Source organism: Orcinus orca, chromosome 2 (genome assembly GCF_937001465.1).
Source record: "Orcinus orca chromosome 2, mOrcOrc1.1, whole genome shotgun sequence".
Taxonomy (NCBI): Eukaryota; Metazoa; Chordata; class Mammalia; order Artiodactyla; family Delphinidae; genus Orcinus; species Orcinus orca.
The window spans coordinates 192,732,472-192,876,650 of record NC_064560.1 but is presented as its reverse complement, the minus strand read 5'-3'; the positions used below and the strand labels follow the sequence as shown (position 1 = coordinate 192,876,650).

Below are 144,179 nucleotides of genomic sequence, written 5' to 3'. Positions count from 1 at the left end.
TACCCTTGCAGTCCCATCAGCGGCTTGCTGAGGGGGACGGCAGGCAGGATCCTCTTTTTAGACCTCTTGAAGCTCCACAGGCAGAGAGAAGCAGGTCAACTGGTGGAAAAGCTTGTTCTTTCAGGCACAGCACGGCCTTAGGGATTTTTTTAAAAATGTAAAAACCTAACAATCTATATAGACCCACAGCTCAGCACCTGCAGAAGGTCACGGGCCTGATTCCAAACCTCCTTCCTCTGTCGACTGGGAACAGTTTATACCAAGAAAAAAAAATGTTTCAATGAGCACAAAGGCCACCAGAGGCCCCGCAAGCCCTGTCCCCCTCCAGCCTCGAGCCCGATCGTCTCAAAGCGGGACCGCCTCTCTCCCTCCTCTGCTCTCCAGCTGCCCGGAGTTAGACGGGGCCGGGGGTCGGGGGAGCCCAGGGTCTGCTGGGCTCCAACAGGCATGACTGTCTAATCTGTCCAATTCATTTAGTGGTGCCCAACCCCTTGCACAGATGCGGCACATAGCACATAGCGTGTGTCCAACGACAGCTCATTAGCGGGAACTGTATCGTCTTGTCCCCAAGGAGAGGAGCTCTGACGAAATGGCATTTGCTTCACCCCAAAAGGACACCAAGTCCAAGGAGATGGGCTCTTTTCCCTGAAACACTCTCCCATCCCACTGGCCCTTTCTCCAGTGCCCACGGCCACTGACCCAGCTTGGGACCACCCGGCACTGGCTGCCCCTCTTCCCTCTTCCAGAAACCTGCTGTTTCCCCTTGAGCAGAGTTTGCCCAGACCGTGCGTGGCAAAATCGGCTCTCTGCTTTGAATCAGCAGGAGCCAGGGTGTCTGTGGACCAGGCACTGTGCTAGTCCCACCACAAGCATCATGTCTGCAAGGCTGGGCCTTGGGCTGAACAATGAGGCAGGCCCAGCAGGGCAGGGCGGGGGCCCGGTAGTGGAGCCACGATCCGTCCAGGTCTCGCATCTCAGCCCTGGAGGCAGGGTCCGTGGGAGCTTTCAGAAGTACTGCTGTCCAGGCCACACCTCAGACTAGCTGAATCCCAAAGCAAAGTGAGGGAGCCCAGGCATTTCCACATGCTCCCTGGGAAAAATGTCCTCCAAGGCAGCGGGGGTTGGGGACTCAGCACTCAGCACGTTGCCCCGGGCAACGGGTCTCCTCAACTGCGCGCCCGTGGACTACGCATCTGGCACTCTGCTGACTGCTGGCGGAGGCTGTGGTCTTTCAGGAGCATCCCCTGCCCTCAGGGAGCGTTCAGGCAACTTGGGGGATAAAGGCCACACGGAGGGTGAGGACAGATCCAAACCATCAGAGCCATAAGGAGCTGGTAGAGCATGGCCCTTGCCCTGCTGGCCCTGGGTCACTCGGATTCTCCTCTGCAGCAAACTTTTTTCCTTAAACGGCCAGGCAGCCTCTATTTTCAGGTTTGCCAACCCCACGCCCACCCAGGTTGCCCCAGGCTCCCGTTTCCTAAGACCCTGAATTCCCATCCTACAAACCTAGATGTCCCAGGCTGCCTTCTGTGCTACCAATAGGACAGACTGCTTCTGCCCAGACTCCCGTGCTGCCCTCACCTCTGCCCCCCCTCCTCCTCTTGGATCTCCTCTAGCTCTCGGCAGAAGGCCTCTCATAGAATTCTCTAAAGGGTCCCTGCCTATGCTCCGCTCTCTGGTCTCCTCTAGTGACATAATGTTCCCACCTCATGGACCACTGTTGCTGCAGACTTGACAGATCTAGAGCATAACTCATCTGCATGTTTCCACTTGCAAATGCAAGAAGTTTCTACAGGGGACCAAACCCACCGTCCTTTCCTATGATCTGTTCCCACCGGGGCCACGTTACCACCCATCCCTGCGAGAGGAGCCACCTTTGACTATGCTCTGTTCTTCAGTCAAGTCCTGCCACTTCCTCCTTAAACATCCCCTGGGTTATAACCAGAGTTGACATTTTTCGAGTGTGTGGTTTTAATGAACATACACGGGCTCATCGAATGCCGCAGCAGCCCTGCAGCGCACATGGAGTGAAGAGATTCGCCCTGGGGTGTCTCGGGGGCCCCAAGTGCCTGCCACAGGGTGACTGAATTTGTAAATACATGGCAGCTCCCGTGCATCCAAAGCTGTGCTGAAGGGAAAGCAGAGATGGCCAGACGTCCCTGCCCTGGAGATGTCTGTTAGCTGGCAGGGGAAAGAACCAGACTAGCTCGAATGTCTAAGCTCTGTGCCACCTCCCCATACACAGCTGTCCCTTGGCCGCCCTGAAGTCAGAATGATACCCAGACCGAGCAAGGCGCCAGGTGCTGTCTGGAGCCCCAAGGAAGGATGCTACAGCCAGCCGGGAGCGACCACGCTCCCCCAAACACGTAACATGCCCATGCTGCCATCCAGTCGCAGCGTCCAGGCTCTGGCGGCGTCCCAAACAGGTGCCAAAGCTCACGACCCACCCCCACGGGCGCTAAGTGGGCAGCAGCTGAGTTTTCGCACAGGGGCCAGAGGGATCCAGGGGCTCCCTGGGGGTATGTGCTGAGTCAACCTGAGAAGGGGACAGGTAAGACCCCCCCCACGGGCCAGAGAGAAGTGACTACTCATAGAACCTCTGGTTGAGGACATGACATGGTCCACTAGAGACCCCGCCACCCAGGCAATCTCTCAATGGAATGGGTTGAACTGTGTCCCCCGAAAGATATGTTCAAGTCCTAACCACTGGTACCCGTGACCTTATTTGGGTCTCTGCAGATGTAAGCAAGTTAAGATAAGGCCATGCTGGATGAGGGTGGGTCCTAAGGGACATCTGGATACAGAGAAACAGGACACACAGGGAGAACGTCATGTGAAGATGTAGGCAGAGGTTGGAATGATGCAGCTATAAGCCATTGAACACCAAGGATTGCCAGCAACCACGAGAAGCCTGGAAGAGGCAAGGTTTTCCCCTACAACCTTCAGAAGGAGCTTGGCCATGCTGACACCTTGATTTCGGACTCCTGACCTCCAGATTACACTTCTGTTGTTTTGAGCCACCAGCTTGTGTTATTGTTACTGCAGCCCAGGAAACTAAGCATTCAGCAAGGACACATGGCAAAGGAAAGCCCAGGTGAGAAAAACCCTCCCACTTGCAGGTGTACTGCATAACCACAGGGCTATGAACTTGGTAAGAAGTCATCCATCGGGGCGAGACTTGGCAGTACAGAGACCCTGGTCCACATTCCCGCTCTACCCGTGTGACCCGAGGCACGCTCCCAAGGTAGTCTAAGCCTTTTTCTTCATCTGTCATTTGGGGCCATGAAGCCCCGCCCACCCACAGAGCTGCTAAATTCGACCGTGCCGTGATGGGCTTTACAAACAAAATCATTGTATGAATTACAACAAGACTCTCAGGGAAGAGGGTGGACGTTGTTCTAAAGGCAGTGGTTTTCTAAAAGAAGGGAATTAACATTCAAAGTCGAGGTCACTCTCAAGGCTGCCCCCCAGGGAGGCGAAACCTTGCTGTAGCTTTTACACCAAATGCATTTTCAGTAATCAGTCCATTTGCATCTCTCTGCATATGCCAAACATTTGCTTTATTTAAAAGTGTTTTCCAGCACAGATTTCTAATTGCAAATGTTGGTTCAACCTCCACATTACCAATAGACTGTCTTTTTAAATCACAGACTGGCTGGTGTCGCTTCCCTGCACCCCAAGCTCGGCTGGCTCTGACTGCACAGTCTGGCCAGTCTGCCAGACCTGCATCCACACTCCTGTGTCCATCCCCTGCCTGGGGTGCCTCCTTCCCTCCTCTGGCCAGTGCTTCCTTCTTGTTCTTCAGGAGTAAACACTTCTTTGGGGAAGTTTCCAGAGTCACTCTGTTAGTCTCTGAGCAGCTCGTTCATTCTGCTAGCTCACCCGTATCACAGGCTTGCCTCTGTTATAGATGGGACCCCATCCATCTCCTTCACCCGAAAGGACCCTTTTTTAGGAGTCAACAACCTGGAATCAAGTCCCGCTCCTTCTCTTGCTGTCTGTGCCACTCTGGACAACGCCCTGAGCTTCATTTTCTCCATCTCACAAGGGGGAGGCAGTGGGAGGCTGGGGATTAAATAGTGCACGGCAGGCTCTGAGCCCAGTGCCAGCACATACCAGTGTTTTGTTACTATGGGTCCACAGACCAGATCAGGTCTATGACCAAGGTCTTAGTTCTCTTAGGCAAAATGAAAACAAACCAAGAACAATGCATGGTGATTGGTTAATTAATTAGACTTAAATAAATGAGTTAATGAAAAATAATTACTCTTTGAAAATTCCAGAAGTAGGGTTTTCCTATTTTTTCTTAATATTTATCATATGATGGTGGTAACAGAGGGCAGATTGGAATTTGACAATCTCATGCCAACTCCTCGATTAAACAAATTTCCCCACCTGTGTATACCAGAAGGCTGGCAACTGCAACCCTAAACCAGGAAATGGGGTAGTGAAACGCCACCCCCGCACGCCCGTCCTGGGGAACCTTCCCAATTACAGGTGAAGAGAGTCAGCTCTCCCCACGTGACCCCACCCACCCAGCCACAGCTGCTTAGAACAGAAGACCCCACCCAAGCCAGGCCACTTAGCTTTTCTCCTGGGAATCTAGGCCCCCAAGGAGATGGAGTGAGTTGTGAGGTCACGCAGACACAGGGCTGAGGCTGTCATTTTGGGGTGACCATTACTGAGCCGTGTGCTCAGAGGAGTAGGAAGGGAAAAGCAGAGTTGAGAGACGGGGGGAGGAGGGAGGGACCAGATGGTGAGACCTGGGGCTCCAGACAGCGGGCAAGGGAGACGTCCCGACAGCTGATCATGATTTTTCTGTGACCGTTTCTCCTTTGCGAAGCCAGACTTCACTTCTGGCTTTAGTTTTCATGAAATGCTGATTCCTTATCCACAATCTCCTAGTGATTATGATAATTCATGTGTTGACTTTTCTGTCTTTCTGCCCCTCTGGGTTCCACGAGGACAGACACCAGGTAGGACCTGTTGGCACACAGAAGCTACTCAAGGAAAAGTCTCTGGATGGATGGAAGGATGATTATAAGCCTGCTTGGGGAGCAGGTGTTGATTCTTGCCACCCCATGTGCCAATCAAGATGCAGGACCTCCAGGGCTTCCCTGGTGGTGCAGTGGTTAAGAATCTGCCTGCCAGAAGACCTAAATAGACATTTCTCCAAAGAAGATACACAGATGGCCCACAAACACATGAAAGGATGCTCAACATCACTAATCACTCGAGAAATGCAAATCAAAACCACAGTGAGGTATCACCTCACACCAGTCAGAATGGCCATCATCAAAAAATCTACAAACAATAAATGCTGGAGAGGGTGTGGAGAAAAGGAAACCCTTCTGCACTGTTGGTGGGAATGTAAACTGATACAGCCACTATGGAGAACAGTATGGAGGTTCCTTAAAAAACTAAAAATAGAACTACCATACGACCCAGTAATCTCACTACCGGGCATATACCCTGAGAAAACCATAAATCAAAATGTCATGTACCACAATGTTCACTGCAGCTCTATTTACAATAGCCAGGACATGGAAGCAACCTAAGTGTCCACTGACAGATGAACGGATAAAGAAGATGCAGCACATATATACAGTGGAATATTACTCAGCCATAAAAAGGAACAAAACTGAGTTATTTGTAGTGAGGTGGATGGACCTAGAGTCTGTCATACAGAGTGAAGTAAGTCAGAAAGAGAAAAACAAATATCGTATGCTAACACATATATATGAAATCTAAAAAAAAAAAAAATGGTTCTGAAGAACCTAGGGGCAGGACAGGAATAAAGATGCAGATGTAGAGAATGGACTTGAGGACACGGGGAGGGGGAAGGGTAAGCTGGGACAAAGTGAGAGAGTGGCATGGACATGTATACACTACCAAATGTAAAATAGATAGCTAGTGGGAAGCAGCCGCATAGCACAGGGAGATCAGCTCGGTGCTTTGCGACCACCTAGAGGGATGGGATAGGGAGGGTGGGAGGGAGACGCAAGAGGGAGGAGATATGGGGATATATGTATATGTATATCTGATTCACTTTGTTACACAGCAGAAACTAACACACCATTGTAAAGCAATTATACTCCAATAAAGATGTTAAAAAAAAAAAAGAATCCGCCTGCCAATGCAGGGGACACGGGTCCCAGCCCTGGTCCGGGAAGATCCCACATGCCGCGGAGCAACTAAGCCCGTGCGCCACAACTACTGAAGCCCACGCGCCTACAGCCCGTGCTCCGCAACAAGAGAAGCCACCACAATGAGAAGCCTGCGCACCGCAACGAAGAGCAGTACCTGCTCGCCACAACTAGAGAAAGCCTGTGCGCAGCGACAAAGACCCAACGCAGCCAAAAATAAATAAATAAAACAAATAACTTTTTAAAAAGAATGTGCATTAAAAACAGAGAGAGAGAGAAGTAGTGTCGGTGGAGGGAGGAGAGGGAAGGAGAGGAGGGGGAGGGAATGAGGGCAGGGAGGGTAGGTGCAGGCAGGCCTGACTTTTCCATCAGATGCAGGGGGCACAGGGCTCAAGACTCATAGAAACGTTTCCACTTCTTTTAAAATCAGAAGGAAAAACATGAACTTTTACTTAGAAGAAAATGCTTTAATATATAACATTAAAATATTCATCTTGATATCAACTCAATCATGAGATACAACTTTTAATACTTGTTGATGCAGAAATGTTCACGGAGGCGAAAGTGCTAAAGGGTGCAAGAAAGTGAGCAGAGGCCAGGGTGCGGGGGAGGGAGGCAAGGGGACGAAAGGGGAGGCGAGGTGGGGCATACACAGGGCCTGCACCAGCACCTCTCTGAACCGAAAAGCAGACATCGTGTTCTTAGCAGCTTTGCTGGCTTCTTCGGGGAGCGCATCTGAAAGGTGGACAGGAGGGTGCCGGGGTTTGGGGAGCTCCGGTTTCCCACAGAGCAAGGTGGTCAGTGTTTACAAATGTCAGGGGGGTGGCCGGTTGTGCTCAGGATCCTATCGCCTGGGTCACACCCTTACTCTGCCGCCTACCAAAGTCCACCCCCTGTACAAGCCACCTATGCTCTCCATGGTGGCTTAAAACGTGCCCCAAATTCTGCAACGCCCTTCCCATCAATGTGGGCTCCCATGTGGGCAGCCTTAGTAATTTGTTTCTAAGGGACAGAATATGCCGGAAGTGATGCTGTGTGATTTCCAAGGCTTGGCCATAAAAGGCGATACAGACGGCCCTCCCACACCTCCCTCCCTCTTGGGACGTGTGCACTGGAGCGCTGAGCCACAATGTAGGAAGTCCAGCTGGCCTGGCCCACCTGCTGGAGAGACCACGTAGAGAGGCTACACAGAGATCCGAGGAGCCCCAGCGGTACAGCCCCCCACACCCCCAGGCTGTGTGCGTTCTCCTGGGCCAGGTACCAGGCATGGAAGTGAGGAAGCTTCTGGATGATTCCAGCCACAGCCACAACCTGACTGTGATCTCACAGGCCTTCAGCAAGAACCATCGAGCTGAGCCCAGGTGGCCCCTGGACTTAAAGGATGACTAGTGTTTGAAGCCACTACTTGGAGGTGTTTCGTATGCAGCAATAAATACTCTCTAAGCCTTAGTTTCCCCATCTGTAAAATGGGAATAAGAAAAGTAACTGCTTTATTGAGCTATTGCTCAGATTCAATAAACTAGTCCATGGAAAGTATTTATTTAGCACAAAGTCTCCACCCAGAGTAAGCACCTAGTATATAAAAGCTATGATTATCACTAACTGTTATTATTATGGCCATTGTACAGAAGAGAAAACAAGGTCCAAAAAGGCTAAAGCAAATTGCCTAAGAATCGCACAGTGAGTTAGATGCTCCATGGTTTGACTCTGAAAACAGGTTCAACTAAAATACGCATGCCCCCCGGAAGAGGGTGTGACAGTAATCAAAACCTCACTGAAGAACCTGCCATTCCCATCTGGAAGGGGCTAGGTCCTTGACCAGAAAAACAGAAGGACTGAGGTCAGACACTCTGAATGTCTTCAGAAGAATCCCACTGCCCACCTGCGTGGCACCCATACATTTTCTAAAACATTTAGCCTCCCTCCACATGAGGACAGTATTTCTTAGCTCTGCTCTACTCTTCCATTATAAATAAGTGTAAATAAGGTGATGAAACCCGCCAGCAGGTAGATCACCTCTGTCCCAAGCTGCCATGACATATGGGCCTCGCAAGATTATTTATCTAAAACATACATTTACCAAGTTTGGGGGTAATAAACTGGGAAAGTTTGCAAACAATTCCTTCATGTTCCTGAGGGCTGTGATGGACGCAGTTCACGAACGGGAACTGTACTTATATATCTGCCTAATAAAGCCTTGAAGGTTTTACTGTTGTGAAGTCAGCCGGCAGGACTGACATCCATCAGCTTCTCACGCATTCGGGAGAACCTCCTTGATAAGGCGAAACACAGCCAGGAGAGCCGGGTTGCTCCAGAAGCGCAAACAGATCCCTTTCCACGTAGCACCCCTCACTCAGCCACTAAGAGGCCTGGAGCCACGCCTACCGCTAAGCGAGCTCTGTCCCTGGCGCTGGGGATGCAGGAACAGACAGCTGGGAGGAGACAGAGACACCGATGAGGATGCCAATGGCGGTTTGGGCTGGACTCGGGTACATCCAAGGAGCCTGGAGAGTCTGGGTGGCAGGCTTTCCTGGATAACTGGTGGGGCTTTTCATGATACCCTGAGCTCCAAACGGACCTCAGCCTCAGTTCTTCCCATGGCCAGACGCTGAGAAGCATTCTGATTTGCTCTGATACTGTTCTCTCCTTGCATCAAACACCCACACAAGCTTCACAAACGAGCAAGTGAGGAAAGGGCCAGAGAGCCAGGGGTATTCCCAGCCCCCTCCAATTCTGGTCGCCCAGGACCCTGGCTCTGGGCCTGGCTTCCAAGAGGAAGGGCAAAGGAACAAGGAGAAAGCCACATCCTCTGCGACTGGTTGGGGACAAAGCGGTGTGAGCACAAACTGTCCATTTCCACGTGGACTTGCGCCAACACTGGGCACTGGCCAGCTTCAAAGATCATGACCAACTCCAGAATGACCTGATGCCCTGCTGGGTTCCAATCCCACTGTGTGACCTTGGGCCAGTTGCTTCGCCTCCCTGGGCCTCGATTTTCTATCTATAAATGGGGCCATTGGGAGGGCGGAGCTGCATCCCTCCCCCGAGCCCACATTCTGCGGTGATGAGGTCCCCAGCAGGCAGCAGCTCTTCAAACTGCCCGGGATGCTTTGCCCTTGGCATGATTTTGCAGTCAGCCTGTCCTAAAGAAGGCTCTTTTCCAGGGCCAAACTCCCCAGAAACAGCTAAGAATTTGCCCACTGGACTGTAGAACACGCCTTTTCTCTCCCTCTCCTTCTCTTAGCAATGAGAAGGTAGAGGACCCCTGGGACCCTCTTCCTTTGTCTGCCCCACTGGCTCTGCAGAAGTCACCCATCCCACCGAGCATGTTGATTTCAAAGTTAACATCAGAATGGCATGGGCTTTGCTTCCTGAAACTGACCCCTTTCCCGCCCACCGAGCCCGTTGCTGGGGGAAGCTCAGGGAAGCTGGCCGGGGAACGCATGCCCTGGATTCTCTCAGCTGTGTTTGTAGGTCTGGGAGCATTGTTTTTAGGCCAGGAGCAGCCTGAATGCATTTGCAGAGGTGCAGGGAGACCCACGGCTCAGTGAATCAGGCTGGGACACTGCCTGCTCCACTTCCTGTTGGCCGGAGTCCACGACGGCTGGGCAGCAAGTGCTACAGCCAATGGCCACCTCGCTTCCCCTCCGAGTCCCACAGGGTCAGTGGAGCTGGGGTCTGGGCAGCGGGGCCTGGAGGATCACTCAACAGATACAGAGCAGTAGACATAGGGCAATCAGAGAAACAGGGCCTGGAGGTCATGCCCCAGACAGTCACACTCATCCTGCACAGACGATGCCTTATTTTTATACACCTTTTAATACATTTATACCTTTTACACACCTTCACCATAATACAGCCGAGCAGGAAGCAGGACCACCAGCTGTCTTGTTAAAGCCCACACCCTCACGCAAGCACTTCCCACGGCTCCATCACCTGTGAGACACGGCACACTCCTTAACCCGGCACTCCAGGCCCACTCCCACTGGGACAGGACTGACGCACCTCTGCTCCAGCAGCCCGACGCTACAGCCCTGCACCACCTGCTCACCCACCCCTGATGGTCCGGCCTCTGCACATTTGCTCACACTCTCCCTCCTGCCTGGAATGCCTTTCGCCCTCATCTCTGCTTGACAAATTCCTACTCATCTCTCAAGACTCATGCTCCCACCCTCCCCCATCCAAAGCCATCGTTCCCACCTTTGCCTTCTCGGGGCACGTGAACCACTCTAATTAGCTACAGGGTCGTTACACGTTTCCCCGACTGTCTCGGGGTCCATTGAAGACAGACAGCATCTTTTTTTCCCTTTATCCCCACACCATCCTACCTGATGGCCTCTCAGTGACGGCCTGGTCCATGTGTCCCCTGCAGGAACCTGTGAGATGGATGCTAAGAGTGAAAATGGTTCTTTCCACGAGATTCAAGAAGCATCTACCATGTGCAGGACCCAGCAGGGCCTGAGGTTTTCATGGCCTTTTTCGTACGATACACTGCCAGGCAGGCTGGCTTCAAGGGACCCTGAACTAGTGCCATGTGTTGACTTGTCTAAGACACGGTTTATGTCTTAAATCTCTATACCAGCTTATGCGGTCAGGTCTCCTTGGAAGCGAATCTTACGAGATGGTCCATCTCTCCCTCCTACCCAGCATGCACTCAATATTTCTGAGATCGGTTTGCTTCAGCCGGGCCCCAGGACAGCCACTCCTGAAAAACAGGCCAGAGCTCCTCTTCCCTGGTGGGAGAAGACACAGGCCAGAGGACTGTGGTCCAGGCCTCCCTGTTCCATCTGTATGAAAGCAAGAGCCAGAGTTGGAGACGAAACCAAGCAGACCCCAGAGCCGCTGCGTCTCCCGTGTACGGCAGGCCTGCAATGATGCCTGGACATAGCTGCCGCTCTGGGAATGTTTGTGGAAGGAAGAGGAGGGACGGCAGGGCCCCCAGGGTTAACTGTGGCTGAAGAAACATCCAGCCTAAGGGAGGGGATCGGGGTCTTTCTAGAAGATTCCTCTGAAAGAGATCTCCAGGCCCACTTCAATGATCCCGTCCAGTGATGACTCACCCCATAATATGGTGCTCTGAATTAAAGGGCTGCTCCTAACACAGCATGTATTTGGTGGAGGGCCTGGAAGCTGAGACTGGCCCCAGTGAGCGTGAGAGCATCCGTCCGTAGAGAGTTTCAAAGCAGTGGGGAGACAGAGAACAGCACCTCCTCGGGGCTGTTCCCCACCTGCTGAGCCCCCTTCCTTGTCAGTCCCCAGGTCCCAGGGGCTCATGGAGAGTGACAGGGCTCTCGGGCAGCTGTGTGGGTTTCAGGAACGGCACGAAGCCGGTGTGGCTAGAAGGGGAGAAGCAAGGCGAGATGGCAGGAGCGGAGGTCGGACCCAGGGCCAGATCGTGCAGGGCCCTGGAGGCCTTCCCAAAGTCGTTGGCCATTGCTCTCAGGGACACTGGCGAGCTCTGAGCTCTGAGCAGAAAAGGTCATGGTCCTTTAGACGCTCCCTCTGGGGGCCACTGGAAAGCAAACTGTAGAGGGCCGCAGGGAAGCAGAAAGAGAATGGCTTGGGTGGAGGTGGGGGGAGTGGCCAGCATGGAGGCGGCGCCACATTCTGCGTGTTTTGGAGCAAGAAGGGGACGAGTGATTAACTACCTAGAAGAATCTGGTTCTCGCATTTTTATCGCTCCTGAGAGAAGAATTACTGGGAGGGTGCTAAAAATACAGATTCTGGGCCCCTACCCTCTGAGGTTCAATAGGTCTGCCATAAGGCCCAGGAATCTGTATTTTAGCAAGCTCCCCGGATGCTTCCACGGAAGTGGTACCTGGATCCCTCTTGGAAAAAAACCCTGCATGACTCAGTCCTTGCACTTCACAGCCGAGGGAAGCCAGTGGAGGGCCAGAGTGGGGCAGAGGCTTGTCCCCAGGTGCCCAGGTGAGACAGGGCTGGCAAGCAGGCCCCCTCACTCCCAGGCTGGGCTCTCCTCACTGGCCTCCTTGCTCCGCTGCAGATTTGGGATGGGCCCTAAAGGGCAGTGGTGCTGTCCCAGGCCTACAGGAACAGAAGCCATGTGTGGATACACTGCAGCTGTCTGTGGTCCACCACTGCAGCCCCAATGCCCTGCAGTGCCTGGAACAGAGCTGGTGTTCACTGAATCTTTGTTCTACTGTTGACAATCAACACCTGTCCGATGGAAGAACGACCCCAGTGATCACCAGTGATCAGGCAGGACCAGAGAGGCACACCCAGTGGAGGAGATAGCATCATGCCTGGAGAGATGGACAGAGCAGCTCTCCAATTCCACAGGGATACCTGGAGCAGGCTTATGACAACTTCAGCACCTGTACGACATTTTCGGATGGGTGTTGATCTTGTCGTAACACTGAGAAAAGTCTCAACAGTCCCTTCTAGAGAACAAGTGTATTCTTCTACTCCTGCTTTCTGGGTGGAGAACACGGGCTTCCACTTCTACCTTTAATGTTTAACACTGCAAAGCCGGGCTTACTTTTTCAGAAGTTTTCAATAAAGCCCTCTCAGCAAGTGAACTGGGACTACATGCACTCATAAATCATTTTCAGCTTATTCATGATGCCGTCAAAGCACATTCACTTTATTTAAAAACAGAAGACTTGTCAATAGGATCATTAAAAGATGATTGCCGGGCTTCCCTGGTGGCGCAGTGGTTGAGAGTCCGCCTGCTGATGCAGGGGACATGGGTTCGTGCCCCGGTCCGGGAAGATCCCACATGCCGCGGAGCGGCTGGACCCGTGAGCCATGGCCGCTGAGCCTGCGCGTCCAGAGCCTGTGCTCCGCAACGGGAGGCCCGTGTACCGCAAAAAAAAAAAAAAAAAGATGATTGCCATTATCATCCATCTTCTGAACGAAAAGGAAGCAAGAATCTTTGGGGGGGCGGGGCGGGTCACACAGAGGCCAACGTAACTTGAGTGGCTTATCTGTGGCAGAACGAAATGGTCTTGGTCAGGATCCCAGACTATATTAGCAGACATAGGCTCAAAACCTGGGATGATGGAAAGACAGGAGGCCCTGGGCATTCCTTATGTGTGCTTCTGCTTGGGGATGCTAAAGGAGGCATAGAGAGTGGCTCGTCACAGTTTGTTGAGAAAATGAAGTGAGAATACACAGAGCCTCCCGAACACCCCACCTGACCTGTGATTCTGGTTTCAGTGATGTCGAGTGCAGAAGCGTTCAGCCTAGCAAATACCAAGGCGAGCCCTCGACGTCCACCAGAAGGGCTTGTAAGGGTGCAGGCTTTCAAACCCACGTAGAGTCTCATTTACCCTCGTCACAAGCCACACACAAAGACGGCATGAAACATATAAAATTCTTTAGTAAATTTAGTAAAATTCTGTGCTTCTCAATGCTGGAAATGGGTGTTCAATCATTTCTACTTACTAGGCCCCAAATAAGTGTTCACAGGAATCACAAATCAGAGGCCAGGGACTTCATGGCCTTCTTGCCTAACTGCCGATGCCTCTGTATGGCCACTTTTGCATTCTCTGCCGTTGACTAGCCAAAGGTACTAAAAATCTGGCCCAGAACTGAAGCTACCAGGAATCTGTTCTCTCAAGGCTTGGGGGCAAAGGGTACAAACTCTACAGGTCTCACTAGGGACATGCAATGTAATTTCTCATTCACTAGGGACATGCAATGTAATTTCTCATTCACTAGGGACATGCAATGTAATTTCTCATTCACCACATCGAAAAATTGTACTGGCTGCTAAGATGTTTTGGTGTTTTACAGATGACAGGTGAATCACAATCGAGTTTTCCAACTCATTCTGTCTGCTTTTTCTCATTAATCACCTTCCATGAAACTCGCAGCTCTTGGCACAGAAGCCATTCAGGAATCCAGAAGAGGTGGAGGGAAGGTCCTTTTTGTTAAGACATCACTCCTAGGACATGGGCAAGGCCAGCATCAGAGCTACAAGGAATTTAAACTGCTGGTGAAGACAGCCAGCTTGAGTATCGTTACTAGAATGTAAGGAAGGGTGATTTCAATGACTTCCCTTTACCCTCTGTAAATTGTGTGTTGCAGACAGGATTCTGGAATCTTCTGTCCTGGGTATGGATGATAGCCATCCAGATTTGTAGAGCTATCAGCAAAGACGGCAGCAGCTACGCTAGCGTGGGTGGACTTCCACAGGCTCCACGAAGTATCTGCTGTTACGGCATCTCCATTTGTTACGGCATCTCTATTTGGGGGCTTGAAAAGTTCTTGAAACTGACAATTCCTCCTCTAAGTCCTGGAAACTCTTAAGAGCTGTAGGTGAACCTTTAAGTTCCTGTATATGCTCCTTCTACTTCTTTCTCTAGTTTGCTGTCTGGGGGAGGATTAACCCGTGGCATGCTGGAAGAGGAGTCACGCTCTTTCCGAAAGCTTCTGTTACGTAACTTTTGTTCTGCGTCCCTTTTCGCGAGGTGCAGGCTGGCAACGCCTTCCAAAATATCCCACGTGCCAGCTTGTGATCACTTCCCGTAGAACCCAGGGTGACATGGCACCTAAGAAGTTATTTTAGCTTCCCCCGAAGAACTACCAACGCTAACCCTTGTAGGGTAACACTTGGCTTATTTCTGAGTATCTTTCAACTCTAATACATTCGACATAGAGTTCAAAGAAATCCAACATTTTGGATTCAGGAGTCTGTCAAGAACCATATCACCCCCATATGTCATATACATCAAGTCTTTGGCATGCCCTCTCTGTGCCATAGTGTTATTTAAAAATTCGGGAAGAAGGACAGGGTTTGATTTCCAGACACACTGCAGCATCAGTGGACATGAAGTGTGGCAGGTAAGGGAAGGATGCTTTCAACGCCAGCAGAATGCACTTGAAATCGTGCTTGTTTCTGCCGTTCAATAACCGTGAGACTTCGAGCGACGCGCTTCAGCTCTCCAAGCTCAGGCTCCGAATCTAGAACAAGGGTTCGTAAGATCTACTTTGCAGAGTCGGCGGGACAAAATGTTTAAGGACTGGTGGTTCCTTTCTCCCACCCTCTTTATCTGACGATGACTGCAGCTTCGCTAGGAAACCTGACCTCTGACCACAGACTATTTAAAGTGTGACAAGTAAGCCTGCCCAGAGAACCCGGCAAAAACACCACTGCCAAATCTACGCACTTCTCACCATTTTTCAGCTTCAGCTGAATTCAAGGCTCTAATTAAAGTACTTTCCATTTTCAAAACAACTGCAAACAGTAATTACATACTTCCCCTCCTACCTTCCAGGAACAGCCTAAGACTACGGCGAAACCTCCATGTCCCCTGGACCTCGAGCTATAAAGCTAGATGTGACACTTCTCCTACCCCGTTGACCCAAATTACATAGTGGCTCCCACCGCATGGACCCTAGAGAGGGTCCTGGCTCAGCCCTCTCCGTTGTGTGCCAAGATGCCACCCGCAAGGTGCCATGACGGGAAAGCTGGCATTATTGCCTTTAAGACGAAAAGTTCTTTCATCACACAGGGTAGAGTCCCCGCTTAGGATAATCAATACACTTTTTTACAATGACCAGTTCTTTACTGTTTATACAGATATTTAATTGAAAATGTTATGTAACCTTAAAGTACACGGCACTCTGGAGCTATTAATAACCAGCTACATCCAGATTCCGAGGACTCTTCGGGCTTAGAGTTGGAGGGGGTCTCCTGGCACTAATGTACACACATGCACATGAACACAGGGACACAGACAAACATACACACTCATTGCACAGATGTAAATGAAGACCCCAAGAATGGAGATGACTTATCCAAGGTCACAAAGCCAATTCACAGCAGAGGCAAGAATAAATCCCAGGTCTCCTGGCCTCTGGAGGATGTTCCTTTTAGAGAAAAGGAACACACCCCATAGGTACCTGCGTACATCCTCAACACTGCACAAATGCTGCAGCATCCGAAGTGGGTTCTCACAATGCGGGGCTTGTCAGCTCTGATCGAAAGAGTTCCTGGTCTAGACTCCCGAGTTAGAAATGGGATGCCCACCAGGGAAACGTCTCATTGTTGTCATTCATTTGTGATGCATACCCCTCCTGCTCTCCCGAGAGAAACATGAGGCACCTAGAATATACCTGAACGTGAGGCCATTATATATGGTGTGGAAGAGGTCAGGTTTAGCAATCTTCCAGAAAAGAAGTGGGTTGAAGACAAAACAGAATCGAAAAGGGAGACTTTTTTTTCTCAATTGCACACTTTCACGCCAGGAGGGTAAAAAAGAGCAAAAAATAAGAGAGAACTGATGCATTAAAAACTGACTATGAGGAACAGGAGTCATATTTTTCTGTGGAATCAGGCTCTGGGTAGCAATAGTACGATATGTGACATAAAAACTGTTCTCTCATAATTACATCATCATTTCCAAAAGTAACTTCATGAAGATTGTTTCTCTGCATTCATTTTTATTCAAAACCTCACCCGTCAGTCATGCGGAGCTAAAACACACAATGCTGGTAGATTAATATGTCCACACAAGATGCCTTACTCGCCATTCACAGACCCCATGAGCTTGTCAAAAATGAAAGCTTTGCTTTGGTTCCGTAAATATCAAACAGTCATAAGACCCGCTGGGAGCACAGTTTCTGGGAAAAAAAGGTGGGCCGTGCCCGTTTCATTTGAGATTCAGTAACACTTTAAAAGGTTCATTGATCCACATCTTTAAAAGATCTATAACAACCCCATTAAGTGTCCACAGGGCAAGTTGATGAATTTAGCTCTAATTACAGGCAAAGACCAAGTCAGGGTCTAAACCTCCTAGTGGCCCCCCTTTCTTGTGACAGTCCCTCTATTCCTGCTGAGACAGGCTCCACCCTTCCCTAATATAATCAGCAAACAATGGAGAGAGGAGAGTCTAAAAATCACTTTATTTACTTGCTTTAATTGTTTAGGCGGAGAAGGTTTTACCTATGCAGCTATGACAGTTTCTTTCTGAAAGGCACAGGCAGGCTCACCAGCTGGTCACTTTCGAGCCAGCTGGACATCTAGTTGATGCCTTGTATTTCATCAGTCCTTAGGGGTCAATGTCATCTCTCCAAATGAAATGCCTAACCTGTCCCATGAACCCAATCTGGCACGTTGGGACATTTTATAGCCACCATGCTTTAGCCCAATAAATAATCCACTGAAGCACTGCCCGGGCTTCACCTCCTTCGGGTGGAACCTGAATTTTGCAGCTCCCTCGGGCACCATATCCTCCTCTTGGAAATCAACAACCTATTTGATCAACAAGCGATCTTTCCAAATGTGTGGGTCTGATCGGCTCTCACCCCCTAGCTCCGGCCTGTAACCCCCTCTTCTGCCACTCCAAGAATCACTTCACTGGAAGGGATCTGAGAGTTCATCCAGTGTGACCCGTCATTTCACTGACAGGGAAACCGATGGCCTTTCCCTGTACCGACACCAACACTGTCCGAGTTCCGCAGACCACCAAGCTCAACGCTTGGTGACCCAAGCGAGTAAACAAGCCCCTCGGACCAGGACCAAGTGACTCCGCGTGGCTTTCCCTTTCAGGGTCGACCTAAACGCCCTTAAGCAAACAGTTAAGAGCCACAAAACCAGAGAGTTGGGGGCAAGCTAAGGCCTCCTGTCTACATTACCCTCCCCCCTCCTTTTCTTCTGGATTGAGATGTGGGAAGTTCTGCTGACATGGAAGGTTGGCAAATTCGAACCAAGGTAAAATTTCGGGCAGGGCTGGTTCCTACACAGTGGCCATCTGGGATCAGCCTGTTAAGTAACCATCTCTAAGACGTACACAACCAGGGGCACGAGCTTTGATTAGCCCTCACACCACAGAAGGGTCTACGACATGGTTCTGAGGCCGAGCATGTGCTGGGCATACACAGCAGAGAGGAGGCACACAGGAGGATCTGAACTCTGCCCTTTCCAACCTTGAAGAGGCCTGGGAGAAACAGAATCCCAGGAAAGAGAGCACCCAGGGGAACATATCCTCCTCCTACCTGAACAGAAGTAGCCACGCACTTACAGTTCACATAAGGGTGAGCAGCTATGTGATGGAGGGATGGACAAAAAAATTAAAAATACATGCTACCAGCAATCGATTTCATCCAAGCAGATACTCATCAGCACAAGTATTCTCACACACACGCAGTAACTCCAGGCGGAAGCAGTTAGTAGAAGAAATGGGACAGGTGTGTTTGTTACAAAAGGATCAGCTCGAGGGAGAGGTGGAAACAGCACCCTGGTTTCCAATCCTGGTCTCCCTGGCTTGCGCTTCCTGGCCCTTTGACCTTGATTAAGTCATTCAGCCTCCCTGGGCCTCAGTTTCCTCAACTGAGCCAGAGAATAAGGGGAACGCACTTCCTCTGGTGGTCTGGAGACACACTACCCAGCACAGCCTGGACCCCAGTTTCGAGGTCACTATATACGAGTCGTCTCCCTCCACAAATGAAGCGTCTGAACCCAGGTTGCATATAGCATTATCGAGACCAAACAGGTCTCCTCCTGCCTGCGTGTCAAGCCCGCATCTGCCTCCCTGATGGCCCGGGAAAGCACCAGGTCTCGAAGGCGCCCGGGCAGTTCGGCCTCTAGGCAGGGTCTGGGGAACAGGGGAATCCAGGGGTTCAGTAAGAAATCCCGCAGGCTCTAGGTGGGGGCCGAGCAGGGGGCTCGGAGGCAGCCTCTGGGGCCGTGAGAAGGGGCTTTGTTTCCGCGGCGGAGGGCCTGGCTTACCGAGCAGCGCATCCGGAGGCGGGCGGGGGGCGCGCGGGGCACGCAGCAGAGCCACAGCCTGGCCCGGGCCCGGGGTGCCTGAGCCGGAGGAAGGCGAAGAGGAGGAGAAAGAGAAGGCTGCCGCCGGCTCCTGCCTCATTCTCCCGGGCAGCGCCGATCCGCTGGCCGCTGCCAGCTGGGGCTGGCCGCCGGGCGCCGGACCCCGCGCGCGCGGCTCATGTCCCGGTCCGCCGCTGTCGAGGTGTGCGCGCAGCCGGGTAGTCTCCGGGCGGCGCCCCGGGGCTCCTCATGCCCCGCGCCGGGGCTCGGCAGGAGGACCTCGGGGAGGCAGCGCGGAAGAGAAGAGAGGAAGAGAGAGCGTGAGAGCGCGCAGAGCTGCGCCCCGCGGGCCCAGGGGTGGCAGGCACCCAGCAGGACCGCGCCGCCCCACCCACCGCGCCGCTGAGCCCCGCGCCGCGCGCCCGCCCGCGCGGAGCCCCGGAAACTTTAGCACATGGCTGGTCCGGCGGCCGTGGTGCCGGGAGCTGTCCCGGTCTTCCCGCTCCCCCTCCTCCCCGCCCCAGCCCCGGCCCCCGAGAGCAGCTTACCGGCGGCGACGGCGACCGCGACAGTGGGGCGCCCACTCTGCCGCGCGCAGAGCTGTGCGCACCGGCCGGGAAGGAGGAAGGGGCTGGCTGCGTCGGGGTCCCCGCAAGGGAGGGGCACCTCGGCGGCGGCGAACCGCGCGGGTTAAGGCGTCCTGGGAGGAGGGGGCGGGCCAGCCTGGTCAGCAGGCCCGGACAGGGAAGGGTCCCTGCGCCCCCGGACCCCGCTCCGCAGGGCAGCTGCTGACGACACGCCCGGGCTTCCCCGGCCCCGGGTCTGCGGAGCCCGCCCTGTTACCTAGCGACTCGCTCTGGGGAGCCCACGCTGACTCGCACTACTAGCGGGGCTGCGGCAGCCGAGGGGAGGGGAGGGGAGGGGGAGCTCCGGAGGTGGGGGAGGGCGGGTGGCTGCAGCCGGAGCTCCTCCTTCTGCTTCCCCCTCTGCGTTGGGGAGGGGCCCGGGGAAGACGTCCTACACACGGCCCCGGAGTATGGGGGTGAGAGGAAGGCCCACACCGAGGTGGAGGTCGGGTGGGAGGCGCGGAGATGCGCCTTCCCCTTCACTAAGGATGCAGCAGCAGGTGGCGGCGACGTGGCCCGTGGAGGCCCGGCGCTTACAGGCGCGCGTATATGGGCCCGGCCGGGGCAGGAGCGTGAGGAATGTGGCAGTGGGCGCGTGGGGGTGTGTGACACACTCCCACCCACGTGACGTACTTGGGGACACGAGGACTCGGGTGGCGGAGGAGCCTCCTTCCTCTGGTCTCTCTCACTCCTTCCTGGACATTTTGCTCCTGCGCTGTCTCTTCATCATGGAAGCCCAGGATGTCGGGGGCAGTTTCGTTGTAATCAAACCAACCCCAGTGTTGGCACCTCCCCACCCTACCGCACCCTACCCCACCCCTGTATCCAGTTGCTCACATTGGGGGTAGACACTTCAATCTGGCTCGGGATGCCTTCCCATTTGGGGATTTGGGGCCCCTCCAATTTCCCGCAATATGTATATGGAATGTGCCCTAAGTTACTTCACATCTTCCGTAAAATAGCGCGTTCATCCCCAAAGCCTGTAGCTAAATGCTAGCACCTAAGGTGCACCACAAATGTGAACATGTATTAGTTGTAAAGCTACAGCCTGTCTCCTGATCTAGGACCTCCCCAAAATATACCCCAAAGCCCAGGAAAGTGGGGCAAGGGTCTGTGAAAGTCCTCATCGCAGGTAGGGACCACTTTTCTGGATGAGGGAGATGACTTGCCACTGGGAGCCTCAAAGCAAGCAGAGCCCAGGCCTCCTGATTTCCAAGCTCCCACACACCACCACTGCCCCTCTTCAGCAGCTGGGTGCAGAGAGCCTCACTTCCCCACTCCTGGGAAGACCACTCATTCCTGCCGCCTCACCCCCTGGACCAAGCCCACACCCCTTCCTCACCCTACTGTCCTCTCTTCCTCTCTGGTATGGATATGGGGAGAAAGAGGCAGAAGATGACCCCACAGAGGAGAAGGGGGACCTCTTTGCCCAAGAAAGTTCCCATATCCTAGCAGGGGATCTCACCAGGGCAGATCCCATCCCTGAGGGGCTTTGGGAAATACCAGGACCCCAGCGGGTTTCGTTAGCCCATTGACAGGATTCTTCCTCCGATGGTGATGATGATGATGGTGATGATTATTACCATAGTTATTATTCAGATGTCAGTAACTCTTGCTGAAAAAGCCTGCAAACCCATCCAAACAGAAACCTGTATCTTAAGAAACAGAGGCCCAAAGGCAGCAGCACTTTTCTGAGAAAACCACTTTGCATCCCAGCCCATGTGCCAGTTGAGATCCAACATTTTCTAGTGAAATTGGGAGCAACACTTTTGCCCAACCAGTTTTTATGGGTGGTGGCAGCCAGGCAGCTGGTCCACAGAAACTCCAGAAGGACTGCTTCCTGACGCCATACTGGCAGCCGGCTCTTTCTTCAGCCCAGATTTCCCCATATGCAGATATAATTGGACATCTGATTTGGTCAGGGAACCCAGTGCTCACAATAAACAAAATCCCAGAGCTTGTATTCCATGCACAACCAGTATCTGGGCCCCACTATTTCAGGAAACAAGGCAGCCTGTGAGGAAATGTGATTTGACAGTACAAACATCTCATTCACTGTGCACAAAGATTTGAAAAATATTGGCTTGCGTCAAAGCCAAAGCCAGCATGTTCATCCTTTACAGTGTGTGTATGGGGGCGGGGCAAGAGGGCAACAGGTGGGACTCCCTCTGCATCATATTGTTATTCCTCATGCTTTTCTTAATACAGGTGGGGAATGTATGAGCACGTTGAGACTAAGGAAACCCGTGAACCCCCAGGGCCACATCTTTCCAGGATGTCCATCTGCATGGCAGTGGAGGAACATCTCCTCAAATTTGTAAGGAGCGTTCACTGGAAGTTGGGCACCATACTAGTCACTAGGGGTGCAAAGATGAATTAGATAAACCCTCTGTCCTCTGAGTCCTCCTCGAGACATTTATAGAGGGCTTAACTCATGCCCAGGTATTCTAGGTACCGAGGGCTCTATCTACAAGTGCTAATTTTAACTTCATTAACCCCTCTCTGCGGGATGCTCAAAAAGGTTATATATAGGTTCCCTAAAGTCACGTAGCTGGCAAATGAATGGACTTGGGAGTTGCAGCCTGGTCTCCCTAACCCCAAAGGCCATGCTCCTAACCATTTTTCTATTGTGGCTGCCAGGCTAAAGAAAAATGGAGACAACAATATTATAGAAAATGTCTGCCTGACATTTAGGATTACAAATGAGATGTGTGTATAAAGTCACCAGGATTTGTTCCTGGAAGAGTTAACTCTCAATAAAAGCTACCTATTGTTATCATCATTAGACCCTCAATTTTATTTTGAATTCATAAGCTCTGCCTTATCGGGATTACCAAGTACTATTCTTGGAGGCATAGACAGAAGTGATAAAAGTGCAGACATCTGTCTGCAGGACTGCAGCTGGCTGCACAGAGGAGGTGGCATTTGAGTTGGGTCTCCAGGCATGAGTAGGTGTTGGGTATGTGGAGAGGACATGAACAGGAATGGACTGATCGAGAGGACTGTATAGGGGAAATTCGCAGAGCTATGAATAAGCAGCTCATGTGGGCAGGAGTTAAGACCCAAGACAGGAAAGCAAGAGGATGGACAGGAGCTGTGGAGACCATGGTTTCTGAGTGCTGGCCCCCTCCCTGAAGGCACAAGCAAGGACATCTTTTGAGCCGGGGCTATGGGGTGGTGAGTGGGGAGGGACAATGCGGCAGAGAGCCAGAGAGAGGACCCAGCCTCCCGGCAGCCACCAGGCAAAGGTTTACTGGCCGTGCTTGACGGGGGCAATGGGGTCATGATGCCTGCCAACCTCAGTGCTTTGCAGGGCCACTGCGAGGGTCAGAGCCCACTGCGTGGGTCACTAAGTGCGAGAGCAGGCTTGGCAACGTGTCGTGGGTACATTGTATGCACAGGAGGCCTGACTCGTTCACCCATTCTTGGGATTTTTTTACAACTCATTCATTCATTTGTGTGTTCATTCATTGAATATTATAATATTACATTTAATATTATGTTTATTGAGCATCTACTCTGTGCCCAGCACTCTGTTGGCTCTAGGCATTCAGCAGTGAACACACCGTGGTCCCTGCCCTCATTTTACTCACAGTCTAGTGGGCAGAGAGACCAGTCAGCAGGGTGGGGTGGCAAGACCGGGGCTCAGTGCTGTATTGCCTGCAGGCCATGTGGTCGCACAGAAGAGGGGCTCTTCCCTGGATTCAGGGCATTGAGGAAGTTTTCCTTGGTGGGATGATCCCTCGGCCTCAAAGCTGATACCTGGCAGACCTCATGGCTGGAACCTGGGGCTTCTGCCTGGGTGGTCTGGTCCTGGTGATTGCAGCCTCTGGGATAAGCAGCGTTGGTGCTAACAGGGCGGCTGAGATAAAGGATAGGGCCTGTGGAGTGGGGAGAGGGTGTCTTAAAGGACAGGTAAAATGAAACACTGTTTTTGCCTAGAAAAAGAGGCTTTAGGTCTGAATCTTTCCTTTCCAACACCCATATTAACGTGGTTATCAAAATAAAATAACTCAGCCAACCACACTTAAGAAGAGGTGAGAGGGACTTCCCTGGTGGCGCAGTGGTTGAGAGTCCGCCTGCCGATGCAGGGGACACGGGTTCGTGCCCCGGTCCGGGAGGATCCCACATGCCGCGGAGCGGCTGGGCCCGTGAGCCATGGCTGCTGAGCCTATGTGTCCGGAGCCTGTGCTCCACAACGGGAGAGGCCACAACAGTGAGAGGCCCGCGTACCACAAAAATAAATAAATAAATAAAGAAAGAAGAGGTGAGAGACTTGGAATTAGGACAACCGAGGAGAGATGGGATCATGGGAGAAAAGGAAACAGATAACTTGGCAAGCGGGTATCATCACCTTAAAGAGATGAAGGACTTCCTTATAGGAGAGGGTTGTATTAGCTCCTACGTGTGGCCCCAAAACGTTGAACTAGGCCACCGGGGAGACGGTGTTTTCAGGACAAGGAAGGATAACACTTAGATCAATACCTGGCCCTCTGACTACTTTTGTAAACAAAGTTTTATTGGAACATAGCCTGCCCATTCATTCATGTATCGTCTATGGTGCTTTCACGCTACAAGAGCAGGCTTGAGTATTTGCTACAGAGATTGTATGGCCCACTAAGCCTAAATAATTTAGTATCTGGCTCCTTGCAGAACAGTTTGCCAACCCCCTGCATCAGAGCAACCCAGATATCAAGTGAGGTGCTTTGGGAGGGAGTGAGCTCCCCATCACTGGGGGTATTCAGCAAAAGCTGAAGTCCCATTAAGCAGTGATGTGGCTAAGAGTTTGAGTGAACTTTGAGATCATAAGGATCCAGCAGTTCATGACAATTATTCAGATTTCTGCAGTGCCTGCTGGTCACATAGTCACAACTATTGAAAAATAAATCCATCTTCAGAGCAGCCTCGGTCAGATCTAGTGTTTCATCACTGGACCTGAAGTCCGTCAAAAAGAGCAATGGCTTCCTCTGCCTGTGTAATATAAGGTAGATGATGGACAGATTCAGGCAATCTCAAGGGTGAACATCTGGAGGAAATCTTTTTACACCCAAGCCTCTCTTACAAGGAAGACGCACTCACATGTAAACTCATGGATGAATGACGGCGTGGATCGTTTCTGGGCCACCAATGTACCCATGAGGCTAAGATGTTCCTCTGTGTTTCAAAAGGATTCGCTATGCAATAAGCTAATTTACCTTTGTTAGGCTTCTGTTGGGGTCAGTGGGGACGTCATTCAGCAAACTCGGTGCCAGACCTTGAACTGGGCAGAGCACCTGCCCTTGAAGAGCTGGTGGCCTGGGCCCCAGCTAGCTCGGTCAGAATGTGATGAGTATCTGATAGATCCCAAAGGCAGGGAGAGACTTCCTCGGCCAGGTGCGTTTATCCAGCAGAGCAACATTGCTGCACAGCACTATTAACAGAAATTTGTTTTCTGTCCAAGTGGAATTGCAAAGAAAAGCAAAATGTTCTCTTTAGAGGGAAAAAACGTCTGTGGCCATTACACTGTCTTGTCCTCAGCTAGGTTGGATATAAACAGAGTCAATTTCCCCGCCTCAGCTGTCTTGCAAAACCATGATGGACACAAGAAAACATTTTCTCATGCAGTAATCCACAGCCTGTGTGCAGAAGCAAAGATTTTCCAACCAGAAAAGGAGAAATGTGCTTTATTACAATCCCCTTATGAAGCGCATTGGCAAAGGCGAAATTGATTAAATACTGTTCCTAGTGTCCACATGAAGGACTGCTTCCCTGATCCTTACTGGCCCGGTCCAGTTTACACCACGGTGAATTCCAGGTACTGATTTTCCTAAAGCCTTCCTTCCTCTGAGTCTCAAAGTAAACACAAATTTACACTTCGCATTTTTCTTACTGCTGGTTTTGTTTTCGGGTGACAGTTAGATAATCAAGATATCTAGTTGTAGGTTTGCCTTTGGCAGGATTTCCAGCTGAGAGACAGACACCCCTAAGAGCTTTCTCCTGAGAAGAATTCAGATGTTATTCAAGCTCTGACGCACCCATTCTGACACTTAATCATACTCAAAACCCATTTGAATCGAAGTTTTCCTAGCTCTCCGGCTAGGGGGAACCTTAGTGTTTACGGAGAATTTTAAAAGACCACAGAGAATGCTGAGACCTTCCACCTGTCGATAAACAAAAGAACTGCCACGGGGGCTTCCCTGGTGGCGCAGTGGTTGAGAGTCTGCCTGCCGATGCAGGGGACGCGGGTTCGTGCCCCGGTCTGGGAAGATCCCACGTGCCGCGGAGCGGCTGGGCCCGTGAGCCATGGCTGCTGAGCCTGCACGTCCGGAGCCTGTGCTCTGCAACAGGAGAGGCCACAACAGTGAGAGGCCCGCGTACCGCAAAAAAAAAAAAAAAAGTGCCACGGAAAAGGCTGTCAGTGTTCCACGCCTTCACGGGCATCGCTAAGCTGGCTACTCCTTTGTCTTGCCTTCCCCATCTGTTGTCTGTGACATGGTTTGTCTAATCTCAATGCTGAGGCCTCATGGCCAACCTCACCTCTGTTCCAGGCCCCAGAGCCCATGAACCTCAACTTTACCCTGTTTTTACCATCTCCCTTAGCCATAGCTTGAATGGCATTGAATTCCTGAGTGAGGGTTGATTGGTGTGTGTGTGTGTGTGTGTGTGTGTGTGTGTGTGTGTGTGTGTGTGTGTGTGTGTGTACGACAACTTGCAATGCAGGGAACGAGGTAGTAATAGCCTGGTCCCCAGTTAATTATAAATAAAATGATTCCTAGATATTTTATTGATAGTTACCTGGTGTCAGCATTCTTGGTTGCCGCTCTCAAGGTAACATTGGAAAGTATTGTTAAATTAATCTCTCTGTGTACATTCAAGCACACGTTACCTTATTCCAAGGATTACTATTAATGTAGTAATTTAGTTCTGCTGAGGAGATCTTCCCATAAAAGAGACCTTTCCATAAGATTACTAAAAATGTGAAGGTTGTTTAAGTCATTCTTTCTTCCCTAGTCTCAGCGATCCATAATGTTAATTGCTCTGAAAATTTACAAATATCCTCCAATGGACCATGGGAAGCCATGGTCATTAAGAGATAACATGCCACAGAGCTGATCCATGATCAGAGACCTTGAACCTGCCCCACTCCACCACACACACCCGGTTAGCCATGGCATCTGCTAACGTTAAACACACCATCACAACGTCACCTCAGTCATGTGCAAGGAAGGAATCTCTTGCCCACAAAGAAGGCAGAAGCTTTCCCACCTTGTCTTTCCTATCAAGATCCTTGCTCAGACTTTTTATTTGTTCCAACAAATCAGCCAGAGGCTGACTTGGCCTCTTTGAGACTCTGCATAAAACCAAGTCTTGTTCAAGGAAGCTGGTTTCCTTGCAATAGGGTACGTCTAAATGAATAAAGAGGGAGGGGCTTTCGATTGCTCATGAAAAGGTATCTCATAAAACACACGCATGCTGAATTGCTAGGGTGATGACGTGAATAATCCGTTCAGGAAAGTGTCCAAAGATGTTTCATTGATTTAAGAAACCTTTCAAAAGGAATAATCAGGATACACAAATCTCTGCTGAAGTTTCTTCATCATGTTTACTATCACCACTACCACCACCACCACCATCATCGTCATTATCATCATTGCCAGCATTTACCAAACCTCTATACTACGCCAGGCACCTTCACATACATTATTTCAACCTAAAATTCACAGAAATGCTGCAACTACATCTCATTATCCCCATTTAACAGATGAAGAAACAATGGTCCCGAGATTTTTAATCTGTACAAATGTAAACTTAGCTGATGAATATTTCAAATGGTTAGAAGTTTTTAATTTAATGGTAACATATTTATATTTGACCAGCCAAAGCCTATAGCTAATAAAATGCAATGTGTTCTGTCACAGCAATGAACATAAATGCAGAACTCTCAGGTAATAATTTCTCCCTTTTCCGAGTAACAAAACAAGCAGTGGCTGAAAGACTTACCTCTCTGCCTTCTAAATGGCTAGTATTTTAAACTACCGTTATTTTCAGAGTTTACCCACTCCAAACACTTAATCCCTGTACCTAATTTTGAACGAAGAAAAGATGTCCTTTATCTCTTATCTGTTGTTTTCTAAACTGTTAAGGTTTAAGTATCAATAACCTTGTTAAAACATCATTGTAATCCATTACATTTTTAGAAATCATTGAATATACAAGTCCAGAGGGTACCTCTCAGTTCGATCCCAACCCACTCCAGTCTTCTGAGGTCCTTTCAAAGATCACTCACTAACTGTGTTTCATAGCAGCTTCTACATTAAAAGAGCAAGTCCTGCAGTTGGCTTGAGTAGGATGGAAAAGGTAGATGAAAGTGTAATCAGTAAAAATGAAAATGCGTTTATGATTTCTCCAACAGTCAAATTGCTGTCATTTTAGAGGTGAATGGCATCCTCTGTGTGTGTGTGTGTGTGTGTGTGTGTGTGTGTGTGTGTGTGAGTGTGTATGTGCTTCATCAAATGGCTGGAGAAGTTATAAAGGAGGAGAGATGCAAATGATGGTACAGAAAGCAGCCGGCAGGGTTGGGTCTCTCGTGGTGACTCTGAGTTAATACTCCTCTGGGGAAGACGGAACAAAAAAAGAAAAAAGGTAAAGAAAGCACAAATACAGCAAAATCTGTCCTACAGAGTTAAAATCTGTTGGATCAGCCAAGTTTTTCTGGCAAAGCAGTACAGAATATATGTTTACCCTGTTAATTTTAAGTATTACAACTGGATAGTGACTAATATCCAAAGGTTGCGATCTGCGTTGGGGGTTAAGTAGGATGGAAGAGTGACAAAGAAAATGCAAATTTTTGTTTCCACAGTAACCTGGGGAAACACTGCTTTGAAAAACTAACACAGTATTGCCCTTCTTCCCCCTGACATAAAATAAACTAATTAGTATGTATCACAAATCCAACCACAGGACTGGACCCAGGAATTTCTTTGGTGCGGCATTATCGAGAAGCATGTATAGTCAGGGCCAACCTGAGGAACTGAGAGGCTCAAGGCATCTAGAGGGTTTGTTTTTTGGGGGGTTTTCTTGCCCTTATTCTGGAGATGAATTTCTGGGAGCAGTTCATGGGGCCACATTGACTCTTTCACTAAGTGACAAACATGAACAGCTTGTAAACCTTTCTCGAGGGTTATTTTCCTTCTTGTGTGGTTGGTGGTGGTTGAGGTGGCAGCCGTGACGACCACTGACGGAACACCTACCTCTAGACTTGTAGGATGCTGGCACTCCACTTGTTTGATTTAATCCTTCTACCAAATCTGAGAGGTGGTTCACGTATTACCTTCCATCGTAGAGAAGAAAGCCAAAGATCGGAGGTATGAACCACATACCTAAAGCCACTGCATTAGTTATCCATTGCTGTGTGAAAAATGACCACAACACTCCATGACTTAAAACACACATTTAATATTTAACAGTGACGGAAGGTCAGAAATATGGGCATGGCTTAAGTGGGTCCTCTGCTTCATGGTGTCTCACAAAACTGCAGCAATGTATCCACCAGGTCTGGGGTCTCATCTGAAGGCTCAACTGGGGAAATATCCACTCCAGGCTTTTTTCCATATTGTTTGTGGCAGAATTTATTTATTTATTTATTTATGGTTACTTTCCATTTACAGTTACTACAAAATATTGGCTATATGTCCCATGTCGTACAGTACAACCTTGAGCCTGTCTTCCACCCAATAGCTTGTGCCTCCCACTCCCCCTTCCCCCTTCCCACCCCCACTGGTAACCACTAGTTTGTCCTCTATTTCCGTGAGTCTGTTTCTTCTTTGTTACATTCACTAGTTGGTTGTGTGTTTAGATGCCACATACAAGCGACGTCACACAGCGTTTGTCTCTCTCTGTCTTATTTCACTTAGCACAATGCCCCCCAAGTCCGTCCACGTTGTTGCAAATCGCAAAATTTTGTTCTGTTTTATGGCTGGGTAGTGTTCCATTGTATACATACACCACATCTTCTTTATCCATTCCTCTGTCGATGGACACTCAGGTTACTTCCGTATCTTGGCAATTGTAAATAACGCTGCTATGAACATCGGGGTCCACGTGTCTTTTAGAATTATTGTTTTTGGCTTTCTCAGATAAATACCCAGGAATGGAGTCGCTGGGTCAAAGGGTAGTTCTATTCTTAGTTTTTTGAGAAACCTCCATACTGTTTTTCACAGTGGCTGCCCCAATTTACATTCCCACCAGCAGTGTAGGAGGGCTCCCTTTTCTCCACATCCGCACCAACATTTGTTATTTGTGTTCTTTTTGATGATGGCCATCATGACTCGTATACGTGATATCTCATTGTGGTTTTGATTTGCATTTCCCTGATGATTAGTGATGTTCAGCCTGTTAGCCATCTGCATTTTCTTTTTCGAAAAATGTCTATTCAGTTTTTCTGCCCATTTTTAACCAGGTTGTTTGTTGTTTTGATGTTGAGTTGTACAAGCTGTTTATATGTGTTGGATATTAATCCCTTTTACTGGTCATATCGTTTGCATATATTTTCTCCCATTCAGTAGGTTGTCTTTTTGTTTTGTTGATGGTTTCTTTTGCTGTGAAGAAGCTTTTAAATTCAATTAGGTCTCATTTGTTTATCTTTGCCTTTATTTCCTTTACTTTAGGAGATGGAGCCAAACAAATATTGCTACAATTTATGACAAAAATGTTCTGTTGTTGGCAGAATTTAGGTCCCTGAGGGAAGCTGGACGGAGGGCCTCACCTCCTAGCCACCCATTGGCCAAAGGCCACCCTCATTCCTTGTCACATGGGCCCCTCCAACATTTCAGCTGGCTTCACCAACACTTGCAGGTGGAGAAGGCAATAGAAAGAGTCTGCTAGAGAGATGGAAACCACAATCTTCTGTAACCTAATCACAGAGGTGACATCCCACTCCCTTTGCTGTAGTCTGTTGGTTAAAAGCAAGTCACAGGCCCTGCCCTCACTCAAGAGGAGGGATTATTCAAGGGTGTGGATACCAGGAGGTGAGGCTGCTGGAGACATCCTTGAGTTTGCTCACTATGCCTACACATATAGTTCCAGTTGCCTTGATGGCATCTAGTCTCCAGGCTTCTTCTCCTGCTGCTTTGTTCTCCTCACCAGATCTTTCTTATCCTTGGAGGCTCTGCTCCAGTCACACCTTCCTCCAAGAAAACATCTCTGGAAACTCCAGCCTTCCTTTTCCTCTTTTTTCCTGGTGAATTCCTCTAGCATTGATAGCAACAGACGTAGTGACTTTTAAGTAGTTCTGTTGCAGACCATTTTTCATGTAAGCTGTTTGGTGGACTCCTAAGGCACACTTGCAAGGGGAACATACCCTTAAACCATGCACCTTGTAACCCCAGTGTTCTGCAGAGCTTCCTCAGGGCTGATGTTTTGGGGATACATAGAAGGCAAAATTCTGAACCAAAAGCCCTATGTATAACTAAAAATCCACTTCCCGTATTTTGTATTAGATTTCATTTGAAGAAAGATTCCATGCTACATAGATATCTGGAAGCCATTTGTCGAAGAAGTAATGTTACAAATGATAAGTTCCCAGATAGACCACCACTTATAATATTGTTTCCTTGGGAAAACACATTTAAAAATCCAAATTTGATCCTACGTACAGTAGAGGATCCTCTAGAGTTGCTAAGGTGGAGGAAGGAAGGGCAGAGTAATTTATTATTTTAATCTATGTAAGAGAAAGCACTTTATAATATACCTTCTAGAATCCACCCAGCACTGTCCTTCTCTACATTACTGTCTTACCAACTTTATTTCAGGCACTCAGACTTCCTCACCTGAATGACTGCAACAGGTTCCCACCTGGCCTTTTTGCTTCCAACTCATCCTCCATGCTGTAGGCCAAGGGAACCTCCTAAACTAGAAGAGTAACCATGTCACTCCCTTACTTAAACCCCTTCAATGACATCCCCCAGGGCAATGGCAAAACTCTTTGTTTGGTCACAAGGTCCACTGTGAACAGCTATCGTTCATGGGTGTCTAATATCTTTTGGAAAACCTGTCTACACTTTGACAGTTCCCACATATGAGGCCCACATTCCCATGGATGAATGAAAAACAACGTCAACAGCAGCTAGGATGCAAGCATGCGACCTGGGTTCTTCCAATCACATCTGCCCATGAGAACTGGCTGTGGAAGTATTCCATGAGGCATCAGGCTCCATCATCACCCAGGAGATGGTGTCTATCAGGCACGACAGAGCAGAATCTGATTCCTCTGGGGCAGCTTCTGGTATCCTGCCTGGGATGAGTGGTGTGTATTTGCAATCATGGCGTTGGCTGGTGTGCTCGGTATTAGTCATGGCTACGTGGTTTCTGACCGCATGGTGTCTTAACCCTGTGAGATAATGAAGGGAGTGGAGTCTATGACTTGCTGATAAGAACCCTGACCAATACAAGGCCTTTATTTCCAGCCCTGACAGATTTTTTCAGCCTCCCTCTTGGCCCTTTCCCCACAACCTTCGTGCTATGATCTGACTGCATTAAAAATATTTGGAGTCACCAAACACTTCCTTCCTTCTCTGGCTCCTGGGCTTTTTCACATCATAGTCCCTGTGTGTCTGAGACATTCTTCCCTGTCCCTCACTTACATGGAGTTTTCAGGTTCTACGTTGGTATCACTTTCCCTGGAAATTCTTTCCTGACTCTCAAGTCTGTGTGAAAGGTCCCTCTTTGACATGTACTTCCTCAACTGCAGCACATAAACTATTGCATTTTCATAGGCTATTAACTCATTTACATTTACCTTTAAGTTATGGGAAAATACCATGTTTATATTATTCACCCTTTGCAGTGGGCAGCTACTGCTCTGCCTGACCACACTCGCTCTTATTCAGGAAAATATTTTATTGAATTCAGTTAGTAAGAATGGGACTGCTATCTTCCTAGTGATTCCAACCTCCCTGGTAATTAGTAAGGTAGAAACCTGATGCAAGCTGGGCTATTCAGAGTCCTCCATTCGGATTTCTGAACAAGGAAGGTGAAAAACTGCCCTTCAGATCCATTCAGTTTCCAAATTTTGAGATGTGGGTCTGGGGATTTTAGGGGCCATGCCCCTTGTGTTATTTATCTATTGCACAACAAAATGCTACAAACCTAAACACATTAAAAGAGCACACGTTTATTATTTCAGAGGTCCTGTGGTTCGTGAATCTGGGCACAAATTTTCTGGATCTTATCTGACAGCTATAATCAAGGTGTCTGTCAGTGCCCTAGTCTCATCTCTAGTTCAAATGGGGAAGAATCCCTTTCCAAGTCTGTATGGTTGTTGCAGAACTTGGGTCATTGTAGCCTATAGGATTGGGGTCTTAGTTTGTTGGCTGTTGTTGGCCAGAGGCCACCTTCTGCTCCTCCCTGGTTGTTGGCCGAGGTTGCCCTCAATTCCTTGACACATGAGGCTTCCCAACATGTCCCCTGACTTCACCCAAGCCAGCAAGGGAAAATATGCTAACAAGAAAGATGTTACAGTCCTATATAATATCATCTCAGACGTGACATCCCATCACCTTTGCCATATTCTGATATTTAGAAGCAGGTCACAAGTCCTGCCCACATTCAAGGGGAGATTATACAAGGTTATGATTGTTCAGAAGTTGGTATAATTGAGAATCATCTTAAATTCTGTCTGCTGCACACATTCTGAGTCGAAGAACTCATTTGGATTAGAGCAGAAAGAAGAAAGAAAGAAGACCTGAGGTGTTACAAGTCCTCATTCCAATTTTACCTTAGTCCCAGCTGTAATCCTACAAGTTACCGCATTATGATTACCATTTTCCCACATAACCAAGTGTGTTGTTGTCTGTTTTAAATGAAAAGGTTCTAACTAAAATATCGTTGTATTTTTAGAGCCTAGCACAGTACATGGAATATGAAACATGACCCTTAATAATGTTATATTGAGTTAAATTGAGAAGCCTGCCACCTGTTCATTATTTTGGCAATTTTAAGCCACCAAAACATAGGATGTTGGAGCTTAGAGCCCTCTTGTTCAACTAGTTCATTTTACATTCTGAATAAATCAAGGTTGAGAGAGAACATATGAGTAATCTGTCCCTTATCACATAATTAGTCATATAGTGATAGAGCCAGAGCAGGGTTCTAAATCCCAACTCTGCGTCTGGCATTACCAGAGGGAGGAGAAAACCAGACTCTAAGGTGAAATGATGGGTAATTCAGGACCACAGACAGTGGCTCACACATGCTGTTCCCTCTAAGCAGTTTAGCCTTGATTGGCCAATGGTTTCCTGAATCCATGCAGTAAGTACTGAAATAAAAATATCTGATATACCAAGGAAGAACTCAGATACGTCAAATTATTAGTTTTGATGTGATTTACAGTTTCGCTCTGTATGAGAATCATATATCACATCTCACTTATGGCTATGAGTACATAATTTTCCTTAATGCTTGTCAGACAAGGAATTTAGATTAGTTGTTATTTTTTAACATAGTTTCAGTAATTCTTGATAATCAATTTGTTTCAGCAAGAAATCAGCATTCCTGCAGTTCATTGATCTAAAAATATGTTCTAGGGAAAAAATTACTTTATAGCCTAATGCAGAATGCATGTCTTTTTTGCTGAATAATGTTCTTTGTTTCTGCAGAGACATGTGCATTCCCCACTGGTTTGGTTCACATAGTTAAAATAGTTGAAATGTTTTGCTGGCTCTTTTTAATACTTGAAGGGTGTCAGCATGCATTTGGGCATAGCTGGAAATAGCCCACAAGGGGTTCTCTTTACAATATTTGAAAAAGGTGATCTCTCAAATTTGCTGGTTGTAGAAAATGGAACATAAATACTTTCCACTGAAAAATACTGCCTGACGTAGACATCTCTGCTTCTGTGGTTTTGAGGCACGCTGAGTAGGAAAGTGTTTTGTAAACTTTAAAGCACTATACAAACGCTAGCTGCCCTTGTTAGAAATAATCGTATTATTGTGGTGGAATTTGTTATTAAGAGATGTAGAGCGATACCTTTTCTATTTGACACACACAGAAAGGGTAGCTGCCAACAGGGTAAAATTTTGGACTTCAGTAGAAGAAATTAGGAGAGGACTGTTACAGAACTCACTGGGTGAGGCTCACATCTGAGTTAGCAACGGTTGGGTCCATCTTCCCCAGCAGATGTTGAACTCCTTGAAGTCAGGAACTGTGCTATTCATCTTTCTGTCAGCCCCTTCCCCATGCCAAGTACCAGAATCTCAACAAATGTTCCTTGTTTTGCATTGAATGCCTTTCCAAGCCAAGTCACCCAAACTAATTAGTTCTGTATGTTGTGAAAGGACCGAATTTGCTTTCTTCACCAAATTGCATCTTGTAGCTTTCTTTCCTTTTTCTTTTGGTTTTCTGCAAGATATCAGAAGTTGTAAAACTCCAAAAGGATGCTAATTAGAAGTTAGTGTAACTCACGGAGAAAGCTCTTTAAAATGGCAGACGTGAAGGTGAAAGATTATAAAAGAATTTGCAAAATGGGTACTTATTTTACTATGTCATGTGGCATTAAATTAAAAGCTTTTAATAGAACCGCATCTTGCAAAAGCAGCTAGCCATTGCTAGCTGTTTTCATTGTACCTAAGTAAATTGAAATTATTGGCCTATATTGCTGTTATCTGATATGACAGGTTCAACCTCACTTAATTTTGAAGGGGAGAAATGATCTGCATATATCCTGAGTTCTTATTCTTTCTCTTTCTCGCCAGTTGTCAGCTCTGTAGAAAGGAATCTCAAGAAGACCATGAGATTTGGTGGCTGTATCTTTTACGAGCAGTGTAAACTTGGGCAAGAGATTTATCTAAGTTTCAGTTCGTTCATCTGCAAAATGGGGATAATAAGCTTGCCTCAGAAGCTTCCTAAGAGAATTAAATAAATCTGTGTGGAACACTTGGCAGTATGGCAAGGACCTATCTCTCTTCCTTCTCCCCTCCCTCCTTCCCCCCGCCCTTCCATTCTCCCCGCTCTACCTTAAAATCATTTTCAATGTTTCAGCAAGATATACCCTCCTTGAAGGTGGAAGAAAGAATAAAAGAGGTGAAAAAAGAGACAGAGAGAGAAAAGCAAGATGGAAGTAAACCCATAACTTTGCAGACCTCCCTAGTTTGCTTTTATTGGCAGCAATAGAGTAGGTTGGGGAAGAGTCAGAGAAGAGAGTACAACGGTGGTGTTGAGGGGAGACCAACTGGATTGCAGCCTTGGCTCAGCCCTGACTGTCCATGAGACTTTGGGCAAGTCACTTCCCCTCTTTGAGCCTTGGCTTCCTCACCTGTGAAATGGGGATAATAACTGCTGTCTCACAGAACATGTGAGAATGTATATGAAAGTCTTATATAAACCATAAGACTCTACAAAAGTACCAGTTACTATTTTATTGTTAGTTAATGATGAATGTAAAAGCACTTGGAAAATCTAAATCCTTCGCTCAAAAGGGGATATTCTCAACTTAATCCTTTCATTGTAAAGGTGTAGAACCATGGAATACCAGTGCATTGGCTAAGAGGTCTATTTTATATTCAGGTAATTGGGAAGGGCTGTCATTGAATTTCATCATTAATGAAACTGACGATTAGGAATGTAAGTTTCACTTTTATTTCTTCAAACCGTATTTATTGCACATCTACTGTTGGCTGGATTTGGGACTGGGCCCTAGAGATGGAGTCAGGCCTCTGTCCCCTTACCCATCCTCCCCCAAATGGGTGGAAGAATATTTCCGGTAGAGGAAGGGCTAGGGATCAGTAGAAGCAGGGGGCTTCTAGGGGATCTGTAGGTAACAGGGTAGATTATGGTTAGGACATTACTTGTAATGTCATTCTATGTTGAATCTAGTAGGTTTCTTTTTCATATTATTTTCACTATCTTTGCTGTTGATTGTTGACTACTTGGGAAAAAAACCTACTACTCACCATTTTACTGGAAAAGTTCTGTTTTCATTATTAACCTCCGAGTCCTTCGTGTCTTTCTAAATGAGCTCTATAGACATTAACCCATAGAACTTCAGAACTGGGAAATGGCTTTAGAGTAAATATATTATGGTATCCTCATTTTACAGAGAGGTGAGTCAAGACCCAGAGAGACTAGGTGACTCCTTCAAGGTCACACAGTAAATTAGTGGGGTTGGGAATACAATCCAGGTTCATCTCTAGGACTCTTCCCATGGCTCCCAACTGTTCCCAGCTCTAAAATGTGTTCCTACCTTCCATACTGCTGACAGCCTTCCTCTCAAGTCACCATTGCCGGCTTTCTTTCCTTTTTTTTTCTTTCTTCTTTTAAGAAATATATATTTTGTCTTTTAAAAAATTCTTTTATTATTTTTTATTCTTTTATTATCTTTTAAATTTTATTCTTTATTTTAAAAAATTCTTTCATTACTTTTTTTTTTTTTTTTTTGCAGTACACGGGCCTCTCACTGTTGTGGCCTCTCCCGTTGTGGAGCACAGGCTCCGGACGTGCAGGCTCAGCGGCCATGGCTCACGGGCCCAGCCGCTCTGCGGCATGTGGGATCCTCCCAGACCGGGGCACAAACCCGTGTCCCCTGCATCGACAGGCGGACTCTCAACCACTGCGCCACCGGGGAAGCCCTCTTTCATTACTTTTAAAATAATTTTCAGGAGTACAACATAGTGATTCAATATTTACATAGGTTATACTGTATTTAAAGTTATTATAAAAGATTAACTGTATTCCCTGTGCTGTACAATATATCCTTATAGCTTATTTATTTTATACGTAGTAGTTCATACCTCTTAATCCGCTACCCCTATCTTAATCCCCCTTCTCTCTCCCCACTGGTAACCACTAGTTTGTCCTCTGCATCTGTGAGTCTGTTTCTGTTTTGTTATATTCCATTCATTTGTTGTGTTGTTTAGGTCCCACATATAACTGATAACAGACAGCGTTTGTCTTCTCTGTCTGACTTATTTCACTAAGCATAATACCCTCCAGGTCCATCCATGTCGTTGCAAATCATTGCCTGTTTTCTGAACTAATCATTCAGGATCCAAGGTTAAACTGATGATGCTCTGGGTACCTTCCTTCCAGAGAAGAAATCAGATGAGAGATTGAGTTTGGCATCACAGGTGAACACATTCTGGTTTGGTTATTTGGGGATGACACCTTGCTTGGTCTACTTTGTGGCACTCCAGAGCCCTGGAAAAAAATCTAAAACTAGTAAAATTTCCAGCTTCTTTTCCCAGTGGGAAATGTTAGAAAGAACAGAGAGCTGGAAGCCTGAACACCAGGACCTGGCTCCACCTCTTTTCCCTAATTCTCCATATGGCTATGGGCATATGTCACTATGCTTTCTCATTCTTTGATTTTGCCAGACAGTTACTCAGTTCATTTAGTCACTAAAGGTTAGGACGTCATGCTATGTACTGGGGATCCACTCACGTATAAAACATGGGCTCTGTCCTTGGGTGGGGCGGCCTCCTGTGGGGGTAGCAGACACACAGAATATACACACTGTGCTGCAGTACCTGGGCTCACAGGAGGCTTGATGAAATGGCACCAAACTTAGACTGGGGGGTGAGATCCAGGGGAGACGTCTCAAAAGAGGAGAGGTTGAAGGTAAGGAAGCCCTGAAGGATTATTAGGTAGCAGGTGGATGCCAGAGGTAGAAAGCAGCATTCATCCATCCACCCATCCATTAAACTCTTCACTCATTGTATTAACAGGTGTTAAGCATCTCCTACAGATCAAGGAATACGGAGATGATAAGACATGTTCTCTGTCCCCAGGGAGCTCCCATGACCTTGAGCAAAGACTCCGGGACCACAGAAGAGCATCTGGCTCCAGGGAACAACAAGTAACTTGCTCTGGCTGGAGCAGAAGCCCCTGTAAAGAAGCAGCAGGAAGAGAAACTGGAGAAGTGGGCAGGGCCTTGTACACCACGAAAGGCCTTAGGAACCGTCAGAGGAGGTTTGTGATGTACCTGAAGGACCAGGAGGGCGGCTCACGGGAAGGTCAGTGCAGGAGGAGGGGAAGGGCAGAGAGTACATCACCCAGCTTGAGATTTTGGAAGATCTTTCTGGCTGAAGAATTAAGAATGAACTGCACTGGGGAAGGAGAGGGCAGAGCAAAGGGGGCAAATGAGGAGACCGTTGCTGATGTCAGGGGGACTGTCCTAGTGACACGGACAAGGGCAAGGGCAGAAGAGAGAGAGGGGATATCACTGAGCAGGAATCAGAAAATCTTATTTTACACGCCCGTGTCACAAAAAAGAAAGTTAAAAGGTAACAAGTCTCACCCATGGTCATGACCCTGAATTAACAGAATTATCCTAACAACCCATGAAACTCAGTCTCAGGAAATCCGGATGTGCAGCAGCTCCACTACCAGCCAGAGTCACGTGCTCCCTTCTGCTGGGTGCATTTCTTCATCAGTCATGCCTGAGACTTGAGCTGGACAGAATTAGGTGTACATTTTTCTGTGCTTTCCAGGCCTTTATTCACACCTATGCTTGGTGCTCATCACAGTCTCATCATGGAATCTTGTGTGTAGTTACAGGTCTGTCTCTCCCACTAGGCTATGAGCACCTTGATACTAGGAACTGGCTCCAGCTCTGTGACCGCCTATGCTCTGCGTGCTGACAGCTGGCTCCTGCAGCATCTGCTTTTTCCAAGGATGTTTAGGGTCTCATGATGGGAGCAATTTTAATAGTCTGGCCCTCTAGGGAGACGGGGCCATCGGAGAAAATTGACAAGTGCTGGAGTAATCAGAGAAGCCCTCTGAGGAGGGGGTGGGATGGGTGGGGTGCAACAATGAGGAAGGGATCTCACTAGGAAAAAGAGAGGCCACCGCGTGGGGTCAGAGCAAAACTGCAGGGTGGCCCTGGCAGGACGGCCCTGGCTGCCTATGGCCAACTGCTACTCTGATAGGTCACAGCATCCCAGGCTGGCTGGCGAGTTGGTGAACAGCACCGCCCAGTGTAAGCCGTTAAGGTGGCAACCTACCTTGCTACGATGCATTCTGTGAGAGGAGAGAAAGGACAGAGGAGAAGTTAGAAAGAGAAGGAAGAGGTCACACTGCAGGTATGGATGGAACTTGATCATGGGGGCCTTGAAAGCCAAAGTTCAGGCAGGAGCACAGGGTTCTCCATCCCACCACCTCCCTGCTCCCCAAACCATCATGCAGACGATCCAGTTCAGAGCTTGAGGGTGCCGGCTCCCTCTCCAATCCCAGGTCTAGCCCAAACCTTAGATAAGTTACTCAACTTCTCTGTGCCTTGGTTTACTCATCTGTAATATGGGTCAGGAATAACAGTTCCATCATGCCCTGCTCTGTTGAGATGATGAAAGGAAATAATGCATTTAAGACCCTAACACAGTGCCTGGTGTGCCGTAAGTGCTCAGAGCAGGTTGGCTGTTAATACTGTTTCAGAGCGGCCTGCTGTGTCCTTGGTTTTCTGACCTGCCCGGTCTGTTTCTTTTTGAATATCTTTGCATGATTTCTTCATCCTCACCCACTGTTGGTCTCGTCAGAAGCCTGAGCTACTCTACAACCAGCAATGTGATTCTTGTCTTCTAAAAGACTCCTGTCAGTTTCATACATTTTGCATGACCCTCTCCCTGGGAAAGTGGTTTTTCAACAATAAATGCTATTAAGAAGAGCATACTTTCCCCCTGCCACGTTTCCGTGAGCCCTGTACGGCTGGGAGAAGGATCTGCCAGGGGTTTGCAGTGAGTATGCTTGGCTGTGGAAATCCTTGGGCTATAAATAGTGTGTGTGTTTTTTTTAATAGGATGGACTCATTTTCTCTGATCATGAAATCCATGGCTTCTATCTATAGCCACAGTGTTGCTCTGCTAGTACTGAGGGATTTTAAAAATAAGCTTCAGGAAACAAGATGTGCTCACTCAACTCTCTCAGTATGGAGGCAGCAGAAGGGGCCTGGAGATTTGGGACTGGGATTTAGGGTCCTGGCCTTAACCCTATGCTGTCTCTAAGTCATCCTCCGTTCCAGGTTGCCTCAGGCCTTGTGCCTTCAACTTGCATTACATTTGCTCCAATGAAGAAGTTCATTCATTCATTCACTGGGAACCTGCTCTGGGCCAGCCATGATTTCAGGAAATAAAGTGTTCCTAATATCAAGGTGCTCATAGCCTAGTGGGGGAGACAGACTTGTAAATACATACAGGATTCCATGATGAGACTGTGATAAATGCCAAGCGCAGGTGTGAATAAAGGCCTGGGAAGCACAGAAAAGGGTACACTTAATCCTGCCCAGGGCAGCAGGAGAGGCCCCGCTGGTAGCTTGAATAATGGCCCCCAAAGATATCAGGTCCTGATCCCCAGAACGTGTGAATGTTACCTCTATGGCAAAAGAGATTTTGCAGATGTGATTATGCTAAGGATCTTGAGATGGGGAGATGATCCTGGTTTGGGGGTGGGCCCAATGTCATTACAAGGGTCCTCATAAGAGGGAGGTGAGAGGGTCAGATAAAAGAAAGAGAGAGGGCTTCCCTGGTGGCGCAGTGGTTGAGAGTCCGCCTGCCGATGCAGGGGACACGGGTTCGTGCCCCGGTCCGGGAAGATCCCACATGCCGCGGAGCCGCTGGGTCCGTGAGCCATGGCCGCTGAGCCTGCGCGTCCGGAGCCTGTACTCTGCAGCGGGAGAGGCCACAACAGTGAGAGGCCCGCGTACCGCAAAAGAAAAAAAAGAGAGAGAGGAGAAGGAGGGGTTGCCGCAGGAGCTGGGAGAGATCTGAAGATGCTGTGCTGCTGGCTTTAAAGATGCAGGAAGGGGCCATGAGCCAAGGAATGCAGCTCTAGAAACTGGAACCTGCAAGGAAAAGGATTCTCCCTGGGAGTCTGGGGGGAAGTGGAGCCCAGCCAGTACCCTGGTTTCAGCCGGGTGAAACTGACTTCAGACCTGTGGCCTCCAGGACAGTAAGAATCAATTTGTACTGTTTCAAGCCATCAAGGTTGTGGTGATTTGATTTAGCGGCCATCGTAAACTAGTATACCACCCAAGGGAACACTTCAGCTGAATGGTTGCAACAAACAGTTGGTGTTTAGGGCCACTCAGTACCCATTGCCTTCTGTTGGTACCTGCGCCCAGTTTCCGCTTAATGACCCCTTCCTCAGCACAGCCCGTGCTGCAGTGAGGCAGGCTCAGGTCCAGCCCTGGGGCCCCCGAGGGCTTAAGTCCAAACTTATTAGCATAATCCATCCCCCCAGGCCATATCATTGCCTCCGGACTGAGCTTACGACATGTGTTCATTCAATTAGATGTTAAAAGAGTTGCCTTCCTGCCACACTCCAGCTCTGGGTGAACAAGGAAGCATGTAGCCCCAGAAAGAGCCCCTTGGAGCCATGTAGAAAGAAGCATCCTGAGAAGGGTGCAAACTCCAAGCAAGTGGAATCTGAAGATGCTGAGAGACGTAGAGTCCTGGCTGTCTCCCCTGAGCTGCTAGACTTTTAAGATGCACAAGCCAATTACATTTCTGCAACGGTTAATTTATGTGTCAAGCTGACTGGGCATCAGGGTGCCCAGATATTTGGTTAAACGTGATTTCTGGGTATGTCTGTAAAGATGCTTCCTGAAGAGATTAGTGTTTGAATTGGTGAACTGAGCAAAGCAGATGGCCCTCCCCTCTGTGTGTCAGCATCCTCCAATCCACTGGAGGCCTGAGTAAGGGATAATTTGGTCCCTCTGTCTTCGAGCTGGGACGTGGATATTCAAGCTGGGTCATCCGTCTCCTCCTGCCTTTGAACTTGGACTCAGACTAGAACTTACACCACTGGCTTTCCTGGGACTCCAGCTTGCCAATCGGAGATCTTAGACTTCTCAGTCTCCTCAGCATGTGAGCCAATTCCTTACAGTAAATTTCTTGATATTTATCTCCTGTTGGTTCGATTTCTCTAGAGAACCCAGACTAATACAATTTTATTATTAAAAATGGTTTGCATGGGAGTTTTTGTTACCTGCCCCTGAAGTATCAGATAAAAAATGGAGAGGTTCTGCTGTGAGCAGAGAAAAGGGAGAAGACTGAACATGAAGTCAGAAACAGGTATTATGACTGCAATGTGTGTATGGTGGAGAGGAAAAAGGAGACCCAGAGACTTGAAGGCCAAGATCACGATGCCCAGTGAGAGCCAGCTAAGGATTAGATCACAGCGCTGAGTGTCAGAGCTGAAGGGAGCTTGGCCAGTGTTGATTCCAAACCCTTTGCTTTACAGATAAGAGATAAGGATACTGATACAGATAAGGATACAGATAAAAAGACTGAGGCACAAAGAGAGGAGGGGCTTGCTCCAGGTCATCTTGTAAGTTATGGCTGACACAGAACGAGAAGTCTCTTCTCTCTAGTTTCCCTGCCTGTTCCCCCAGGCTCTGCTCTGTCCCAACTCTGCTGTTGTGTGAGTGAGTGGTCAGCGTAGGGCCAGGTCAGCCACATATATACAGGTGCCCAGAACTCCCAGATGGGCAGTCTACACCCAGGGGTTCCCGGTGGTCCAGGCTCCAAGGAGAAATCCGTGTTATGCTTTCTCTCGGTATGTGGCTCAATGAGGAAACAGAGAGGGCTACCCGGGACCATACATGATTTTCTATAACTACAGGCAGAGGACGGAGCAGGAGAGTAGGAGTCCCACAGTTGGGTCCAGCCAAACTCTGCCTCTTGAAACTCTATGCCCAAAGAACGTTGTTTAACCAACGGCCCTGCTGTTATCCATGTGATCTTTCTACCTTTCAAGGGTAACAAATAAGTAGAGATATTGGAGGCAAGGTGCTTTCGGAATCATAAAATACTGGGCATCCGCTTAGACAGTCATCAGTCAGATTATTCCTTCTCTGAGGGATGCTCTATAGAGGTTGATGGCCTTGACAACAGGTCCATGTGGCACTCCAGGGATTGGGGCTAGGTCCCAGGGCCGGGCTGTAGTTCAATGCTTTGATCTAGAAATAAGCCGTCTAGGAATCTCTCGACCTGAGCACGGAGTAGTGTGCCAGGGACTGTGGAAATACTCATTCGAGTCTCACTGTGCTTCTCAGTGCAAAACGAAAGTGAGCTGGGAGGGAGAGTGGGGCAGGTGTCTTTAAAAAGAAGAGAAATTTCCCTCCCGGTAGCTCAATATAAGAATGTGCATCCTGGGCTTCCCCGGTGGCGCAGTGGCTGAGAGTCCGCCTGCCGATGCGGGGGACGCGAGTTCGTGCCCCGGTCCGGGAGGATCCCACGTGCCGCGGAGCGGCTGGGCCCGTGAGCCATGGCCGCTGAGTCTGCGCGTCTGGAGCCTGTGCTCCGCAATGGGAGGGGCCACAGCGGTGAGAGGCCAGCGTACCGCAAAAAAAAAAAAAAAAGAATGTGCATCTTTTATGCAACGAAAGTGGAAGGTCAGCAAGTGGCATCAAAATAGAAACCATAAAATGTAAAATGTAGCAATGGAAGGGACTTTATAAATCACCTAACCACACTCATTTTACAAATTAAGACACTGAGGCTCCCAAGAGGAAACCATCTTGCCCAAGACAGTGCAGCAAATTCATAGCATTGCCAGGGATGGAGCCCAGCTTCTCTGACGCCTAGGTGTGTGCTTTTCACATAGTATCACGTGGATGCCCACAATCAGGTCTTAGAGCTAGAATGTGCCCGCCTTTCTCAGTTGGGTATTTGTATTGACCAGAGAACACACGTTATTAGTGTGTTAAATAGGATGGTATTTATTTGTTATGCTTTGGAGACATAGGAGAATCTTTGCATGAGGTTTCAGAGCATTCAAGAGGTTTCTTTCTAGACAACGGTGTGAGTTTGTTGCTAAGGGCGCATTTCAACAACTGCGGACTTTTAATTTTCAAGCCACCATTATTTCCAGCTTTAGGTCCACGTTTCTTCTGTAACAGCCACAACACTCTACAAGTCAACATCTAGCCCACTAAAACGCAGGCTGGGCTATCCTGGGTTCAGTCAAACATGGCTTTGGAGTCAAATCTGGATTCAAATGATAGATGTCACTTTGCAACCTTGGCCAAGGGACTTCTTCTTTTTACTCTGGGGATCAGCTTCCTCTCTAACCTTCACTGCTTCTCCAGTTTGATGGAGAATTAGATGCAAAGTGTGCAAGATACCTAGTTTATGGCTCTGTCCATGGTGATTGTTATTCTATTGGCATTGCCGTACTAGCCACCATGATGGGCAGAAATGACAGACACTGGGAGATGGAGAGAGGAGAGGCTTTTGACAGCCCTCAGCATAGATAAGGACCTGCTTCACAAGAGGAGTCCATTGTATTCAACTGATATTACTGAGGAATCACAAGCTGCCTGTGGAAGGGATGCTGGGATGAGAGAACCAAAATTTTGGCTCTCAAGCAGCCCACAGTCCAGTGGGGATGCAGACATGTGTGAATCACCACACAGGGCAGAGACAAATCCTGACACATCGGCAAAAGAGCCCATATGGGGAAACGATGAAGCCCATCGTGGGATCGTACCCGTGTAAACCTGATGAGAATGTTAATGATCAAATGGTACAACTTCAGTTTTTGATGGAGTAGCCAATCCAATCCTAGGTGTAGCCAAATTGGGAGGGTTGCAGGATAGACTCCTCAAGTGTCACAGCCAGGAAGGATATTTGATAATGCAACCTAGGAAGGGTTTTTCAATCATTGATTTCTGTGCAATAAGGATGACTCTTTTTGTAGCTAATAAGGAGCACTTTCAACGTTGTGCTTTTCCTGCCAAACCCAGGGGTATATGAACTTTGCTTCCGTGACATCAGAGTGTACTGTGCAGAAAAGGCTCCATGTTGGGAAAACAAACTAACTTGTGCTTTTCTCATTGAATGAATTTGCTCAGTCTCAGACTAGGAACGGGGCCAGACAGAGCTGCGGACCACAAATAGGGAAGACGCTATCCTAAATTGTGACCTTCCTTGAGCAATTACAGATAAAAAGAAGAAAACATTCTCTGTTTTGTCATAGGAACGTCCTATGACACTACGGTTGCCTACTGATATCCTCTTTCTCTGACTTCTTTATTTAAAAAATCTATGATTTATGGCATATAACAAGGAACCCAGCTTTAAAATATTCCTGCAATTCCCAGCCTTTTGTACTCTTCCAGCCTATGAGAAGTAAATAAAAGTTTTGCGGTTGTGTTCCCAGGAATGCTCCTCAAAGGGAGAAAATTCTTCTCCCATATGTCTTTTTTCTTCTTCCATGCTTCTGCCTGGAGCACAGATATGGTAGCAGGAACTGCTGCACCCACATTGCAACCATGTAAAAAAAGGCTAAGAATAACATAGTGTCACTGGCCCTGAACGAATACCAGCCACCCCCTACATTTTTTTTTTTAACATCTTTATTGGGGTATAATTGCTTTACAATGGTGTGTTAGTTTCTGCTTTATAACAAAGTGAATCAGTCATACATAAACATATGTTCCCATATGTCTTCCCTCTTGCGTCTCCCTCCCTCCCACCCTCCCTATCCCACCTTACCCCCTACTTTTGAACGTATCTTTTTGTGAGAACAATAAACCTATATTGTTTATGTCACTGTTATTTGAGTTTTCCATGGCGTCATCCAAATGCAAATCCCTACCTGGTAAACACTGATAACAGAAAGTGGTATGAGCTGTGTATCAGCATGGGATTCTGATGAGGATAGACGTAAAATGAAGAACCAAAGTAATCAAGAAGAGGGTCTGGATAGGGCCAGAAAGTCTCAGCTACCCTAGGGCAAGAACTGCACCAGTTCCCAACTAGGAGAGGTTGGCATTTCAAGTGTAACCAAACAGACTTGTATTCCCCTTAATTTGATTTTTATTTGTTTATCAGCTTTATTGATGTATAAATGACATAAAATTGTGTACTTTTAACATATAAAACTTGATGAGTTTGGACATATACACACACTGATACCATCACCACAATCAAGGTAATAAACATCCCTCCTCTCCAAAAGTTCCTCGTGTGCCCTTTTTAAAATTTCTTGTGGCAAGACCTTATTAGGTCTACCCTCTTAACAAATCTTTAAGTGCACAATACGTATTGTTAACTGCGGTATGATGTTGCACAGCAGATCCCTAGAACTTACTCATCCTGTATACCCATTGAACAACGTGGTTGTTTCCCCTCCTCCCATCCCCTGGCAACCACCATTCTAGTCTCTGCTTCTATGAGTTTCAAAAATTATTTATCCACAAATGCAGTAACAGCTTTGTTTTAGAAGAAAAAAAAAAAGTAGCTTTATGTTAAATGTGAATGAAAGAAAACCTAGAAGACAATCTGCTCATTTATACCCCTTTCTTCTTCAGTTTCACAGTTTAAGTTTAAGCTGAGAGCTCTTACCGTAGTCAGAGTCTGAAGTTTCACTCACCTTGGTCCATTGGCATTGACTGCAGAGAACCGTGGAGACATGCTTTTAGTGCCATAACTTCTAAAGCCATAACTTCTCTGGCTTCTTAGCGTCCTAAGAATGGCAGCATAGTTCAAGGCTTATTGAAGAACACTGATGCTCTGTCTGGATTTCCTATTTGGTTTAGCTCAACATTTTGGCTTTTTTCTTTAATTGAATTCCTGTTGGTGGAAGGTAGAAAGCTTCTCGTGGAAGTCAGCTCGTGACTCCAAAGTCACCCGCCTGCATCAGTGTGAATCAGTCACACTAATCCAGTTTTCATGTTTGCTAATCTGTTCTAAGGGATTGGTCAGTTAACACAGTTAACTCTGTGCCTGACTTGTGCCATCATTCTACGTGTCTCACAACAGGACGAAAACTTACTTATCTACAGACATTTCTGAAAAGGACACATATGAATGGCCAAAAGGTATATGAGAATCTGCTCAACGTCACTAATCATCAGGGAAATGTAAATCAAACCCACAATGAGACACTAAGTGACACCTGTTAGAATGGCTGTTATCAGAAAATACAATAAAATAAATAAAAGATAAGCACTAGTGGTGATGTGGAGAAATTGGAAGCCTTGTACACTGTTGGTAGAAATGTAAAATGGTGGGAAAGTGGTGGACAACAGTATAGAGATTCCTCAAAAAATTAAACATAAGGGCTTCCCTGGTGGCGCAGGGGTTGAGAATCTGCCTGCTAATGTGGGGGACACGGGTTCGAGCCCTGGTCTGGGAGGATCCCACATGCCGCGGAGCAACTAGGCCCGTGCGCCACAACTACTGAGCCTGCACGTCTGGAGCCTGTGCTCCGCAACAAGAGAGGCCGCGATAGTGAGAGGCCCGCGCACCGCGATGAAGAGTGGCCCCCGCTTGCCACAGCTAGGGACAGCCCTCACACAGAAACGAAGACCCAACACAGCAAGAATAAATTAATTAATTAATAAACTCCTACCCCCAACATCTTCTTTAAAAAAAAAAGTATCTATCAGGGAGCTGTATATGTATGACCATGGGCACAAATGTAGTACAGTATAAAAAGTAAGAAAAATCAGATACTAGCACCATTAAATCTTTAAAAAAAATAAATTAAAAATAGAACTACCACGTGATTCAGCAATCCCACTCCTGGGTATATATCCAAAAGAATGGAAATCAAGATCTTGAAAAGCTATCTGTGCTCTCATGTTCATTTCGGAATTATTCACAATAGCCATGATATAGAAACAACCCAAATGTCCATCAACAGATAAACGGATAAAGAAAATGTGGCATGTCTGCACCATGGAGTATTATTCAGCCTTTAAGAAGAAGGAAATTCTTTTGCCGTAACATGCGTGAAATTGGAAGACGTTATGTTAAGTGAAATTAGCCAGTCACAGAAGGACAGATAGTGCGTGACTCCACTTACATGTGGTACCAAAATAGTCAGACTCCTAGGAGCAGAGACTAGAATGGTACCTGCCTGGGGATGGGAAGAGGGGAAAGTGGGGAGTTGCTCAGTGGGTATAAAGTTGCAGATATATGTAACATGAGGACGTTCTAGAGACCTGCTGTGCACCAGAGTGCCCACAGCTAACAATATGTATTGTGCACCTAAAGATGTGTTAAGAGGGTAGATCTCAGTTTACCGCACACATACAAAAGCAACGGGACACAAAGAAACTTTTGGAGGTGATAGATATGTTTATAACCTTGACCGTGGTGATGGTATCACGGTGTATGCATAAGCCCAAACTCATCAAATTGTAGACATTAAATATGAGCTGTGGTTTTGTATACCATTTATGCCTCAACAAAGCTAGAAACATTTTTTTTTTTTTGGCCATACCACGCAGTTTGTGGGATTTTAGTTTTCCCACCGGGAAAACTAACCCGATTGAACCCGAGCCCTCAGCAGTGAGAGTATGGAGTCCTAACCACCGGACCGCCAGGGAATTCCCAACAAAGCTGGAAAAAGGAAAATAAATACAAAATTATGTACACACACACTGGAGCCATTTAGGTTGTAGATTTGCATTCTCCCTCCCAGATCCTATAAACACTTGATTGTTGCTTTCAAGACAATGAGGCAGTGTGGGACCTCCAGCCATAGATATTCACTTCACTCTCAGTAAATTTACCACTTGGAGCTCTACGCTCAGGCTTTTCTGCCCATAATAACTTTTGTTTTAACATTGCACCAGAAGGTAATCTTTTTGAAGACATTGCAAGTGACAATTAGGGATTCAATTTAAGATAAAATCCAACTCTACGTGGTACTGCCAAGTCAAATAACTCACGTTAGGTAACAGCACCAGACAGGCAGAGACAACATTTTCACAAAAGGCAAGTTCTTTTCAAAGTCAGTTGTAAGCTGCAGCCTGGTTTCAGGTCCATCAACATTTGAAAAGATACGATCTTGCAGCTGAGAAAATACGATGTAATAACTGTCATGTGGAATTTACTAAAGTTAATTTTTCAGTAAACACAGTGTTAAATACATTTCAAAGTACAGGTGCAGCTCAAATCAATGATTTTCTTACTGCCTCTTTCTAATACTCAGAGGTCAAAGAATGCTTTTAGGTATCATAAGAGCCCATTCAGCCTCGGGAGACTTCCTGCTCCATCAGGCAGAGATGGGGGTGGGTTCTGGGGTCGCTGCATTACCAGCACTGAGGCTGCCACATAAATGGGGCTCAGTCACAGCAGATGGTTGTCAAACGACCTCCCCGGACTATCATCATCAGGATTCTCATCAGTAAGAGAACAGCTTTTGCCTAAAACAGCAGCATTTGAACGTGGCCTTCCTTGAAAGATGGGCGAGATGGTGTATCAGTCAGATGTGGCGGCTATAACAAAATTCCATAGACTGGGTGGCTTCTGAGCAACAGAAACTCATTTCTCCCAGTTCTGGAGGCTGGAAGTCTAGATTGGGGTGCCAATGTGGCCAGGTTCTGGGGAGAGCCTCTTCCAGTCGTAGACTGCCCACTTTTTGTTGTACCTTCACGTGGTGGAAAGAGGGAGAGACAGCCCTCTTCTGTCTCCTCTTATAAGGGCACTGACCCCATCATGAGGGCTCCACCCTCATGACTTAATGACCGTCCAACAGCCTCACCTCCAAAACCCATTGCATTGAGGTTAGAGTTTCAACACGTGGATTTGGAGGGACACAAACATTCAATCCATTGCAGTCAGGGAGTGGAGGTTGATCAGTGGAGGAAGGAACATATGGGGAGAGGATAGAATTCTAGGAAAAAGAGCAAGAACAAAGCACAAAGATGGGGACGCATCTAGGAAGCCCGAACAATGAGGGCTGTCTTGCTGTGACAGAAGTGGGAGGTGAGAGGTAAGGAGCCTTGACTCAGGAGGTTGGAGGGGGGCTGGCTAGAGTATCCTGGGCCTTTGCTGCCATGCTATGAAATTACAAATTTTTCCAACTCCATTTGGCAGAAGTTAGAGAGTTATGAGGTATTTGACCTTTATCTTATGCCATTTAAAAATGCTTTTAAATAATCAGGTCAACATTAGCACTTGGGCCAAAATGATGAACCTTCTTTTAATTTCAAACTAGCCAACTAGGATATCACTTCAAACCTTATGTACAAATATGACATTTCCTGCTAAACAAACTCCAAGTCACGACGTAAGTGCTCCGCGGCTGCCCTTGCCAGCATTCACACTTCACTGTGATGTGTGCACCTAGACAGTCCCACTTCCAGATTTTCGAAAGCCTCCCATTCTCCAATTCTGACACTTCCTAAGCATGTTTTGTTATAAGAGGAGACATAATACAGGCTAAAATGGCTGAGCTACTTGGCAGACTACAACTCTTCTGTTTCAATAAAACTTCTTCCAATCCCTTCAATTAAGAATGGTGTGGGTTGAGTTCTAGCCCCCAAAAGACACGTTCAAGTCTTAAACCTTGGTACCTGTAAATATGACCTTATTTGAGATAGGGTCTTTGTGGGTATAATCAAGTTAAGATGGGGTCAAACTGGATTAGATGAGTGTCCTCGTAAGAAGAGGGAAATTTGCACACAGAGACCCGGAAAAAGAGAAGAAGGCATGTGAAGGCAGAGACTGAAGCGATGTGCCCACAAGTCCAGAAACACCCAGGACTGCAGGCAACACTAATGAAGTGAAGGAAACGGCAGAGCATAGGTTCTCCCCAGAGCCATCAGAAGGAACCAGCCCCGTCGGCATCTTGATTTGGGGCTTCTGGTCTCCTGAACTGGGACGAAGTATACTTCTCTTGTTTGGAGTCACCCATTTGTTATGGCAGCCACAGGAAACTACTACATGGGGACACTGAGAGGAGGGGACCTGCCTCAGATCCTGGAGCTGGTTTGTCACAGTGCCCGTCTTAGATGCCTTCTCTGATGCCTGGGTCCCTAATCCAGCTTAAAGGTAAGCACGTGTTCACCTCTTAGGCTGCATTTTACTAAGCTTTGTACCAAAGCAATGAGCAGGAGAGAGTGAGTTATTGAGGTTGGTGCCCAGTTTTCTAGAAGCAAACACCATTCTTCCCTATCAAATCACTGTGCTCGTCTTATCTACCTAACGAATTTCTGTCACATACTAAGGATATTCCCCAAAATGTAAGCTCTACTACGCCTCATGAGCCCAAACACAGGCTGGTGCATTCTACTTGCCTTTATCTGCCCAGTCCCTGTTCAGCTAGAGTTACTAAAAGAATAATAAGGAGAAAATAATTGCGCACTTCTGTTCTGTTTCTTAAAGAAATGAATTAATAAATATGGTGAAATCCTGTCATACATTCAACTCCCTATGGATCTGTTATCTGACATCTTGGTCCATAATTCAAAATCTCTTTAATGCGCAAATTTTTTCAGCTACAGGATTATATTTAGTATTTCAAGGACTTCTCTGAATAGTAATATTTAGGATAAGCTCCGTTGATCAAATTTCCCTGGGATTTTGCAGAAGATTCAAAACACCTCACCCAGCTGACACCAATATAAAGAGTAAAACTCAAGCCATGTTTCTGAATTCCCAAACCCTGATCCTGGACACTTTACATCATCCTGTGGGAACGTAAGTGGCGGGGGCAGCAGGAAGGAGAGGCAGAGCCCTGGAGGAGAAGAGGATGAGATTCGGAGTCAGAGATCTGTACCCTCGGATCCTGGTTTTGCTGTGTATCACGTGGGACTCTGGTAATTGAATTAAGCTCTCTCATTTTTCCCCTTTCCACCTTGCAAAGTGAGTGGTGGTTCAATGAAACAATACACACGTCTTGGGTAGTCTGAGCGGGAAAGAAACCTACTGAACTGGAAGAGAGAAATACATTTAGTTCGAATGGGTTCAGTTAGTCAAAAAGGTGGAAAATCATGTGATGCGTAACATGTATGTTTGGAAACACTTTGTGTGTGATGGCGGCAGGAAGATCAAGTGCTGAGTTGGGGGTGAGGTGATATCGTGGTCAGTAAGACGTAAGGGAACTTAGGCAAGAAAGGAAGACGAGGAGGCTCAAATCCCTGTGGCCTCGTGAATGACGGGAACCAGGGACTCAGGGGATGTCAGCCAAGGTACTGAAGGGTCTGCTTAAGACCAGGTGTGTGGGTAACCACCCTGGTGTGGGGTCCATCGTCATGCGAAGAAGTAAACAGTGCCAGAGACAGAGAGGAACACATGGTCTCAGGAGATCCCCCTTGGAACGGGCATTGGAGCAGAGTTTGAGCTGCATTTGATAGAAGATGAAAAAGGACATTGCTTGGGGAAGAGAGATCATTGAGAGACAAACAGACTGGTACACGCATGCACTCAGAGTGAGAGAGAGTTGGACTGCGTGTCTGAGACCATCGTGAACTTGCCCGTTCATTCTCCTGTGGGATGGTTTCAAACTGGAAAAAAATAAAAGAAAAGCTACATGCTCCTAAACTTGCATGGCCTCCTGTGCCTGCTTACTCTGTCCCCGCAGTGGGTCTCGGGCTGGGGCAGGCAGAGTTCATGGTCTCCATGGCTTATGAGCTTGTGTGGTTGCTGTGGTTTGGGGCAGTTGCAGTGTTTCGCTGACTCAACTACTCTCATCCCCCTTGCAGTAACCAAGAAAGGTTGAGCCCATCCAAAGGAGGCAGAAGAGGGGAAAAGGCAGTCAACACATATAAAGTGTCTTTCTTACAATAGGCACTCAATAAATGTCAACTTCATCCACTCCTAGGGTTTTATCAAGAAAAAGTAAAAATTGCTCATCATGAATACACACAGAAACTTTAGATCCTCAGCACCAAGTGCGTAAAAATTAGAGCTGCATGGGTTTTGTTTTTTGTTTTGTTTTCTCAATACATCTTTATTGGAGTATAATTGCTTCACAATGCTGTGCTACTTTCTGTTGTACAACAAAGTGAATCAGCCATATGCATACATATATCCCCATATCCCTTCCCTCTTGCATCTCCCTCCCTCCCACCGTCCCTATCCCACCCCTCTAGGTGGTCACAAAGCACCGAGCTGATCTCCCTGTGCTACGCAGCTGCTTCCCACTAGCTACCTATTTTATGTTTGGTAGTGTATATATGTCCAGAGTTGCATGGTTTTTAAACAGTGATTAAAACAACTCTGGGGGCTTCCCTGGTGGCGCAGTGGTTGAGAGTCCGCCTGCCGATGCAGGGGACACGGGTTCGTGCCCCGGTCCGGGAAGATCCCACATGCCGCGGAGCGGCTGGGCCCGTGAGCCATGGCCGCTGAGCCTGCGCGTCCGGAGCCTGTGCTCTGCAACGGGAGAGGCCACGACAGTGAGAGGCCCGCATACCACAAAAAAAAAAAAAAAAAAAAACAACTCTGGGATGTACTGCCCTGATAGTTTAAATAACATAAGATGTGGACCTAACTATTCCAGTCAGAGAGCGGAAAGGAACTTGGGCGAAGACGCAGAGGCCCAGACCCCGGATCTGACTGCAGGTACCCTGACTTGGTGTCACCAAAGGATGCCAGGTCCTCCCCCTCCTGCCTACCGATCAACCATGAGGATGAAATCCCTGTTCGCCCATTGTCCTGAGTTTGGCAGATCATTGTACAATCTGCTCTGTCCTTTGTGGAGGGACCTGATGGACAGACGGCAAAAGTCCCTGATAAGTAAAACAGAAACAAAAATATTATGCTTTCTTTTTGTTTTGTTTTTTTTGCGGCATGCGGGCCTCTCACTGTTGTGGCCTCTCCCGTTGCGGAGCACAGGCTCCGGACGCGCAGGCTCAGCAGCCATGGCTCACGGGCCCAGCCGCTCCGCGGCATGTGGGATCCTCCCGGACCGGGGCACGAACCCGTGTCGCCTGCATCGGCAGGCGGACTCTCAACCACTGCGCCACCAGGGAAGCCCTATGCTTTCTTAAATTAGAAAAAAACCCCAAACATTTAAAAAATTACTATTTTTCTTCCCTTAAACTTGCCAAGAATTAAACACAGACTTATAAAGGCTACTAGACAAAAAAAAAAAATCATTAGAAGAGTATCAAAGGATACAGGGAGTCCAGAAATAAACATATGAATTTAGTACAAGAATGTTTCATCTCAGTGGAGGAAAAAAGGAATATTTAATGAATAAGATGGATAATTGGCAAAACATCTTTAAAAAGTTCCCAGTGTTCCTCCTTATACCAAAATAAATTCCAGATGGAAGAAGATAAACATATAAGAGATAGAATCACAAAATGACTACTGTGATAGTATCAATAAAAATAAAACAACACTAGCTCATCCCTGCATTGGGTACAGTGTCTGGCGTATTTGAGGCATCTAATAAACATTTGTAGAATCGATACGCAATGTGCCAGGTTCTCCATAAAGTGCTTCGTATGTCTTATCTCATTTAATCCTTCTGTCAGTCCTACGAGATAGGGAATAATAGTTTCCATATTTTGCTGATGAGAAACAGAGGCACAAAGAGGTTAGATAAGTCCCCAAGGGCCACCCAGCTAATAAGTGTGAAAATGATGTTTAAACACCGAAATTCTGACTCCGGAGACCTTGCTTGCTTTTCCCCGTGTGTGTGTGTGTGTGTGTGTGTGTGTGTTTGTGGTGCACACGTCTGTTTTTCTGATAGATAACATTTTTAAACTTTTTATTATGGGAAAAGCTTACGTGCATACAGAAATAGAAAGAATAGTACAGTGAGTCTCCAAGGGCGTACCACCCACTCGAAAGAGTCGTCATAACCAATCCCACTTCATTTGTAGCCCCAGCCATTTCTGTCCTCCTTGGGTGACTTTGAAACAGATCCCAGACTGCACATCACTTCAGGTGAAAGTATTTCTGCCTCTGGTTCTAAAAGACAGAAACATTCTTCTTCAAACATAACCACAGTTCCATTATCACTCTAAAAAAATTTCTTAATAGCAAACATTCAATCAGTTTTCAAACTTCCCTGTTTGTCCCACTTTTAGGGAGGGGTCCGTTTATTGAGGTTGTTTGACAGTGTTCTCAAGTCTCTTCTAACCCACTAGTTCCCCACCTTCAACTCTTTTTTCTCCATCCTTGCAATTTCTCTGATGAAGAGTCAGGGTCGCTGGTTCTGCAGTTTCCCACAGTCTGGATTCTGCCAGCTACATCCCCTGGTGTCACTGAACATGTCCCTCCATCTACTGTGTTTCCTGCAAACTGGCAGTTCAGTTCAGTTGAGTCTGTATGGCTTAGTCTGTACTGATGAGTGAATATTTTTTAAACGTGTGTGGTGGAGAGAAAAGCCTTCCAAGAATGCCCCCAAAAAAGAAAGAGAAACATAACCCAAAAGCTGTTTAGAAAATGGTTAGATTTTTCTGTCTAAATATTTAGAATTTCTTTCCTTTATGACAGTCTTCCCTTCTCTCTCCCAAGAGATCATAAGACATTCAATAAACGGGGGGAAATATCTGCAATGTTCACAATGGTTCATATACATAATCTATAGGGAAACTCCAGCAAATTAACAAGAATAAAATAAGCAGCCTGCGGCAGCCATAAAACTGTACACTCGGCTCTCCTGCTGGTGGGAGGAGTGGTAACTGATAGACAGCTCTGGCTGTGCTCTGAATTCACCACTTCATCTGCCCCCAGGCCGCACTTCCCAGGGCTTCTTGCCTACCCGTGAATGTAGCTGGCAGAGGTACTAGTGCAGCCCCTTCCAGTATGAAGGAAACTCCTCTGAGGGCGACTCTGGCTTGACGACCCCACCGGCCTGGCTGAAACTTTCTAAGAACTTTCTTGAATCTTAGACTCTGCCTCCCAGCCCTCCTTTCTTCCTCTGTCCTTCATGGAGTCAGCCCTGAGTTGGCATCTGACGGCCCCTCCCCATTCCCCCCACAATAACTCTCTTGAATGTGTAATCCCATCTTGACATCTGCTTCTTAGAGGACCCAAACTGACACACACCCCACGTTTCAACTATCAGGTGGGACAATGAAAATAAGAGTGAATTTATACTGAGGGTGTGTTGAAGTTGGCACGCCCATCTACTATCATGGGGGTGGAGCAGATAAACAGAACAAACTCTTACGCAGGACAATTTAGCAAAATGTCTCAACACTGTAAACGTTTAACCTCTTTAACCCAATGATTCTGTGTCTAAGAATTTAGTTTAAAAAGTTAAAGGATGGTCTTCCCTGGTGGCGCAGTTGTTGAGGGTCCGCCTGCCAATGCAGGGGACACGGGTTCGTGCCGCGGTCCGGGAAGATCCCACATGCCGCCAAGCGGCTGGGCCCGTGAGCCATGGCCGCTGAGCCTGTGCTCCGCAACGGGAGAGGCCACAGCGGTGAGAGGCCCGCGTACCGAAAGAAAAAAAAAAAAGTTAAAGGAGAAAATATATATCCATCTCAACAAGATGAGAAAAAGCATTCCATAAAGTTCTATAGCTATTTATGACTTTTTTAAAACTCTTAGCAAAAGAGAAATAGAAAAGGATTTCCTTAGAACTTCCCTGGCAGTCCTGTGGTTAAGACTCCAAGTTTCCAATGCCAGGGTCACGGGTTCAATCCCTGGCCAGGGAACTGAGATCCCACATGCCATGCAGCCAAAAATTTTAAAATATATTATTTAAAAAAAAAAAGAAAAGGATTTTCTTAGCATGAAGAAGAAGTTTCTTTTTTAAAAAGTGCCTGGGGACAAGGATTGTATCTGTCATCTACATGAACCTGGCCCTAGTCCATATGCTACCTGGCACATGGTCAGTATCTGAAAAATATATATTGAATGAATGAATGAATGGATGAATGAAAGAAAGAATGAATGAATGAATAAATAAATACTGAATGGACGAAGTACCCCCAACTCTGTTTTCAACCACATCTTCCTATTCTCCTTCCCATGTCACCTACTTCAGCCAAACAGAGTGACTTTTGGTCGCTGCTGCTGACATATGGTTGCACTTGATGGAACGTCTGTGAGCTGAGCTGAGAGTTTGATTCACATCCTTTGTGATTACTACCACAACCCAGAAGGGAGAAGAGAATTCCCCATTTTACAGATGAGAAAAGTGAGGCTCACAGAGGCCAATAACTTGCCCGTGGATGTGCAGTCAGTGAGAGTCAGCATTTGGCTTTAAACCCCCATGTCTGTCTTGAAGGTCTGTATTCCTTCCTCCTTCTCACACACAGCCTTTCTGTGGCAGCGCTAGGATGTCTGAAGACCCTGTACTTAAACCTAAAGTCCCTGATACCTGGCCACTTGTTCTGAAAAATGACAGTGTCCAGTCCGCTTCTCCCTGGACCTAAATGTGCGTTATTCTTCCATGTGCCTAGTGTCTGCTGGGAATTCCATTGGCCACATCACGTCTGCCCTGTGCGAGATGCTCCAGCCACCCTTGCAATTCTAACCAGTGTGAGCACCACCCATTGGAGCTGGGGAACAAGGATGCGGGGACATCACGTGACAGTGAGCATGTGTGACTCCAGCAGGCTCATCCCAGGACATGGCCTTGGGGCCTCTGTTCCCCACAGCCACCTGGAAATGCTTTAATTGGGGCCCAGCCACAGACGACATCTTCTTTACAGGCCTGCAAATAAGATGCCAGGTCCTCTGAGAACAGGCTGCCCAGAGCACGGTTTGTCCTCTGCCGATGTTGATTTCAGCCATTAAACTTCAGTCACTTTAATAGTCCTGATAGTATCTTTGGGAGAAAAAAAAATCTAATTTGCAGAATTGTAGAGGTTAGAGAGCCCTCCTGGCTTTGTTAGTCATATCCTAACCCAGTTCCCTTTTTTAAATATTGATAGATTCGTTTTTTTAAAAAGTTATCCAAAGGGCTAAGTGCTTTGCCCAGGTGATACATCTGGCCTGAAACACAGCTTTGAGTGGGAAGCCAGGAGTCCAGTCTCCCCATCTCATGCTCCTTCCACTCTGCCCAGATCCCTGGGGAAATGACTGCCCATTAGGGCAGCTTCCCACCGTGAGAGTCCAGGGTAGTGGTTAGGATTATGTTCTGGTCTAACCCTAGCTCTGCCACGTGCCACAGGTATGGTCTTGGGCAAGTTAAAAATCTTCCCTTGCCAGGACTTCCCTGGTGGTCCAGTGGTAAAGAATCTGCCTTCCAATGCAGGGGACATGGGTTTGATCCCTGGTCAGGGAACTAAGATCCCACATGCTGCAGGGCAACTAAGCCTGCATGCCGCAAACTACAGAGCCCATGTGCCCTGGAGCCCGTGTGCCACAACTAGAGAGAGAAAATCTGCAGGCCACAACTAGAGAGAAGCCCGTGTGCCACATGAAGAGCCCGTGCCACAGTGAAAGATCCCGCATGCCACAACTAAGACTCAATACAGCCAAAAAAATAAAGAAAATAAATAGTAAAAAACAATGTTCCCTTGCCTCAGTTTTCTCATCTGCAAAATAAAGATGATAAAACATGATACACACCTACGGGGCTTATCGTGAAGGTCAAATACATTAACATATACAAGTAAAGTTGTTAACACAGTGAGTGCTTGGTGCATAATAAGAACGATGTAAATATTTGCTATTACTATTATCATTATTATGTATCTATTAGTTACTAACCCCAGGTATAGGAAATAAACAGTTGTATCTTTTCAGGGTGAAGTTAAAAGGATTTGTACCCGTTTATAATAACTCCTCAATGAAGGAACAGATGAATAAATGAATGCACAGATGGATGATCGGATAAGTCAAAATACCTCCGAAGGATAGCTAATGGCTTTGATATTTCTCCACATGACATATCTATTTGACAGAGAATTCCTTCATCTTAGGGTGTTAATGGTGTGACTTTAGACACTGTGGTTTCCCAACAGGGTGGACGTTTAGGGGAGGCGGAGTGGCTGGGCTTCCCAGGGGATTTGATCTCCATATTAAAATAATCTTCTTAGCTACAAAGGCATCAGGCCCTCCCATGTTCTAATGCAGGCTAATTGGGGCTCTGAGTTGCAGAAGGGACTCTCAGCTATGATCGATATGCATTTAAGCTCCTAAGGCAGCTTGTCAGCTGACGGAGAGGTAGAGTACAGATGTGAAAGTTAATGACACAGAAAGACAGAAATGGATGTGAAAGGTACAGTTATCTCTTGCTTTAGCATATTCTGCCCTGCCAGGAGCACAGTTAAATCCACACCATCTTAGGAGATAAGATGAGGTTTGCCTTGGAAAGGCATCCATTCTGTCACCATCCAGCAAGCACCTACTACATGCTAGGCACTGTGCCTGAGGTTGGGAATGCCAAGGTGACCCAGACGCAGCCCCTCTTTTCCACGACCCAGTAGAGAAGTGACCCAACATTTCAGAGCGCTGTGGGAGAGAGAGCATGCGCTGTGAACTGGATCCTTACCAATGCAACAAGGTGGAGGGGGGTCTCTTAGACTTTCCTTGAGGGGGTCAGAGAAAACTGTAGGGGGAGGGGACACTTGACCTGTAGTTCCACAGATAAAGAAGAGCTTACTGTTAGAAAAGCTGGAAGGTCCCTAACAGAAGCGAAAGCATGTGCAAAGGCACGGGAACATCAAGGGAACCTGGCACTCATGTCACAGCCATAACAGCGGTGAATGCGTGTCAGGGAGGGGTAGGAGGTGGGGAGGAGAGAGGTACGAAGGAACTTACACTCTATCCTGCCAGCTCTTGGAGGGTCATGAGCAGGGCCGGATCGTGATGCAATTAGCTCATCCTCTCATTTTTACAGAGGAAGATAAACGAGGACCTGGATGTGAAATGACCCCCACCCCCACCCAGGGGCACGGAGCAAGTTCATGTATGTGCCAGAATCCAACTCTCCAAACTCCCCCTTCAGCTCCTTTCCATCCTGTTCTATTGCTCCCTCCAAACCTAGGAAATTTAAAAAAATAACATAAAACGAAGCTCCATTCGGAGAGGGGCCACACGAGGACAAGGAATTCTGTTTAGGGCTATTTGGGATGGCATCCCTCTTCCACTTGACAACTCAGAGACTCAGTTTACTCATCTGTAAATTAGACAAGATTATATTTTCTACCCGTGACTAAATGAGACACACGTTGTGAAAATACCCAGCATCGTGCTTGGAAAGTAGTGGGGGGATCAGCGAACATTCACCAGAAACGTTGATGGGATGAGACCTTATTGGTGCCCTTGGTGAATGGGAATCTCACATCAATTCATAAACTCAATCTGTAGACCAGGGCAATTTTCTTGAAGAATCTTTAGGAGAAATGCTCAGGTCTCCCCGCATTAGTGGTTTCCTTTAACCCACCCATCTTCTCTTGATCAAATTAGTATGGGGCCCCCTGGGGTGACTCTGCTCATGGAAACCTCCCTGCACAGCACGGCATTGGTATGCTAAGCGGCTTTGGTTCTCTGAAATGATTGCCCACAAGTTACTTGGGCACTCATTTTCATGTCGTGTTTATTGCAGTTTGAAATGGTTCTTTTGTTTTTGGTATAGCAGAAGTACTAGAGGAGGAACTTGGGGAGGAGTGTAATCTATCTGAATTTGAGGGTAGTAAACAGTCTTAAGCCAGGCCCTGAGCTGTGTTTGAGCTGAGAACATTTGTGTGTCTTTGAAGCTGTGATTACACCAGGGTGAAGGAAGTGGGAACCGCTCTGCAGGGTTGCACATCCATAGCGCACTGCGTTGTTTCAACCGAGCGTCCCGGACGGTACCAGACTGCCAAACCAAACCAGAGAGGGAAAAAAAGGCCCTTAGTGCAATGTGTAGTTAAGGTGCAGTAGGCTATGCGTCATCTTATAACGACCAAGTACTGGTGAGTCTCCCTGTTCATGGGACAGTGAAATGCAAAAGACTTTTTTTTTTTAAATAAATGTATCTATTTATTTATTTTTGGCTGTGTTGGGTCTTCGTTGCTGCATGCGGGCTTTCTCTAGTTGCGGCGAGCAGGAGCTACTCTTCCTTGCGGTGCGTGGGCTTCTCATTGAGGTGGCTTCTCTTGTTGTGCAGCACGGTCTCTAGGTGTGCGGGCTTCAGTAGTTGTGGCATGCAGGCTCAGTAGTTGTGGCTCGTGGGCTCTAGAGCGCAGGCTCAGTAGTTGTGGCACACAGGCTTAATTGCTCTGTGGCATGTGGGATCTTCCCAGGCCAGGGCTCGAACCTGTGTCTCCTGTATTGGCAGGCAGATTCTTAACCACTGTGCCACCAGGGAAGCCTGCAAAGGACTTTTTGATGTCTTCTTCTTCTTTGCCTCTTGGCAGTGGTGCCCTGGTTTTTCATTTTAATTCCTTAAAATTCTCTCCTTTCCTGATTTCCAAGAACCACACTCCTGTGGGTCCCTGGCTCCTCTCTGACCACTTTCTATGCCCTAAAACTCTGGATTCCCCAAAGGGGTGGACCTACAACCCCTTCTCTTTTCTGTCTACTCTCCCCTTCTTAGGAATCTGTCACTCATGTCATGTAGCCTCCATGAGCATGAACCCGAAGCTCTGTTCAGTTTCAACCTCTCTCCCAGGATCACTATTTTTTTTTAAACTTTCATTAGGAATTCTTTACTTTCATAGCCAGCATTTACCTGAAACGCAAACACTTTGTAACAGGACTTACTATCATTCCTCTGCAAATTGTTCTTTCTCCTCCTATGCAAAGAGCCTGAAACTTGAAAATCTTTACTTAATAAACCATGCGAATTTGACACATTCATGTAAATTCTCAAAACCTCAGTTTCCTAAAACGGGGCTGATAATACCTACTTCAAAATGCAATCATGAAGCTTAAATGAGAAGAGGTATGGGGAGGTGTCCTGGAAATGCCAACGTGCTGTTTACTCTTGGGCCATTTTGATGACTACTCTTACCAGCCAAGGGCCCGGGCCAGGCCAGTGGCTCCCTTGCACTAGGTGCAAAATATGAAGGGGTGCTAGAAAAAAGTCTTAATCAAGATAAATACCATTTTAGTACAATATTTTTAAAAATCAAAAATAATGCAAAACCCCAAGATGAACAAAATATTAAAAACTTTAAATGAAGACAGCCTCACTCACCTCACCCTAATTCCACTCCTGCATCGACCTCAGCAGCACCTGGGCCTCCTCCCTGCCCCCAGATGCCCCATATGCAATCAGTTACAATGCCCATCAGTTCTGCCTTTGTCATCCCTCTGACATGTGTCTTGTGTCCGTCCTATGTCCTTGGATCCCAGGAAGACTGCAGTAGGCTCCCAGCTGGCCCCTCAATTCCACTCCCGCGCCTACCTGAATTCTCTTTTAATGTCACTGCCACCCCTCACTATAAAAGCTTTCAGCAGCTACCACCATGTGCCTGGCCAGGGGTAGATTTGGTAAATCAGCACTTGACTATAATGTGACTTCCATTGGGCAGGGACTTGGCTATCTTAGTCACCATGGGTCTTCCATTCTTAGAACTTCTCTGGAACAAAGCAGGTGCTCAACTGATGTTTGTAAAATGAATGAATAAACAAATAAAGTCCTTAGCACAGTGCTCTAATTGATAAAGTTGTTTCCCACAGGGGTACAGCTTAGAATTTCTGCAACTCCCATGCAGGTACACTGGAATTGAACAATTAAAGAAACAAATGGCAGAGGGTAAGAGGCAGATTTCTGACTTTTGGAGACAGAAGTTAGAGGTAAACAAGGGGAGAAAGCTTAGAATGATCCATGTGGAATGGATTAGAGTTGGAGCCATCAGAATGAACTCATATTTATAGATATGTGTATATACACAGGTTAGTATACACACGTATATTTCCTTTATCTGCCAGCTAAGAGGACCTTGAAGCAGCAGGTATTCCAACAGCACACAGTAGCCAGATCGTGGTTTCTAATACCATTCTCCAGTAAAAGTAACCAGGGCTCCTTGGAGAAATGGCTGATGCTAGGACTAGGGCTGGACATATGTAAGATGAACCTGGAGCATCTTACAGCGACACAAAGTAAGGACGTGCTCACAAAGCTCACGACGAGGGGGGTACGCCAAAGGGACACAGGAGTCAAGCGAAAGGGGCAAAGTTGGAACAATCTGAACGACAAAATAAATACTGAGTGTCGGATTATAACCCGAAGTATAAAATCAATATCCATGGGTCCATACTGATATAAATACATGACTGAATAAATAAATGGGAGAGAATAGTCAAGTCTTCCATGCAGAAAAATGCAAATAATTTAGATCCTCTACCTTTTAAAGGCGGGCTATGCATAATAACGTCCTTCCAAAGATGACAGTATGGAAAGTGCTGGGGGGAAGGAGAGTAACTTTACAGTGGAGAAACCTGGCAAGCATGACCTCAGCCTGGTGATCAAGGTCAACAGCAACAGTGATATCATACTGATAGCGTGAAACGCTTATAAATGTGATAAGAATGGCAGTTCAGCACTGTGGTAGTCTTCCCCCAAACTAACAATCCCAGTTAACTATGAGAAAAACATTAGAAAAACACAAAATGAGGGATATTCTATGGAATACCTAGCCAGTACTCCTCAAACGAACAAGGTCATCAAAAACAAGGGAAGTGGACTTCCCTGGAGGCGCAGTGGTTAAGAATCCACCTGTCGATGCAGGGGACGTGTGTTCGAGCCCTGGTCCGGGAAGATCCCACACGCCACAGAGCAACTAAGCCCGCGCACCACAACTACTGAGGCTGAGCTCTAGAGCCCACAAGCCACAACTACTGAAGCCCGTGTCCCTAGACCCCGTGCTCCACAACAAAAGCCACCACAGTGAGAAGCCCGCGCACTGTAATGAAGAGTAGCTCCCACTCACCGCAACAAGAGAAAGCCCGCACACAGCAAGAAACACCAAACGCAGCCAAAAATAAAAATGAATTAATTTAAAAAAAACAAGGAAAGTCTGGGGACCTGTCACAGACCAGAGAAACTTAAGGAGACATGATGACAAAATGTAATGCAGTGTCCTGGATGGGATCAGGACATTAGGTAAAAACTAAGGAGATGAAGGACAGTCAGTACCTGACTTACGATAGCGCCACCTACAATTTTTTGACTTTACACTGGTGTGAAAGCAATATGCCTTCAGTAGAAGCCATTCTTCAAATTTTGAACTTTGATTTTTTTCCCAGGCTTGTGATACACGGTACAATCCTCTCTCATGATGCTGGGTAGCGGCAGTGAACACAGCTCCCAGTCAGCCACGTGATCACAAGGGTAAGCAACTGATACACTAACAACCATTCTGTACCCAAACATTCTGTTTTTCACTTCCAGTGCAGTATTCGATAAATTCCATGAGCTATTCAACACTTTATTATAAACTAGGCTTTGCGTTAGATGATTCTGCCCAACTGTAGGCTAATATGAGTGTTCTGAGCATGTTAAGGTAGGCTGGGCTAAACTATGGTGTTCAGTAGGTTAGTGTATGAAATGCATCTTTGACCTATGATATTTCCAACTTATGATATTTTCCATTTACAATCATTTTATCAGGACTAACGCTATTGTAAGTTGAGGAAGATCTGTATAGGCTTGAGTTTATATTAAAGTATCAAGATTGGTTATTTGTGACAAACATATCACAGTTCTGTAAGATGCTAATAAAAAGGGAAACTGGGCAAGGGGTATATAGAAACTCTCTGTATTATTGTAACTTTTTGGTAAGTCTAAAACTATTCTAAAATAAAAATGCTATTCTGAAAAGGTAGGAACTTATTAACAACAATAGTACAGTTTTGTACATGCTAAATTTTCAAGAAGTACATAAATCCTACAATAAGTATGTCATTTTACTTGGAAAAAAATTTCTCTGCATTATTGTTGCTTATAGGTAATGTTGGTGACAGTTGAGACGGACACATAAACAGCTCATCTAAGACAATTTAGTGGGCTTCCCTGGTGGCGCAGTGGTTGACAGTCCGCCTGCCGATGCAGGGGACACGGGTTCGTGCCCCAGTCTGGGAAGATCCCACATGCCGCGGAGCGGCTGGGCCCATGAGCCATGGCTGCTGAGCCTGCGCGTCCGGAGCCTGTGCTCCGCAGCAGGAGAGGTCACAACAGTGAGAGGCCCGCGTACCGGAAAAAAAAAAAAAAGACAATTTAGTAATTGACTGTGAGGAAGGAAGGGCCTTCATCCCTCAACTATTGCTGTTAAAGAAAAACTTATTCTGACACTTGTTAAATGGTACAGAAGATTTTATTCACAATATTGCTATGGGGGAGAGAGATCAGGCTCAACTCCAGACACAGCAAGACAAGGGGGGATTTACAGCCAATGAGCGGAGTGAGGGGGGTCAGTGGATGGAAAAATACCAAAAGGAAACATCAAGGGTAGGGGGATTCTTACTAAACTACTAAGCCAACTTAGTGAGATTCTTGCTGAAAACAGGCCAGAGTGATTAATTATCAAGGATGGGGGATTCTCTCTAAACTGACTTAGCAGGATTCCTGCTCAAACTGGACTTGGCAAGGACAGACCCAAGAGACCTAGGTCGAGGCTGTGTCAAGAAGAGGAGCCCAGCTAATGTTTGGTTAAGGAGAGGGTCTCTGCCATTGCCTGGCTTGGCCTCATGCAGGGTAGGCTGTCCCAGGTAGAGTCTGCTTGGTTACAGTAAGAAGCAGTCAACCAGCCCCAATAACGGGCCACTGAATGTACTCAGCGCCTTCCGCCTTCCACGTTTATCGGACAGAGCGGCAGGAAGCACAGCGGGGCCTCTGGCTTCCTCCAGCTCCTTCTCCCTGGGGCCTCATGGTCCCCCAGCTTGGCTTCTCTCTCAGCCTGTTTCTCCTCTCCTCTCCTCTCCTCTCCACAGACCATCTTCTGTCACTCGTGATCTCTGCCCAGCTGGGCGAGAGGCCAACTCCAACTGGGCAAAATGTCAACACAACTAGACTCCCCCATACCTTCTTGGTGAATGGCCACCACATCCGATCTCTGTGACATGGTTCCTCTTATGAGGGTCTAATTGGCTCAGCCCAGGCCACAAATGAGCCATCCTTTTTGTTTTTTTTAAAACTTATTTTTATTGGAGTCTAGTTGATGAGCCATCCTTGAGTCATTTCCATGATCAGTCCAATCAGCTGTTGTGGGGTCAGGGTCACGTGACTTCTTTTTGCAAACGAAATGAGCAAAGCCAGTTAGGTCAGAAGGGAAAGTTGGGAATGGGAGGTAAACTGATTGGCCTTCTGATAGACAGCCCCTTGACCTATGTTCCCTTCAGGAACATGACTGTGAATGCTGGGAAGAAAGACTGGAGTGTTCTTGGGGTTGACTGTTGCTTCTCTGAGCCAGGAGTCTATGGCTGCATTGCTTCTGTCTATTACTTTCTTGTGCTGAAATGCCAAGGTGTCAGGGTAGGAGGGAGGATTCTGATTCTGATTTTTGGGCAGCCTCTGATGTAACGCTACGTGCTAGGAGCTTGAAGACCTCCTGCTGTCCCTGCTCTGACATCCCAGCTGTGTGGACCCTGGCCCGGTCACTGACTCACCTGACTGAACTGTATTCCAATAGGCTGAACTGAGTTAGGACAGCTTTTGGAGACACCAGTTGATCCAGTCCACAGTCAATCAATAGTCAATGAGCATTTACCCCCTGCCTGCTGTGTGGTAAGGAAGGCTCTCTCCCCCCAGCGCTTGGCTTTTAGAGACTAAAAGGAGGGGCTGGCACTACCTGATTTCTTAAGCTCCTCCCGCGACTCCCATTAACTGTTTTACCGTTATCAACGCCCAAGAGCTGGGTTAGTGCTACTGTGAAAAAGAGAGCTAGAGAGCAAGAGCGTGTGTTCAAGAGAACGTACATGACAAGGCTGCTTTCAAGGAGGAGAATGGAAAGGCCAAGAATGTGGTTGTCACTAGAGACAGGAGCCAGTCTGTGAGGGGTGGAGGCACGAATCTCTCCCACTTAGAAGCTCCTCCCAGAGTTCTCTCTAGTGGGAAAAGACTGAAGGGCTGGAGAGAGAGATTTTGGGAAAAGAGTTGACAGAGCCCCATCTCCAAATGGGCCTGTGCTCTCTTGGCTGGAGCCAGACACACCAAGTTCAAGGCTGGCTCTATAACCCAAGGCAGGTTGCTTAGACTGTTCTAAGTCTTAGCTTCCTTAGCTGCAAAATGGGAGATAAAATACCTTTCTCCCAGGGCCACTGTGAAAAGCATACAATAGTAGACATAAAGGTAACACCCCCAGTCCCTGATACATAGCCCCTATTTATTAAACGTGAGCTTCCTTCCTCTCAAGCCAGGAGGCCCATTAATTCAGGGAATCTCAGAACTGATGGAACAGAGTGCCCATCCATTTAATCGTTCAGGTAAAGAAACTAAGGCTCAGAAGGGGAAGGCACTTGCTTGAGCGTGGGACATGGCTTTGTTGCCGGCTGGACGATTGGGTTCCCTTAATCACAAGTCCTATAGGACAGGCTCATGGGATGCGTGCGCCTGCGGGTGAAAACTAGAACTTCAAAGTGGCTCAAGTCCACAGAATCAGTGACCTACTCCCTCACCGAAAGCTAGTACACACAGCAGAAATGCCAAGCTGTAGTTTGAAGTTTGGGATTCACAGGAAAGAGCATGAACTTCCAGAAGCCCATGGTGAACACTGATGCTTGTGAGGATGAACCAGAGCCGCGGTGGCTCATACAGGGCCTGAACGCGGCCCTAGAAGACCCGCCTGGGTAACGGGGGGCCGGGAGAGCACCTACTTCTGAGGCTGCCTTCACGGGGAAAACGTTCAATCACTGAGTGGCACCCTCTTGTAGCTGCCTCCTCAGCATCCACTCCCTCCTATTTTGGTGTCGGCCCCCCAAAATATCCTTTGGAAACCACCCCTCCTCATTTCTAATCCGTGGTTTACCTTTTCGGATCGGCATCCATCCACCATCCTCCACTTCAAAGGTGGGCCTAGCACCATGCCTGGCCGGCCAATCAGAGCAGTGCATGCTGCCCTGCCCATCGTGACTGGTTCAGGGATGAGCACGTGACCGGGGCCAGACCAATCAGAGCCAATGAAACTTAACAGGTGTGTGCGCTCCTGGGAAAAAGACCCTCTGTCGTTTCCAGAGTTAAAACATGGGGTGTGGGCTTCCCTGGTGGCGCAATGGTTGAGAGTCCGCCTGCCGATGCAGGGGACACGGGTCCGGGAAGATCCCACATGCCGCGGAGCGGCTAGGCCCGTGAGCCATGGCCGCTGAGCCTGCGCGTCCGGAGCCTGTTGCTCTGCAACAGGAGAGGCCATGGCGGTGAGAGGCCCGCCTACCGCAAAAAAAAAAAAAAACCAAAACATGGGGTGTAAGCCTGGAGTTGCCACCACCAGGGGGAAGCCGGCCTGACAAGAGAACCCACACTGGAATGCAGTGAGAGGGTCCATGTAGATAGAGCCCTCCCGCCACTTGGCTTGGGTAACCAAAGTTTCGGAGAGAAACACCCCTGATATCTCAGCTCTTGGTGGCTCTGGGCGTGGAACTGGAATCTGTCTTTGGGGAGGACTCCAGCTTTGTTGCAGAGGCTACCATACTGAACAGTGCCTTTGGCCACGCAGAGATAAGGACAGATTTTACCCGGTGTTCTTGGAGTAGCCCTGAACAAGCTATAGCAGCCATTTCACCCTAAGATGTTACGTGTTCTGTGTACAGAAGTTGAAGACTGTTATTACTGTGCTCAGGGGGATCGTGGGCTGGGAGGTGCCATGCCCAGAACCCCATTCACGGAAGGACTTGTTGCCCAAATGCTGGGTGTGCTGCCTGCAGACAGCCTGCCCCCAGCACCCCCCAAGTGATGTCTCAGCTGCAGCGAGCACCTAGCTCAGGGGCACAGGTGCTCAGTGGGCCTGCACCGCATCTCTCCTTCTTCCTCTGCCCATTCCTGCTTCCTTTCCCTCCCTCCCATGGGAGTTGATCCCAGGGATGCTCTTTAATCAACACCCCGCATGCTAAACTTCTCTGAGATGGCTGCCCAAAGCCCCTGCCTGCTTTGTTCCCTCCCCAGTCTCTGATTAAGACTGTGAGGTGAGCCCAAGCCACTTTGCGACATGCAGATGACGCCAGTGAGTGATGAGAGCGCCAGCCCAGCCTTAATACACATTTTCTTATTTGGTGAATGTTCCCTCTCCAGGGAGCCAGCGGGGCCATTAGGGCTTTCATTACAACATCTACAAGATGAAGGGCCCCTGCCAGGAGCCTGCATCTGAGTGGGAGGGAATGAGCCTGGAGCAGGGAAAGCAGGCTCAGAACTGGGGCATGGTAGGAAGAGTGGAGGGACCCCGGAGGGGAACAGAGTGTCAGGGCAGAGTCTGTGGGTCTGACTTCATGTCTGGAGAGAGAGAGAGGGAGGAATTGCTGAGCACCTGTTTGTGGGAGACACGGGGCAAGGGCCCACCCCATATAGCATCTCTTCTATTTTTGTCTTCGCAGCTACACAGGGAGGCCCATATAGCCGTCTTCCTTTAGGTGATGAAAAGCGGAGGCTCAGAGAGGTTAAGTAACTTGTACAAGGCCATACAGTCTGCTTGGAATAAGAATATCTGCTTTCCTGCTCCAGGGGCTGAAAGCCAGACCTCTGCCATCTTGGTCCCCAAATTTCTACCAGCCACCAGGCAGGTAAGCTAGGGAAGCCACTCTGCAGCCTCTGCTGTCTTCAATGCACAGGGAAGATTTACACTCTGACCTAGGAACTGACCACTTTCTTTCAAAACTTGTCAAGAAGCCCTGTGCCTTATAAAGGCATCTGACTCAGTACTCTGTGTGCAAACTCCACTTCATGGAGGGGAAGGAGCTGAATGAAAGGTTCATGCAACCAACCACTACCTCCGGACCTCCAGCTGCAGGCACTGTTATTGCCCTCATTTTACTGCTGTGAGGTCGAGCACTGTGTGGCACAACTGAAACCATGACCCAGCCTGTGTGATACCAGAGTCTGCTCTAACTCCTGCCTTGTGTGGCCTCAGACGGCTCAGTCCTCAGCACGGCAGAGACGGGCCAGGTGTGTTTGTTTGATGAATGACTGGATGAATGCTTGGATGACACCCTGTTGATCAAGAGCTCCTGGGACAGGGAACAGAGCCCTTTGCACACGTGTCTCTACAGCTGGCCTCACGCAGGAGGTGTTCGATAATAACAGTGGGATGACTTACAGAGCTGCATGGGTAGACGGATGACTTTTCTGGGATCTCTGCCCAAGCCCATGCTTTGGTTTTCCTGTTGTTTCCCTTCACTAGCGACAAGGTGGTCTAGCCTGGCCATTTTCCTCCATGAACTTGCGAAGACCAGACCACTGTGCGGCCCAGGTGTCCCTGATTAGAGAGCTGGTGGATCCCCAGGTCGAGTGGCTGGAATTGGGTGCAGGAGGGCTTGGCTCGCAGGGTCCCCTCCTCAAGTGGGACAGGAAGGGGTGAATAGCCACAGCTCCCTGAAGGTGGGCAGGAACCCCGGAGCTGGTAAAGGAGGCAGCAGCTCTCTTGCTATTGCTTTGGAGGCATCCATCCCTGGTAACGTGGGCCCATCAGATTGTCCCCTGCCTGTGACTTGCTTCCTTTCACTTCTGCCGTGGTGGTAAGTATATTGCCTGGGCTGGCCTGCTGGTCCCAGAAGAGGAGAGAGACATAGAACAGAGCCAAGGCCCAGCTAGCCATAGCTGGTCATAGGCACATAAATGAATGACAATGGCAGAACCACCTAGCTGAGCCCAGCTTGGTCAGCGCCAACATTCAGCCAACAACTCATGAGAAACTCTAAATTTTTAGGTTGCTTTAAGCCATTGAATTTGGGAATGGTTTATTATATGATTCAGGTGACCTTGGGCAAATTACTTAATCTACCTGTGCCTCACTTTCCCATTTGTAAAATGGGGGAATTAGTAAAACTGCTCCGTGGAATTTTTCTGAGGATCAGATGAGTTAACATCTGGAAAACACTTAGAAAGACACCTGGCTCATAGCAAAAGCTGTGTAAGTATTTGTCTAGTAAAATACACATCTTGGTGTTTATTTGAATAATGCCTGTCTCCTCCATGTGACTGTAAGCTCCATGAGATTAGGGTCCACACTTGTTTGCTCATAATGTCCCAGTCACTAGTATAATGCTTGGCCCATAGGAGGCATTTAGTAAATACCCGTTGAATTGATAATAGATTTTTCCCATCCCTAACACACACAGGAATTGTGAGATTAAATACTGAACTTACTTTTTTTAAAACAAAAAAAATCTACCATTTAATGAGCACTTACTAAATGATAGGCACCACATGAAACAACATATACCTGTCAGTCTGCTAGGGCTGCCATAACAAAATAGCACAGACCGAGTGTTTGAACAGCTGATATTTATTTTCTCATAGTTCTGGAGGCTGGAATTCTGAGATTAGATGGCAGCAAAATCAAGTTCTGTTGCAGGCTCTTTTCTTGGCTTGCAGACAGCCTCCTTCTCACTGTGTGCTCACATGGCGTAGGGAGGGAGAGAGAGAGAGAGAGATAAAGAGAGAGAATAAAAGAGAGATATCTCTGGTGTTTCTTCTTATAAGGGCACGAATCCCATCACGAGGGCCCCACCCACATGACCTCATTTAATCGTAATTACCTCCCAAAGGCCTCAACTCCAAATACCACCACATTAGAGGTTAGGGCTTCAACATATGAATTTGTGGCAGGGTACAGGGTGCAGGGTGGATGACACAATTCAATCTGTAGCAATATCTGAAATAGGTAGACTTATTATCTTCATGGTAGAGGTAAGGAAACTGAGGCTCAGGAAGGTTAAATAACTTGCCTGCAGTCACACAGCTAGGAAGTAGCAGATTTGATCTCAAGTCTGAGACTCGAGTTCCCATGTTCTTCTTCCACCCTGCACACCTTAGTGTTTGTACGTGGCACACCTCAGCTAGGATTATGAAGGATAATGGAAAGAGTTGCATGTATCAAGAAAGGGTCAAGTTTCTGAAATTGCAGGCTTGGCCTGAAACAGGAAGCCAGTCCTCAGAAGGGAATCTTTAATTAGATGAGATCAACTTCCTCTCTCAGGAGTGTCTGGCTGGTTCTGTCACTGCCAGAGGAAGCTCAGTGTCAGCATGTCCTCCTGAGGTGTGGTGGCCTCTCTCCCAGTCGCCAGCATGCACTTTCCGAAGGTAGTTTATTGGAGTTTGCTCCCTGAGGGCCACTTCCTGAGCAAAACAGGGACGCAGCAGTGAGATGCTTATGTGGAGGTTTTCTTCCTTGGGCAGGCGTTGGAAGGGGTGGGCAGCGCTTCTGAGTAAGCAGCTCTGGGTGGCCTGGGACTTCAGGGGCAGGGATGCTCAGGGCTGCTAAGTCAGGCTGTCCCTGCCTCTGCCTTGCCCTCTGTGGGAGCAAAATAGGAAATGGTACCCTGTGGCTTCCCTGCCCTCTTCAGCAGCCCTCTCTTACCCTTTGGTGGCATCACACTCTGTCCTGGGGTCCTTGAAAGGAGAGGGAGCTGGAGGACATGCATCATGGCACCAAGAGCCAGGGGTCTAGGAATCTGGTGTCAGCTGCAGCCTACCAGCTGTGCAGCCTACGGACACTTGATCTCTGTGAGCCTTAGTTTCCCCCTGTGGAAAATTAAGAGCTGTAAGTGCTCTGGGAGTTATAATTCAGTGTCCTAAATAATAATAAAAATACCGATTTTTTTATTCAACACCTTCTACATCCTAGGTCTAGGGCAAAGTGCTTTATATATACGATCTCTTGTAGACGTTACAAAGACTCCATGAGGAATTGTAGGATTGATTCACTTTTTGTTGTTGTTGTTTTTTAAAGAAACGAGGAAACAATCTCAGGGAGGTTAAAGTTGCTTTCAGTGACAATTGATTAAACTTTTGGGCATCCATTTCCACCTTCGTCCTTCCTAATAGAACCACAGTCTTACCCAAGTCACCCTCTGGCCCCACATGCTTTGGGGTAAGGTGGCCACATCCCAGGATCCAGGTCCCATTATCTCTGAGCCAAGCAACACGTGACATTCAAGGGCAATGCCATTGGGCTTGCTGCTCGTGTGGGGTTCTCCTGAGGTGTGGCCCCAATTTCTGCTGGCAACCGTCTGGCCAGCATGAGGGAGTCCCCGTTAGGGTGGAGCCAGCGCTCCTCAGAGAGATGAAAGAGGCTGGGTTTCTGATGACATTGTTGGGCTGTTAAACCAACCAATCCCAAGGCCTGCCCTCCCTCTAGACTTCCTGTTTTGTCAGATAATCGATTTCCTTTATTTTTTCAGTGTAGTTGGACATCATTCAAATCATCCTGTTGGATACTGTGAATAAATGGCAGATATGGTGTAAATTGGGGTCAATCCAACTCCAAACCCATGCTTTTTGTAATCAGTCCCTGAATGATAAAGATTTCTTGTCTGTTTCATTAAACTATGGAACAAGCATTTATTGAGTGACTGCTAAGTAGGTAAACTTTTTACAAACAGGAGATTATTTCATTCGACCATAACCTGAGAAGGCAGATTGAACCGATAACATTTTTCCCCGCAAAGGAGCAAAGATTAAGAGAGGTTAAGAGACAGAGGTCGAGGTCACGTAGCTAGTAAGTGGCCAAAAGTGACTTCAAATTCAGACATCTCTGAGTCCAGAGCCCATTTTTCCTCTCAGCATTGGGCCACTGCCCAAAATCTTGTGACCTCCAAGCTTTACCTGTCTCAGGTGAGATCATCAGCGAGCAACATACTCAGACCAGTTCCCATCCTAGTTTTTTTTCCTATTTTTTTAAATTGAAGTATAGCTGGTTTACAATGTTGTGTTAGTTTCAGGTGTATAGCAAAGTGATTCAGTTATACATATATATTTATCTATTCTTTTTCAGATTCTTTTCCCTTATAGAAATAGACTCATGGACAGAGAAAACAAACTTATGGTTGCCAAAGTGGAAGCGGGTGGGTAGTGATAAATTAGGAGCTTGGGATTAACAGATACAGACTACTACATATAAAATAGATAACCCATCCTACTTTTAACTTTCCCCGTATACACTCTAGAAAATTGCCCATAATACACTGGGACTTATCACTAGGCTCTTGTCTTTAATCCTCAGGTCAGATGAGAAAGACCACCTGGAAGTAAGGAAGTAACGGGCAGGACCACGTCTCCCATTTCCTCAGAAAAGGAGGAAGTTCTACCAGTAATTCCCTCCCTAGTGAAAGTGCTAAGGGGGTGCCCTGCCTAATCTCTCATCCTTGATTTACTTCTTCCCTGGAGGAATTATATTCAGCAACACAAATGTATTGAGCAGCTCTTATGTGCCACACCCAGTACTAAGTGCCGAGGGTAGACCAATGAAGAAGATGAAGTCCTAGCTGTAGGAACCATCCCTTCTCTAGGGATGTTGGTTGGAGCCTGGCATTTGTTGGGCTACATTTTTCAGTTGCACAGGGCTTGTGTTTAGGGGCTGTTTCTCAGGCATCAGCCCCTTGTGTTCTCTCATCATGCCATCTTCCAGCAGGGCATCTCAGAGGATCATGGAGACTGAGAAACATTTATATATTTTTTGAGATACTTAAAAAAACTAACTTTTATGCTATAGTCACAAACTTATGCTGTATCTGAAATATATACATGTAGCAAACCAATGCCTTGAAAGTCAAAAATACAATGCTACCTAGTTGTCCTAGTCATCAAATAAGTACATGATTTATTAAAAATGTATTTATTCACTCTCTGTATTCATTGTGCCAGTTCAAAGTTGTATTGGTCATTAAAAGAGTGTGGTACAGGTACATGACTAGAAAAGCAGATGAATGTAAAGAAAGAGGTCAAAAGACATACAAGAATTTAGGATACGATAAAAGTTGCATTTTAAATCAGTGGTGCAAAATGAATTTTTCAATAAACAGTGTGAAGTTGCCGAAAGGTCATCTGGGGGAAAAATTACATTCCTAACGAAGTAAAATTCTCTAAGATTTACATTTAAAAAAAGAATACCATAAATGTACTAGAAGAATATATTGGGATTTTTTTATAATGTCAGAGAGGAGAAAAACCCATTTAAGTATGACACAAAATGTAGAAGTTTATACAAGAAAAACTATTGCAGTACGCTTTCTTTTGGTAGTGGCAAAACTATCCGTCAATTTCTATCAGTGGAAACCTGCCTTGGAACTGAAGTTTTCACCAGATGGACCCTTAGGTTCTTCCTCCTGTGAAGGGTGGGCCCTAAGTTTACCCTGTTTGTCTCCCAGGGTTGTTGGATCTGGGGCAGGATTGTCCCAACCAAATGGTTGAGTGTGGGCTGTGTGGGGCATCAGGGGATAACTAGGGACCCCAAAGTAGGTCCTCAAAGGGAAGCCTGTCCTACAAAACTCCCATTCAGAAGGGAAGAGTGACAGGAAAACGAGCAGAAATGTCAGTGTAGACCCCTGGCCATGGAAGGCGCTGGAGAGAGGTTGCTTCACATAACGGGGAGCCACTGGGGCACCAGAACATTCGTGCTCTAAACCAGCACTTCCCTCCCAAGTGAAAGGAGCTCTCAGCCTAAGCTAGCACCATTGTCTCTCCAGAGGCATCTCCCGATACAGCAGCTTGCAAGCTGCAATTTCATTGCCAAAGCAACACCTGGTAATGAAAAAGGAGATCAAAGGGAGAAGAAAAAAACTCTTAAAAGTCTGCCACTCTGAAGCCAATTTAATATTCTTTTCCAGTGCCAGGATGGCATGTGGATGCAACAAAGTGGGAAGGCTGCAGCTTCCAGCCCTTTTCACAATCACAGTGAGTGCAAACATTCTGCTGGTGCTTTGGGGTTTACAGAACACTCTCGTGTATCTGATGTTTCATTCACTCCCTACAAGCAGCCCTACAGAGGCGTTTGGTTGCGAGGGCCATCTGGACCTGTTGAATGCGGCTGGCGGGTGCTGTGGGAACCCCTCCAGAAGGCGCCAGGCAAGGCTGACCTTCCTAATGAGAAGGAGCTGTGACTTCCTGAGGGCGTCTGCACACCTGCTCTCCAGAGACCAACCACAGTAGCATCATCTCCTTTCAAAGAGGAAGAAGCAGGACAGGAGAGTAAGTGATGGACTTGGGGCAGCTGAGCTGGCTGTGAACCCGGATCTCTGGGACCCTGGGGAGGTGGGGACCCCAAGCCTCTGTGCTGCCCCACTCTGTAGTCAGCAGAGAATCTTTAAGCCGTGCACAGGGCTGCAGTTTGCTTGGGTTTTGCTGGGGCACAGCTCAGGAGGAGCAGGTGGCCCCATTAGGTGTGGTCCATGCGAGTGGGTGTGGCTTTCCTCAGCGTGCATCATCGGAGTGGGCGTGCCTGTCCTGGGCCCATATCACACATAGTTTAGAACCTAAAAGTGCAGAGATGCTCTTCAAATTGCCCCCAGTGGCCACCTGCATTCTCAGAGGGGAGGAGCCATCCATGGGAGAGGCAGCTATGGCCCCCAGGGGTGACCAGAGGGTGGGATTTAATCTCCCATAACTCCACCCTCTATTTCCCCCATTCATTGTTATGGACCATTGATGGTTTTCAGTCCCATATAAAGTGCTACGGAAACACCTCAAACCCACATCCCTGCCCACAAGCCCCTCATCCACTCCTGCTCAGGTGCAGTTATAAGTGGGGTGTCTACCACAGGTATCCCCGGCCCTCACCCCTGCAGCTTATACTCATGCTGGCTCTCAGCTCTTACGCAAGTTGCTTAACATTGTGGGTTGAATTGTGTCCCCCCCCGCCCCCCAAAAAGATATGCTGAAGTCCTAACCCCCAGTACCTCAGAATGTGACCTTATTGAAATTAGTTAAGATGAGGTCATACTGGGTGAGCCCTAATCCAGTATGACTGGTGTCCTTATAAGAAAAGAAGGGTCACAGAGAGGAGAATTCCACGTGAAGACAGGGAGGCACAGGGAGAGACGTACACAGTGAAGATAGATGGAGGTGGAGATGGGAGTGACGCAGCTGCAAGCCACAACATGCTAAGGTTTGTCAGTGACCTACAAAAGTTTAGGGAGACGCATGGAACAGACTCTCCAAGCGTTCGGGAGGAGCCCACCTTGCCAACACCGTGATCTTGGATCTCTGGCCTCCAGAGCTGGGACAGAACACACTTCTGTTGTTTGCAGTCACCCAGTTGGTGGCGATGTGTTGCGGCTGCCGTAGGAGACGAATACACTTGCCCACACTGCAGACGGCTAACACAGAGCTTGAATCGTGTACCTCTCTTGCTCAGAACCCTTCAGTGGTTCCCCATCACCTTCAAGGTCAATGGCAGCTACTTGGTGTGATTCACAAAGCCTTCACGATCTGGTCCTGCCTGCCTATCTCTCTGGCCTCCTCCCCAGCCCTCCCTGCCACCGGCCTTCCAGCCCAGCCACAACAATGCCCTGCCACCCCTGCCTTCCCCAGGGAACTCCTATTCATTCTTCAAAACCCAGCCCAAATGTTGTCTCCTCAGGAAAGACTTCCAAGATCTATCTGGATGGAGAGAACTAGTTGCTCACTCTTCAGTTTTGGAGAGCACCCTGAAATACCTCTGTGACAGCAGGTACCATGAGAACATAAGCTCCACGAGGGTGGGCGTTTTTGTTTCATTCACTGTTGTGTCCTCAGAGCCTAGATAACAGGCTGTCACTAAATATTTGCTGAATAAGTGTATGAATTAATGCAGCAATGAATGGGTGAATGCAATGTGCTTTAATTACACTCACTAGAGAGTCTCCCTGTGGACTGAGCTTCCTGGTATGGGAAATATATCTTTTTTGTTCCATGAGTCTGTGGATAACAGGGAGAAACAGGTTTCTTTTCAGCATCTGTGACCGGAACAGACGAGGTTTGAGGGACACAGGGCTAATGGTGGTAAAGTGAAGCCAGGCATACGCACCAAAATAATAAAAAGGCATTTTCACCCCTTCATGTCAGCCAACTGCTACTGCTTTAAAGAGAGCACAGAAAACAAAGAAGCTTTGACAGAAGCAATTCTGCAGGAGCAGTGTGTCCCGGGTACCAGAAACAATAGATATTAAATGTCATTGGGAATGTAGGACGGAGAGCAGAGGGTCACCTCGCCCTACCTCGGGTGAGGAAACAGACCCAGGGAGGGAGGGAGTCTGTGGTGGGAATCGCGGTCAGGTGGCCACGGAACTGTCATGCTATCTGCTGTTTTTATTGGAATGTTAACTGCTTCGTGTTTGATCCCAGCACATAGGAAGTGGAACGCCAGGACAAGAGGGGCCCTCAGAGACTGCTCAGCCCAAATGTGCTGTCGCAGAGATGAAAAACAAAGCTCACCAGAGGAGAAGGGAGAGGGATGAGATAATAAACAAAGAGATGCACAAGAGGCAGAGTGCACAGAGAGCAATGCGGGGAATTTAAATGGCCACTTTACATCGGTAGCTAGGGAGGCATCTCCACGCAGGTGACATTTCAGCTGAATGACAAGGAGCCTGCCAGCTGATGAGCTGTGGGAAGAGCGTTCAGGGCAGAGTAGACAGTAAGTGCGAAGATCTTGGAGTCAAACCGGGATGGTGTCATCCCTGAGAGAGAAAAGAAGGCAAAATGGAAATACCACAGAGACACTTGCACAGCACCCTGCCTTAGCTCAGCTTCCCTAGAGATGGAGCTGGAGATGCAGATCTTGTATGAGTAATTTAAAGAGGGAATATTCTCAGGAAAAACCTGAGAGGAGGTGAGGAGTGTGGAATGTGGAAGGAGGAGAAGTAGTTTAGGGAGAGTCTAGCCTCAACTCGATCCCACAGGGAACTCTGGTACTTAAGCTGCACCCCAGAGACTGTCCTGCAGGGGCAGGGGCTGGGCACTTACACCCCACATCAATCAGTCACTGGCCTTGGGTCACTCCTGCAGAATTTGGCTATAGATATTAGGCATTTCCAGGCAAAGCAGCTCTCAGCAACCAGGGCCAGACCTTGGATCCCCCAGAAAGGATCCAAGTCTGCGCTGTTAGCAGTCGACACCTACAACAGCTGGGAATGGGTGCAGCTGCCCCTCAGCGAAATCTGGGAGAGGGGTTCACCAGCTCTACACAGTGCATGGATTTCACACCTTCAAGTGTTCAAGGTACTTGGACACCGATCGTCCCATTTGATATTTACAGTCACCTGTGTATAAATCACCGCTGTTTTGCAGATTACAAAACTGACGCTTAGAGAAGTGAAAGCACTTGCCAAGCTCGCTCTGCTAGGAAGTCAGAAGGCTGGGCCTAGGACCTGGGTTTTCTGATTATCCAAGGGCTCTGCCCACTCCTTCAGACTGCTTCTGATCCCTAGGTAAATGCCAAGCCAGGTGAGGCAGAAAACAGGTGCTATTTGTTCCGTGTCTTGCTGCACAGTATAAACAATTCATATAACATCGATGTTAACACACTCCCTAGAGAGGAGTGATTCCTGATAGCCAGCGACCTTGTGGCAACCTCCTTCGAGCATCTGATTGGAGCCTGGCCTGCATCCCTGGTTAGTTCAGAAGACCTGTACTTACCAGAAGAGCTCACCACATTTCCTACCTGAATGGCTGCAAGTCAGCTCAGCAGAGACCTGGTAGGACTCGGGGTTTTAGGTGCACGGACTAAGTGCTCCTAAAGCTTGAGGTTAAAACCACAAGGCTGATGCTGTGCCCTTCCGGGCCCTCGTCTGCTTACGCTGGGAATCCCCCTGAGATGCAGACTATAGCCCACAGTTGTGCAGCCCTCACATGCCTGGTGAGCAGTGGGTCCTCAGGAGTGAGATTTGAGCCCCCAGCTTTCACAGTAGACATTTTTTTTTTTTTTTTTTTTTTTTTGCGGTACGCGGGCCTCTCACTGTTGTGGCCTCTCCCGTTGCGGAGCACAGGCTCCGGACGCGCAGGCTCAGCGGCCATGGCTCACGGGCCCAGCCGCTCTGCGGCATGTGGGATCTTCCCGGACCGGGGCACGAGCCCGTGTCCCCTGCATCGGCAGGCGGACTCTCAACCACTGCACCACCAGGGAAGCCCCACATTAGATATTTTTAATAGAAATTTTCATAAAAGCTGCTGAACAAAACTATCTCTTTGTAATGATTTAGGGATTGTTATCCTGAGTGCCATTTATCGTTTGGGGGCTGAATCTAGTATTTCTTTCAGGAGTAGAGGCTGCTTGCCCTTAAACTAAATAACTGCCGTATTCTGCCTGTTATGGTTGAATATGTGCTCCCCCCCGATTCATATGTTGAAGTCCCAACCCCCCAGTACTTCAGAATGTGACCTTATATGGAAAAGGGGTCTTTGCAGATGAAATTAGTTAAGATGAGGTCAGGCTGGAGTAGGGAGAGCCTGTAATCCAGTATGACTGGTGTCCTTATAAAAAGGGGGAAATTCAGAGACAGACACATACATAGGGAGAACACCACGTGGAGATAATGTAGTGATCAGGATGGTGCTTCTGCAGCCAAAGATTGCTAATAAACCACCAGAAGCTAGACAAGAAGCATGGAACAGATCCTTCCCTCCCAGCCCTCAGAAGGAACCAACCCTGCCGACACTTTGATCTTGGACTTCCGGCCTCCAGAACTGAGACAGTACATTTCTGTTGTTTAAGATGCTCGGTTTATAGTACTTAGCTTTGACAGCCCTAGCAAACGAATACGCTGCTCCTCTCTAGTGTATGTATAGATTTAGTTTTTAATCTTTGTTCTATGCCTTTTCTTAGCAATCTTACACCTGAATGTAATAGATTTTTCCTTTATTAAGCCAAGTGTAATTCAACTTCTAATCAAATAACTGAAAAACTAATCAAGTTAGTTAGACATGTGGGTAAAATGGGACCCAATAAGATTCTGAGTAGGGTTTAATGCTTGAGTTTTGTAACAACTCTTTTGTTTATGCCCAGACTTTTCCCTGAGGCTTTCAGATTTCTGTACCAGAAAGCCAAGGGACCCTGAAGCCTGGCCTTTAGATAAACAAGTTTTCATGGGTGAGGAAGGGAATTAACATGTCAGGGCTTAGGTTATCTCATTAAATCTCATTAAATCATTATAACCAAGGGATAAGTTAAGTTTCTCATCTCCACTTTATACTCAAGGAAGGACAATGGCATAGAGTGAAGAAACTTGCCCCAAATTGTACAAAATAAGTAGGAGAGCCAAGATTTGAACCCAAGTCTTTATGACTTTGAATCTTGATTCAAGTCACTAGGTGACTTCTAGTAATTAAATCCACTGGCCTCACATGTTGGTATCTTCTAATGGTCATACTTATCATGGTTCTTTGTGTGGACAGAACTGGGATGTGACAGTGCGAAAAGGCCATCAGCCCAGAGCTTTTGCTTCTCCGTAATGGGAAAGAGGCATTCATCTTGAACAACAACAACAAAAAATCCTCTTCATTAGACGCCAGCATGGCTCTGTATGCAGTTGCCTCCTGGCTTAGTTGCCGCTATTTTGCTATGGACCAGAAAGCCACATCAAACCACTTTGCTATCGTTGTGTGTTAAGTAAGAGTCAATAAGGCCATAAGAAAGGACTTTGCCTTTCTGGGTTTATACCATTTTGAGAATTTGATGAGTGTTATGCACCCCCGTCCTCAATTCACATAAAATCATAACTACAAAAATGTTTAATATAACTTCCCGTATTCTCTGTCGCTTTTACAGCCAACCACTATGCATGGCACCAGGTTAAAAATCCCTGACTCTAAAGGGGACCAAAAAAAAAAACCAAAAGTCCCTTGAATGGTTTTTAAAAATATCGGTGACATTATCCCAAGGCTAGTCCATTAAAATATGAACTTTGTGTTGCAATCCGATCAAGAAAAGAGATTATGGAATAAGATGGAAGAAAAGGGGCAGATAATAAAGAGGAGGAAGGGGGGGAGGCGGGGGAGAGGGGGGAAGGGGGGGTGAGGGGAGGAGACCTCGTGCAGAGTGACTGACAAGTGCTGGGAAGAAATGACCTGGAGGGTGAGACATACGTCCTGACAACTTGCACTGACTTGGAGTCAGATGCCCAGCTCCTGTCACAGTGACTTAGATTCAATTTGCTGTTGAAGAAATCCTCCATCTCCAGTCACTTGGGGATGTCTGCCAGCCCAAAACACAGCTGTGAGGCTGTGCATTCTGCCTGGCCAGACACCAGGGACACTTGGAAAGGACACTAGTTTTGTCTTCATGGAGAAAAGAACACTAACCTGACAATGAGAAGAGCTGCTGCTTACTAGCTGTATGACCCTGGGCAAATCTCTGCACTTCTCTCAGTCTCAGTTTACTCTTCTGAAAAATGGGATCCATTACCCCTGTCTGGCCTGCCTCTTGGGACTGTGATGAGGTGCAGGTACTTTACAGACTGAAGACGCCAGGTTGACATAAAGAAGGCCATTAGTCAGTGGGGTGATGGTTCATGGGCCTCAATAGACGTAGTGTCCGGAGTCATGGCACCAGCGCCTGGGACACCTTCTCCTCCAGGGCAGGAGGCAGCTGGGCTAGAGGACCTGGAGTAATCTTCCACTTTGTTCTGAATCATTCTCAAATACAGTTGATTCTGTCTGTCCACTTCCATCTGCCCCAGAGTTGAGAGATGGCCTCTCTCTTCTCCCACCAGCTGTCTGTCCTGCCTTCCATCAGCTCACTTCCACCTGGCACCGGCAAGAGCTTGCCAAATGCTTGTGGCACTGACTGCCCTCCCAGAGACTGTGCGGATATGATGCCACGCTTGGTGCCTGTTGTGCCCAATCTCTAGAAGGCATCTCTGGGGATGAGTGGGGTTATGCTTCTCAGGTGGCAAAGCCACTGCCTTCAACCTATTTTGTGAATGTTTCCTACATGGTAGGTGCTCTCTGGGGACGCTGAGGAAAGATGGGGTAGTCTCTGCCATTCAGGGGTGGAGAAGGAACCAGCGGCTGCTGAGTGTCTTACACGGGCTGAACACTGTATGCATACTTTTCTAATCCCTGAAACAATCTAGTGAGGTCACATAATCCCCATTTACAGACAAGGGACACGAGGCACAGAGAACATAAGTGATTTTCTCAAGATGTGCAGCTGCTAAGAAAGGGAGCCAGCTTTGGTCTCCCTGGATCCAAACCCCATGCACTTTTCTCTGGACTGAGTTACCTCACAGTCAGGAGGGGAGGGGAGGGGAGAGAGGTTTGTAATAACATCATAGTAATAGCTCACAATTGTTGTGCATGTGTTATGCACCAGACACTGTGCTAAGTGCGCTAAGCAAACTTCACATGGTCACAGCTCTTCCGATATTCACAATACCACCACGTGGTTTCTATTTATAGCTCCACTTTACTCAGGAGATAACTTAGACACAGAAGGTTAAACAAGTTTCCCAGTTCCCACAGAGGGAAAGTGACAAATCCAGGATACAAATGCTGACAGTCCGGGGCTACGCTTTCCTCATCAAATGGCTAATCACTCTGTAAAGTGGTGAGACTCAGTACAAAGAAGTTCAGTGCAAGATTCTCCCTGTAATGCTTCATTCCCTGTGTCACCTTGACTGGGCCATAAGTGCCTGTATATTTGGTCAAACATTATCCTAGGAGTGCAGGTGAGGGTGTTTCTGGGTGAAATTAACATTTGAATCAGCTGTCTGAGCAAAGCAGATTGCCCTCCCCAGTGTGGGTGGGCCTCACCTAATCATTTGAAGGCATGAATAGAAGAAAAAGACTGAGTAAGAGGGAACTCCTCCTGCCTGACTGCCTTTGAGCTGGGACATGAGCTTTTTCCTGCTTTCGAATGGGAACTGAAACATCTGCTCTTCCTGGGTCTTCAGCCTGCTGGCCTTCAGACTGGGACTACTCCACCGGCCCTCCTGGGTCTCCAGCTGGCCACTGCCAATCCTGGGATTTGTCTGGGTCCATAATCAAATAAGCCAATTCTTATAATAAATCCACCTATCTATCTATCTCCTGTTGGCTCTGTTTCCCTGGGGAGCTCTGATTAATGCACACTTTCTCTCTGATGCCACAGGCAGCAGCCTCCAGGCCGCATTGCCTGTCCCTGACTCATCCCCAGCCACCCCCATAAGGGCAAGTTCCAGTCTTCACTGGTGGGAAAAACTGAGGACCTTTCCACAATCTCTGATTTCAGGTCTCCCAGCTCTTCTGACCTTAGCCAATCAAGTGACATTTACTGTCTTCCTTGGATGTCTGCTGTTTCTGAACTCAATTTAGCAGGAAGGCAAGAGAAGGAGAAGATGCAACTCCCTGCTCTCGAGGACTGGCTGGTGAAAAGTGGAGACAGAACACCCCAAGTGAAGGCAGGGGAGTGTTGAGTGAGGATTAGGGTGGAGTTTACCCATCTCAAAAGTCCAACTGGCGCCAGCTGGTACTAGTTATGATGGGGAAGGACCACTCTTGCATCCTTCTGATGGGGAAGGGCCAGGGGGAGGGATTTTACCTGGGTCAGAGGCAGGAGATACAGCAACCCGGAAGGACTGACTTTCCACTGCAAACGGCGGTCCCTGGTCTGAAAAGCAGATGCAGTGACAGCAAGCACGAGCTCACACAGCAAAAGGCTGGGGGGTGATAGTGTCAGAGTGAAAAATGGCCCTCGCTGCAGCTGAGCATTCAGTGCTCCCCGAAGATTAACCAGTCCTTGGCCATATTTGGAACGAGACGCAGACAAGGCCACCTTGCAAAGCCCAGATTGTAAGTATAGGGAAGGCCCCCTCCGAGGAAGGCCAGAGATCCTCTCAGCCCTGGCCCCTTCTACATCCCTCTTCTGTCGGGAAACTAGGCAGAGGCCAGCAGCTGCCTCAGCCGGCCAAGGGAGAAAGGACCGGGTTGGCTGTTGAGAAGGCCTGGCGCTCCGTGGAGGGAACATGGCCTGCCCCAGCCAGACCGGCTGAAGCTCCTCTCTCTGAGTCCTGAGAAGACCTTACCTTGGGCTCCCCAGGACTATTCAGGCCCCTGTTTTCTTGGAATTGCATAGAATACCAGAGATGTCAAGCCCCCACTGCAAGATGGAGAAACCGAGATGCATGAACCCCTGACCAAGTGAGGAGCCTTTCTCTGTATTTTAATCCACCGTGGCATTCATCATGCTGGATGGACCACCTGCTTACCACATCCTTCAGAGAGTCCACTGTCTCTGCCCATCTCTGAATTGCCAGACACTAGCAAAGAGCCTGGCATAGAGCTGGTGCTTTGTAGGTTATGTGTTGAGGGAATGAAGGAGTTGGTAAGTGAATGAATGAAAGTCTAAATGCTGGGGCACGGGGTGCCCTGGGCTTGTACAAGTGAGGAAGGGCAAGCTAGCCGTTCTGTAGCCATTAGATTATTGATGCTGGCTTGAGAGTGGCTTAGCCTGGAGTGTTCTGCTGCCTTTTGAGTTGCCTGGGCATGAATGGCTTAGAAGCCAGATCTTCCAGTGGTTTTCTTGTTTCCTCTCCTGGACTTGCTGGAAATGTGGGTCCCTCCACGCCTGTACCCGTTGAAGCCCTCTGATGACCCCCTTGGCTTCAAATGGTCCACATCGCTCCAGCCACCTCCATAGGAACCAAAAAGCAACTGGTTACCAGGAGCTTTCTGACACTGCTTTTGAAAGGAGTTTGGTATGCTGCCAACCTATTTGCAAATGGGCCCAGCCATTCATCCACACACAGGCATTTTCAGAGGGCCAGCCACAGGCTCGGCACCATGCAGGGTTCTGGGGATCAGGGATGAAAGGCCCAGGTCCAGCCCTCAAGGAGCTCACCTCCAAGTGGAGAAGACAAATTATTATCACGTGGGGAATGTGTGTAGGATGGGGCTTGTGATGGGGCATGTGAGAATCCAAAGAGCGATTGTCCCAGCCTGGGGGAGAAGAGAGGATGCACCCACAGGAGGAGACACTTAAAGAGCACGTAGGCATTATCTGACAGATGAAGACACGGAAGGGCATCCTGGCTAAAGGGCTCCGCATCTCCTGGATGCTCAGAGCCACGAGAGGATCTCTGGGGAACTGCCGGTGTCAGTCTGCGTGTGCAATCAGGGATGACGGCATGCAGTAAGAAGGGAAGGGCGGATGGTCAAAAACTAGGCAGGGTCCAGAGCTGGGGCATCTTCAGTGGCATAAGAAGCAGTTTGGACCTTTATTCTATGGGTTCCAAAGTGCCCTCGAAGAGTTTTAAGCAGCGAAGTAGTGAGGTCAGAGTTATGTTTTAGAAGGATCTCCCTGCCTGGGATGTTGAGCTTGAAAGGCTCAGGGCAGTGTCTGACTTGTAACGGGTTCTCAGAAAATTGGTTCATCTGATACCTTCCAGCCACTCCCCTCAGCCTTCTTGGTCCTAGTTTTATCCTCCCCTTTCCCCTGGTACCCTGGACCCCTTCACACATTTACTCCCAACTTCTGCAGTAGCCTTTCCCCTCCTTCCTGCTCCAGGCTCACTGAGCCTTTCCAGGTGAGTGACAGGGAAGGATGGAGAAGAGGAGCCTTAGCTGCCGTATCTGGAAGGTTAATAGGGCTGTGATCTAGACCAGCGGGAGAGAAGCCAACTGATTTGAGAGACGGAGACTAATAGACGCGGTTCCACACTAATACATTTCCTTGAATCCACCCCCGCTGAACCACTAGCTCAGAAAATAAGGGCTATCTCGAGAGTTGGCCCAGCGGGATCACTGTGCACACAAAATCTTTCTGGTGGAGGAGGACCAATGGCTCAAATCTGCTCTAATGAAACAGAACATTTCCTAGTAAAGAAAGGAGAAAAATACAGAACAGCCTTTGATTTTGTGCTGAATTCACAGTCGAAATGCTCGCAGCAAGGAGAGGCAGCCGCTGAGCCCTTGGGGAAAAGGCTTGAAATTGCCAGAAGAGCAGAAACCATCCAAGAGGCTTGGCAGTGGCAGTGATGACGTGGGGAACTCAGATGTTCTGTCCCTCGCCAGGCGCTCAGACTGCAAACTGTCCCAGCGATGCTCTCAGCACAGTCATGGGGGACAAGCCAGAAGAACCGCCCCACGTTCTGTCCACCCAACAGGTCTCTGGGGGTGTCGCATGCTGGCCCATGTGACAAGGCTTTCGCCCTCCTGCTGAGTTGACCTTAGTGCTTCTAAGCTACAAGATGATATGTGCAGAGCACGGGGTGCATCGTAAGCACCAATAAATGAAATTTCCCCCAGGCCTCCTGCCGCTGAAGGTTAAAGTGCGATGCGCCAGGCTGCAGGGCACGTGAAATTTGTTCTTTGTCTCTGCTTGGACGGGTCCTGGCTGAAAAGAATTATCCTCCAGTTCATCAGTCGTGCTCTGAAAGGTCAGCCTCTGCCAGCGTTCAGAGAACGTTATGAGCACACTTGTCACATCCCCCTAACCTTAACCCTAACCCTAACCTTAACCCTAACCTTATAGGTCTCTGAGCCCTGAGGCTTTCCCTGGACTAGAATGCTTCCTTTGAATCTGTGATTGCTGGTCTTGTGGCCTTGAGAACCCAGGGAGACCTAGATGGTAGAGAAAGTCCTCTGACCGGGAGAACAATGCCTGTTCATACCACAGGGGTGGGCAGAAACTTGTCAACCCGAACTGGGCAGGCAGCCCCACTGGCCAGGCAATCTGTCCTTGCAAACATGACTGCAGAGGCAGGGTGGGGTAGGGGAGCAAAGCAGGGACATTTAGGTTGTATAGCTCAGTCTCTAACTTGGGCACGTGACTGCCCTCTCTGAGCCTGTTTCCTCATCTGCAAGGTAGGGGTAAGGGCGCTCTTCTCACTGGGTCGTTGTGAGAAGGAGCTGAGATCACGGGCATAAAGGGCCTATAGAGTATTTGGGACCCGGAATCTGCTCAAGAGATATTGGTTCCATTAGTTTATCTCCCCGACTTTGCTCCTTCCTAAGGAACCACCCCCAAGCTCAAGTTCTCTTTGCAAGGAGCCAACCTCTGCTAAGTTTCCCATGCCCTTTGGGGGTGCCGGACTCCTTCCTTGTTGATGCTCCTAACGGCCTCCAGTGACTTGTCCTGTCTGTATCTCACAGGTGGGGTCTAGACTCACTGTCACTACTAAGATGACCGCCCATCAGTGCATCCTCTCCTCCAGGTAACTTCTGGGAAAACAGTGGCTCCCACATCCCTTATCTTCATCAAGCCCTGGAGAAGTAGGGGCACACACCAGAGCAGTATCCGCAACGTGACCCCAGCCTAATCCTCTTATTCATCCCTACCAAACCCAGCCTCTCATTGCCCCCTGACCCACCCCATGCTCTCCTGTCTCCTGCCTTTGTTCTTGTAATGCACAGCCCCACAAATGCACGTGCACACACACATGCACACACACACACCTGTGAAATTTCTCATCTCTGTCTCAAAGGCTCTTCTGCCCCGTGACCCTCAGCCAGCACCGTGGTTGCAAATCTTTCGAGCACTGAAGCCACATCTCCTTTAGTCAACTCTGTTCATAGGTTTTTGAAAGACTTCAGGAAGAATTTCTTTATTCTCCAGCCACATGAAATGTCTTTCTCCTTGTACCCTGTATTAGTCTGCTAGGACTGCCAGAATAGAATACCACAGGCTGGTAAATTAAACAACAGAAATTTATTTTCTCATAGTTCTGGCTATGAAGTTTGGCTGGAAGTCCAAGATCAAGGTGTCGGCAGGGTTGGTTTCCTCTAAGGTCTCTTCCCTTGGCTTGAAGATGGCTTTCTTCTTCTTTGTCCTTACTTGGCCTTTCCTCTGTGCACACGCATCCCTGGTGTCTCTCTGTGTGTCCAAATTTCCTCTTCTTATAAGGACACCAATCATATTGGAGTAGGGTCCACTCTAAAGGCCTCATTTTGACTTAATCACATCTTTGAACGCCCACCTCCAAATATGATCACATTCTGAGGCCCTGGGGATTAAGGCTTCAACATATGAATTTTGGAGGGCGGATACAATTCAGTCCATAATATAACACTACGTGGATTTGTGATTCTTAGAACCCTTGGTCTTGAATTAGCATCATCTGTATGCTTATTCCATCTCCTCGACCAGACTGCACTGTCCCAGAAGACAGAACACAAATCCAACTCATGTCTTATGTCTCTGTTTTTTCAGTACCAACAATGCTCCACTTCCCAAATCTCAATTTCAGGCATACCATGTATGATGGTTAACTTTGTGTATCAGTTTGACTGGGCCATGCGTATCCCAGACATTTGGTCAAACATGATTCTGGGTGTGTCTATGAGGGCTTTTTTTAGATGAGATTAGCATTGAATGGGTAGATTGAGTAAAGCAGATTGCCCTCCCCAGTGTGGGTGGGCCTCATTCAGCTCATTGAATGGCTGGTAAAGAACAAAAAAAGCTGATCCTCCTGAGAGTAAGAGGGAAGTTTGCCTGCCTGACTGCCTTCCATCTGGGCCTTCAGACTTGAACTTGGACTGAAACTACACCATCAGCAGTCCTGGAACTCTAGCTTGCTGACTGTGGATCCTGAGACTTCTCGATGAGCCAGTTCATTGTAATATGATATGTTGAGATATATATTCTATTATTATTCATAATAATATTTTATGATATATATGTGTATATCTCCTATTGGTTCTGTTTCTCTGGAGAACCCAAACTAACACACCAAGCTTGGACGACCCACCACCTCCCTTCTTCCCTCTCACTTGTTCTGAGACCATCACTCCAGCACCTCCCTGACCCTCTAGGACCCCACCCCACTGCCCCTCCCATCTTTCACTGTCCGTTCCCTTCCTGTCCTCCTATTCTTACTTCCCCACCTTAGAATCCAAGGTTCCTCACTATAATGACTCCCTTGGATTCTCAGTTCCCTCTGCTCACCCTCTCCTGCTAAAACTCCAACCCTGCTTAAATTCAACTCTCTGCCTATCCCTGTACATTATTAGAAAACGTAGCTGAGGAAAAAAAAAACCTAACAATGAAACACTAACTGTGCTGAGTCCTATCACTTTAAATTTTTTTTTTTTTTTATCACTTTAAATTTTGATCATAAACCTCAAGGCTGCCTTTGGAACTGTCCAACGATCCTATTATATGTCCACAGCCAACTCATGGTCCCCTTCCGAGATCCCATTCCTCGTCTTTTTCTTCGTCTCCAACACCCTACCCCATCCACAGCCATTATAGACTGAAAATATGTGTCCTCCACCAAAATCCACATATGCCCTAACCCCCAGTGTGATGGCATTTGGGATTTGGAGATGGGACCTTTGGGAGGTCATTGGGGCTAGATGAGGTGATGATGGTGGGGTCTTTATAACTGGATTAGTGCCCTTATAATAAGAGATACCAGAGCTCAATCTCTCTCTCAGCACCGAGGAAAGACCATGTGAGGACACAGCAAGAAGGTGGCTGTCTGCACACCAGGAAGTGAGTCTCACCATGAATCAAATCAGCTGGCACCTTGATCATGGACTTCCCAGCCTCCAGAGCTGTGAGAACTAAATTGCTTTTGTTTAGGTCACCCAGTCTATGGTATTTTGTTATGGCAGTTGGAGCAGACTAAGACAACAGATGCTTTCTTCTCCTATTTTGTTAACAGCTTTATTGAGATATAATTCACATACCATACAATCCAGCCATTTAAAGTCTAAAATGCAATGGTTTTTAGTATAATCACAGAGTTGTGCAACCATCACCACAGTCAATTTTAGAACATTTTCATCACCCCAAAAAGAAACTTTATACCTATTATAGTCACTTCCCCTTTCCTCTCCAACCCCCATCTCAGTCCTAGGCAACCACTAATCCACTTTCTGTCTCCATAGATTTGCTTATTCTGGACATTTCATATAAGTGAAATTATATAACTTGTGGTCTCTGGTGGTGGCTGGCTTCTGTCACTTAGCATAATACTTTCAAGGGTCGTCTATGTTGTGGCATGGATCAATACTTCATTTCTTTTTATTGTTGAAAAATTGTCCCTTATATGGATATACCACACGATATTTTTTCATTTTGCCATTCATCAGTTAATGGACATTTGGGTTCACTTTTTGGCTCTTATAAATAATGCTTGAACATTCATGTACAAGTTTTTGAGTAGACATATGTTTTCATTTCTCTTGGGTATATATGTAGAAGTGGGTTTCACCTACTATTACCCTGAGAAACTAACATAAGAGCAATAAGAAAAAAACTACTGAATCTTCCCACCTCAAAAATCAACCAAGCTGTTTGCATTCATCCTGTTATCGTGGAAGAATTGGTCCCGGACTCATCAACAGTGGTCCTTTCCAGCACACACCAGGGTTCCAAGCACTTTCCTACTCAAGGACTTTGTTTCTTCCAGCGTCATTGTCTCTCCTATGTCACCACTCTTTCCTTCTCTACTGGACCGTCCCCATCAGCACACAACCATGCTGGAATATCTCACAAATTAAGAACAGTTCTCTAGACCCCACATTCACTTCTAGACACACCCCTGCTTCTATGCTCCCGTTTATATGAAAATCACTCAGGAGTGATCTGCTACCACCTCTGCTTCCTTACTTTTTCCCACTAACATTATTTGAGTTGAGCTATCTTGCCCTAAGACTCTCATCTTATTCCTTTCACTCTAGTTACATTGATCTGTTTTCTGTTCCTTGAATGCATCAAGCTAATTCTCACCCCAAGGCCTTTGCACCTACTCTCCACTCGGCCTGGAGGGCTCTTCATATGACTTGTTTCATTACTTTGTCTCCGCTCAAAGGTCACCTCCACAGTGAGAGCTTTCCTGGTCAGTCTCTCCAGAATAGTCCCTAGAATCATCTCTCTCCCTCTAAGTGCTTACATGGCTTTATTGTTTTTCTTATAGGGTTATCTAATTCCTTGACATTATCTGTTTACTTGTTTATTAGTTTATCAGCACATCTCTTTCCCTAGAAGTTCATGAAAGCAAAGCCTTTATCTAGTTCATCACGATGTTCCCAGTGCTTAGAAGAGTACTTCACATATAATAGATACTCAGTAAAGTTATTTGTTGAAGAACGAATATGTGGCTGTGTTATTCACAGCAGAGCCTGATGCTACCCACTATAGTTTTGTCCAGCTGGGACGACTACAGGACATGGTGAAATCAGAACTCCAGGAAAACCCAACAGTTTTAGGGTCTAGAACTAGGTTCTAGCTCTGGCTCTGTCACTAGCTGTGATCACAGGTGAGACACACTCCTGGGACGAGCCTCTGTTTTTCCATTTGTCAAATGACAATGTCAATTTAGATACTCTCTGCTCCCTTCCAGCTTGGATGTCAATGAACAAAATTGAACTGAGCCACTCTAAAGGCATTTCAGAATCAGCAGGAGAGGTTCAAAGAAAGGGGTTCAGCAATGCCCTTCAAATGACCCCACATCGTCCTAGCTGTCTTGGCACCTGTGGCGGCAGCTCTCATTAATGGGAACAGCACCTTGGGTGGGCACCCTGAGTCAGGGTGGCATTGAACTCAGTGGTACCCAGGGAGCACTATAATGACTCCAGCCCTTCTAGAGGTAGAGAGTCACACACACCCAGCTTTTCTTGCTGGCTTATCCTATTAGTCTTGAAGATCACGAACTGATTCACGTCGCTGCCAAGAAAGCTTTTGCCCTATAAATATGGCTCAAGAATGCAGGTCAATCAGCTCTGTGTCACATCTTCAGAAAAAAAAAATACAGTGCTTGGTTAGAGTTTAAATTCTGCAACTGCACTCCACATGTCACTTAAATTTATTTGCTATGATATCACCACCAGACTGCTATTAAAATGGGAAGGGATCGTCCGTCAGCGTTATAGGGATCACCTTCAAGAAAAGCCACAGAAAAACGTCCTGATTCTCCTCATTAAAAACTGTAAGTCCTGAGCTTCTCCCTGTTCCTGCTGACTTTTCAAGTCTTTCTGCTTGTCAAGGGAGTCTTTCAAAAGGATGGACTCCAGAAGGGCCAGCGCTTACCTATGTAGAGAACTCTTCTGTTTGCAATGCGCAAGTTCACTCATTATCTTCTTGGCCCTAACTTGGGTCTCTCACTGTTGTGGCCTCTCCCATTGCGGAGCACAGGCTCCGGACACGCAGGCTCAGCGGCCATGGCTCATGGGCCCAGCCGCTCCGCGGCATGTGGGATCTTCCCGGACCGGGGCACGAACCTATGTCCCCTGCATCGGCAGGCGGACTCTCAACCGCTGCTCCACCAGGGAAGCCCCATTGGCCCTAACATTTCATGTGGGTTATCCCTGAGTCCTGAGGAAATGTCTGACTTTGAGTTTCAGTTTTGTGTCTCCTTTACTGTGCAGCCTTGGGAAAATCACTTCCCTACCCTGGGCCTCAGTTTCCCCATCTATAATATGAAAATATTCACTGAGTTCCAATTAGGCATCCTCAGACTCCAAGAGATATTCGAAGGTTGAAATTGAGATTCAAGTGCTGTTTCCATATTTCAAGATACCACCTACATTTGCCCATGATCAGGCCACACAAGTTAATTAAAATGTCAAGTTTCTTTGCTTTGGGATGGAACAATATCAACTCAGGTGGTAGTTTAGATTCTCACACATGGTTTAGAAGCTCTTATTGGCTGCAAGTGATATTACAGAATATCCTGGATATTATTTTATTGCCTACATGTGTCTGACTATTAGAATGGAGAGAAAGAATTAACTGCTTCTGACCTGCAGGCTTACAGTAAACACCTGCCAAAGGAAAAGGTGGGTGAAGAAAGAGTGTGATGTTTCATTGTTGGTGCTGAAAATGAGCTCCTCCCCCATCTCCACTCCCTAGGTGACCTCTGAGATTCCCTTCCTAGCTCTAAATTCTGTGATTCCAACATTCGTATTCATTTGAGGATGCATTTTTATCCCTTAGGGAAACATATTGGAGAGGATATTGCTGTCTGTTTGTTTTTTAAACTAGTCCCTTTTACAAGAAAGTTACCCCTAGGCACAAGCATAAAGAGAAGACAGTTCATTACAGTCTGTACTACAGACGCAGCAATGTCGAGGCCCTGAAGTATGCCACCAGTTTAAAGAGATATGTCTCATATCATGCCCACAAGTTCGACAGTCATTGCGCTGAGCAAACACAAAAGACAGATTCTACCAGAGGCCACACTCAGCCTTCAAGGATGTATGGATGAAACTGTGAAACATGTTGACAATAGGGCCCTAACCTCAGAGACTGAGTAATGTGATCTTTGGCAAGTCATTGACGTTCCCTGGACCTCAGTTTCCCCGTCTGCAGCATGTAGGAGGTGTATTACAGTGGATGCCGCTGTGTGTATCCCACCAGATCCCCTCTGCTTCTGCAGAGCCTCCGTCTCCCCCCTGAGTGCTGCCTGCTCACAGCTCATAGTTGCCCCCTCTCTGGAGAACTGCCTTCAGCTGAAAGAAGCCGCTTCTTTTGGACGGTTGTATCACAAGCCCCTCACTCCCTGGAGTGGGGCGGCCGATAACACCCTGATACTCCGGCATAAAAGTCAGCCTTTGCTTCAAGCTGGGACCAGCTCTGTGGTGCAATTCACATCCCTGGGCTCCCCGTGGACCAGATGGAAGTTAGACGTCAGTGGAGGACACAGCCTTGCTGCCTCCCCGAGCTGTTCCTTTTCCCTCATTCCCTTTCTCCTAAGACATCTACTTCATTATACTGTGTGTCCCGGAAGCCCTGTGTCGGGCTCTGCTTCCAGGAAACCAGAAGTAAGGCACTAATGCTTAAAAAAAATCCTTACACATGGCTGATTCTTCAAATATTCTAGATGAGGGCTTTCTGGAGCTGGCTGGACTTCCCCAGAAGCATTTTATCACCATCCTTTCTCAACAGGAGATTTTATTCCTTGACCATAATTCTCTCCTCTTGAAATCCTGCAGTTCAGTCTAACCAACCGGTGAAAATCACTATGGCCTCTACCCCCTCAGGCTCCTCTGTATTTGCTTCCTGTGTTTATCCCATTAATCTTCCCGGTCAGCACTCCAGCAGGTACAACTTGCTCCCTGACTCTCCAAAACCTGTTTATCTAGGGATGCACTCATCCCTGGTGAAGTGGAGAGAGTGCTGCCCCTGTTAGCACACGGCCAGGCCACGTCTGTGTGTCCTGCTCCTGTTTCAACCTCGGTTTCATCCTTTTTATAAAACAAAAGGCGTGTGTCAAATCAATATTTACGGGAGTGTGCTACCAGGATCACACGCCTGCAAATACTCTGAAAAGCTGTGATGTAAGATCACTTTTGCTTAATTTCAGTTCGTCTGTTCCCAAGGGAGGCTTTTATGGCTACAGAAAAACCCATTTTGAGACAATTCACTTGATTCTCCGTGACCTTAAGGCCCAATCACAGAAGATCCCCAATGCGAGGCTGAGGAATTTGGACTTCATTCTTTAGGTCACCTTTCCCCACACTGTACTCCCTGAAACACCTTTTCCACAAAAGAAAGAGGAAGAAGGTTTCCAAACAAGCTTGGAAACAGGGAGTCACTCCCGCTTTCTGGGAGTTTCACAGGAACATTTGTACTGGAAGGGCTCTGAGAGGTCCAGCTGTGTGGACACTCGCTTTGTGTTGCTCCGCCCAGAATTCCCAATATAATTTGGGCACAGAACCTTTGTTCCAAGAAACACCATTCTTGAGGAGCTATGGTGCCCTGGAACACCGCTTTGGAAACTGCTCTGGGGGGAGACACGTTTGAAGGTTTCCAGCCTGGTAGGGCATATACTGAGGTGTGTGTTTTAAAATGATCCACTGAGAGCTGTTGCAAAGAAGCCGGGGAAGCTGAGGCTGCAGGCTGGGAGACCAGTGATGGAGTTGTAATGGTCCATGTGACGGACACTGGGACCTGAGCCAGGACGGGGTGGCAGAGGAAGCCGGGAGGAAGAGGCAGACGCAGAGACACAGAGAGGTAGAAGGATCACAGCCTGGGAGCCCGGTGCTTTGCCCCTCACTGCCCGTGGGGTTTTCAGTTCTCCGAGAGGGGCTTGTTCCGACTGCCCTTTTGTGTCTCAGCCCTGCTTGCCCCTGCGCTGCCAGGGAGCTGCATCAAGCCTGCCCTGAGGGTCTGCGGGGATGATGAGAACCATGAATCCTGACCTCTGGTTCTGCCCTGACACGAGCAACCCAGGACCACTGTCCTGTGTCATTGGCCTCTGATCCCTCATCTCGTCTCCTTGCCTTAACGCTCTGTCTGCCTGCGGTCCTGACCAAGACAGTCTCTGGGCTCAGGATCCAGCCTGATGCCCTGAGTCCCCATCAGCGATGCTGACATCCACCTGCCTGCTGGACTAGCTTCTGAGTGTTCAGTTTCTAGTCTACCAAGTACCACCCTCTCTTAATGAATCCTGCCAGCAACACTTGAAGGAGATCATCCTTTTTCCATTGTATGGATTAGAAGGGTCAGTAACATACCTCAAGGTCTCACGGCCAGTGAGTGAGGGGACCAGTACTTACACCCCACTTTAGTTCCAGGTCCTGTGCTCTCTTACAACAATTCCAAGGTGCAATTAAGTCGATCAGTCTCTCTGCCTTCCTCTGTCTCTTTGTCTGTCGGTCTCTCTCCGTTTCTCTTTTTCATCCCAAAGAGCTGCGCAATCTCCTGGGTCTCCCTTTGCATCCTGATGGAGCCGCAGGGATTCGAGGAGACCCACACTCCTCTCAGAGTCTGTCTTGGGGAGGCTTTCAGAATGCTTGACTCTCTTAAGCCAAAGTCCAGAGACTCCTGCCAAGTGAAATTAAGTAAACGCTGAGTGTTGCAAAACATTCAAAAATTGCTCCTCTTCCCAAGATTTTAATAACTCCCTGGGATGGGATGGACCTGCTGCCCCCCATGTGGCTGTATGCAGAGTGATTACTGGGGAGGCCTGGCTCTGTCCCAGGGTCTGGCCTCAGCAGGGATCACTGCTTTTCAGCCAGGCGGCAAATCCTCCCTGGGCCTACTACAGGCTTGCACAGCACACCCAGGAGAAAGGAGGGGCAGAGAACCAAACTCCCAATATAGGTGAAACTTTCCACTGCTTGAGCTGTGCACATTGGACTCCACCAAGAACGCAAGGCCATTCCCCCCAAACATTGATGGAATCTGTTTGAAGAATGCTCTGAGTTTACCAAGAACAGGATGAGGATGGAGCAGGGGAACCTTGGAGGTCGCAGCAGAAGAAATGGAGAGCCAGTGTGGGAGTAGGGAAGGCTGAGGGATGCTGTGTGTCTGGTGCAGGGCGTGGGAGGTGGAGAGCCTGAAACTGCCGGAGTGGAGAGTGGATGGAATGTGCTAACCGCAGGCTGTATCACCTGCTTACCACTTTTTAAATATCAGACCCAGGCTAGCTTGACCATCACTGCTGCTCCCATCCACTGCTGCCTGAGTGTAGGAAACCACAGGAAAGCAGTTCTCCCAAGCAAATGTGAGCCATATATTTGGGGATCCCTTAGCGAGTGCAGGAGCGTGTGCTGGAGTGAGTACCTGGCTATAGATGCGACTGTGACCACATAGGCAGCTCACAGTAGAGCCAGAATCCCTGCCTGGGTCTCCTGACTCCCAATTACATGTTCTTTTCAGGGTACCATGCCATCTGCTATTCTTAGGTCTTGGAAGCTGGCTAAGTCTCCCAAGCCCCGCTAGTTCTTCTTCAGTTTTGCAAAATAGCAGAGTCTCTAGGAGGTAAATGAAATCCGCATGCTTATGGCTCATGCATTCCTACACCAGGACACTGTACCAGCCAGGCCCCTACCTATCATCATCATCACTTACTCTCTCTCACCCGCAATTGGGGTTCATGATGATGTTGCCTTCCTCTAGACCCTTTCAAAATGCTACTGCCCCATCATTTTGGTCATGAAAATGCCTAGTTTAATGGCCAGTGGAAGCAGTAGGTCTGTACCCTTTGGGAGTCAGATGAATTGGAGAAACCCCCTGGCTAGTGGCCTTAACTTTCAGCTGGGTCACCGTATGTCCAGTATTGAAAGCCAACACCGAGTGGTTTCAACAGACACTTATGGAGCATCTATTATGTGCCAGATATTACCCTTGAGATAAAGGGACGAGGAGCTCCCAGACATGGAAAACTACTAAATGCAATGTGATAAAGTCAACAATAGACATAAGCTCCAAGCGTTAAGAGAACCCAGAGGAAAGCAAAGATGACTGCGTGGGGCTGAGAGGCTGTGACAGGGGTCTGGTCGAGAAACGCTGGCGGCCTGAGCTGTCCGTGGTGCTGTAAATGGAGAGAAGCAGAAAATTTGAAAGCCATGAAGAAGGTGGACTGGATAGGCCTTGAAGATTTGCTAACTCTGGAGGTAAAAGGGTGGCTGGTCGGCGGGGGCAGGTCCATTCCCTGGGAGAGGAAACCCAGCGGGGGAAGACTGGGGGCAGCAGAGGGCTTTATGCCACTATCAGATCAATTTATTAGAATAACGTCTGCACCACTATTTGAAACGACCTACTCCCTTCTCAGTCTGTCAAACCTCCCCCCGCCTTCCTGAGTCCGGCTCAAATCTCACCTTCTCTGGGAAGCTTTCCTTAAGCACAGCGGGCCCGTCCTTCCTTGCTTGGGGTCCTCTCGGTGCTCTGCTTACCCATCAGTAACAGCATGTGGCCTTCCTGCCTGGGGACAGGGCAAGCCGCGTACAGGTCTGTCTTTTCCCTGGGGCCTGTTTTTCTCCCCCTCATGCTTCTCCCAGCGCCCAATGTCTCATGCAGCCCATAATAGAATGAATAAATGAGTGTTACATTAAACCAAACCGCAGGGCTTCTGCTTAGCCGGGGCAAGGAGCAGCAGCAATTTCTAGAGCCCTCAGCTGAAGCTTCTAGAAGGAACCAACCTGCAAGATACAACAGCCAGGCAGTAACTCCTTTCTCTGATGCACAAACGAAACCAGGCTTGGTGAAGGGAGCCTGGTTCCATGTCCGCCTCTCCACCGTCTGCCTCCCAGGTCTTCACTCTGTGAACAGGGCTGGGCTCTAAGAGGAGGTGACAGGCGGCTGACTCGGGCCAGCCATGTGCACAGTCTCAAACCCACTTCTGTGGCAGGCGGGATTTGCAGTCTGGATTCAGGCCTCAGGGAGCCACGCTGGGCCAATCTGGAGCAGTGAGGCTCGTCTTCCTGCATCCTCACCTTGGTTTTCCCCGCCCTGTCAATGAGACCATGCCTCCCTGTCTCTGAACACCCATCTGCCCCCATCAGCTTCCTCTTTCCAGTGTCTGCAGAGCCCACAGATGGGCAGCACAGCCCTTGTGCATCACCCTCATATCTGCAGCCATCATCAGCTTTGAACTCTACTTCTCACATAGTGTTACCAGCCATGCCATTCAGCAAGAAACCTCAGAGCATCCTTTAGGAAGCCAAGCCCGGGGCCAGGCACCCCACAGGAGCGGGAGGCCATATGGAGCCCATCAGAACTGCCGTGACCATCATGGGGTCTGGCACACAGGAGGTGCTCAGTGGATACTTGCTGAATGAATGTTGGGTGCCTGAATGACAGTGCCTGTTCTGAGGCAGCCCAGGATCCGGCAGAAGAGGTGCTAGACAAGGGGGCTAACTTGGGATCCGTGGTGAGACCACATGATCCACAGATTCTGCTACACATGAGCTGGGTGACTTTGGTTTCCCTGTGCCTCTGTTTGCTCATCTGTGAAATGCAGATATTTACGATACCAGGTTCATAGTGTTGAAAGGATTAAATGAGATGACAGGGGAAAAGTGTATAGCATAGTGGCTGGCACAGACCAAGCGCTCAAGAGACTCACTGAGAGTCAATGTATAAGTGAATGAATGAATGATGTCTAACGTGGGACAGAGTGCTACAGGAACAAGGAGGATTTGGGGAGCTCAGTGGAGGGGAGGTGTTTGACCAGCGGGCAGAGCACTCCAGGTTGAGGGCGCAGTCCAAGCAGAGGCAGTGAGATGGGAACATGCAGGACCACGTGGGGAGCAGGTGGCCTGGGCTGGGCCAGGAAGGGGAACAGTGGGACATGATGCTGAAAGGAAAGTTTGGGGCCTTAACTGCCAGGCTGGGGGCCTGGCAAAGGAGAACTTAACCATGAGAGAAGGGAAATAATGCCCAGAGCAGGAAGCAGATGATGCCCAGAGGGCTACGGAGGGAGCCAGACACCAACTCAACTCCTTCTGCTTTATCCAGGCCTTGTGCAAGCAAAGGCTCTCTGATGAAGGTGCACTAGGGCCACGGGGAGAAAGCCTTCAAGGCCGTTACTGTTTGCACATCAACAAGCATTACTAGATTTACTGGATCCTAGGATATCTGTAAAACAGAGGATTTCAATGTCCGTCTCATCCAACGCTCCTATTCTATAGATAAGGAACAGGAGGCCCAGAGAAGAGAAGAGCTCTTGGACCACTGTCCCCTGGAACCTGGATATTTCCCTTTACCCTGATCTCAGGATCAGCAATTTAAACCCATTTTATCCCCCATTCCAACACCGATGATAAAAACACGTATTTCATCCTTGCTAGGCAAGGTGAAGTTACCTACCCAAGGTGCTGTAACTAATGACTGGTGGAGGCTGTCTTCAAGGCAGCATGTCATGAGACATTCATTCACTCATTGAGTCACTCATTCACTCATTCATTCATCACGTGTTGATTATGCATCTTCTCTGTGCCGCACACTGTTCTGGGTACCAGAAACTGCAGGTTTGGCATCAGACTGCAGGCTGATTCTGGCCCTGCCTCTCCCATCTGTGTGTCCTTGGGCAAACCACATCATTGCTCTGAGCCTTCGGTTTTCTCATCTGTAAAGTGAGGACCCAGTGCAGAATTCTTGGAACTGCATTTAGTATTAAACAGATCACATGCATGGGAAGTGAGGTCCTGATGCCAGGTGCCAGCCCAGTATACATGCTACAACACTCCTCACTCATATGCATTTTTTTTGCTGTCCACCTGAGCTCCGAGGGAGATCCCATGCTCTGGGGACTTAATTGTTTCCATCTGATAGATACCATGGGCCATAGAAGCTGACAGTGGCAACTGGCAGTCTGACATTTTGAGATGTCGCATCAACTTTTGGAAGCATTTTTCCCCGCTCTGTGAGATGGGAAGCCCAGCCCACGCTGTGGGCAGAGGGGAGTGAGCTATGACAGCAGAGGGAATGCAGTGACTGCTAACATGCTGTCACTTTCCATCCACTGCCGTGTTCAAGCATCAGAGCATTGGGTTGAAAATGCCAAGCAATCTCTTCCACAATTCATCAAAGGCCACGGTGGCTTGGGGAATAATTAGAAGAGATGCTGAAAGCAATTGCAAATATATTCATGCGATGATGGAACTGGGACTCCTGCAGGTCACGCTTTCTCCTTTCCTTCTACCTCGTCATATGATGGAGCACTTAGGGCCCAACTTCAAGGCACTTAACCCACTGGGGCCACGGCTTCTTTACCTGGGAATAAGGAATCTATCTGGGCTTATCATGATGGTTAAATGATGGGGTAAGTTGGAAGTTTTTGTGTTGGAAGAATCCTTGGAGCCATGGTTAGACCCACCTGGGGAGCTATTTTAAAAATACCTTTGCCTGGTACCTCTGAATAGCTTTATTTAGTTGGTCTGTACTGGGGCCTGAGCTCTGGGCTTTTTTAAAACTTTCCAGGTGATTGAAATCTGCAGCCAGTGTTGAGAATCCTGACGTTGAATCTGCCTACTCAGACTTTTTAAGCATGGCAGTGACATAATCGTATTTATGCCTTGAAAAGATTTCTCTGGGGTCAGTGTGGAGACTGGGTGGTAGGCATGTACAAGGCTGGATTCAAGGAGACTGACTGGAGCCCTCCTCCTGTACATATGGTCCATGGACCAACAGCGCTGGCCCCTCTCGGGATATACCCTGCACTGCCGGTGAATGAGAACCTGCATTTTAACCAGACCCCAAGCGATGTCTGCACGCATTCCATCTTGGGGAGGGCTGGATCAGAAGGATATGCGCTGCGAGGGTCCAGGTTGCAGACGTTGATGATCACACCCCGGGCAGGAAAGTGGGTGTCATAATAGGAGGAACCACATAGGAGTGGAATTGAGAGGGTATAATGGTGGGGCTTCCTGTGGGGATTTAGAGAGACGAGTTGAAAACAAGCATACATTTCTTGTTTGGACCCTAGCGGAGAGGATGGGATCTCTGTCTGCAGGTCTGTGGGGAAAGGCTGCTGAGCTGTGTGCTTTAATTCAACTATTTTTGCACAGCACCTTACACCGATAATTGTCTTGTATCTTCCACGCATTACGTAGTAAGTAGCATCTACAGAATGTCCTCACTCTGGTATAGTCAGACAATGAGTTTTCCATGACAAGTTTTCACATTTGGAAACAGGCTTGGGGGAGTTAAGTGCTGGCCTCTGGTCACACATCTTGGAATTGGCAGAATGAAGCCTGAGCATGGATCTTCTGACTTCAAATCCTGTGTTCTTTTCCAAGCCTGTTCCAAGCATGTTGTTTGTTTTTTTCTGTTGTGCCCATTGGTCTTTGTTGTGATTGTTCGTATATTGCATACGTGTCCACCTACGTCAGCATAATTGGGTCTCTCATTAATCATGTGTCCTTTCAAAGACAACAAGGCATATTGACTCCTGATGTTGAATTTCAGCTGAAAGAAACATTGCTATCCAGGAGCACTGTCATTGGTTCTGAAAAGATACATAACTTTTTTTTTTTACTTTATTTATTTATGTTTTTTAACATCTTTATTGGAGTATAATTGCTTTACGTTCTTGTGTTAGTTTCTGCTGTATAACAAAGTGAATAAGCTATATGTATACATATATCCCCATATCCCCTCCCTCTTGCATCTCCCTCCCACCCTCCCTATCCCACCCCTCCAGGCGGTCACAAAGCACCGAGCTGATCTCCCCGTGCTATGCGGCTGCTTCCCACTAGCTATCTATGTTACATAATTTTTAAATGCTGTTAATAATAATAAAATTATAATTAAAATAGTACAGACAGTTAAGCGAAGGCATCAATTCTGTGTTCTGCAAGCCTGGTAAAAGTGGACAGTAAGATCCTGGAGAAAGGACACCTGGGTCCTAATCCTATCTCTGCCAGCCACCACTGTGCTACTTGGGAGAACCATTTCTCTTCTGATTTCTGTTTTCTCACCTGTGAAGTGATACTACCCCAGCTCTAAATCCATGTGTGTTTCTATTAGAAGTTGATTGTAAATGACTTTCTTATTTTTTACACACATTTATTAAACAAAACATAGTATAAAAAATCATGTATGGGCTTCCGTGGTGGCGCAGTGGTTGAGAGTCCGCCTGCCGATGCAGAGGATACAGGTTCGTGCCCCAGTCCGGGAAGATCCCATGTGCCGCGGAGCAGCTGGGCCCATGAGCCATGGCCGCTGAGCCTGTGCGTCCGGAGCCTGTGCTCTGCAACGGGAGAGGCCACAACAGTGAGAGGCCCGCGTACCACAAAAAAAAAAAAAATCAGGTATTGGAGATACAACCTGTACCTAAAGTAAGTGGGTATGCCATGAGCCAAAATACAATACTAAGTGCTCACAAAGAGGCCAATTTATTTGGAGATACTGAAGAAGCCGTGAAGAATGCATTGGGTTCCAATGGGCAAAAGTAGGGCTGGGCCAGGGTAAGAGGTAACTTCACTTACTCATTCATTGATCAGTACTGAATACCATCCTGTGCTGGGGACACAAAGGTAAATAAAACATCACCTTTGGCCTTCAAAGAGTTCCTATTCTGATGCAAGAGACAGAACTGTTAGAAGACAAGTGCTATCATGGAAATATGATCAAGTCTGATGAAGGTGGCAGATGAAAGAAGAGCCACATCTCTTTGAGGCGTGGAGAAAAAGAACACAGAAAAGGTCAAATTAGAAGCGACATTGGAGAATTAGCTGGAGATTGCCAAATGAAGAAGGAGGGAAAGTATTATAAGGAGAGGGAACAACATGAACAAAGGCATAGAGGTATTAAAGGGTCAGATCTGGGAAACAAATGATGAGAGGCTCAATGAGATTAGGACACAGAGGACAGGATGGGAATTAAGGAGAGAGGCTGCTAGACAGGAAAGAAGCTACTCTATTTTTTTGGGGGGGGGGTGGGCCTCTCACTATTGTGGCCTCTCCCGTTGCGGAGCACAGGCTCCGGACGTGCAGGCTCAGCGGCCACGGCTCACGGGCCCAGCCGCTCCGCGGCATGTGGGATCTTCCCGGACCGCGGCACGAACTCGCGTCCCTTGCATCGGCAGGCGGACTCTCAACCACTGCGCCACCAGGGAAGTCCGAAGCTACTCTATTTTGAAGAGTCTTGTATGCTCTGGAAGGGGTTTGCCAAGGGCATGAGATGACTAGATCCATGACCTTAAGAGGTCACTCCAGCAAAAGGATAGAGAGAGAATTATACCAAGGTGAGAAAACTTATTAAAAACCTGGCTGAGAGGCTGAAGAAAGAGTCCGTGAGAGAAATTAAGACAGCTGAACCAGTGCCCCTGGCATGAAGAGGCAAAAATGGGGTGATTGACCTTTCAGAACCATAGACAGCTTCTTTTATTCCAATCTCCTTTTGCCAGAATATTTTATATTTTAGTCAATTGTTTTAAAAATAGCTACCATTTATGGAGTGCCAGGAAACTTGCATATATTATTCCTTTTCATCCCAAATAACAATTCTAAGAGGCACAGCAGTTATTGGCCCTAGCTTGCTGGTGAAAAACAAAAAGCATCTCACTGAGGAATCACGCAGTATCACACGACTGACAAGCAACACAGCCACAATTTTATCGTGCTATTGACCATCACATTAGGCTACTACCACCAAACATCCTCCAATTCTGATGTGTTCATTAGTTTCGTTAATTAAAAGTATATTGGAAGGTAGAGTGTTGCTTCCCACGGGCTGGGGATGGGGAAAATGGGGAGATTTTGTTCAAGGATATAAACTTCCAGTTACAAGGTGAATAAGTTCTGGGGATCTAATATACAGCATGGTGATTATAGTTAAGAGTACTGTATTATATACGTGAAAGTTGCTAAGAGAGTAGATTTTAAATGTTATCACCACAAAAAGAAATGATAGTTATGTGACATGATGGTAATTATATGATGTTAACTGATGATACGTTGGTAATCATATAAATGTATCAAACCAACATGTTTTCTACAATGTTATATGCCAATTCTATCTCAATAAAGCTGGACAAAGAATATGGCATATTATATCTACAATGGAATTTAAGATTGTTTGTTAATAAATGGATTATTTCTGAGGAAAAAAATTAAGTTATTACCAAAAAAAAGTATATAGGAATTCTAATTGGCCACCCAGAACCGCCACGCTGCACTGTTTACATTTATAGCCTCAACCAAAGTGAGCTGGCCTTCCTTCTGAGCTGGGTTGCTTTATTGTGAGTAACTACCGGGATATCTATGTGTTTTTTGAAATATTGGGATAGATTTGAACACCATTAAATCCTCCTTCAAGGGCCCCTAGCCATCTGGGGTCCTTAGATTGAGAACCAGGACATTGGAAGGCAAAGAAGACATAGCATGGAACTCTGGCGCTCTTATTAAGGTTTATAAATTGGTCTTCTCTGGAAAGCTGAAAAATGGCCCTGTCACCCCCTTTTCCCTTCTTGGGTACATTTCCTTCCATGTCCCCAAAGTCAAGCCTGTGATTGTTTTCAATTCCAATATGAGCTTGCCCCTGCGTGTGGAATGAAAATGGGTTGGATGTCAGATAAATGCCTGATAAAGTTCCTGCCTCATAAACCAGGGGAATGCTCAGAGAACTTCCAACACAAATGACAATTCTATGATGGTATGTTTTGGGGGCATCATTTGTTTCTTTGGTCAGAGTTCAGGCCTTTACCACTTCTCCCCGGGATTTTGCAGCCATTTCCAAGTTGTCTCCCTTCATTCTGTCCTGCACACAGCATCAGATTAATATTCAGTAGAGAAACTCTATTAGAGTCACTTCCCTGCTTCAAGACCCTCAAAGGCTCCCCATATAGTCTACAGTCCTTTGCTGAGTATTGAGGGCCCTTCACAATTTAGCTATAGCCTGTCATTCTAACCTCATATGCTGCTGTGTCTCTCCACAAGCATTGTGGTCCAGCCACATGAGTCTGATTGCTATTCCACAAATCTATGGCCCAGGAAGTACAAATTGCCTTAGCCTCACCTTCTCATCAAGACAATCCCATAAGGCAAGTGATGGACAAGGCAATAGCTTCCTGGACCATGGCTCAGGGTATTTCATTGCTGTAATGTCCTTTGCCCATATAGGCACTTGTAATAGTTATCTATTGCGTAACAAATTAACACGAAGTCAGCAGCTTAATACATCACACATTTACTATCTCAGTGTCTGTGGATCAGGAATCAGCACAGCCTAGCTGGGACCTTTGTTCAGAATCTCTCACAAGACTATAATTGAGACCTGACTGGGGTCTAATCTGAAGGCTCAACTGAGGAAGGGTCCACTTCCAAGCTCATCTGTATGCTTGCTGACAGGATTCAGTTCCTTTAGGGCTGTTGAGCTCAGGGCCTCAGTTACTAGGTGCCTATTGGCCAGAGGATGCCTCCAGTTCTTTGCCACATGGGTCTCCCCCAAATGGCAACATGTTTCATCAAAATCATCAGTAAAGGGAGTCAGCAAAACAGAAGTCAGAATCTTTTGTAATCTGATCATGGAAGTGACTTCCCCTCCACACTGTGGTTTTCTATTCATTAGAAGCAAATCACTTAAGGGAAGGGGATTACACAAGGCTGTGGTTGCCAGAAGGTGGGGTCATTGGGAGTTATCTTAAGACGCTGCCTACCTGTTGAAGTTCTACCAACTCTTTAAAACTCGAGCCAAATCCTACCTCTCAGAGATCTTTCCATATGTCTTATTAGAATAATTCTCTCTCACTCTGTAAGATCAACTCCCACTTTGCTTTATTTTTCCCTCTAGAGGAACACTTGCCTTAACACGTGCATCAGAGACACTTAGAGATGTCTGTCTTTTCCACAATCTTAGGGCCCCTGGAGCCCAGGAACCGTGTCTTTTCTCTGTCTTTGCATTTTTACACAGCTTAACAGAACAGAGGGGATGCTCAGGAAATGTTTGTTGAAGGTAATTGGCCAACTCTTCTGCTCCTTTAGAATTAGCTTTTAGCCTTCTATAGCAAACATAGGAAGTAATCCACCAAGAGGACGTTGATCTTGGGTGGCAAGGGAATATACGCTTTTCTCAGATTTTACAAAATCCAGCATTTGACATGCTAAGAAATAGGAATTTATCATGAACTGGAGCAGAGAGAAGCAAGTTTCTCTGCAAACATTCATGTTGACAACACATAAAACTCAACAAGTTAATAACAATAACCGTCATAAATAACATTTACCATGTCAAGAATTCTATGTCTACCTGCCTTGTACTACTTAAACGCCACAATAGTCCTACCTTGTTGGTGCATTTATTGTCCTCATTCTATAGGTGATAAAGGTGAGAATTAAAGAGGTAAGTAACCTGCCCAAGATTACAGAGTCTGGTTGCAAAGGCTATGCTCTTAACCACTCTCCTACGTGCCTCCTATAAATAAAGAATTTCTTTTTTCCGATACCACTTGAGAGTTGCCTTGGGTGTGTTCTAAAGCATAGCTTCAGGGACAGCTCATTGGTCCACACGCCAAGAGAGCTGGACTTTTGTTTCAGTTATGCCCCAAACTTGCAGCACAATCTTGGAAAAGCCACTTACCTTCTCAGGGTCCCAATTTTCTCTTCTGAAAACAGAGGCAACCTAGGTAATACCTAAGGTACAATACAACTCTAAAGTATATAAGATTTCACATAAACCATCACTGATATTTTAAATTGTATTGCTAAAATAGGTATTAAAATTAGACCATCGCTACTTTGTCAACAATCCTCTTTTTAAGAAATTTTTTACAAAGAGAGAACCATTTAAAGTTACATTTCAAAACGTCACCATGGAATAGAGAATAAGCTTCAGTTGTGTCATTTGGGACACTTTTTAATGAAACCTGTTCTAAAAAATCTTATCAATAAGTTATAATAGACTGTGTTCCCTATGCCAGACCCAGAGCTTCCATTACAGACCATTTAGAAAGATGAAAGAACATTCTGTCCAGGGGGACTTGGTTCTCAGAGCATCTAGGATATCACATTAAGCATCTGAAATACTCATTTTAAGTTCCTAACAGTGGATTAATGAATCTACAAAGAACACACTTATTAACAATGACATATGCTGAGGGATAATGACCCCAATCCCTATTCTCATCTTTCTCTTTCTGCCTGTAAATAAAGAGAAAAGGAAGGTGAGAGTGAAGTAACTTCCTACCCCAGCAGTCTTATCCTCTTAGTTGTGGTGGTGGGGTGGGCGTGGGGGGGAGTGTAATGGATTGAACACTGTCTTGGGGTCAAGTACATGGATCTAAGTCCTGACTGCCACTCACCTCGTACAAATCACCCAACCCCTCTAGCACTCCATTTCTTTGTTTTCAAAATAGGCCAGAGCAGCGATTTTCAAAATATTTCACAGAGCTCTAGGCATTTCTTACTCAGTGCCTGTGGGAATGCTCTTGGGTGATAACTGGATGAAAGCATTTCTCAGCTTTAAATATTTTTGTTAAAAAACCACTGGGCTGGTTGATCTCTAGAGTCTTTTCCAGTTACTTAGGTCTTGGAGGTGTTAGAAAAAATATCTATCAATTTTTTAAAATCCTTAAATTTAAAACTTTTCAAAATTCTGAAATATGTATATTCTTTTCTAGCTGAAATAATGTATGAATTGGTACCATCTTGTCAGATTGAGCCTCACTGGGGCCTCCTAAGAGTCAATGTCAGAATTTTCTGGTATAAATATCATCAGATTCCTAGAGCCGGAAGAAATCAGGAGAGATTCATTTAAAAAGGAAACTGAGGCTCAGAGGTCATGCAACCAGGAGTGAGTGGTACAGGCGTCAAGTTTTCAGGCTCCCAGTCCACGATGCTTTCTGCTACGCCAGGCTTCTTGCCCTGCCCTTCATCCTATGACATCTCTGCTTTGTAGTATAATTACTTGTGGGCATCATAACATTCTTCCTAAACTGTTAGATCCTGAAGGGTCAGGACTCTTCTGCCACCACAACCCACAGTTTATGTTTCATCTGTCATCTTCTGATGGAGCTGCAGACATTCGTCATCATCAGGAAAAGAAAAAGAAGACCTTGTGAAGATAAATCAATTTTCTTTCCTCTCGTGAGAAATGCAATAAGCTGGAACCCATCTCCACAAATTATGGAACACATGTACCGAGGTGTCATCTTCTGCAGAAAACAATGATTCACCCAAGTTTTCCTGACTAGAGATTTAAATTGGGCTGTCCATCAACTTGATGTCAACCAGCTTCTCCTATTCTGAGCCCCACATGCAGAAATAGAATCAAAACGTCTTCCCTCCAAGGGTGAGCAGGGCTGGGTTTTGTCACTTGGGCATTGCCTTGTAATCCAGCCAGTTGACAAACATGTAGCAAGTACCTACTGTGTGTCAGGCACCATGTTAAGGTGCAGGGTGTATGGCAATGAGGAAGGCATGGACCTCCCCTGCATTCATTATCCATTGTTCTCATAACAAATTACCACAAACTTAGCAGCTTAAAAGAGCATGCATTTATTATCTCACAATTTCTTTAGGTCAGAAATCCAGCACTGGGCTACAATCAAATGTCAGCAGGACCACATTCTTATGGAGGCTCTGGGGAAGAACTCGCTTTTGCATTTATTCAGGTCATCGGCAAAATTTCATTCCTTGTGTTTGTAGGACTGAGGTCCCCATTTCCTTGTTGACCATAAACAGGGGGCCTTCTTTGCTCCTAGAGGCTTCCCTGGGCTTTGCATGTGGCCTCCTATATCTCAGAATCAGCAACAGCCTATCAAATCCTTCTCATACTTGGACTCTCTCTGACTTCCCCTTCTGCTGCAATCTCTCTGACTCCAGCCAAAGAAAATTCTCTGCTTTTAAGGGTTCATATGAATAGATTGAGACCACACAGACAATTCAGGATAGTCTATTTTAAAATCCCCAACCTCAGTTATATCTGCAGAATCCCTTCACAACAATACCTAGATGTGTGTTTGATTAAACAATCAGGAGAAGGGGATCTTGGAGAATGTGATGGTTAATTTTATGTGTTAATTTGGGCCACAGGGTGTCCAGATATTTGGTCACACATGATTCTGGGTATGTGTGTGAGAGTGTTTCTGGATGAGATTATCATTTGAATTAGTAGACTGAGTCAAGCACATTGCTCTCCCCAAGGTGGGTGGGCCTCGTCTAATCAGTTGAAGGCCTGAGTAGAAGAAAATGGCTGTCCCTGCCATGAATAAAGGGAGTCCTCCTGCCTGACTGCCTTTGAGATGGGACTTTTTTTTTTTTCCTGCTTTCAGACTTGAACTGAAATATTGGCTCTTCCTGGATCTCAAGCCTGTTGACATTCTGACCAGAATACACCATTGGTTCTCCTGGATTTCTGGTTTGCAGACTGTTGGTCTTGGGACTTGTCATTTCCCATAATCAGGTGAGCCAATTCCTTATAATAAATCTCTTTCTCTATGTATACATCGTGCTGATTCTGTTTCTCTGGAGAACCCCGACTAATACAGGGAAACATCCTTGAACACACCCCTTCAAAGAGCTCACTGTGGCAGAACTCCAGCAGGGGTTGCAACTCAAATGCCTTCAGGGTCCGAGCAAGGATTTATGGGACAGGAAGTAACGCAATAGGGCAGTGGTGGGGTCTGTGGCAAAAGAACCTCAGAGAGGGGCTTCCCTGGTGGCGCAGTGGCTGAGAGTCCACCTGCCGATACAGGGGATGCGGGTTCGTGCCCCGGTCCGGGAGGATCCCACATGCCGCGGAGCAGCTGAGCCCGTGAGCCATGGCCACTGAGGCTGCGCGTCCTGAGCCTGTGCTCCAAAATGGGAGAGGCCACAACAGTGAGAGGCCCGCGTACCGCAAAAAAAAAAAAGAACCTCAGAGAAAGGAAGGTTGGAGAACGCTTTCACCTTTCACCGGAAAGAGACTTGCATTGAGCCTTGATGGTTAAGTACAAGTTGTCCAGGCCAAGCAGGAGGAAAGGCACTATGGACAGAGAGGACAGCATAAGCAAAGGCATAGCGTCCTGATAGTGCCCACGACTGCTGTGCAGTGGACAGGAGCCTAGGGGGCCAGGCGTGTAGCTCAAGGGGTAGGTGGGAGTCAGCCTTGGGAGGACTGCTGTCAGGACAATAGCCGTGCGGCCCTCATACTCCCTGAGGCACAAGGCAGGCCTGGGCTGAGTGCTTCAAATCAGTCAGAGATTCATTTCACTTTCTATAAAGGGGTTTCACTGTGAGAGATTGGAGGAATGCGGCCAGTATAGCCATGAAGACCTTGCTTCCTCTTGTTCCCAGCAGGCAGGGCTGACCTGCACACCGGGGCCTGGGCTGGAGGGGCTGGCCCCCTGGGGGCCTCGGCACCTCCTTCTCCCACCTTATTCATTCTCGCCGCCAGCACCCCTCATCCCTAATGATTTAATTCTCTTGATTGAATACCTGACACCTAGGCAGGTCATTCCCCAGCTTAAGCCTAGGAAAACCTGCCACCCACCCAGGTGCTCGGAGGCAGCTCCTATGGGGGAAAGGACCCAGGCAGGGTCTGTGAGTTGGGTCCATCTCCATCCTTGACCAGCTATCTTCCTGGGATCCCAGCCCCGCCCTAGTCCCAATTCCCATCTCCTGAGGAGTCATGGCCTTGGGCTGATTACCTCCCAGGACCTGTCCAGGCTCCTGAGTTCTGGGGTGACTCTAAGTGCAAGTCCAGGCTTCCGTAGATCTTTAGGCAGAAAGAGAAGAAATCCTATAGAGGCAGCAAAAGCAGAGTGAGAAATTGCAGGACAAAGACTGGATTTCACTTTTGCCTAAGGTTGAGGTTTGGAGACGTTGGTAAATAAGACTCTTTTTGGTTTTCCACACCAAGTTCAGAACACATCACAGAGAAAAGACACAGGAGCCAGACAGGGGAGCCTCAAACCTCAGCTAAGAAAAGTCAGGTTGAGGCAAGGGGCTCAGTGGTGAGACATCCGGATAATTGTACCTCTGAGTTAGACTACTGTGCCGTCCCAGCAACTAGCTCTCAAAGAGGACCCAGAAAGGGCTGGGCCCAGCATGCGCGGTTCCCTCTCCCAGGTGCCCAGTCGGGCAAAGGTTGCCCCCCTTCCCTGAGGAGGTATGAATGAGTGAGGGGGAGAGACCAAGAGTCTCACCTTAGTGGGAAACACAAGGGAAAAAGTGTTCCCCCCAGGAGTTGGTGAGAATAATGATGATAACAATTAATAGCATACGTTGACTGCTTAATGTACCAGGCTCTAAACGCGTTACTACCTTAACTTCTCAAGACAATCTCATGAGATAGATGATGGAGAAATTGAGAAAATGGTATGGGGCCAAAGGTCACATGCCTGGTCACCCACGGCAGGTTGTCTACTGCCCAAGTTCTCCTTCCAAACCACCTTGCTCTAGGGCAGCTCCCTCTTTACAGCTGTGGGACCCGAGGCAAAGCTCAGGACCATTCGGGTCTTGGGTCCCTTATCTGTAGAAAGAGAGTCACAGGAATACTGGTCACACCGGGTTGTGGTGAAGCGTGTGCACCAGAAACTCCTGTATTTTATAGTTAATCAGGTTGGAGAGACGAACGATGCAGTGGAAACAGCAGGGCTGCAGGGTCAACCAAGAGGCTCCCGAATCCTCACACTTCAAAAGAAATAATGATATCGACATCACGTAGCTCCACATCTGAGACCAGGACTATTGTGATTGTGATCTTAGACTATTATAATGATTACAGCGATCATGCAAAATGTCTAATAGCCGTTATTTTGTTGTCATTGCTGTTATCAGAGCTTTGAAGTCTCCTGCCCTCCTTCCCCTTTTAGGCTCTGAACTGCTTGAGAGAAGATGCTCTGTCTCTTCCCTCTGTATCCCCAGAACTATGATAATGCCTGGCATATAACAGTCAATTGGTGAATATTAGGTGAACTGAATCGGCTTCATTTCCCTCCTCCCCAAGCCCACCTGACCACGCAGCTCGGGTGAGGTCTTTGCACTCTTGTTCTCTTAGCATCCTGAGTTTCCACTTAGAAGAACACTCACCACCCTTGTAACAGATTGTTGAAGTGCTTTCCCCATCACACTGGCGGAGGTCTACGTCTTTCTTATTCACCATTTACCTCCACTCTCGGCAGAGTGCGGGGAATCAGAAAATGAATGTGACCCTATGCAATTCCAGAAATGACCGACAGAGGGAGCTCTGCTCTATAGCTCTTAAAGACAATGAGATTTCTGTCTTGTAAAGATTTACCCGTACTGAGTGGCTTATGTTATCAAGCATGTGACTTTAAGTAATGCCCTATTTAACTGTCTCATGTGAAGCTGCCCAAGCCCCACCTCTGAGCTCCCGGCATGGCTGGGGCAGTAAGACAGCCTTCTTAGGACTAAAAAGCCATTTATGCATTTTGAAGATACTGGAGCAACCCCAGTCTGGCATATGCAGTGGCCTAACTTTATTAGTGGAGTCTTCACATTTTTTTTTTTTGCTTTTTTTTTGTTTTTTTTGTTTTTTGCGGTATGCGGGCCTCTCACTGCTGTGGCCTCTCCCGCTCCACGGGAGCCGCTCCGCGGCATGTGGGATCTTCCCAGACCGGGGCACGAACCTGTGTCCCCTGCATTGGCAGGCGGACTCTCAACCACTGCGCCACCAGGGAAGCCCTTCACATTTTTGAATCAGGCATTCAAGGTGGTGGGATGCACACTGGCATGGGAATCCTGCTATTGTGCTCCCTATACAAGAACAGGGTTTTCCTGAGTGTTAATTATGCCCCAAGCACAAGGATATTAGAGTTGAAAAACCAAACCCTTGACCTGAGGGAGCTCAGAGTTGAAAGGGGAAGATAGACATGAAACACACATTTCAAATCCCAGCACCACACAGGGACAGGGGGAGGGGGGGCAGGGGCAGGGGGGTGGTGGGCAGGGGTCAGAAAACCCTTCCAGGAAGAGGCGTCCTTCAAGCTTAGCCTAGAAGGCGAGTGGACAGGTGCAGTGATGGAGTTGCTGACAGGAGGACCAGCAAAGAGCAAACACAAGGAGGCTTGGAGGTACACATCCTGCTTGGAAAATGTTAGTAAGCACACTTATAGTGAAGAAGCCTCCTGCAGGGCCCAGGTAACACAGGGTCTTTGGTACCAACAGAGGAGGTGTCACTGTATCCCAATGGCAAGGCGGAACTTCTGAAGGACTTTAAGCAGGTGTGTAATGAATTCAGCTTAGAATTTGAAAGATCATTCTTTTTTGTGTGCGTGTGGTACGCGGGCCTCTCACTGTTGCGGCCTCTCCCATTGCGGAGCACAGGCTCCGGACACGCAGGCTCAGCGGCCATGGCTCACGGGCCTAGCCGCTCCCGGACCAGGGCACGAACCCATGTCCCCTGCATCAGCAGGCGGACTCTCAACCACTGTGCCACCACGGTAAGCCTGAAAGATCATTCTTGACTACGTGGAAAGGAGACTGGGAGCTGGGGGGGGGGGGGCGGGGAGGGCAAGGGTGGCATCAGGGGACCTCTCTCACCTGAAATGTCAGAGTCTGGAAGAAGATGGTCTTGAAGGTAACTTTGGACTCTGAAATCCTCTTTTTCTACAGAGATAGACATAGTTGAGTCCTTTAGAGTGAACAGAGGTTATCGGAAACATATCACAACCAGGGGAAAGAAAAGTTTCCACAAGCCAGCGTCTAAAAATACCATTATTTCACCGGGCCTGCCGGTCCCACACTTATTCAGCGAGTCTGACAGGGTGTCAAGGAGCTGGTGTCAGTTCCTGTCTGCAGCTCCCGTTAAGAAGAGGCTCGAGGAGGTAAGCAAGAAAGGAAGATGTCACTCACCTTGCTTCACGGGCATCCTGCTGGGGCCACACTATCCCAGCAAAGTGTCCAAAGGCAGGAGGAATTAGAGTCAGTTGCCTGACTGGAGTCAGCCCAGATTTTCCTGAGAGGGAGTGACTTTGACTGTCTCCAGAAAACAGTCCCGCCTGCCTTTTTTTTGGCCACGCCGCGGAGCTTGCAGGATCTTAGTTCCCCTACCAGGGATCAGACCAGGGCCCCCCCCCCCCCGCCCCCCGCCCCCATCAGTGAAAGCCTGGAATCTTAACCACTGGACCACCAGGGAACTCCCCCTGCCGGCCCTTAGAATGCCAAGGGCTCAGGAAGCAACATTCTCTATCATTCATCCTAGGTGCCCCATACTCAGGAGGGCTCAGTTCTGCTCATGAGACAGGGTGGCAGTGAAGGGGACATCTGTGAGAAGGGGGCGTGGTCCTTAATTTGCAAGGTCACCAGATGCAGACAGCAGGAAGGCTGCTCCAGGGAGAGGAAATAGCATCTGTAGTACCCCCAAGCTGGGAACCATAGTGACCTAATGCATTCGTTCTGGAACAGGGTTCGAGTGTTGCTTTTTCAGTCACTGGGGCTCCTCTAATGTCAGAGGAGACAGAGTGTGCAAGGGGTCTTGATGCCACAGTGACGAGGCTGGTAGGACCCTATACACTAGGGACTCCTAGTCCTTGCATACATTAAATATTGGAAACATTCACCTCTAAAACCACCTGGTTCGGCAATTGTAACAAATGTACGTGCCTCTGGTGTTAACTAACAATTGAATGCCTTCTGCGGTGGCCACTGGACCGGCCACATAGCTGAGGACGGATGAGTCCAAGCGCATGTCCAGCTCTTGGAGTCTGGGCTAGTCCTAGGACTGATGCTGCTGTCCATAGTGGGAGAGGTAGTGGGTTGCAGAGCACAGCAGGAAGCATAGGGAAACTCTCTACTTTCTGTTCAATTTTCCTGTGAACCTAAAACTGCTCTAAAATATAAAGTCTATGTTTTCAATGAAAAAAAAAAAGCAAAAAACCACCTGGGTCTGGCAGGTGTGTGTGTGTGTGTATGTGTGTGTGTGTGTGTGTGTGTGTGTGTGTGTATTTTTAAAACTTGCCACAGAGTATATGCAGTATGGTTCTATGTGTGTACATTTGAAAAACACACAAGATACCACTATAAATTGTTTTGAAGCAATTATACCCCAATAAAGATGTTAAAAAATTGTTTTGATATTTATCTTGAAATTGTGAAAGTGTAAAAATATGGGCAGGAGGGCTTTATGCTAACTTCAATACAGAGATAACTTCTGGGAGGAGGGAGGTGAAAGTTTGGTACTACCTGCAGTACTTTTCTTCAAAGAAAATACGCTGTGACATTGTCTTTACTTTTTTATAGGTGTTTTAAATATTTCATAATTTAGTATTAAAATATGAAAACAGAAATCATTGTCAGCAGGAATGAAATGAGAGCTCTCTGCTGGAGTTCATTCAGCCTCTGGTCCAGCAGGGCTCCGCTCCCTGCCCCACCCCCTAGCTGGGGCATCCAGCCCCACCCCTACTCCCAGGGGTCCCAGTGGAGACAGCTTTTCTCCCACTCTCTTCCTCCCACTCTCTTTCTCCCAGAGTAGGTGGCATCTTAGAATCGAGCCACTTTCTCCAGACCCCTGGCCTATCCCCACCATGGGCCTTTCTGAGTCTGATCAGTGATGCAAAGATAGGGTCTGATGCCTGCATTGTCACTGGGTTCAATCCCTCTGCCACCTCGTCCTCCATCCTGGCCCAGGCCCTAAAAGTGACCTTCTGCTTTGGATACTGTTCTGGGAGTAGATGGGCTAGAAGTTGCCCCTCATGGGGTGTTTCTGATGCATGGGTACAAGATCAACCCCCTTGGGTGTAGGTGAGCCCTTCAAACCTCTCCCTTCCCTCTCTTCTTGGCCACCATCCCACCTGTAAACCCCTCCACCTCCCTATATTGCTCCCTGACCCAAATTTCCTCTGCTCTCCTTTCCTCCCCATTCCTCTCCCCATGCTCTCTGGAACCCCCTCCTGTGGAACAGAATTTCCATCTACCCTGAACCTCTCAGCCCACGCTCTGCATCCCACCCTGAGGCCAGGCTCTCCCCCAGGTACCATTTCCCTGACAGGCCCCTCCAATGAACGCTGCTTGCTCTCACGTCACAATCAGAGACAGGCTGAGCATCCTTCTTAGTCCCCGCAGCCCCCTCTAGACCAGCTTCAGATACAAACCTTTTTAAGAATCACATCCTCAGGCTCCCTGGTTCCATGGCCTTTCCCTCCTGCTAAGCACCTCCCAAGCTCCTGGATATTCTTTTATTAATGGAGAATTTGGGCACCTGAATTCCACCACGAATGACTTTGACTAACAGATTGCAGACGAGAGGGGCCACAGGCTGAATCAGCCTGTACACATTTATATGTTTGTTTTAAAGAAGGAATGTGTGATACTCAATTTTGCATCCATAACAAATACCATAAACTGGGTGGTTTAAAGAACAGGTATTTATCTCCTCACAGTTCTGGAGGCTTGAAGTCCCAGACCAAGGTACCAACCCGGTCAGCTCCTGGTGAGGGCTCCCTTCCTGGTTTGCAGATGGCTGCCTTCTTGCTGTGTGCTCACATGGCCTTTTCTCTGTGTGCACACGGAGGAAAGTGAGGGAAGGGGGCAAATGGGGAGAGAAAGAACTTTCTGGTGTCTCTTCTTACCAGGACATTACTCCCATCAGATTAGAGCCCCATTCATGTGATTTTAATTACTTCCTCAGTGCCCCATCTCAGATACAACCACACTGGAGGTTAGGGCTTGGACGTAGGAATTTGGGGGGACACAGACATTCAGCTCCTAACAGAAGGTGAAGGGCTTTAAGCACTGTCATTTGCCATAGTCTCCACCTCTCCCTATGTCTTCTCCCTTCCTGCTGCAATCAACTGTCTATGCATCATGCATGCCGATCTGCATGGTCTTCACTCCTGTCCATCTCAGCATCCCAGTTCAGCTACATCCTGAACTATGTTGTCACCCAGAACCCTTGAACCCCTGAATCCCATATAGGACCCAGCAATTCCATATCTGTCTGGTCCCAGCCTCCTAACTTTCTATCCCGCTGATCTGGGTCCATTGGATAAAGCCCAGAACTCTGCTTCTGAGTCCCAGGTCTTGGGATGGCTTCCTAACCAAGAGCCTCAATCTGGCTCTGTTCTCCACACCTGAGTAAGGCCAACAAACCTGGCCAAACCCCAAACGAGAAGAGCCCTGGAACTGCAGTCAGGAAACTGGTGGGGTCAGGAGCAAATCACAGCCTTTGGGGGCCTCAATTTTCCCATTTGTAAATGGGAAAATACCAGTTCCTCCTTCCCAAGGTTTTTGTGGAAATTAAACTGGAGGTCTGTGGAAGCACTTTATAAACAGCAAGCACTGGGCATAGGGCGGTAGTTGTCACCTGGGAAGCATATGTCCCCCTAGTGGATGCTGGAGAGACACCATCTCCTTATACTGATGTGTTAGTCAGGGTTTTGCAGAGTAGAACCAATTCGATGTGTGGTTCAGTCTGAAAGCCGGCAGGCTCATGGCTCAAGAAGAACCAGTTATTTAGTTCTAGTCTGAAGGCAGGAGAAGACAGAGTCCCAGCTCAAGCAGTCAGGAAGCAGGAGTTTCCTCTTGCTCAGCCTTTTTATTCTTCTCAGGTCCTCAGCGGATTAACTGACGCCCACGCACATTGGAGAGGGAAATCTGCTTGACTCAGTCTACAGATACAAATGCGAACCTCATCCAGAAATACCCTCACAGACACACCCAGAATCGTGTGTGACCAAATATCTGGGCATTCTGTAGCCTAGTCAAGTTGACATGTAAAATTAACCATCACAAAAGGGGACATAGAATTCCCAAGGTCAGTAATTTCTTCTCCTTTTGTACACATAGATGAGCATCCTGGTCATTTAAACAGTCCCACAGGTGCTTTGTCATCTATTGCCTTAGACTTTATTACATTCAAGGGTGACGAACTCACGGGGCCAAGACAGTAAAGTAAGGGTGCTTTGTAAAAGAGGAAAGTTGCCATAGGCATGTCTAGTGGTGGTGTACCAAACTGTATAACAAGTTCAAATTGGCTCAGACCAACGTTTGTTTTCTGAGAGCCAATCACTAGCAAGACCCGCCCACTAGAAGCCCAGCTGGAGAGAGAGAAAGGTCTTGGCGTCCCTAAAGCATCCTGGTTCCATGCGCAACATGAGTCTGCCTGAGAGCAGGTTGACGGTATGACCTTGGGGCTCTCCCTGGGCCTCAGTGCCCTCATCGGAAAAAGAAGGCTCAAAACAAGGTAAGGACGTGTAGCATCATCATAAACCGAAGGTCCAAGAAGCTGTAGTCAAGTCCCCGAGATCTCTGAGCCTCAGTGTCCTTGTGGGTGAATGAAGTGGTCATCATTGCCGTCATTGTTTGTTGTGAGTATTCACGAGGTAGTGTCACGAAGACACTGGGCACGCGTGGCAGGCACCCAAAGGCACTTTTACAAGTGCCACTTATTCATGAGTTTGAACACTCATTAAACATGGATTGCCTGAGGGCTTTCTATGAGCAGGGGCTGTGCCAGGGGCTGGAGAAGCAACAGCTAATAAAGAAGCTAAGTTCTCTCCCTTGATGAGAACACCCGGTGATGATGCAGAACCAGCTCAACAGCTATGCCATGTGGTGTCAATACTCAACAGCTATGCCATGTGGTGAATAATATGGGAGGTAAGAGGGGTGCTCTGGGGCCCAGAGGGGTGGCATCAGACCCTGGCTGGGGCTGGGGTAACGAAAAAGACCTCCCAGGAAATTGGAACCCTGTGCATTGCCGGTGGGAATGTACCATGAGGCAACTGCTGTGGAAAACAGTATGGCGGTTCTTCAAAAAGTTAAACATAGAATTACCATAGGACCCAGCAATTCCACTTCTGGGTATATACCCCAAAGAACTGAAAGCAGGGACTCCAACAGACATTAGTACCCCTGTGTTTGGAGCAGCCTTATTCACAATAGCCAAAAATGTGTAAGCAATCCAAGGTCCATCGACAGATGAATGGATAAAGTGTGGTATATCTATACAATGGAAGATGATTCTACTTTAAAAAGGTAGGACAGGGCTTCCCTGGTGGCACAACGGTTGAGAGTCCGCCTGCCGATGCAGTTCGCGCCCCAGTCCGAGAAGATCGCACATGGCACGGAGCGGCTGGGCCCATGAGCCATGGCCACTGAGCTTGCGCATCCGGAGCCTGTGCTCCACAACTGGAGAGGCCACAACAGTTAGAGCCCCGCGTACCGCAAAAAAAAAAAAAAAAAGGGTAGGACATTCGGGGCTTCCCTGGTGGCGCAGTGGTTAAGAATCCGCCTGCCAATGCAGGGGACACGGGTTCGAGCCCTTGCCTGGGAAGATCCCACATGCCACGGAGCAACTAAGCCCGTGCACCACAACTACTGAGCCTGAGCTCTAGAGCCTGCGAGCCACAGCTACTGAGCCCACGAGCCACAACCACTGAAGGCTGCGCGCCTAAAGCCCGTGCTCAGCAACAAGAGAAGCCACGACAATGAGAAGCCCACGCACTGCAACGAAGACCCAGCACAGTCATAAATTAATTAATTAATTAATTAATTAATTTTTTAAAATGGTAGGAGATTCTGACACATGCTACAACATGGATAAACCTTGAAGACATTGTGCTCAGTGAAATGAGTTGGACACAAAAGGACAAATATTATAGGAGGAACCTAGAATAGTCAAATTTATGGGCACAGAAAATAGAATGGTGGTTGCCAGGGGTTGGAGGGGGTGGAAATGGGGAGTTAATGTTTAATGGGTACAGAGTTTCAGTTTGAGAAGATGAAAACTTTTTGGAGATAAATGACGGTCATGGGTGCACAAAAATGTGAATGTACTTAATGCCACTGAACTATACACCTAAAAATGGTCAAAATGGTAAATTTTATATAAAATGGAATATGATTCAGCCATAAAACAAAATGAAATCTTGCCATCTGGGGACAAGATAGATGGACCTTGGGGGCATTATGCTAAGTAAAATAAGTCAGACAGAAAAAGACAAGTACCATATGATCTCACTTATAAGTGGAATTCGAAAACAACAACGATGACAAAACCAAGTTTATAGATACAGAGAATATATTCGTGGTTGCCAGGGGTGGGTGGGAGAATGGGTAAAGGGATTCAAAAAGTAAAAACTTCCAGTTATAAAGTAAATAAGTCATGGGGATGTAATATATAGCATGGTGACTATAGTTAATAATACTGTATTGTGTATATATATATATATATATATATATATATATTTTTTTTTTTTTTTTTTTTTTGCGGTACGTGGGCCTCTCACTGCTCTGGCCTCTCCCGCTGCGGAGCACAGGCTCCGGACGCGCAAGCTCAGCGGCCATGGCTCACGGGCCCAGCCGCTCCGCGGCACATGGGATCTTCCCGGACCGGGGCACGAACCCGTGTCCCCTGCATCGGCAGGCGGACTCTCAACCACTGCGCCACCAGGGAAGCCCTGTATTGTATATTTGAAAAAAAAAAAAGACCTCCCAGGAGAAATGGCCCTGGATTCGAATCTTGATGAGCGAGGATAAATTTGGGACCTAAAAACAACATATTTAATTCCTTCTCTTGTTCTTTTTCCACTTGTGCTAAAATGACTCAGACTTCCTTTCCTAGAGAGACCTAATTTTAGACACTCAACATTCCTGATAAAGTCCCAGGATCCAGTCCAGCTCACAATGGCATCCAGTTGTATCCAGTTGTAAGTTGTGCTCATCTGGGCCCTTGCAGCCACATGGAGAATGAAGAAATAAAGAACCAAGAGGAAAACCTCTCACTCTGCACATCACAATCCATTCCAGATGGATTACAGAGGTACGATAAAAACGAGAAAATCAGTGCGACACTGGAAGAACTAGAAATGAATATTTATCCAACATCTAGGGGAGAAAAGACTTGCTAAGTATAGCAGTAATAGCAAAAAAGCCCAGGGCTTCCCTGGTGGTGCAGTGGATAAGAATCTGCCTGCCAGTGCAGGGGACACAGGTGCAGAGTACACAAGTGCGATCTCTGGTCCGGGAAGGTCCCACATGCCCTGGAGCAACTAAGCCCGTGCGCCACAACTACTGAGCCTGCGCTCTAGAGCCCGTGCTCCGCAACAAGAGAAGCCACCGCAATGAGAAGCCTGCGCACCACAACGAAGGGCAGCCCCCGCTCGCCCCAACTAGAGAAAACCCACGTGCAGCTATGAAGACCCAACAGACAAAAAAAAAGCCCAAGGAAAAACAATGGGAAAAAGAGACTCCAGCAAAAAGTAAAATTTCTACACATGGCATGTGGGCAAGGAGGGGGAAAAGCAAGTAGGAAAAATATGTGCAGCAAAGAGTTACTGTCTTTATTCTGTAAAGAACTGATACCCATTAGTAAGAAAAACATTGAGCTTTCTGTAGTAAAATGAGTAAAAGATACAATTTCCAAAAGAAAAAGGACACAATCAGTAGGGAGGATGATTGAGGATGAGCTCCCGTCTGCATCTAGCAATGCGGCTAGTGTAGGACAATTCCAGGCTGACAAGCAATAGAGCCAAAAGCTTTCTGCTCCTTTGTCTGTGCCTTGGCGGGGGCGGTGGGGGAGCATCATCTGGTGAGACAACTTGTCTTCTTAAAAATACTTTTGATAAACACATAATATGCAGAGGGCTTTGTGTTATAGGCAAGAGAGAGCAACTTCATATTTCCCTAGAGCTCCAGGGCTAAACTAAGAGAGATGCAAGGACTTGTCAAGGTCATTCATCTATTCTCTTACCCATTCTACAAGTATTTATTGAGTATCTGCTATGTACAAGGCACAGAACTACAGGATCTGCCGGTACAGCTGTGAAAAGATGGACACGGTCTCCCAGCCAGCTCGTCCCCCGCTTCCCCCTCAATCCATCCATAATGTTGTACTGAGAAGAACTTCAAGCAGCTTTTCGGGCCATTAGGGTCTTCCCTCCAACATATGAAAGAGGCAGAGTGCATCTGACCCTGCAGAGAGCCAGGAGCCTCTGGTAATTAGAGTCTCTCAATAATTTAGGATGACACAACACCTTGGGGATACTCACTAAGGAGGAGGTAGCTGCCATGGCAGGATCTGGAAGCCAAGGACCTGGATTCGGGACTTGGTTCTTTTCTGGCTGTGAGCTCCTGAGTGAGTCACTAACCCCGTGGCTCTGACCACCAGCCCTACCCATGGAGTGAGTGGCAGAGGGTTCAAGGTACCCCTGGTGTGAAAGCAGTTGGCAAACTGTGATGTGTCCAATAAATAGGAGAGATGTTCCTTACTCAGGACACCAAGCGTCTGTTTATTTCGATTAAGGCCGCAGAATCTGACCCCTCCCGCCAGGGCTGCAGCATCCCAGGTGAGGAATGGGTTTCCCTTCTCAGTCTCATGTTTGCTTAGAGAAAGGCTGTTCCACGTGGTCATGACTCCACGTTCCGTTCAGCAGTTATAGAACTCTAATGACTTGATGGCTAATCCTGCTCTGATTTATATATGGGTTAATTAGGATTTTTACCCTGTAACAGGTGGTGTCTTCATTAAATCACGATCCACTTGCTCTGACTGGAAGCAGCTAGTCTGGGGTAGGGGTGACGGCAATTTATTTCCTGCGTGTCAGAACTGAGCCGTGAGGAAGGGAATTCAGATGGAAATCATGCAATTTGTTTCACTTCGTGTTATCTGTAAAATTAGGGCTTTCCATCCCCCACCCCCTGGAGCCTTTTAGAGATCCCCACTATCTTTACCAACTTTAAGCAGTCAGGGAGGCTGGAGGCAGCGTCATCTCCTGAGAAACTGATGGAGGGAGCAGGTACCGTTGATGCTGTCTGGGCCTCCAGGGCCTGGCGGTACAGCGGCAGCGGCCGGACAGCACCAAGGTAGACCAGTTTTGTCACACTGAGAGGCAAACCCATTGCTCTTGAAAAGGAAAGTGTTTTGTTTTTATTTTTTCATTTCTTTTCTTTTACAGACAGGAGAGTAAGCCTCAGCGAGGAAGGTCACTTGCCCCAAAACAAGTGGTCTTGGTCTTGGTCAGGGTCAGGTCCACAGACTGGATCCTCACTAGACATCCTGGGGTCCCTGGACCAGTATCATTGGCATCCCCTCGGAGCTTGTGAGAGATGCAGTCTACACGCCACTGACCTGCTGAACCAAAATTGGCCCTTTATTAAGACCCTCAAGTGATGTGTGTGCTCGTGAAGGGGACGGCAGTGACTTGGGCGTGACTACCTTGGGAGTTTTCATTTGTGGAGCACATACCAGGGACCAGGAGCTTTACAGCTTCTGCAAGATGCTTCATGTGTTTTATCTCATTTAATATTCACAAAGGTGTTGAACGCAAAGCAGGTACTTTATTCCCATTTTGCTGATGGAGAAATCGAGGCCCTGAGAGCTGAGTTTATTTGCCCAAAGCCACACAGATAGTAGATAAGATTTCAAGCTAGCTTTGTCTAATGGCTAAGTCTGGGCTTACAACTGTTACAGCCAACATCATCTCGAATGCCAATGACTTTTTTTAAATTAATTTTTATTGGAGCAGAGTTGATTTACAATCTTGTGTTAGTTTCTGCTGTACGGCAAAGTGAATCAGTTATATATATACCTATTTCCACTCTTTTTTAGCTTCCATTCCCATATAGATCATTACAGAGTACTGAGTAGAGTCCCCTGTGCTATACAGTAGGTTCTTATTAGTTGTCTATTTTATATATAGTAGTGTGTATAGGTTAATCCCAATCTCCCAATTTATCCCTCTCGTTCCCCCTCTTCCCCCTTGGTAACCATAAGTTTGTTTTCTACACCTGTGACTTTATTTCTGTTTTGTAAATAGGTTCATTTGTACCATTTTTTTAGATTCCACATATAAGCAATATCATATGATATTTGTCTTTGTCTGACTTACTTCACTCAGTATGACAAGCTCCAGGTCCATCCATGTCACTGCAAATGGCATGATTTGATTCTTTTTTATGGCTGAGTAATATTCCATTGTATATATGTACCACATCTTCTTTATCCATTCCTCTGTCAATGGACATTTAGGTTGCTTCCATGTCCTGGATATTGTAAATGCCAATGACTTTTTAACCACAGCTAGAACCAAAGATGTCTTCAGTATCTTTCTAAATGTATTACATTCATCCCTGCCCTCTGAAATTAAATAGCTGAAAATTAATGTTACCTTTCAAAATTATAAACTTCATAATGAATATTATTTTAGCATACAAGGAGATCCTAAGATTCCCTGGTGCTATCTTGGGGCTGAAGTGTGAAGAACTGTTTGTCCCTTTCCTGAATGAACGTAGTCTGCTGAATTTTTAAATAAACTTTTAATTTTAGAATAGTTTTAAATTTATAGTAAAATTGCAATGATAGTACAGGAGTTCCCATATACCGTGCATGCGGTTTCCCCTATTATTATCTTACATTAGTGTAGTATATTTGTCACAATTAATGAACCAAACTTTGTTCAGATGTCCTTAGCTTTTAACGATCTTCTTTTTCTGTCCCAAGATCTCATCCAGGACACCACAACACATTTAGTTGTCACGTCTCCTTAGACTCCTCTTGGCTGTGAAGGTTTCTCTGATTCTCCTTGTTTTTGATGACATTGCCAGTTTTGAGGAGTCAAGTATTTTGTAAAATGTCCCTCAGCTGGAATTTGATGTCTTCCTCATGATTAGGCTGGCCTTATGGGTTTTAGGGATGAAGATCACAGAGATCATGACATCATAACAGGGGAGGGTACACGCTATCCACATGACATCACTGTTGATGCTGACCTTGATCGCCTGCCAAGGGGTCATGCTTGTTAGATTTCTCCACTGCAAAATTATTCATTCCCCATCTGCACATTTCCATACTGTACCCTTCAGAAGGAAGTTTAGGGGAGGAAAATCTCTACCCATCTTAGCTTCATTGGCTGAGGCCCTGCAAATTAGACTTACAAAAGACAGATTAACAAGAGAAAAACAAAGACGTTTATTAACATGTGCATCGTGCATACAAGTGGGAATACTCAGTGACGAATAACTCATAGGGGCGATTAGAACATGGGCTTTATAGCATTTTAACAAAACAATGAATTTTGTAGAGAAAACATGGGCTTTATAGCATTTTAACAAAACAATGAATTTTGTAGAGAAAACATGGGCTTTATAGCATTTTAACAAAACAATGAATTTTGTAGAGAAGTGACAGGACAAAGGAAAAGGATTTTGAGTTTCTAGGGAGGGCAAATGGTGGGAACACAAATATATGGGGGAACTAATGGAAGATAAGGGCTGGTTAATATAGTTTGTTACGTAGATTTCCCTGGTGCTATCTTGGGGCTGAGACTAGAGTTGTCTCCTACGATTAACTCTGTCCTTCCTGGTAGAGAGGGGAATGGAGACATCTTTACAAATGTATGCACTGCTTTTCTACAAATAGAGAGAGGTCAGAGAGCTTTTCTTGTATCTGCTTATTCTCAATTATCTTCAGCTCAGAATAATCCTTATGCCAAAATGGTACACTTTGGGGTGGCATATCCTGCCATCCTTCAGAAGTCATTGTGAGCTGTCCACTCTTGAGGAGTGGGGAGTCGTGCTCTACCTTCTTGAGGATGGAAGATCTACTGATACATAAAATATGTGGAATTCTTCTGCAGGCAAGATTTACCTTTCTCCCTCATTTATTTAGTCAGTCATGTGTTTGTATCACCGTGGACTCATGGCTATTTATTTCATGCTCTGGGTGATAATCCAATACTACTTTATCTCGACGCTCCAGCTGTGGGCATCGGGAGCTTTTCAGTTGGCCACTGTATCCCTTTGGCATACTCCCATCACTGTGGATTTTCTTTTTAGCACTTCCTTACTTTCTGACACTCCAAGATGCTCCAGGGTCACCTTGTCTCTTCCCTTCCCCAGCCCTAGAATCAGCCATTTCCCCAAGGACCACATTATGTTTGAGTTTGTGTTTACAGATGCCATCTAGTCTGATCTTCTCAACAGCTCTGTGACATGGGGAGCGATATCCTCCTTCACAGACATGGATCGGAAAGGAGAAGCTGTTTGCCAAGAGAATGAAGGTTGGAGCCAGTATCTGAGTTAACATCTGCCTGCTCCCAAGCCTTCACCACCTGTACTGACCTGTTATATTACGCAATGGAGCGATCTCTCTCAATTTAGGGGATCCATGAGGTTCCAAGGAGAGGAAGAATGAGAAAGAGAGCTGAGTGGAGTCACTGAGAGGTAGGAAGGAGCTGGGGGTCCTGCTTTTATGAGATTTCTACGTCTACAGAATATATACACACAGCCTCCCTCTTCTTCAGCCCAGCAGTCAACCCACCTTATAGCTACGTTTAGATCTCCCCACCCCTGAGGTCTCCTTCCACGGAATCCTAGAATTCCAGTTCTAGAAGACACCCAGCAATCACATCATTAACTCTTCTCCTGTTACAGATGATACAATTGAAGGTCAGAGAAGGCGAGAGGCTTTTTCAAGGGTGAATAGCAACTACTTGCCAGAATTGGCGCTGGGATCCAGGTTCCCTGGTTCCTAGATCGCTGCCCCCAAGGGCCCTTCAGCGTAGTAAGCTGGTTCCACCTGGGAGCCAGGAACCTGGGCATTGCCATGAGGAATGGCATCACTGATCCTTCGGTCCGTCTCTTTCTGTGTCCTGGGCCTGCAGAGTATAGCCTTGAAGATGGGGAGGGTATTAACTTCCACCCTTTACCCACCTAAGGACTCTCCCTCGGCCCCACAATTAGGCCTTAGCAAAAGACTCTTTTCTCGAAACTCACTCTGGGTCCTTCTCCTGCATTGCTCTGTTACACATCCTCAAAACCCAGCCAGAGCAGCAGGGACCTGGCTGTGGAGGCTGGAGTTCCCAGTTACTGTTGGATCAAAATCCCTAGTTCATCAGGCCTGACACCCAGTGTTCGATGGAGACAGAAACCACAGAATGATGGATAGTGACTGATTAATTTCCAGCCTGATGGCGGTAGAGCCGTCCACCTTGCCATTAAGAGAGCCATGTTTGGCAAGGGACATGCAGGCAAAAAGAGATGAATATTTTTATGATCCAACTCTGAGTGAATTCATCTGAGGGCCTGTTTAGCTTCAGGGCAAGCAGGAAGAGATTAAATAAGTTAATGGATGCGATAGCACTTTCTAAACTGTAAACTGGTTGTGAAAACACTTCCTAACTGTAAAGTGTTACGTAAATCCTGAGAGAATGTTGGTGGAGTGTGGGTGGTAGCATTCCAGAGCTGAATACAGCAATGTCTGCTCCAGTATCTCCAGCTACTTTATGAATTTAGGTTTATAAATTTTGTAATCAAGCGAATCTTTTTTCTCCCCTTTCAAATAACTTTCCTCTGCTGCAGACTGTGCCTCCCTCTCTTTATGGCTTCAACTTAAAAGGACATGCAGACTGCAAGGGAAATTTTCAATGGCTCCCTCCCTTAATAAAATATCTAATTCTATATGAAATCAGCGAAACGTTGTAAATCCTAGAGAACAACAAATGATTCCTTGAAGATATAAAAGGCAAAAACGGCTCTATAAAGAATTTGGCAGTTTTCTAACTAATAATTATTACTAGTGATTACATGGCTATTTACCTTGGTTAAAACCCATAAAATTATACACTTAAAACTGGTAAATTTTGTAGTATGTAAATTACACCTCAATAAAGATGATTTTTTAAAGGCATAAACACCCAGGCACAGTTTGGTATTTTTCAAATAATATTAAATTTCACCTAATATATTCCTAGGCATAGAATGTTTCTTTCCACATTATTTTAAAATTTGTCTTCAGGACAAACATCTCAAGCTGAGATAGAGTTCTGAAACTTTGGACAAGCTTCCCATCAAAAACTCCTAAGAATTTTCTCATATTCTGTAGCTTTGTATTTCAAATTAAAAAGCCATTGTTGGGCTTCCCTGGTGGCGCAGTGGTTGAGAGTCCATCTGCCGATGCAGATGACACGGGTTCGTGCCCCGGTCCGGGAGGATCCCACATGCCGCGGAGCGGCTGGGACCGTGAGCCATGGCTGCTGAGCCTGCACGTCCGGAGCCTATTGCTCCGCAACGGGAGAGGCCACAGCAGTGAGAGGCCCGCGTACCGCAAAAAAAAAAAAAAAGCCATTGTTTTCTATAATTACTTCCTGCTAATTACAGGAAAGCTCTTGTTTAACTTCCTAACACATTTAATCAGGTAGAAAATTTCTCCTGACTCTCTGCGGCATTCTTTACTGGGTAGACGCTCAGAGAGGAAATTTAAAGATTGTTTTCAACGGCACGGAGGGAAACTGTGTCCCCTGCACCAGCTGTATTCTAGCCTGAGCTCCTAAGGATTCATAACTTTGTAGTCAGGCATGATAAACTTTTTCTTTGCAACAATCTAGCACGGACAGTGTGTCTAGCATTTTCGGTGATTCATACTGTTATGTGGGAACACTTGTTTCTTACTCTTGATATTTCCACTGTCAAGGAAGGTACACGATTAATGTACTTCCCGATGTTTCCTGGTTCCTTCCATGGGGAGGAACGTTGTAAGCGGCCTCTTTCTGCCCCTTTCCTCAGTGCTGCTGGGAGGCTGAAATGACTTATCCAATTGGCAACTATGGAAAACTCAACCAGGCAAACTCAAGTTAATTCCTCCCGTCTTCATCCTGAGACTGAGCCTCCCTGCTGAAGCATGAACTCTCTACTCTTCCATATGCCCTGAGACTAACCTGGGCAAAGGGCCCCACACATGGACCCAGTGCCCTGTCCCACCCCAGCTGCTAGGACAGGGGGGTTAAGTCAGTCTAATGCTAGGGTTTAATTTCAGTAAGCTCACTTACCCAAGGATAAAAGCCATGCTTCCAATCTTGATGTTCCATCCACTTTCTTATCTGAACAGGGAAGGGGGTGTCATTAACGAACTACCCTCCAAGACCCCAGCACTTGTAAGAGAAAGCAATGGACATGCACTGAATTCTCAGTCCAACCACCTAACTAGATTGTGACTATCGACCTGCTACTTGACCTTTCTGAGCTCCATCTGTAAAACACAGAGGAAAACAGTAGCAGCATCACAGCACCATCACAGTATCGGATGAGATAGGGAAAAGGAAAGAGGCTGGTAAACTGTGATGACCTCTGTACTTATGAGCTATGCTTAAAACTGTTTGCTCTAGACTAAATATTTGTGTCCCTCACAAAGTTCATATGTTGAAAGCTAATCCCTAATGTGATGTAATTAGGAGGTGGGGCCTCTGGGAGGTGATGATGTCATGCAGGTAGAGCCCTCATGAATGGGATTAGTGCCCTTATACAAGAGCATCCAGGGAGCTCCCTTCTCCCTTCCGCCACATGAGGACACAGCAAGAAGACAGTGAGTGGGTCCTCACCAGACACCGAATCTGCCAGCACCTTGACCTCAGATGTCCCAGTCTCCAGACCTGTGAGAAATAAATTTCTGTTGTTTAGAAGTCAGTCTATGGTACTCTGTTATAGCAGCCCAGATGGGGTAAAACGACATCATAAACAATCTTTAGTAAACAGATCCAAATGTACTCAGGCATGCAGAGATCTAAGCTATTTACATGACACCTGTTCTCTTAGCATCTCATAGGCCATCGACCAGCTTGTAGTCTTGGCTCTGGGACTGGCCCTGACAAGACTGTGTAGCAGGTGAAAGCACCGTTTAATTGGATGTCACATGAATATAGTGAGGTGGCTGAGAGCATAGACTCTGGTGCTAAACAGAACTGGCTGGACTCCTAGCTCCACCACCCACTAGCTGGGTGTCTGTGGGTGAATTTTTTTACCCCTTTGTCTGCAAAATGAGAATGATAATAAATGAGGGTAATACTGGACCTGCTTTGTAGGGTCATCATGAGGAATAAATAAAGTAAGGCATGGGATAAATTCAATTGGAGTTCTGGTACATCATAAGCATTTATTACACGTTAACAGACATTAGGATATCTACCCACCACCTCCACATGGCACTTATGATATTCACAACCCCCAGGCTAGTCAGGATTCTCGCTGAAACTCCTCGTCTGCGCCTAGCCTCCTTCTCAGCCCTTGTAGCCCACTCATCTCTGCACCACTCATGCTCTCAATTCCCCCAATCAAGCAGCCAGTTCATGCCCTGTTTGCCCCAAGCTCCTTGCAGGTGATCAGGAACTATGCTCGTTTGTTCATGCATTCGTTCATTCAACAAGTGCGTACCTAGCACCTCCTCCATGCCAAACCCTGGGCTGGCAGTTGGGGCCATGGAGACAAATCAGTCTCCTTCTCCCACCCTTGCTGAGCTCATCTGAATGGGTAACAGACACAAATGGCTCCACTCCACAGCTGGCTGTGAAGGAGCAACTTGGAGGGGCAGGCAGTGCTTTGGGAGCACAGGACATGATTTCTTCCAAGTAGGTCATGTTCAACTAGAACTTTGAAGGCAGGAGATGCTGAGGAAGAGCCTCCTGAGCTAAAGAAACGGTGAGGAAAGGAACCAAGGTGGTCAAAGGCATGGAGGTAGGAAGCCACAAGGACTGTGAGAGGAAAGGTTCTGTGATCCAGAACCTAGGCCCACCAGGAAGAACTCTGTAATCAGAGATGAGGTTGCTAATTCCATGCTAAGGGCTTCTAGATGCTTGAGCAAAGGCTTGAAGTAATCAGGGCTGCTCCTCAGGACGATTAATAGAGCAGGCTGGGAGGATGGGTTGTGACAGAGTGGGAAGGCCCAGATGCCTTATGAAGACCACTGGACAGTGACGGTCTTCAGTCACTTGTTCACTCATTCGTCCGAGAAATGGTCATTGTGTTCCTGATGACAGGCAACAGCTGTGCGTCTTTGAATGGGACCCCTGAGCCTTCCTGGGCCTCCAGGAACCTTCTTTCATCCATGAAGGGAAGATGTCAACATTCAGGGACTGAGGTTGTGCTGTCTGAAGCCAGGTCTTGGGCACACGTTGCTTTCTGGAGTCTCCTGCAGCCTCAGGACTCCACTCTGCCCAACCAGCAGTATTGGACTTGAGGACTTAAAAATATCTCATCAGCCTTTCCCAAGCTCCACTAGAGTCTCATCTCTCTGACTGCAAAGGAAGATATTTCCATATCATCTGGGCACACATGGTGGGTGCTTGCTCAGAAACTGGATGTCCCATGAATGTCAATATCCTCTGAAAGGACATCCTCTCCAGACGGATGAGGAATCATGGATGCAAAGAGGGGACTTTAATCCGTTGAGCCATAATACTATGACTAGGAACTTTAATGGCCTTCACTTAACCCTCCAAAAACCCAAGGAAGAAGGTATTTGTATTCTCAAGTTCCCAAGGACCACACTGAGGACCAGGGAGACAAAACAAGACATTTGCCTCAAGTCACAAAACAAAGACACAGCAGAGCTGGGACCTAAGTCAGCTGGGGCTGGTTCCACATCCCATGTTCTTTCTGCTGTATCACCATTTGGCATCACACTGGCCTCCTCCCCTGTCTTGCACATCTCATCCTCTGGGATCTGGGGTGGCCCCTGCATATCTCAGGATCCCTGGTATGATGGCTCACCCCGGCTCAAGAACAGTAGTGCTGTGGCAACATGATCCAGGGAGGAAATACCACTTTAATGCATCTCGTCCATCACCCACTCCTGCCCTTTCAAATCCTGGCGGAGAGCAGCAATGAAAACTTCTCATTGCAGGAGTCACCCTGGAGACAAATGAAAGGAAACTGAATGCAAAATGGGGGGAGAGAAGGATTTCTGTGGGGATCTGGGTAACTTCAGGGTTGTTCAGAGAGATGAGCATTTTACAGATGGTTTGCCAACAGTCTTTGGATAGAAACTCTCAAAAACAAGCCCAGAAGACTTCTCTGGTGGCGCAGTGGTTAAGAATCCACCTGCCAATGCAGGGGACATGGGTTTGAGCCCTGGTCCGGGAAGGTCCCACACGCCGCAGAGCAACTCACCCCGTGCGCCATAACGACTGAGCCTGTGTCTGGAGCCCATGTGCCACAACCACTGAGCCTTCATGCCACAACTAGTGAAGCTCATGCGCCTAGAGCCTGTGCTCCGCAACAAGAGAAGCCACCACACCGAGGAGCACGTGCACCGCAACGAAGGGTAGCCCCCGCTCGCCACAACTAGAGAAATCCCATGCGCAGCAACGAAGACCCAACGCAGCCACAAAAATAAATAAAATCAATAAATTTATTAAAAAGAAGCCTAGAAAATGTGTGGTCAGTGAAAAATAGCATTTATCAATATGAATATAAGTTGTGCACACACATTCATTTATAACAATGCTTTCTAACTTAAACAGTAAAAGATGTTCATTAAAGAAAATAATGAAAGTAATAGAAGCAGGAAGGGAGGAGAAATCGCCTTTGGTTCTACTCTTGCTTCCTTCCCTCGCCCAGTAAACAGGTTCTCTCAGAAATAGAGTTACGGGTAACATCTGATTCACGTCATTCTACTTCTCTTTTCACCTGTTCAAAGCTATGATTTGGAGGGAAGAGGAAGTATTTATTTAACATCTACAATGTGCCAGGCAAGTGCCTACTGCATTGCTCTTGTTGCCTTATTTAATTCTCATAATGATACTGTGAGATCAGTATCATTATCCCTGTTTTAGGGAGGAGGAAACTGAAACTCAGAGAGGTTCAAAAACTTACCCAAGTCATACAGCTTCTAAGTGGTGTAGACAGATTCCCACTGGGCTCCAACAAGACTCCAAAGTCCCTTTTATGCCTGGTACCTTGGAGGGAACACATAGAATAAGATTAACACTTGGCCCTTATTCTCCAATTGCTCACAGTTGAACAGGGATGGCTAGATACACGTGGGACTTATCTGAAGCCCAGACAAAATGCAAATGGTAAGAAGAGGTTTAATTTAAGTCCTCTGAGAATTCACAGAGGGACGGTGGTACTTTCAGTTGGAGGAAGGCAAAGGGGGATCAGATTAATGGAAGGGGTGACATTTGACCTGATTCTTGAGAACAGGGTGGGATTTTAAAAGCCATACTGGTGTGTGTGGGGGTGGGGAATGAAGGGCATTCTAGGCAGAGGTAACAGCCTGAAGAAAGAAAAGAGGTAGGACACTCAACAGCCACAAACAGGGGTTAGATTCATTTGGCTGGAACCTAAGGATGTATGAGTGGAAGACACAGAAAATGAAGCTGGAAATGAGGTTAGAGGCAGATATTGAAGGGCCTTGAATGCTTGACTAATGATCTGAATTTCTGTTATTGAACAGGGGAGTGACGTGCTCTGACTAATAGTTTAAGAAAATCTCTCTAGCAGTAGAGGCTGCAATCATCACAGAGAAAAGGGTGTTGATAACGGTGATGGGGAGGATAAGAGGAGGAAAGTACTGGAATATGAGATACGTTAGAGATGAGATTTCTGACCTGAGTTACAGATGGCGCAGCCATCAGTTGGGAGAGGGGACTCGGGGAGAGAAGCCTACTTGGAGGAAAAATACGACATCAACTTCTGTCCAGTTGAGTTTGAGGTGCCTGTGAGGCATTTAAGTGGAATGTCGAGTAGATGGTGGCTGTATGTGTCCAGCAGTAGAGACACTGGTCTAGCCGGTTTTAGCATATCCCATCGTAGACCCAGGGGGGCTTTGGAGATGATCCATTCCAGTCTCATCATCCCTATAGCAAGCTGCATTGATTAGGTCTGCTAAAAATTCATGGTCTTTCCTAGATCAGGCCACCCATGTCATTGTCAAAACGTTTTACTTGTCCTTTTTCAGCTTCCTTTCTATCTATCTTCACATGGCTAATTTCTAAGAGTTCTTCACATCTCAGCATAATTGTCACCTGCTCCGGGAAGCCCAGATCATGGAATTACACAATGGGGGAGTCAAGTAGCTAGAGGAGAATTGGGGCCAACTCATACCCTGCCAATCATAGAGGGGCCAGGAGAGCATCTAGTGAGTTACCAGGACTGGCCTGGGCCCCACCCAGGGCTGCTTACCCCATGGAGAAGAGGAGTGGGAGGGAAGCTCTACCCTCTAGAGTCTGCAGAGGCCAATAGAAAGAGCCCAGAAGGGTCCAAGACACTCAGGTACAGTCCCTTTACCCATCCCTCCAGCCAATTAAGTCGTTCTTCCTGCTTCCAGAAGTAGTCAATTGATAGAGTGGACTAAAGGGTAGAAACCACTTTCCAACATTTCCAAAAGAAAAAAAAGTTTCTATTTTACAGACCAAGGTAGAAAACTTGATTAAGAGAGAAAATAGTTTCTCCTTCACATAAAACATTCTTAATAATAGTCTTAACAATAACAGGGAAATGGGCCATTTAAGTGCATCAGAAGAGCCACATGGAAGCCACGGCCTGCTGGCTTAACACAGGTGATGCCTTCTGAAACTCTCCTTGTGGCTCTGAGAAGGGGGACACGACAGAGCCTAGAAACAGAAAGTAAATAGGGATCAAATGGCTCCCTTTCTCGGCTGTTTGGAGAACTGAATGTTAAGTCTTTGATGAGCATTACCACGGTCTGAGTTACAGAAGTCACTCTCACTCCCCGCTTCTCATTTTCGCTGCAATCCCTCTGGTTATTCGAATTAGGAAGGTGCTTGGACTACATATTCAGCTTCTGTTTCTCCTTCTCCAAATGTATTCTGGATGCCCACTGTGTCACTCAGTGTCCAGGCCCTGAGATCACTCCTTCCTTCCAAACATTAGCTTCTTTTCCATTTTGCCTCCACTCAGCCCCTCTGGTTCCCATCAATCTAATTCGTCTCTGTCTCCCAAATCTTGGACTGCCCACGACGGAAGGGATGCAAAATGCTAAGTGCTAAATGCTGTGAAGCTGTTTCTCCATTGAATGCATCAGCAACCTCTCTCCCCAGAAAGATGCCATTGTCTTTCCTTTGGTCCAGACCCACCTCGTTTCCGGCTGTCCCACCTTATTCTGATAGAGGTTGAGACACAGCTTGGTGCCGCGTAAGGAGTAGGCCTTGGTGTCCACAAAGCTCTGCTGCTTTAAGCCGTAAACAGCTGCTTCAGTTTAAGACACTTAACTAGTCTGGGCCTCAATTTCCCCATCTGTCAATGGAGATAATAATATACAAGGCACAACATTTGGGATAACAAATTAAAGGACCTCGGCACTGAAAAGCCCATAAATCCATCAGTTCACTGGAGCCAGGCTGGGGTTTTCAGACCTTCCTGAAGAGTCATTCCTCATCATTAGATGGTTGTGAGGCTCAGACGTGAATACGAGTGCGACGCCTGCTGTTCAATTCCAGGCTGACAGGAGCGCCCTTCCAGCCCTCGATCATCCACGTGTCCCGGTGTCCTGTTCCTCCTGAACGCCCCCAAGACCCTCTGGAAGATGCAGTTAACCCCCCGGCCTCCCTTTGAGCTGGACTCCCACCCTCCATGCCTTCTACTTACTGTACGTTGCCAGCTTACTGAGCCCTAATCACCTGTTTCATTAAAAATGGCTAAATTGATAAACGCTAATTGCTCAGAGAGAGAGAGAGAATAAAGAATGGTGTATGCGGTAGACTCAGGGGACAAGCCACATAAAGAGGGCTTATCTTCTGTCTGGAATTTAGTGAACTCTTTCCAGATTTCAATTACATTTCTCAAAAACAAAAACAATACCCATTCTGCTAGGAGGGGTTCACCCCCGTTTTATGGAGAGCAGAGCCAGCTGTGTTAACTGGCAGAAAAAAAGTCAAGAGACAATCACAGCTCACGGGGAGTGGGCAGGACGGCTGCCGAGCGCTGTGCTGACGTCTCCGCGTGGCATCTTCACAACAAGCAGGGGAGGGAGTGACTGTTATTATCCTCGTTTTGCAGGTGCGGAAACTGAGGGTCAGGCAAGTTAGGCCATTTGCTCAAGGTGAGAAGGTATGGGCCCGGCAGAGCTAAAACATAAACACAGCTGTCAGATCCCAGAGATCGTGTTCCCACCCCCAGGGTATCCTACCTAAGGGAGGGAGAGAGACATACACGTTCCCCAGAGTTCATCATGGCAGATGACTGCAGGGACTTGAACAGCCCCAAATCCCACCTAACTTTGTAAACAGCAGCTCTGCAAGTGTGGAAACAGCCCTTGGACCTGGACTCAAAGGACCATCATTGGAGATTTGAATGATTTGAGGTTTGAGTTCTCGTTGGAAAAGTCACTCAACCTCCCTTCATCTCAGTCTACTCATCTATAAAATGGAGCTAGTTATCTTCACTCTATGAAACTTCCAAGGTTGTTGAGCTGAAACAAGGAAGACACCAGACGGGAAGAGTCATGACCCAGAAACCCCTCGACAAGCTTTGTTATCGACGGTAGAGGAGACACACTCAGCAAAGCTCTCTGTTCTCTGAGTTCAGGCAATGGGTGCAGAGAAGAAGGGTGATGCCCTTCTGGTAGCTGCGGTGATTGAGGAATGTGGTGGCTTTTGTGCCTCCTGGTTCTGGGGGGTTCCCTCCATGAGTAGCTGGAACTGACCAAGTCCCTTGAACCTGACCGGAGAGATGCCCTTTTAGGTTCCATCAGGATGGACTCTGTGGATGCTGCCTGGTGAAACAGGTCAGCGTGGAACAATCTTGCCGGAATGGACCCTTCAAGGCAGCCTGATGGCTCACCCCCATCCCTCCAACCCGACCTTTTGCTCAGGGGGTAGGGGATGCTGACAGCTCAAGTAGAGTTCTCAGCCACGTTTTCCTTAAACAGGTACAATAGTGCCTGGGGATTCGTGTGCTGTGCCTTAAAGAGAGCAGGAGCGAGAACTAGGAAATGTGGCCCCACATCGACACGTCTCATCAGGGATTCCCCACATCAGGGGTTCTCTACTCCGGTGATTCTGATCCCCAAGGGCATTTGGCCGTGTCTGGAGACATTTTAAGTCATCACAACTCGGATGTGTGTGTGAGGGTGCCACTGGCATCTAGTGGATGGAGGTCAGGGATGCAACTGAAAACCCTACAGGGCACAGGAAAAACCCCACCACAAAGAGTGGTCCAGCCCGGAATGTCAATAGTGCTGAAGTTAAGAAACTGTGGTCTAGATAATATTTCAAGGTCTCCTTAACAGCAGCTGCTGTTACTCCCACTATCCTTTCCTTGTCTCTACTTAATGGCAAATGGCCCTTGGAGGGGGAGGTCCTGACCTACCATGGTTACCACCGTGAGCCCCCAAATGAGAGTTATTACCAAAGAAAAAGTCATTTTTTTTGCATAGAATGATGATAATTGCCACCCTATTTTAGATAAGGGTTTTAGACTCATGCTACGATAGCATACAGGCTAGTTTAACTCATACTGCGCACTCCGTCTACCATCTCCCTAGTCTGCCATCCCATGAATGATGGTGTTAAGACTTGATCTCATGGTCAGGACAGGTAGGCTTGCAAGGGATAAAGGTCCTTTACATTCAAAGAATTTTCCTTCGCCAGTTAGAACTCTTCTCTTATACAATGAAGCATCGCCTTTGCAAATCACAGTGTCAGTTCAAAATTATATTAAATTCAAATAAGATCCAACTCAAGCGTTCATGCACTCATCAACCTGCCAAGAGAAACGTACAGAGCACCTTTTAAGCCCAAAACCTTCTGCTCCAGCCTGGAATTCTAAATAAGAAGCGGCGCTGCAACCCACACGGCCGACCACCCCCGCAGAGTGCACACTCAGATGGGAGCGTGCACTCACATACCTGCAGGGGAACAAGACGGATTTGCTGTGGAGGCTCGTGGTGGAGACTGACAGCTCCAAACCTACTTCCTTTCGTCTTGTGCGTGCAGCTAGACGCCATTTCTCATCTTCCTCTGCAGCTGGACACACCTGGGTCTCTGAGTTCTGGACTGTGAGCTAGAAGTGAGGAGAGTCCCTCACAACGTAGCCCATGAGAACCTCTCGGGCTTGGTCTCTCTCCTTTCCCATCACCAAGCCAGAGACAGAGGATCCAGCACAGACTCCAAGACCCCAGGGGGTGGCACAGCCATAGTGTGGAAGGGTCCCAGGATGGTGGGGGGAAAGACCACCCCTAAGCAAGAATGCCGACACTGGAGTGAGACGTCAATTTGTATTGCATTAAGCTACTGAAATTTGGGGCATGGTTTTCACAGCAGCTAGGGTTACTTGTCCTAACTAATAGCAGATGTGCGCCCAACCGTCCACCCAAGAGGAGCTGATTCTCCTTTGTGTCCCCATTATGATTTATAAAGACCTTTATCACAATACCTGGAAGGCCTTGCTGCACTAATTTGTTTATCTCTTTGTGTCCCTACAGTGGTCGCCACAGACTTTTTTCATGGTAGGGGCTTAGGGGTGGCCATCTTACCACCAGGGGAGATAGGAAACTTGTCTTGAAGTTATAGCTGCCTAGAAAATGCACCATTTCACTCTCAACTTAAAAAATAAGAAGATACATTTTGTTGGCATTTTTTTTCAGCAAGGATTCTCCCCTAGATTCAACTAGGATGGCAAAGTCAACATTCTACCAGGGTACTTCTCCATTTTTATTCTCCTCTTAAAAATATATAATAAAAGACTGTAAGGCTATTTTGTTTGGAGCAGTAGAAGGTATTAGCCTACGTCCTCCCTGTAGCAATGCATGTTGCATTGAAGAATCACCCAGCTGTGCTACCTGTTTTTGAAAAGAGATCAGAGACAGCCCTAGGGATCCAGGAGCCATTGGAGGATCTGGGCGGAAGACAACGGTCAGACTCGGGGGCTGTCAAAACCAGAAGAGGGAGGCGGGGCGGAGGCGCCGGGGCCGCTGTTATTGTTCAGCTGGGCTCCGTTGGGCGCCGTCTCCCTTGCCTCCGTTGGTGTCGATTTCTCCCGCTTCCTCTCGGCACCTCACTCCCGGCGGCTGACGACGGCGGCGGCGGCGGCGGCGGCGGGCGGAGCCTGGCGTTTCGAGGCCGAGCGGCGCCGTGGTGAGGGGCGCGGCGGAACGGGAGCCGTCTGCCCTGGCGCCGGGCGGCCGCGGCCGTGGCGTACGCCTGTCTGTTCAAGTACATTATCATCGGCGACACAGGCGTTGGTAAATCATGCTTATTGCTACAGTTTACAGACAAGAGGTTTCAGCCAGTGCATGACCTTACTATTGGTGTAGAGTTCGGTGCTCGAATGAAAACTATTGATGGGAAACAGATAAAACTTCAGATTTGGGGTACAGCAGGTCAGGAGTCCTTTCGTTCCATCACAAGGTCGTATTACAGAGGTGCAGCAGGGACTTTACTAGTGTATGATATTATAAGGAGAGACACATTCAACCACTTGACAACCTGGTTAGAGTATGCCCGCCAGCATTCCAATTCCAACATGGTCATTATGCTTACTGGAAATAAAAGTGATTTATGTAAGGCCAACTGGCCCGAGGCAGGGGAACGCAATCAGACTCCCAGGTTGAAACTGACCTGGAGACTTTCCGGACCACCCAGTTCCGGAAACTGACCTGGGGACTTTCCACCCGGCCCAGCCTTCCCGCCTTTCGAGGGGCGGGACTAACGGTCCCCCAAGATACCCGAAAAGACCACCAAATAAGGAATACCCTGCGCCCTCCCGGATTCACCACACCCCTTTCCCTTCTTCCCCTATAAATTCTGCCCAAACCCTTGCCCGGGCGCGACTTCTCCAGCCCCTCTCTTTCGGGCCAGTGAACTTCTCCCGGGAGCGTTCCCAAATAAAGCTTGTTTAAGCTCTCCTCCGTTTTTGGTGCTGTTCCTTACAATTTAGAATTTAGAAGAGAAGTAAAAAAAGGTGAAGCTTTTGCACGAGAACATGGACTTATCTTCATGGACACTTCTGCTAAGACTGCTTCTAATGTAGAAGAGGCATTTATTAATACAGCAAAGGAAATTTATGAAAAAATCCAAGAAGGAGTCTTTGACGTTAATAATGAGGCAAATGGTATTAAAATTGGCCGTCAGCATGCTGCTACTGACGCCACGCACGCAGCACGCAGGCAGTCAGGGACGACAGCCCGCCGGGGGAGGCTGCTGTTGAGTCTGTTTTTACTGTCTCGCTGCCCAGAAGGGGCTACTCACCTATTCTTTCACCCACCTGCTCAGCTGAGACATGAAACTCTTCGAAATGGCTTTATGTCACAGAAGAAGACTTTAATCCTTCAAATTCTTGTGTAACTTTGAATAAGTGGTTAATGTTCACTTAAAAAGACAGATTTTGGAGATTGTATTCATGTATCTATTTGCATTTGATTTCTAGGTCAATTGACGTGATTATTTTTGTTCAATGTTGTCTTGTGCCCTTACCTACGAACTGAATTGTATTGAACACTACAGAGTCATCCTGAGTATTTTAAATCGGTTTGTGTAGTTAGGTGTCCCCACACCTGTGGTTACCTAATGTTTAATATTATGGAACTGTCCTCAAAAGTTTGTCAATTTTCAAGGCTATAAGGAAAACAGAAGGACTCTTTTAATTCTGTATTTATCATTTACTTTATGTATATATAGTTTAATAACCTGCTTGGGTGTAATTTGCCAAGCTTGGATTCTTTAATGCATTTGCATAAATTCTATACCGTTTAGAGCTTAACGCTACAGAAGCATCGTTAGGAATTGCTTGGACACTGAATTTTAAACTTTTTGACATTGTTAACAAGCATGTTCATCTTTTTCTTGTCACTAGTCCGAGAGAAATACGCTTAATGTACATTCTAAAGGCTATGTGTGTGTTAACCTGTTTTAATGCCAAAAGTTTGCTGTTTGTCCACAGTTCTTTAAGACCTCTTCAGAAAAGGATTTATTTGCCTTAATGCATACTGTTGGGTAAAAACACAGTATAATGAGTGAGGTGGGCGGAAGAAAGAACTGCCCCTGCCTGAGAGACTCCAGGAGGAGTGAGTGTCCACATTTAGATGGCACATTACGAGGACTTTAATCTTTCCTTGAACACAATCACGTTTTCTTTTATTCACATGATTTCTAAGTATATTTTTCACGCAAGACAGTTTTTCAACCTTGATGTACAGTGACTGTGTAAAATTTTTCTTTCAGTGGCAACCTATAATCTTTAAAATATGGTGAGCATCTTGTCGGTTTTGAAGGGGATCTGACAATAAACCTACCAGATGGAAAATCCTGTTAAAAGTAGAAAAGCTTTAGTAATTTGCTCAGTGTGGTGGTTTTAGCCTTCTTTTTCTTTTTCTCCCTTGGACTATAATGAAATTGTTATAGCAGTGCAAAATAAAATCCTATGTATAAAAAAAAATTTAAAAATAAAACAAGAACCTTAGGAATCATCTCAGGTTGTAGATGGGAAAGCTGAGTCCCCACGAGGGATCAGATCACCCAAGGTCATCAGCTGGGAAGCAACTGGCGTCCCAAAGTCTTCACTCTTAAGCATCTCCCACTAAGGTACCAGGTGAAAGCACCTGGGTTCTTCCTAAGGCATCCTTCCACCCTCTGTCCCCAGGATCTAGTGCAAGCAGAGTCATTCATGCTTGCTCCTCCAGAGGCCGGTGTGGGTGTCTGGGGACCTTGGCCCCAGCCTGAAGCCCTGATGTCACACTAGAAGACGACTGGGCCAAGGAGCTGAGTAAGGCACATGGCAAACATTTTCAGGGAAAATAACCTCTGAGTCACAAGAAGGATAGCCAGATGGGTCATCTCCAGCAGCAAAGAGGGGGTCAAAGCAATGGGTCCCAGTACCCCTTGGGGTCATATTGCCTGCAGAATAACTTAGGGGATGGGGTAGATGAGGAGGAGGGGTGAGCGCAACAGAAATCTTACTCAATGAGCTGCATCTCGGCAACCTGTCCAATTCAGTCCATCTCCAATCCAATGTCCAGTCCGATGTTCATTCGTCTAGACACGTCACACTTGCTAGAGGTTAAAAGTACAACTCTGGGGCCAGACTGCCTGGGCTTGAATCCCAGTTCCCCTGCTTACCTGTGAGACTTTGGATAATCACTTAGCTCTGCTTGACTCAATTTTTTCCTCTGTAAAATGGGGACATTAATTGTACCTGCTTCATAGGGCTGCTGAGAGGATTACAAGGAGGCTGGCACCTTATGAGCACTATATAGATACTATATATATACTATACATACATATATATATGAGTATAAATATATATAAATGTGTATATACGAGATTACTTTATAAAATACCTTGTGATTGTCCATTTCATGGTTTCACCCCAGGACTAGCCCACCTACCCTGGAGACGATGACCATCCAGGCGGCTCTGTGCATCATGAAAACTCTCTTTGTTGACTTAAACCAAAGGGAACACAAATGTCTTCTGCTATCTGGAGTGTGACTGCTGCCGTAAGCTTGGTGGCCCACTGCCCCAAGACTGGCTTTCGGGGAAAAAGACCCAGGAGATGTGATCTAAAGGAGGATAAATATTTCCCCCTGTGTCTGGAATCAAGGGGCATTTGCTTTCAGCGTTGAGGAATCCATTCTCTTCTGTAGCCCCAAATCTTTATGGAGGGAGGAAATTACCAGAGGTAAAACTGAGTCTGTTTAGGGGTGCCTGACTCACTTGGGGACAGCACTGGAATGCCAGTGGGCCCAGGCCCTGCTGGTCACCCCTCTCCCGGAGCAGGCTGCCCACTTAGAGGGCGGAAGTGGGGAAGGGGGCTACCCTTCTGTCATCTGGCCGACATCCTGCAGTGACCTCACCGCTGATGCTCTGGGTGGCCAGGAGAAAGATGCTTCACCTCTTTCTGGGTTTCTCTTTCCTCTTCAGTAAATATAAGAGAATAATGATGAGTCCTGCCTTCTATTATTAGTGTTGATTAAATCACAGATGCAAACACCTCTGCACAAACACCAAGAGGTATTATTCCAATCAACTCGTGGCTGACCTGCCCCCTCCCACCCACCAAACTCAGCCTCTCCTTCCTCTGATAACTCCAAAGGGGTTAAAAGATTTGCATCCTGGCTCTGCCATTTACTAGATTATGCCTTCAGACAATGCATCACTTCTCTGTGAAATGGGGCTAATAATAGTACCTCCCTGCAGAATTGCGGGTGAGAGTTAAATGAACAAATCCATGGTAAAGCACTTAACTCACATCAGTACTTGCCACAAAGCAAATAGACATTGACAGAGATTAGCAGTAAGGGCACACTTTAACACCTCCTGTGTAATTTGTCCCTCTTTGTGCATTCCTATGCGATTGTGAGCTCCTCAAGCACAGGGGCATGACCTTTCTATTTTAATCTATTCTCCTTTGCAGTGGGTATGGGATGCCTCCCGCATACCTCTCTCTCTAACGGAGTACAAGGCTCTCACACACCCCGCCCCCACCTCACCTCTTTTCCAGCCACTGCTGCCCTGGCCTTTTCTGCTGAGC

General features: G+C 47.3%; 1 protein-coding gene and 1 long non-coding RNA gene across 4 annotated transcripts; one reads left to right on the top strand and one right to left on the bottom strand.

Moving 5' to 3' along the window:
• Positions 1-71,477: 71,477 nt before the first annotated feature.
• Positions 71,478-114,899, bottom strand: LOC117199581 (uncharacterized). Of its 3 annotated transcripts, XR_007475294.1 has the most exons (7): positions 114,837-114,899; positions 114,525-114,590; positions 98,739-98,858; positions 98,418-98,521; positions 96,372-96,639; positions 72,556-72,719; positions 71,478-72,314 (listed from the first exon to the last, which is right to left on the bottom strand). It is a non-coding gene; the product is annotated as an uncharacterized LOC117199581 (long non-coding RNA). The 3 variants fall into 3 exon arrangements; XR_007475293.1 differs by lacking the exons at positions 114,525-114,590; positions 114,837-114,899 and having other exon boundaries at positions 98,739-102,585; XR_004480854.2 differs by lacking the exons at positions 98,418-98,521; positions 114,525-114,590; positions 114,837-114,899 and having other exon boundaries at positions 98,739-102,584.
• A 22,341-nt stretch (positions 114,900-137,240) lies between these two features.
• Positions 137,241-140,615, top strand: LOC125963480 (ras-related protein Rab-2A-like). The gene is made up of 2 exons (XM_049705867.1): positions 137,241-137,307; positions 139,792-140,615. Exons 1-2 carry the CDS (start codon positions 137,241-137,243, stop codon positions 140,304-140,306), a joined length of 582 nt encoding a protein of 193 aa, XP_049561824.1. The 3' UTR covers positions 140,307-140,615.
• Positions 140,616-144,179: the final 3,564 nt, after the last annotated feature.

Coding starts and splice junctions, on each gene's coding strand:
- LOC125963480 (XM_049705867.1), top strand. CDS start 137,241: ATGGGTGCAGAGAAGAAGGGTGATGCCCTTCTGGTAGCTGCGGTGATT. Junction 137,308..139,791: donor TGAGGAATGTGGTGGCTTTT/GTGCCTCCTGGT, acceptor CGCCGTGGTGAG/GGGCGCGGCGGAACGGGAGC.